Source organism: Eschscholzia californica, unplaced genomic scaffold, assembly GCF_041429995.1.
Source record: "Eschscholzia californica isolate CP2 unplaced genomic scaffold, dmEscCali1.0.p SCAF_3, whole genome shotgun sequence".
Lineage (NCBI taxonomy): Eukaryota > Viridiplantae > Streptophyta > Magnoliopsida > Ranunculales > Papaveraceae > Eschscholzia > Eschscholzia californica.
The window spans coordinates 14,207,730-14,351,908 of NW_028238420.1; the positions used below are offsets into that span (position 1 = coordinate 14,207,730).

Sequence of the window (144,179 nt, forward strand, 5' to 3'; positions counted from 1 at the left end):
GTTCTGGTACAAATAATGTGAATGTATGCATGATAAATGATGATTTCCTCGTAATAAATAACACATAATTTACAAACTTGTTTCATAATTTATATTTGATGTGTGGTTATGTATGAGTAAAAATGAAAACAAATGCTGCTATAATGTTCGTAAATTGTGCATAATTTATGAACATGTTTCATAATTTGTAAGGGATGTTTGGTTATGTATTAGTAAAAACGAAAATTAAATGAGAGAAAGTGATATATACGTTATGTTTATCAACCCCCAAATCACGGTAAATTGATCTTAGAAAAATATACTCTTTCCAAATCTGAAAGTTAAGTGAGAGAAAGTGATATATACGTTTTCTATATTAACCCCAAAATTACGCTAAATTGATCCCAGAAAATGTACTCTTTCCAAATCTGAAAGTTAAGTGAGAGAAAATTGATTTAAATCGAAAAAAAAATTACATAGTAAGAGAGAGAGAATTGATTTGGTTTCCAAATCTGTAAATAAGAGAGAGAAAATTGATTTGGAAATATCCGTTATTTCCTATTTAATCTCCCAAATCACGCAACAAAAATTCCGTTTCAAATTTGGTCCGATCCCGATTAAAAAAAACACGAAATCTTTATGAGGATATGGACGAGATTTGGTTTTATGTAAGGGTCTTTATGTCGAAATTGCAAAAGGACTAAAACCCCATTTTGTGAACCCTAAACCCTTTTTTGAACATTATTTTGAGCCTTATACCCATGGATCCTAAAATTTCGGGTAAATAGAATTCTTCACTTAATAATCTCTTCTTGTGGGTTTTTTTGTATTGATACTAAAGATGCTGATATTGCTTCTATGATCAGGGTCGTGGCTGACAATTTATGGGCCTAGTGCCAAACATTTAGTCGGGGTTTTTTGTACTAAAGCATATCAATAGGATTTTTTACCTAGAAAAATAAGCATAAATTAAAATAATTAACTATACAAGAGATAATAAATCAGAGAGGAATGCACAAACTACATAACAAATTTTTATATAGTTAAGCTAAATTCTTTCCAAATATAGTTCATTTCATTAGTAGGTTTCCACAAAATGTTATTTTTGAACGCAGTTCAAAACAAAAAAAGTTCTTGGAGTACGAATTTAGCGTTTTGACTTGTATCTTCCCACGTAATTTGTTTGAAAATGGTAGGGTTCAAAATTTGTTAGTCGTAATGTCTTGATTAATTGCAAAGACTATGTTAAAAATATATCAAATTACATAGCTAAAATCTCTTTAGAAAACTCAAAATATTGTCTTAATATTCTTAACGGGGGATGTGTTTTAAGTCCAAAATCGCATCATCAATGAGTCTAGAGACCAAAGATAATCTGAAATAGAAAATAAATCCACTCAAAGTAAATTACATGTCTATCCTCTCATTCTGTTTTACTACTTAACCTATCCTAAGTTAAAAAAATAACCTAAAATAAAATATACCATAATATTTAGAGATTCATTAAATGATTTCCTTAAAAATAAACTTTCCTTCAGGAAAAATAGTTGTCTTTTTCGTTTAGCAGAATACTTTGTTTTATATTTATATTAGAATTGGTCAAAATCAAACCGAAGAGAGAGAGAGAGAGAGAGCATCGTCACTTTCTAATATACGAACTAGGTTTTGATTTCATTCATCATCGACGCCAAATTAAACCGAGTGAAAAAGGCAAAAACATCGAGTGGGAGAGAGAGAGAATCGATTGCTGGTTTCATTCATCATCTACAGTAGTGAAGAGTAAGAAAAAACAAACGTTAAAATAAAATGTTAAAAATGTTGTTGGACTCGATAATATTCTACCAGCATAAAATTTTATTAGAATCGACCTATTGTAACAAATTCATATCAGATGGTAACAGAATCAAGAAAATGCTAGTAAAATACTGAAAATGTAACAAAAACAATTTCACATAATATATTTTAATTACTAAAAAGTATTTGTTAACCTACTGTAACAAATTCATAAGATGCTAGCAAAATGTTCTTGCTTTTTAAACTACTGTATTCATATTCATTCAACAGATGCTAATAGAATGTAAAAATTGCTATTAGAATCAATAAGATGTTAGCGAAATAGTATTTGCTTTTTAAACTACTTTATCAAATTCATTCAGCAGATGCTAGTAGAATGTAAAATATGCTAGTAGAATCAGTAAGATGCTAGCAAAATAGTTTGCTTTTTAACCTCACAAACGAATTTGTAGATGTCTAATTGGATCGAGGTAGAAATAAAAAGCAAATCACAAATTCATACTTTCTTGAAATTCAAAGAACATAGAGTTACAGAGAGAGAAAATCGTTTTTGGGAGAGAGCATCTCGTTTTAGGTAAATATCCATTGAATTGGTAGGTTAATTTAGACAAATATCAGTTTTGGAAATAATATATTTTCTTGAACTCAAAGAACATATAGTTACAGAAAGAGAAACTCATTTTTGGGAGAGAGAAACTAATTTTAGGTAAATATCCATTGATTTGGTAGGTTACTGTAGAAAAAGTATTTGTCAACCTACTGTAACAAATTCATAAGATGCTAGCAAAATATTCTTGCTTTTTAAACTACTGTATTCATATTCATTCAACAGATACTAATAGAATGTAAAAATTGCTATTAGAATCAATAAGATGTTAACGAAATAGTATTTGCTTTTTAAACTACTTTATCAAATTCAATTATCAGATGCTAGTAGAATGTAAAATATGCTAGTAGAATCAGTAAGATGCTAGCAAAATAGTTTGTTTTTTAAACTCACAAACGAATTTGTAGATGTCTAATTGGATCGAGGTAGAAATAAAAAGCAAATCACAAATTCATACTTTCTTGAAGTTCAAAGAACATAGAGTTACAGAGAGAGAAAATCGTTTTTGGAAGAGAGCATCTCGTTTTAGGTAAATATCCATTGAATTGGTAGGTTAATTTAGACAAATATCAGTTTTGGAAATAAAATATTTTTTATTGAACTCAAAGAACATATAATTACAGAAAGAGAAACTCATTTTTGGGAGAGAGAAACTAATTTTAGGTAAATATCCATTGATTTGGTAGGTTACATTAGAAAAATATAAGTTTTGGAAATAAAGATTAACATTAAATATCCACCATAAATATTCTTTCATAAAATTTATGGAAAGAACAATTGTATTAACTCAACCATCACAAACCTTTGGTTTACCAATGGTTAAAAAATATCTATGAAAGGGCAAAAATGAGAGAAAATTAAAGGATTGATGCATGGGGCCCACCAAATAGTGAATTTTTGGACTTATTTTACATTTTTGATTTATTTTGGTTTTATTTTATTTATTGATTTAGGAGTGGATATATGATTAATTACCCCCCTTATTTTTGGACCTTAAACTCAAAAATCCTATTCTTAAGAAAAAGAAAAGAAAAATGTTGCGTAGTTTGGGACTTAAACCCGGTTCCACACGCTGGCAAACTAGATGTTTAACCCGGCTGAGCTATTCCAAATCTAATGTCAAAAATATGGGTGGTTCGTTATAGAATGTAACACAGCAACTCTAGGATGAGCCCCTTGTGGTGAGGGGCCAGTGCTGGCCCGCACTGCTCACCACACAGGCCTGGCTATGATTGATGAATAATGATGGGAAAAAGTATAGGAATAAAGTGGAGAACAATCCCTTCTTGTTGTTATAGTTTCTAAATATTCTAATATGATTTTGATGTAGAATTAGAAAGGTGATATTTTATTGCTTATATGACGTCATGTTGATGGCAAATTGAAGGCCAAAACAGAATTTACCCAAAAGTGGGATTTAGTAGGAATCAAGAATCCTTGGTTTGTTTGGCTACCAAAAATCCTACGACTCTTAATTCCTAATGATTCCTAATTCCAAACTTTGTATTAGACCAAAATCTCACCTTACCCGCTAGGATTTGTTAGTATTTTTCATTAATAAACCTAGAATTCAAACTTAAAATCAGACAAAAAAAATATTTACTTTTACAAAATACTTATTTTAAAAACATTTTTTTTTCAAAAACAATTTTTTCGCTTTTTTTTCCAAAACCAGATTTTTCCGATAACCGTTTTTTCCCCCAAAACCCGATTTTTTTTCCTGAAAAATAGATTCTTTGAAATTATTTTTCTCCAAACCCCTTTCTTTTTACCATACCAAAAAATCTTTTTTTCCCCAAAAACATTTTTTATTTTTCAAAAACCGTTTTTTCAATAATTGAAATTTCTTAAAACTTTTTTGCTTCATGAAGACCGTTTTTTCCGAATTAATTTTTCCAAAGACAAATCGATTTTCAGAATGAAAAAAAAAAACGATTTTCGTGAAAAAAACAGTTTCACGTACTCTCGATTACCGAAAAAATTTATTTTTGGTTTGGGGAAAAGATTTTTTGAGAAAAAAGATTTTGAAGAAAAAACGACTTTCCGAAAAAACTATTTTAAAAAATAAATTACGAACAAATTTGGAAAAACTTTTCTTGAAAAAAAATTATGAAGAAAACGAAAGATTCTATAATGAAACGATATTTGAAAAAACGAATTTCGAGAACAAAGTCTCGTCAATGTTTTTTTTAGAAGCGTTTAAAAACACTCAAATAATAATAAACCATAGAATTCTTATAAGTTGCCAAACAAACTAAAAAAGTATTTAGATTCATAAATCCGCGTATTCATGATTCCGTCATCCAAACACACCATAAGTGTATTTACAAAAATTATCATGCAAGTTAAAAGAACTTAAGGGATTTCATCGAAGACAAACATAAATTGAAGGATTTCCATCTTGCCACACAGGAACGAGAATCTTAATTGAAACTTAAGAGTTTTCATTTTCGTTTTGCGCTCGTAGCTTGGATCTGAACGTACACAGCCTGGCACAAATGGCGCGAGGCTGCCAGGTTACATGGACCCCCAACCCAAACCATATCCATACATAAAACAAATCAACCAAAACAATTATCCCAACTGAAACAACTTCTATATATATATATAGAGAGAGAGAGAGAACAAAGTGGTGACAGTATAATTTAGATAAAGAAGTCCGACCAAACCCCATATGCAAACAACAAACCAAAAGGAGTTCAAGTTCACAGCTCTAATCAACGCCCAAAGGGCCTCAGGGCGATTAACCTCTCAGCAAACGCCGTAAATATGTTATAGCACATTTCTTTTCTTTAGCACCGGAATCATATCAAACCAGCTGCTTTCAGAGCAGCATTGAACTCATCAACACTCTCCCAATTGGAAATCTGCACAAATTTCATAAAAACAAGAAAGGACTTAGTCTGCTGCCACTTATTAGTCTACAAAACAAAATGACCACAACCTGTTCCTCCCACAAAAAGCATTTTACTATTTGCTAGATAGGAATAAACCCTAATATTACCTGCACTGCAGGATTCCCAAAGTGTTTCTCAATTTTCTCCATCAACATTTGGTCCCTACTTGTACATAATAAATTGAAGACAGCCCCTGCAGATTTAGACCCAATATTTACTGTCAAACTATGGAGCAACAAAAGCCACATTAAATCACGGTATTATATGTCACTCGTTCTTATTTATTGAACTCTTTAAGTTAAATAACTGTCTTGAAGAAGAAAGTTAGCTGGTTCGGATAAGATGACAATACATCAAGATAGCTTCCTCGTGAGTGTGACGACAACTTATTACAGAACATTTGTTAACAACCATACTCAGGTCTCGGGAGTCAAGTCTACAGCGTTACTATTCAGTTATATTTAACAAACTACCAAGTTAATTCATTGAGAGCTGATTTTCTGCAACTAAATATCAACAAATAAGAATTAATAACGTAAACGTAATTATTTGTAATCTTAGTCTCCCTACAAATAGATCTACATAGGAGTCTAGAGCTACATAAAATCCCAAATATACCATTCATGCCAAGTAGTTCGGACTGGAAGTAACTCGGGCATCTGCTCAGTATCTGACTCGGGGGTAGCCCTAGACAGTCTTAGGCCGAACCCTAAACGCTGAGCAGTTGGGTCTCGTATGACAACGAGATTGTGAAGATTTAGTGATATGCGCAGTGAATTGCTGTTTAGATGCAGACTCATTTTCACAGTGAAGAGGAGGAAGTACTTATTAAACCGTTACAAATCCCATTGTCTTGCATCCATGGCCAGGAAGGCTTAGACGAATTACGTGTAGTATTGATAAGTCTACATTGTTCACTTGCCTATTTTAAAATAACATAGAATTTAGTGACTAAAATTGAAAAAGTGGTTTTTAAGTTAGTATTTTACCTTTTTTGTCCCCTAGGAATCTGACATATATAACACAACTTGGCAATTCCAATGCTGTTCACTATCCCGAGGAAACGGGTTTTATTTGTTTTCAGTATAGAGAAAGGCAGAAGAGAAAAAGGGCCACAATAGAAGGAAAACTCCCGAAATGCTCAGACTAAATGGACACTTATTTCACTTAATGAGTGATAAGCACATATTAAGTGGAAAAACCTAATTATGTGGTGTTCATTGTTACATAAAACTAGTACTGAGCACTTAATAAGGGTTAAACAATGACATTTACAGAACAAACTAAATTGAAACTTTACCTAAACAATCCTATAATTATAAGACATATTCGACCTTGAACTCCTATTTAGGGTTCCATGATTAACCAGCTAACCAGTTGATCTTTAGGGACAAATACTCAAAAGTTTTATCACCAAACAACTCTGCTATAAATTTTATGGGAAAACGTGTACCACTTCTAGCATACCAAAAAATGACACTAAGAACTAATAGGTTAACAAAGCAAGCACATAAAAAAAAAAATCTAATTTTACAGCAGAGATTAAGTATATGTCAGACAAGAGTTATGTTATGATAAATGATAAATGATCAGACAAGAGTTTGAGTAACAAATTGTGTACAGACGAAAATGAAGCAGATGATGGAGAAATTTGAGTACGCATCATTAACAAAAGGCGCCTAATTAAGAATTTAGTTATTTGAGTGTTGGAGAAACACTACCTGGACAAATATAGTCAGAGATATTGTTAAATTATATTTCACATGAAGAACTAAGTTTTTGATTCAGTATGGAGTATGGACATTAGAATAATATAAGATTAAAATTAGATATGGCAGAAAACGGATATGGCAGATAAGGAACAACCTAGAAGGCCAAAAGTTGAAACTTACCCTTGCGACCAAAACGTCCTGCTCGACCACACCTATGCAAGTACACCTCATAATCGGGTTCTGATGGATTTTCGTATTTCACCGGAAGATCATAGTTTACAACCACATTAACCTTTTGAAAGGAAACCATGTTAGGTAGACATACAAAGAACACAGATACAAAAAGTAATCTAAACAACAAAGGGAGTACGCACCTGTGATTGATCAAAACCTCGTGCTAGAAGATCAGTTGATATGAGAACTTGAGTTAATCCATCTTTGAACTCCTTCACTATCTTGTCCCTGTGATCTTTCTCAATAGCACCGTGAATTGTAGTACATTGCCAACCATAACCCACTAATGCTGAATGTAGCGAACTGGCACTCTTCCTACTGTGGACAAATATAATAGTCTGCCCCAACTTTTCCCCTAATTCAAAAATCTTGTCCTTAATGACGTGTATTTTTGCACTTTCATCTGGACAGATAACCTTATATTGTTTGACCACATCCAGTGAGAGATCTTCTTTCTTAACAAAAAGTTGATTTCCGTCTCTAACCACCCTTGAGACGAAATTCTTCACGGTCTCGTTAAAAGTAGCAGAAAAAAGTAGCACCTGAGTATAGAAAGACGAAAGGCATCAGTAACAAACTTGAAGCCCAATAAAACAATCTAAACTCTAGAACCCAGTTGTCCAAAATGCAAGAGCTACCAGAACACAAAAACAATTAAATTGTTCACTGTGAAGTAAAGGTTGGGACTTAGTCGGGATTAGTCCCCGGTTTAACACGGCAAGAGGGCAACACGACTAGAGCTCAAATCCCTGGTCGGATGGAAACCCGATTGAATCCCGACTCGACCCAGCTAGGGCGGCGTCAACTAATTGAGCGAATCGGGACTTACGACCTGACCCATTTTTTTTTCTCTTCGACTCGACTTCAGAGAACTTCACTATGGTTTTGCTCTAACCGGTCCTCTTCTTCTCTCTTCCTCTCCTTTCCTAACACTATTTTTTTTTTTTTACTTGTTAGCGTGCCTCGAACCCTTGACCTCTAAGATGGAAGTCTAAACCTCTTACCACTCCAACCAAGGGTTGTTGGCACCATTTCAAGTGGACACAAGTAGATTTTTAAGTTCTCTTCCTCTCCAAACACCATTTCAAGTAAGTTTGTCTCTCCATCTTCTCCATTTTTTTTATTTTCACTACTTCTCTCTCTAGAGTGCAGATTTTGTTGATTTTTTTTATCTAAAAACTCAAATTAATGTTCAATTTTAGAGTTTTACACTTCATTAATGTTGTAAAACTTGTTGATTATGATGTATGCTTCTTAGGGATGGGTAGTAACTTAGGTATTTGATCATTCAAATAGCTATATTTAATAATTTACTAAATACAACGAGTGTCGGATACAGATATTCTATATGAGGCTAACATAATATATATATATATATATATATATATATATATATATATATATATATTATATATATTATTTATGGCTAGGTGCCGCTTTTTAAAGCACAGTGTTATAGTGTTTCCTTCTTTTAGAATAAGCACTTAAACAAAAGGGAAATTAGGCTTTTCTTCATTCTACACCCATTTAGCTGAAACTCAAGCCTCTAACATCCTAGCTCAGGGTTTTCATTAATATACACTAATTTTCTTCATTTTGGTCCCGATTCAATCACGCCTAGTAGATAGGCCCATGTCGGCCAACTAGTCCATATTTCCAATTTTCAAGCTTAGTCTAGATCTCTTCGATCTACTCTTTCAATCTTTCTTAGTCGACTTAAAAATGGGTATGTGTAGTTACAAACGTAAGGCGTGAATAAGCCGTGCATCTGGTCAGACCCTTGGACAATATCTCTCGCCCGGTTCCGACCAAAAAAAATTTATTTGGTTGTTCTAGGCGTGCTTGTAGAGCCCCCATTGGCCATTGGCTACACTTAATCCAGCACAATCAGGTTAGGTATTACGTGCAGATTATTTTTCCACCCCTACACGTGAAAAACTTGGGAATAGAGAGAAATGGCTAAGCCTTGCTCGTCCAAAGTCATTGACATGTAGCCCCAACCAAAACCAACTTTTAACTATTTCCCTTAATCTGTTGCTCTATTCTAGTGATATTTATTAGTTAATTCTGAATGCAGAGATTTCGAATTTAAGTCGAAGTAGTTACTGGAAGTTCCCTGGGAGAAAGGAGATGTCTTCCCCCCACATCAGTTATTGATGTTTAGAGCTTTTGGATTGATAAATTTATTTTCTTGTTATTCAAACATTTACGTGGTTGTTGTTAGGAACTATTAGTTATTCTTCACATGTGAACCTTCGTATAAAGCATCCATATAAGCGTTCCATATCATTAGTGGACCAAATAAGCCACATAAAACCCTAAACATGGAAACTAAATCCTTGGAATGACCATAACAATAGAAATACACATCCCATTGAGCAAAACGTGCCTCAAGGAAAAGACGAAACTAGAACAATATCTCCAAGTAAACTATTTTGGGCTATGCACATGAGATTTCTGCTTTCATCAAGATGACATTTCAATATAGGTTCATAAATGTAAGATAGGATCAAACAACAAACGCAGTTCCTAACATTTGGAGATCGAGTCTATCATTTGTCTTTTAATATATACTATGTTGAAGTTAGTACAAACAAACCTGGCAGTGTGCACTGGTCTTTTCAATATCTTTCATGATCCTTAAAGAGTCATCTTTGAAACCATCCTGCAAGTATAAGCACTAAAATTGAGCAACCAAGGACTGTAACAAACTTAATATAACCAAAGAGGCATAACATAACAAGAGTCAAATTTTGGTGTTTTAAACCATGTTTTCTGTCTAACCTAACTTCTGTCCATATCCTTTCATTAAGCTTATATTGCATCAATCAATCCATACAAAGTTTTATCAAGCATGATATATTCACAAAGAACCATGTCTAAAAAGAAACTAAAGGAAGTAAAAAATATTGAAATATTTTAAGAGTATTACCTCAGCTAACATGTGATCAGCCTCATCAAAAACAAGAATCTTCATATCTCTAGTGCTAAGTTTCTTGTAAGACATCCATCTCTTAATAGTCCCAGGAGTACCAATCACTACCTGATCAGTAATTGGCATCCTCTTTTGAATTGGAAGTTCTTGATTCCTGTCAACTGGTATAGCACAAGTTGAAGTAATCCCAGTATACTTTCCCATCTTATTAAGAACTTCCATATTCTGAATAGCTAATTCTCTAGTAGGGCAAATACAAAGTGCTTGAGGAGCTTTTAGATTAGGATCAACACGACTCAACATCCCAAGAACAAAACAAGTTGTTTTACCAGAACCATTATGAGCTTGAGCTATGAGATCCTTATAAGGTGGAGTTAAAATCATAGGTAAACTTATAGATTGGATCTTACTAGGTCTAGTAAACTTCATATCAACATATAAACCCTTCAATAATTCCTCTGATAATTTCAAATCTTCAAATGATAAAGCAGTTGAATACAGAGTATCACCAGATGTAACCTAAATCAAATAAAAAAAAAAAATCAAATCGTATTAAAAAAAAATAAAAAATTGATGAAATTGAGAAGATAATAAGTTGAGAAAGGAGAAAAGTTTACAGCTTTGATATTGGAATCTTCAGGTTCATCAAGAAATTTGTCAGTGGTTTTGGTTCCGTCAATCTTTAGAGATTCGATATCAGGTTGGGGAGGTTTTTCTTCAGACATAGATGAAGTAGGTTGGTCGTCGTCGTCGTCGTCGTCAACTACATCAGCCCAAGCACGCTTTACTTCAGGGGTTTTTTCGATTTTTGCGTCGGTGCTGCTGCTGCCGCTGTCATCCGCCATTGGAGATATGGGGAAAGAGTAATTGAAGTTGGATCGGTATTGAAGTAGACAGAAGTGACTAAAGGTATGGTTTTTATATACTGAAGAAACCGTGGGGTGGGCGCAGACATTGGCACCGCTACAAGTACAAACCGACCCTTACGAAAGGAGGTTGCGAGTGCAAGTAGGTAGCCGTGGGAATGGGTCGGGACACGATCACCCATGAGTAGTTATGCAACGGACTCAGACAGGTCGGGTAGAGCTTCTTTTTGACTATTAGGCGGAGGTAGCGAATGAGGATTCTCATGGGACTCTTCAGTATCCACGAATATTGAGGCACTCAATTTTAGACATTTGAGAGTCTACGAATATCTGAGACATTCAAGTTCAGATATTTGAGAATCCACTAATGTTTGAGGCAATCAAATTCGGACACTTGAGAGTACTCGGATGTTTAGGAGATTCAGTTGAAGACAAAAAATCCATGAACTTCGTTGAATCTACACTTTCATGGACATTCTGGTAGAGTCCAATGCAAATTTGGAGAGTAAATATCCCCCTGAAAGTAGATGACATTTGAAATTCTGATATGTTGAAGATGATGATGATAAATAACTTCGAAAAAATGGCATAAAACTCAAACCTGCCATTCTGATAATCACTATTGCAAGTGGTATAGAGAAAGTGACTATTGGAAAAGTAACATACATGAAGATAAAGTAGAACATACTCCACACGCCTACGATCTTGCAATTCTACAAAGAGAAACAATCAGCTCTAGTGGTCGTATAGAAAGTTAAAAATTTGGAGACAGTCAATTCTAGTGAGAGTGTTTTATAGAGGAAGTTATCAATTTGGATTTGATTTCAAAGAAGAAGGATCGAACCTCTTTGAGCCCAAGGAAGTTAATGAGAAACAGGAAATTGAAACCAATTTGAGATTAAAACATTCATTAAAACATTAAAAATGAGGTAAACTTGTGAGACATGAAGAGTTCTTATCAAGCGAGAGCGAGTGAAAGAAAAAAAAATTTATACTCTTGGTAACGAAAGGAGTAGCGAAAGGGTGAGAGAAAATAGTGGGAAATGAGATATTTTTCTTATTAAAAGGAGTTGGTATTTGTAACGCCCCAAGCCTTAGCAGTTGCCGATATTGTCCCCGCTTTAACCACCCAGGCCCAAGCCCACACGGGTACGGGGTTTTGTTCTTGGCGAAGGCACCACAAGCCTACCCAAAAGGCCTCGGTACTTACTAAGCTTGAGCTTACACATATAGCCCAGTCTCTGGACACTCTTGTGAGCAATGTGGGACTATTACAATCCCCCACCCTTAGCGAAGAGCCGTCCTCGGCTCTGATACCACTTTGTAACGTCCCAAGCCTTAGCAGTTGCCGATATTGTCCCCGCTTTAACCACCCAGGCCCAAGCCCACACGGGTACGGGGTTTTGTTCTTGGCGAAGGCACCACAAGCCTACCCAAAAGGCCTCGGTACTTACTAAGCTTGAGCTTACACATATAGCCCAGTCTCTGGACACTCTTGTGAGCAATGTGGGACTATTACAGTATTCCTTGTCGTAAATCAAATTATATGACTTTTAGTCAAGAAATGTTCTTTGTTTACTTTAGAGGCGTTGTTTGTCCCAAGTTTGGGAATGTCGGTCAACGCATCACGGACTTGGTTGAATCTGGGGATGTCCCAAGTTAGGCTTTTAGTCAAGAAAGGACCAAAAGCCTAACGGATCAACCCGTATCAAGTCAACAGGGAGGTTGAATCTAAAAGAGGTATGTTACTCAAGTGTAGAACTAGGGGGTCAGTACAATTGTCCTACACGCCAAAGCCCCGTCTTGGCTAAAGTACAATCAGGGCTGCAATGGGATATAAGAGAAGACTGAGGGATCCGCGTAAGTGGGTCTGATACCTCAATCCTGAAGCATGGGGGTGGGAGTGGTAGAAGCATGTCTAATACTTTACCCACTTAATCTTGAATCCTGTCAAAGATCTCTGTAGGTGAGGATCTTTCGTCTTTATCAAACTTGGGCTAGAAGAGTCCCGCGGGAAGGAAACTTTTCCCACAAGATGGGAAACACGATCCACACTAAATACTAAATATCTTTGAACAAGAAAACTTTTAATTATCAAACATATAAGATAATCCCGTAGAGGAATCCTAATATCTAACAACTACGAAATAGTAGTTTCCATACAAAGCGGTGGATCTCAACCGCCTCATTAACACCATCTATAAACAGTCGATCAAAGAAGCTTATAAAGGTAATGAACTCGTCTCGAAGGTAACGGAACCACAATCAATGAGTAATTCATAACTCTCTAAACTCGAGTTTACTCAATACTCAATTATTTAACTACAAGGGCAATCCGACTGTTTTGAGCGTTAGAGAGGTTTCCGAGTTCCTTGTAGGTTTCGTCCCCCAAATCGTGAGGAGCATAGCAGGTTTCAACGTAGCATTTGATGTGACATGAAAATGTCACAATTGGAGCACCTAACTTAGACAAGTTAGTCCATCTCGGGTGTCATTTATAATATTTTATGTGTTTTCTTGTTAGGTGGTTTATATGGAGTTAGACATTTAAATCGGAATAAAAATAGCAAATTATCACTTTCATCTCATGCGGTCGAAATGGGAGAAAAGGATATCAAATGAATCAAACGACAAATGGAGTCAATGACGAGTCCGACGGTGAAAAGGGAAGTCGATTCGGAGTTCGGACGAAGAAGTTATGAAAGAATGAAGACCAGGGGTATTTTGGTCTTTTATGAGAATTAGATATGTAGAGAAGAGATGAAGGCACTCTTTTGGTTCTTAAGTCAAAGCCCAAAATCCAAGCCCATACCCAAAGTTCAAAAGGCCAAAGAAGAAGAAAATAGTAGAGATTTTAGAGGCACCCACCCTTATGTTAGGGTCTTTAGTTGTATAATCAAGTGAGAGAGAAATCATCTTCTACAACACAAGTTTGAGTTGGAAAAGAGATTGAAAGGCTAGAGTTTTGGTGTTAGAGTTATTCATCAAGTTCTTGGGTTTCAAGTGCAAGAGTTTGAAGAGAGGAGAAAGAAAGAAGAAAGGAGGAAGGGTCCGACCAAGCTAGGCCGGCCAGCACTAACGTCGGCCTAGTCTTGGCCGGCAGCAGCTAGGCACGTGAAAAGCCGGTTTTGGTCGGAATCTTCAAGAGGCAGCTCGGGTTTCGTGTGGGGGTGCAACCTTTTTGGGCGCATCAAGTTTTTGGCGTCGCTGCCGCGGATAGGTTTAGTAATTTGGATATCGTTTGTTGTTTTGTTCATTAGTTTAGTGTTATTGCTTCTTAGGCGTTTTGTTTATCAGAAAATAATTTACGTACCATACACATTGGACAGTTAATTGAACATTTCCCATATTTATGATACATAATTCATTTTGTATTCATCATAATGTTTTTTTATATCATAATAATTCATTTTTATATTGTCAGTTACAATAGTGCTCATGAATTTCCCACGAAATCATCAAACTCGGTAGAGAAGACGACTCTCAAACCTGAGGGTTGCGCTAAAATTTCCACTCACGTAGGACACCTATTCTCTAGGTGTGAAGGCATTTGGGTTCGTCCTGAAGGAAATGTCCTGCGACCAAAGATGCAAGGCGAGCAATTTGTCGGATAGGACAATTGATGAAGAAGATCATCAAGTCCGGATGATTTAGGGATCGTAATGTTTAGCCGGAAACTAACTACGACCGTCGAATCATAGAGCGATTCGCGGCTAACTTCGTCCGGATCCTACATCGGGTTACACCAAAGAGTGTCGATTTGATCCGAAGATATGACTAGAGGGATGAGAAATATATGCACAGATTAGATCCGGAAATGTGTCCAAAAGGTCAAGCAAAAGGCTAGGACAAAGATAGTACGAAGGTCGGAACTAAAGAGTTTTGGGTCGGGCACTTAAGGCCCATTAGTGGCCCGACCAAGGCATGAACGACCAAATCAAAAGAGGGTCGGGCCAGACTTAGCCCATTAGGGCATAGGGTGGCCGGCTAGAGATAAAAGAATAGGAGTTTCTATTATTGGAAATCCTAAGTCTGTTTGTATTTTGGTCTTTTACGATTCCTAATTAGGGTTGGACTCTAACTTTAGGTATTATATATAAGGGTCTCATTAGAACAAAATTAGGTGTCGAAAATTCTCAAAGAGATTTCTGACTCTACAAAATCAGGTAGTGAAAGAAAGAGAAAATTGTTCCCAACTATCTATCTAGTCTAAAGAAGAAGGTGTTCTTCGTCTAACCACCGTGGAGTTCTAGCTAACTTGAAGGTGGGAGATCAAGTTGATTGCTCGAATGTCTCGAATAGAGGAGCTACAATTGGAGCTCTTGGTCTTCTTGATATCAATCATATTACTCCGTGGGAAATAATGATTAAGGTATTCTTACTAACTTCTTAGTTCATATTTAGCTTGTGCACGAGATCCTGAGAATACTAGTGTTAGACATTAGATGTCTGAGATTCCTCTTAGAACACTAGGAGACGCAATATCCCAACAAAGGTAGAGCCTCTTGCACGTAGCTAATTTTGGTCAAGTTTTGGACTAAATCTATGCTTGTTTAGATAAATGGATATGTCTAAAGAGTTTTAGACATCGATTTGTTTAGTTTAAAATTAGATTTAAAAGTTATTCAAATTGGTTTTATGATTGATGATTGAAAAGTTTTTCAAAAAAGTTCGATCTTGAAAAGAGTTTCAGACTTGGAGTTCGAGACGCAAGAGACTCAGACTTTTCCAGACGCGTCTGGGCTGTCCTAGGCGTCCCGAACTTGGAGTTCGAGACGCCCTTGGCTCTAGTCCACCACCAGACGCGTCTAGAACATGTCCAGTCATCTCAGTCTTGGAGACCGAGACGGCCTATGGCGTGCCCTAGGCTAGACGCGTTTGGGCCATCATAGGACTGAAGGGATTTAAACCCTTATACTAGTGTTTATAGCGGATAACGACATCTAATGTCTAACACTAATATCCCCAAGATCATCATGCAAAACTAGTAATTAACCAATGGAGATAGTAGATTACCTTAATCGCTTTTCCCTCGAACTAGTTGAATTGATTAAAGAAGACCAAGAGCTTCAAACGTAGCTCCTCTACTTGGGACACGAGCAATCAATTTGATCTCCCACCTTGTTGTATAGCTAGCACACCAATGGTGGTTGGACAGAAGAACACCTTCTTCTTTGACTAGATAGATAGTAATGGGAATCAGCTCACTTTCTCCTCTCTACTTGATGTGGTAGAGTAAGAAAGCTTAGAGAGAAATTCCACACCTTATTCTCTGCCCTAAGAGTGTTTATATAGAATCCTAATAAGAATCCACCTCCTTTTAGGTTTCCTAAAACACCCTTTAGAATAAGATTTAGGGAAATAGTCGAAAATAGCAACTATTGGTATTTTCTCAATTCCCTAAGGAGGAGGGGTCCAAACACCACGAAAATTGGCAGATATAATGTTTATTATATCAGAAACTAACCATCCAAAATTCAGCCCAATCCGAGTCCTAGAAGTACCCGAACCGGTCTAGGCCCAAAACCATGTTTTTGGCCTTTTTGTACTATCTTTGCCTAATTCCTTTTTAGGCCTATGAGATATGTTTATGGGACACTCCCATGATTATATCTCACTCCCACTAGTCATATCCTAGATCAATTTGTCACTCTTATGTGTAACCCGTTGTAGGATCCGATCGAAGTTAGCCGCGAATTACTTCGTAATTCGGCGATCGTAGTTGGTCTCTAGCTACAACTCTACGATCCCTAAATCAATCGGACTTGATGATCTTCCACATCAATTGTCCTATCCGACAAATTGTTCGCATTGTCACCTTGGTCGAAGTCCCTACAGAAGTCATGAATGGAGAGATACAAGACCTCTACGGAAATCTGAAGGTCATCTAGAATAAGGAAGAACTTAAAGTTTTTCATATTTTTAATATAATCGAAAATTTGAAACAATTCGGATTTCTCTTAATCGAGAGATGACAACAGAATTTATCCATCACCCATTCTAATACGGATTAAACAAAGATAGATAAAGACCTGGAATGAGTCACTCAGATTGTTGTAAACAACTGAGCAGAACATATAGGAACATCGAATCTAAGAAAATGTTCTTGAGATTCAGAAACAGATGAAACAAAGAAAGAGTTATTGAGATTAAAAAGGGGCAAAGGGTCAGTAAAGAGAGACAAACACTTGAACAAGGAAAAGGCAAAGTAGTTGTTGAGTCCATGACCAAGATTGTTTCTTATTATTGTATATGTTTCTAAAACAATGGCTAGGCCATTAAACGGAAACTACCCTTAGTACCTGGAGGACAAAAGAAAGGAATTGGTGAATTTTGATTCAACAATCTTCGTTATCGAAGTTAATCTAGCAAGTATCGTAGACTTCCTTCATCTGGTGTTTAAAACCGGATGTACGGATCAGTGGGATCTTAAGGAAACTAAGTACTTGACTAAAAGAGAGATGGACATTTTAATAGCAAAAGAAGCAAAAGGTTGTTGAAATCGCTATGAAGTTCTATAGTCTTCTTTTAGACACTGATCTAGCTTAGAACTTAATAGTGGTTATTATGTTCTTTTATAAACATCGAGTGTTTTAAACCATTGCTAAATTAACAAAAGGTTCTTAGAGAACCTAAATCGTTTAACATTGATATTAACGATTGAAATCAAAAGATTCAACCCGTCAACTCTAGCATTGTCGCGCGGGTTTAGTTGACTTTAGATACATAAAGAAGCTCCAAGAAGGTGGTCTTCTAGTCTAAATGATTTGGAATCATAAGGACACATGAGGATATTGTCTTAAAGACCCAATGACAAAGTCATCCTTTTGGAAAGCATAGAGACTAGTAATCTATTGAGACTCATACTTGGTTATGAAGGCCTATGAGCTTACTTGTAGGAGCTAACGAAAGCTCCTTCAACATGTACCCTGACAACTTCATGAAGTACGGAAACGTATAGGTCATAAAGTTTAGAGTTAGAAATGTTTGAAATGGTTCAAACAAAGTATAAGAAAACTAAAGAATCACCTTGGCAAGAAAGTTTAAGACATCCGATTGGATTGAAAAACTTGAGTCAAGAATTTGATAACCATAAAAGGTGTTGAGAAATGGCTTCCCAACTCACTCCATGGAACACATCCGATTAGATGGCGGGTCCAATGGGAGTAATCGAACACTGTTAGACATGATTCGATTAATGAGGGGGTTAAGCCAGTCTTCCGAATACTTCTTGGGATATATTCTAGAAACGATCGTTTTCTCACTTAACCTACTCCATCTATAGCTAAAGCCATGTAAAAGGTTTACAAGGCACAAAATTACCAAATGTTTCGAAATTTTCTTCGTGGGTTATCTAGAAGAAAATGGAAATCTTCCACAAACAATCAGAGAACAAGGTAGTTGTTGCTCGTGGTGGTATCCTCCTATAAATTAGATTTAAGGGGGATAAGTGGGAGAAAAGTACACATCGAAAAGTTCGACGAAGAGCAACAAACTGTTACCATCAGTAAATTGCAGTTCTAAGAGGAAGGAATGAGGGTAAGAATACACGAACTCTAAATACCTACCGCACAAGACGAATTAGATTCGCAAGAGAACTCTTAAGAAGTTGAAAGTGTGCCAAACAAAAATGTCTCAAAGAGTTGAGAATATTCCACTTCTTGTTCACAACCCCTTTTAGGTCATAATGGCTTATCTATCTAGTTCAGAAGATTAAGATTTTGATGATAGGAGACAATAAGTCGTGGACCTGCCCAAAGCGCTATGACGGAACCTAACTCTGAAAATCGACTTGGAGCCAAAAGATCAGAAATGGAATCCGTATCTCATCAAGTTTGGAACTTGAAAATTTGGTCAATAGAGTAAAACCTATTGGACACAAAATAGTTTTCCAAAGGAGAAAACTTAGAAGGATGGAATCATTCATATTTTTCAAAATTAGACGAGGAGATAAAGGCCACAGATTCATAGTATGAGACTATGATCAAGATCTTTACATCCGTCTAAGTTTAAGTCCATAAAGACCAAACTAAATATGGAGATCAACAACCATCTTCCTTAATGAAATTCTGGAAGAAGATGTGTACTGGACACAGTCTAAAAGGTTACTGACCTTAGAAGTTAGTAAAATACGCAAGCTTTAGAAATTCATCGGCGGATTAAAGCAAGCAAGTAAGAGTTAGAATCTTCGATTCAATAAGGTAATAAAATGTTTGATTCCTAAATGATGAGACATGAAAATATCCCATCTGAATCTCTTTATTTGGGCTAGTTAGTCCAGTTCGAGAAGCTACTCTGATAAATTACTTGTTTCTCTTATCCAGGTCTAAGGTGTTGACCGCAGAAAACGGATAAAAATCGGGAGAAAGACGCACTTGAGGGCATTTGGAGATGAGGGTATTCTGAAAATTTTAGTGCTCATTTTAAAAGTAGAGTCCAAGACGAATCAGTAGGCGAAAACATAAGTCAAATCCGAGTCTGGATGAGCAAAATATGGCAGGTCAAAGTTCGAGTCAAAATCAGTTGACCAAAGGTCATCATGGATCTCTCTGCAACACGTGGTGCAAATCTAGGACGGAAATTTGAAAAGTTCGGTACATTTGTTGGCACTTGGGAAGTACTCGGGATTTCATTGGCACTTGATCAGGTACCAAGCGCGTAATCACTCTTTAGTAAGCCAACGTAGATCTAACGGCTGGATATCTTTCCGAGTGCATGGGCTCATCCTGGAGTGTGTTGCAGCTACTTAAAGTACTGCCCAAAGCACTGAATCATCCCTATTTACAGGTAAAGACCTTTTAGGTGTACCTTTTAGGCCCATCACTAAAGAACGAAGAAAATCAAAAACCTCGGGAATTCAAGAAGGTTAGTGGGAGTGAAACGGTTTTCTTGGTCCGATCTGTAGAGGACATACATCATGATGGGCCTAGAAAGTTTCCCTAAAAGGTCACCACCCGCAAGTATATGTGGGTCAAGTAATAATATCCCGGTAAGACAGGGGTCGATCCTCAGAGACTAAGTGAAACCTATTCTAAAACTCAGAAGCAGCACGGTTTTTGTTTTTGAAAGTGGTTTTGGTGATAAAATAATAAAATACTAAAGCAAATAATGGAAATAAACTCAAATGGGGGAGAAACCTAGGATTTTAAATCCATCTTAATACTTTCTAATGACGAGCTAATCATGCATATCTCTCATATGACTCAAGTATTGGTAACCTATCATACCAATTCCCGGAAAATAGTCGAATTAAAACCGAATATTCCTAAAGTCTAAATCCAAATCGTTGATGTATCAAAGTCACAACTAATAGCTATCAATTTATAAGCATGATTCATTAAAGAAGATCATCTAAACATGAATCATCAAACGGAAAGCATAGCTAATGAAGAAAGCTCCTTACATCAAAACCAGGAATTCTTTAATAATTAAAGCATTTCAAGATATTCAAACATGAAAAAGATTTCATCAAAATTATGTTAAGAGTTCATCATAAACCCTAGTAAGAGAATTAACTACATATAATCATCAAATTCTTCCACAAAGAGTTTTGTTGCACACATTAAGAGCAAAAAAAAGGGAAGAAGGATATCACCAAATAATGTAGTTCGTGATTATGGTGATGAACATTGATAGAGAAAATTATGATAATGATGTTGATTCCTCTCACAAGAACCAAACCAAATAACAATCTTCTCTGAATTTTAATTCAAACAAATAAAAAACATCTTTCTCTGTCTCACTGTTCAATCTCTTTCTCTCTATAGATCTCTCTGTTTTTCTCTTTACAGGTACCTTCTTCTCTCTCTCACAAAGATACAAAGGTATGAAGAAATAAATCAAATAAAGCTCTCTATTTTTTTTCTTACTAATCTCTTTGTTTCCCTCTCTCTATAAAATCTCTGTTTTCTCTAAATCTCTCTCTCTCTTTTGGTTCTGTTTAGCTTTCTTTCACTAAAAGAAAAACAGAGGAAGAAGAAGAGAAGAGATGATAATATATGGAATTAAAGAACAGTGATGATGTATAGAATATTATGCTCTCTGCCTCTCTCTCTGTCCACTCTCTCTCTCTCTCTCTCTGATCTTTAAATTTGTTTGAGCTTTTCTAGAGGATTCGACCCCCAAAGATGAGATGCCCACAGGGACGTATGTAGGTGAGGGCCAGGAGGGGCCCTGGCCCCCCTCACCCTCAATCTTTTCTCCCTGGTCCCATATAAAAAGGTTAAAAGCTTTTAACTTAAAGCTAATAGGCCCCCTAGGCCCCTAATCAATCCAGGCCAATCAAAGCCCAACACCTATTTTCACCCATTCACCCACCCAATGAATAAACTACCTCTTTTTGTTGCAAGGCCTAAATTACCTCAACCACTAAACAAGTTTTCCACTGCCCACAATTCCAAGTTTCCAACACTACTACATTACCCTAATTTACGCCCCCAAAATTTAATGCTTTAACAACTAATTAATGTGTAGCATTTGTATGAATTTTCTTAATTACAGTCTAAATAATTTCTTACGATCGATTAACTTTTTTAAAAAAAAAGTATTACAGAAACTGAAGAAGTTTCACTAAAACTCTTATTTTAGATGCATTAAAGAGAGAAAGAACTATCATAGTAGTTTTATGTTATTTTTATTATTTGTGTTTAATCTCGGCTTAATTGTTATTTTTAGGTGGTAATTTTGAATGAAATTGCTTCTCAAATTAATTTATAACTAGAATGTTTCGGCCCCCTCTTAACAAAAAGTCTAGTTCCGTCCCTGGATGCCCACTTGATGAAGCTCTATTTCTTTTTATACTCTAATGGCCGATTCTCTCTCTATGATTTCAGCTTTCAATCAATCATCTTTGATTTATTTCCCTACTTCAATGATCTTCAATCTTCTTTCTATAACAGTGAAAAATCATATATGTTTTTTCTCGGTTTCTAGCTCTCTGATTGCAATCAAATCCCTCTCATCCTCTATTAAGGCAGTTTCATTTTATATATGAGAATAAGAAACCACCTGAATCCTTCATTCTCTCTAAGATACATTTTCTAGTTAAATCCCAAGAGAAATTTCTCTGCAGAATCTGATCTCTATCCTTAATTAAGATTTTTCAGCCCCATCCAATCTCCCTTTCTCAATCTCTCGGCCTCCTCTCTTTCTCTTTCTATGATTTTTTATTTTTATCTCTTTGTATTTGGAGTTAATGTCTGAGAATAGAGATGAGAAGAAAGGAAAGATTTGATTTACCCAAAATATTGGACACCAATCAAGTAAATCCCGACTATAAATGATGAATTCGATAAGACGCTTCGCGACTGGTTTGAACAAAGGAGACTTATCCGTCAGATGAAGTTGTAGCAAGTGTGACACATCCAGATTTGTTGGATCGATTGGGAGTATTGTAGATTGGTTTCCCGCAAAGTAGCGGATCAGTCGTCAGTTGTACCACTAACTTAACCCGCGCGTCCCACCTGCATACCGAGAACTTAACCCTCAACATCAGACTGCACACCACGTGTCCTTGTAACCCCAAAGTTGACTTTACTTTGACCAAAACTTTGACATGGTCTACTTCGCTCATCCGGACTCCGATTTGACATCTGTTTTCGCTGTTGGGTTCGCCTTGGACTCTACTTTTCATCGGAGTATCGACCTTGACCAAACTTAGGAGACTACCCTCTTCACCAAATGACCAGAATGGCCTTAGTATGTATTTATTCCGATTATATCTGTTTTTCGCACTAAACCCCTTAGATGACACCTGGACAAGAAAACACAAGTAATTTATCAGTGTAACTGCTCGAAATGGACTAACTAGGCCGAGTTAAGAGATTCAGATGGGACATTTTAATGTCTCATCAAACATCCCCAAACTTATATTTTGCTAGTCCTCGAGCAAAACAGAAAATAAAACTAAACCCACTTCACCACTTTCGTAGGGAATCACGATTGCACTTAGCACGTGCAACAAGCCGTTAAACCTCTAGGTTACCCTAGAGGATGAGTTTTGTCTCGTGAGGGTTTGCAGTGAATGTGCCCACAAAATTCAATGTTTCAAAATCCAGAAGGGTCTAAATATGACATGGACTAAAAATGTTTATTCGGTAGATTTTTGAAAGTTAATAGAAATGAAATCCAAGTCGACCAAATCATACAAATGCTAAAAATCCCTTCACTAGTAATCAAGACCCGAAGTGCACGTGACCAGCCAATATGAGATCATTTCGGTTCAGAATAGACAAGACTTTGGTTACTTTCTCGATACATTTCGCATCGACTGTTGCCTCACAGTCATACACTCAAAAATTAAAGTCACTCATAAATGTTACACTCAATGTGCGAGTATGAATATGAAGAAAACTCAACACATGAAAAAGACGGACTAAAATTTTTGTGAACGACTGATCTCATTGGAAGGAAACAACCACTAATACGGGACGAGGAAACTTACCAACTCTTCTCATCTGATCAACTATCTAACAATGTTATGTAACGGTCAATAGACACTAAGGATGAAGTAGAACTACTGAGAACTCGACGTCTTCAAATCTTTAAGAATTTCTTCAAAGGATAAACACTTAAACTAAACAAATATTTTTTTTCTTTCTTTTTCTATTTCTATTTTCTTTTTTTCTTCTTTTTTTCCTTTTTTTTTTAACAGACTCTGGTAATATTAATCATAATACAAATAAGACTTTCTTCACACTTTCCTTGGATATAATTCTCTCCACTTTGCTCATGCCTTATTCTCAGGGTTCTAAATGGTGGATCGAGTTTCTATCTTCCTCTAGTTGACAATGTTTTCAAGTTTCCCAAACTACAAGAGTAAGGTTTGCATTCCTGAGGACATCCCTAGTGGTTGTAAAATGTGAACTCAAGAGATCAAATGAGGTCTAATGAATATTGCGAGGTTGAGTAACTCTTCACTCTACTCAGAGTTAGCGTAGAAGAGGTCACTCAAAGGACAAAAAGAAAGGCTCGGAATCTCACATGGGTTAAGTCTCCACTAATGATCAATCAAGTTCTCTCAGAAAAGTCTACTCTTCACCTATCTAACACTCACAAGGCTGGTGCACAGACAACTTCTAGACTTAAAATTCGTGGAAAAACCATTAGCAAAAGCATAACACGACCAACTAGACTCTATGACCATTAACAAGCAAAAACAACTAAACTCTTTTTCAATCCAAAAATTTAAAATTTTGAAAGATTTTAAACCCTTTTGAATTTGAAATAAGGACAAAAATTTCAATCCCATATCCCCAAACTTAAACCGAACATTGTCCTCAATGTTCTGAAGACTATGCAAAAAATAACTGGGTGAAGGGAAAGATATTACCTGATTCCAACGTCCTAACCGTGGGTTGCCTCCCAGAAAGCGCTAAGTTTAACGTCTTCAGCCAGACAAAACAGATGACTCGAAAATAGAAAGAATTATACCTACTAGATTACAGAAGTGTAACTAACTGTAAATCAATAATCGATAAATCTCTGGGTCCACCCAAAACACAAAGTTTTCAGTGAACGATAGTCTCACACTTAAATAATTTGGTGATAGTGTAGGTGAGACTAATCAAGAAAGAAGGGCAATCCCTAAACTTAGACGACAATAAGGTCGTTAATTTGGTACTGCACCAGAGAGATCACAGACCAGATAGAATGGGTCATTATACGGATGATAGACAGAGGGAGTGAGTGCTTCAAAATCTACACATGGTTTTGAAGGACAAAATGCAAAGTAACCTGGAGGACTATCAATGACACCCGGACTTAAACTAGGGTTCTCTAAAATAGGTACTTCGGGTTCCTTCAATGGAGAAACCCTGTTATCAGACTCAAAGTCCCTAGAAGGTAAGATAGTCCTTCTATAATTTCCTTTATCATGTTATCATCGGTGTCTCTAAAGAATTCTAAATCTTTGCCTAAATCAGGCGAGTCACTGCTCTCATTTAGCAAATTGGTCAACCATGATTCGTCATCCTCAGTTGGTAGTTTAGGCTTCTCATCATCTTCAGCTCTAGAAAACTCTTCATTTTGATCTGAAGCGTTATCAAGTTCGGTACAATGAGAGGATATCTCATTATTGGGCTCAATCGTTTATGAGATTTTAGGCTCAATAACGATGTTTTCAGGAGAAGTATACTCCTTTAAAATTGTATCCTCATCATCATACACAGGGTACTGTGTACTGTACTTTATATTATGTTGGTAATCCTCTTCTATAATACTAGTTCTCCTACCGAGAATTTTATTTAGAGTTCTTCCATTTTCTTCAATACGTTTACTTACTAGATCAAGCTCTAAATTACTCTTTGAAGATCACTAACAATTTGGACTAATGAAGGTGATGCTAAAGATGGAGAGTCAACATTTTCAACGTTATCCCATTGAGGTTGAGACACGTGTGGAACATAAGATTCTCCATTACTCCTCCTTAGCATACTAATAGCTTCGAGAGTAGTCTTTTGAAGATCACTAACAGTTTGGGCCAATGAAGATGATGCTAAAGATGGAGAGTGGACAGTTTCACAGTTTTCCCATTGAGGTTGAGACACGTGTGGAACATAAGACTCTCCATTATAATGTAAGAGTCATTTGTTTCAATGTTATCCCATTGAGGTTGGGACACATTTGGAGCGTAAGACTCTCTACTATAACGCATGTAAGATGATCTATCAGGATATCTATAATGTGGTTCATAACCTTCTTGAGGTTGATAATAATCCTTACGACCATCATTATGCACATTGTATCTAGGATGACTAACACTATTCTGACCATTTACTAAGTACCACCATGATAGATTTGAATAACTCTCGTCCCTTCTGCCATTATGTTGGGACCATTATCAATCCATTTCTTTCAATTATTTTTTTTAAATCGAAAACCGAGGAAGCACTACAAAGATCCTAGAAGGAAAACAACCACAATCAAGCTGACTCAACCAAGCAACCTAAACAAAATATAGACGACAAACAGGTTGGTCAATTTCACTTAAAAGTCTAGACAGCTCCTACTTCCTAAAAAAGCTTGAATTATGATTGTTATGAGGGTTACTCCGTCAAAGTACTATGGTTAAACAATTCTTAGAGACAACAAACGATGAACGTTGTGATAACCGTCCTACCTTCGGTAACGTTTCCTCTTATCGAGGCGACCTTTTATAGAATTGAGGGACACTTCCCTTTTAGGAATGCCCAAATAAAAATCGAGTTCCTGAATTGTTTCAAAGATCCTATGAACTCGATACCTTAGAGGCTGATGTCTAAAGCGGATTTTAGCTTAAGTGAGGGTTGGGATTCGCGGCGTTCTTTCCTAACTGGGCAAGAGATCGGTGATGAAATCCGACTCCTATCTTGTAATAGGGTTTGTGCCCTTACTAAAGACGATTAAACTAAATAGTTCGTCAAATAAATTAGGCACACAAAACACGCACAAGGACCCACTGACAGGGGATTCGTGGGTGATCAGATAAAGTTACGTCCCGTTCAAGACGGGCGACGACCTTTGTAGACGACCCGGGCCACTCTTTCATCAAGTGTTCGAACCCGAGGCTTCGTTTTGGTTTTCGGTTATAATTAAGCCCTTTAAGTTTAGGGTCAAAACTTAAAACAAAATAAAGTACTAAAAAAAAAAGTATAGTCTCTCTCACCAAAATAAATAAAAAAAATAAATACTGTAAATTTCTTCTTTTCGACTTCTCCTCCTTGTTTTGCGCCTTCTTCTTCGCTCCTTAGTGTCCTATACACCAAAAATGGAGAAGCAAGTCAAAGTATTCAAAAATTCAAAACTCACCAAAAATAAAAACTTTTCAAGATTAGAACAAATTAAAAACTTAGTCCTCGGCAACCGTGCCAAAAACTTGATGGGCCTAGAAAGTTTCCCTAAAAGGTCACCACCCGCAAGTATACGGGCGTCAAGTAATAATATCCTGGTAAGACCGGGGTCGATCCTCAGAGACTAAATGAAACCAATTCTAAAACTCAGAAGTAGCACGGTTTTTGTTTTTAAAAGTGGTTTTGGTGGTAAAATAATAAAATACTAAAGCAAATAATGGAAATAAACTCAAATGGGGGAGAAACCTAGGATTTTAGAATCCATCTTAACACTTTCTAATAACGACTTAATCATGCATATCTTTCATATCACTCAAGTATTGGTAACCTATCATAACAATCCCCGGAAAATAGTCGAATTGAAACCGAATATTCCTAAAGTCTAAATTCAAATCGTTGATGTATCAAAGTCACAACTAATAACTATCAATTTATAAGCATGATTCATTAAAGAAGACCATCTAAACATGAATCATTAAACGGAAAGCACAGCTAATGAAGAAAGCTCCCTACATCAAAACCAAGAATTCTTTAATAATTAAAGCATTTCAAGATATTCAAACATGAAAAAGATTTTATCAAAATTATGTTAAGAGTTCATCATAAACCCTAGTAAGAGAGTTAACTACATATAATCACCAAATTCATCTACAAAGAGTTTTGTTGTAAACATTAAGAGCAAAACAAAGGGAAGAGGGATATCACCAAATAATGGACTTCGTGATTATGGTGATGAAGATAGAGAAAATTATGATAATGATGATGATTCCTCTCACAAGAACCAAACCAAATAACAATCTTCTCTGAATTTTAATTCAAAGAAATAAAGAACACCTTTCTTTGTCTCAATGTTCAATCTCTTTCTCTCTATAGATCTCTCTGTTTTTCTCTTTACAAGTACCTTTTTCTCTCTCACAAAGATACAAAGGTATGAATAAATAAATCAAATAAAGCTCTCTGTTTTTTTTCTTACTGATCTCTCTGTTTCTCTCTCTCTCTCTCTACAAAATCTATGTTTTTTCTAAATCTCTCTCTCTCTCTCTCTCTCTTTGTTTTGTTTAGCTTTCTCTCACTAAAAGAAAAATAAAGGAAGAAGAAGAGAAGAGATGATGATATATGGAATTAAAGAACAGTGATGATGTATAGAAGATGATGCTCTCTGTCTCTCTCTCTCTGATCTTTATATTTTCGTTGAGCTTTTTGAGAGGATTCGACCCCCGAAGATGAGATGCCCACTTGATGAAGCTCTGTTTCTTTTTATACTATCTAATGGTTGATTCTCTCTCTATGGTTTCAGCTTTCAATCAATCATCTCTGATTTGATTTCCTAGCTCAATGATCTTCAATCTTCTTTCTATAACAGTGAAAAATCATATATGTTTATGTTCTCGGTTTCCAGCTATCTGATTGCAATCAAATCCCTCTCATCCTCCATTAAGGCAACTTCATTTTATATATGAGAAGAAGAAATCCACACCAGCTGAATCCTTCTTTCTCTCTCTAAGATATATTTTCTATTTAAATCCCAAGAGAAATCTCTCTCTAGAATCTGATCTCTATCCTTACTTAGGATTTTCCAGCCCCATCGAATCTCCTTTTCTCAATCTCTCGGTCTCATCTCTTTCTCTTTCTATGATTATTTATTTCTATACCTATGTATTTGGAGTTAAAGTCTGAGAATAGAGATGAGAGAGAAGGAAAGATTTGATTTACCCAAAATATTGGGCACCAATCAAGTAAAGCCCGGCTGGAAATGATGAACTCGATAAGACTCTTCGCGACTGGTTTGAACAGAGGAGACTTATCCGTCAGATGAAGTTGTAGAAGTGTGTCATGTCCAGATTCGTTGGATCGATTGGGAGTATTGTAGATTGGTTTCCCGCAAAGTAGCATACCAGTCTTCTTCTTACCACTAAGTTAACCCGCGCGTCCCACCTGCATACCGAGAACTTAGCCCTCAACATCAGACTGCACACCACGTGTCCTTGCAACCCCCAAGTTGACTTTACTTTGACCAAAACTTTGACATGGTCTATTTCGCTCATCCGGACTCCGATTTGACTTCTGTTTTTGCCGTTGGGTTCGCATTGGACTCTACTTTTCATCGGAGTATCGATCTTGACCAAAATTACCAGACTACCCTCTTCACCAGATGACCAGAATGCCCTTAGTATGTATTTCTCTCGATTTTATCCGTCTTTTGCACTAAACTCCTTAGAAGACATCTGGACAAGAGAAACAAGTAATTCATCAGAGTAACTGCTCAAAATGGACTAACTAGCCCGAGTTAAGAGATTCAGATGGGACATTTTCATGTTTCATCACATCATAATATTGAAAACAGTTTAGAATTGACTCGATGAAGGACCACACACAAAATGATGAAATGCTTTTGGGCATCGAAGATCTATAAGGATAGAATGAAAGGATGATAAGATTAAAATCGAGAAGATTACTGAAATAAGATTCTTAAAAATCCAACGTGAAAGATTCTAAGAGAGAAATTCGACCCAAGTCTCATGTCACAAAGCTAAGCAAGAATCGGAGTCCGGTAGGCCCTGATGAGCAAGCATGCATGAAAAAGATGCTTATGCTTAGAGCATAAAATCGGTTATGTTTAACATGATCAACATTATAAAACGTCTCAAATACTTGGAGTATGATGAGTCATCACCATTCAAATCCAGATAAGAAATTCTGGACCACAACTAAAGAACATCCTAAAGAACTTGGGAAGTACTCTGGATGAGTTCTTGGTACAAAGTGGAAGGTGAAAAGATAATGGATGTCATATAATGGAAACTTCCAGACATGGAAGGATAGTAAGTTGGAAAGGTTCCTAGCTAGATATTGTTGCAAACTCTACAAACGAAAGAACAAAATTAAGGCTTTAAAATCATTAATTCTAGTAAAGAGATACTAGATATTTATCAAAGGAATTGAAGAAGTCAACCTTCAATTAAAGTGATAATTAGCAAAGGTTTAATCAGATTAGGTATGTTTAACTAAACTATCACCTAAGACAAAATATGAATAAAGTCCTACAAGGGTCTAAAGCATAAAGAACATTCTGAGAATGACCTTGACTAGTAAATTGAGTAAGTAAAGGAGTAATCCGGTTTAGTATTTAAGTTTAGTATTTAAACGACATACCATAATAATAAAATATTCCAAATAGGTTCATCAGATATGTGATCTGATGAATGAAACCTTATTAAGTGACCTTGGAATTATTTCGTTATACGGTCCATAGTCCAGGTCATTGCATGGACAACAATGACTTATGAAGAATATCACATGAGATTGACAATATACCGCTGTTTCATGGGCTATGGAATAGGAATATTCAAGTCATCTACGTGGGTGTATGATTGGGAATGTACACTGGATAACCCACCATCAGAGTACATCAAGAGTGATGAACGTCAAGAACCTTTCATTGACAAGATTTGAGAGATTCCTCAAAACATGAGTGCTCCACTCATCTGATGTAAGGAATGTCTGACTTTGGTTTCGTTAAACGCCGCACCATAACCCAACACGTCATTCGTCAACAAAATATAAACACAAGTCAAGATTTCAAGTTTGTGAAGAATGATTTAAAGCGGGTCACTATAGTTTTCTCTATAGAAGACTGTAATTGGTGCGTTCATGGTTGGGCACCCTTGAAATGAAATCCATGATTAGGCATCATTGAATTGCAAAGGAATTTTTTTATTATTGTTGTAGTAAAAAACGTTATGTTCCAACTTACTCTCATTATTATGTATGTTTTATATAACTTTCAGTAATCAATATATGTTTGGCAGATGAAAATACTCATTTTGCCGCCAACAAAATTTATATTTTCAACTTGAAGTGTATAGATTTTTTGCTGAAAATATAACATAACAGTTTTTTGTTGTTTACAATAGAACATTTGTATATGAAAAACATACTTAAGTAGATGAAAAACACATTTTGCTTGAAACAAAATAGATAAATTTCAATATTAACAACATTACATTGTTTGTTAGTGAAAAAATATCAAAAGATTTTTCTATTTTCAATTTACAATCTGGTGTAAACTGATTTGCAATCTTGTATAAATTTAGGTTCTCAAACCACATCAACCATGCGGCCTCCCATTGACTTCTCTTTAGCTTTTTTATTCTTAGAACTTGTTCCAACAATATGCAGGAAAAAATTGATTTAGCTCTCTGAACATCAAATTGCACATTATTATGAGTGGAGATCTCGTTTTGTGAATCACAATATGAATAATTATAATACAAAACATAATATGAAACAATATGTTTATGAACATAAATACAAAAAGTGTTAAGCAATTTGTGAAATGGTACGGACGCGGAAACATAAGTTTGAAGATGAAATCCTAAAAAAAAAGATGAAGAAACATAACCTTGGAGATGAAAGGGTACAATTGAAAGCATAAAAAAGAAAGAAGATGTAGCTTCAAGATTCCCCAGAGCTTCTAATGAGCATTACCAAACCTTAATAAAACATTGCCAGTCGTTAATGGAGCTTGAAGATGAAGAAGAAGCTTGAAGATGTAGATGATGAATCATTCATGGCGTTCTGTTTCTGACTTTTAAAGTTTCGGTTGTGTTTTACAATGTGTTTGATGAACCTTCAAAAATTTATGGTGAGGAAACAAAAAATATTGAGAGACCTAGAGAGAGAGAGAGAGATCTAGAGAGAGAGAGAGAGGTTTCATCTCAGTTTCTAGAGAGAGGCATGCTTCATCTCGGTTTCTAGAGAGAGATGCTTCATCTCGGTTTCTAGAGAGATAAACTGAGATGAAGTACGTGTTTTGTTGTGTCAGATGGATTGAGGTCATCCGACTTTTTTAAGTCTGGGCAGGAATTGAAGAGGGATTGGGTCGGAAGTGATTTCATGTCTATGAGGGTAATGGGGTCCAAAGTGCTAAAAGACAAATCCCTTTTTGTGGGAACATAGGACTCTTATCTCTTTTTGGGTTTTATTTTGGACCTTATTCCCATAGACCATAACTAATAATATATTTTATATGATATAAATACAATAATAATAATATTTTATTAGTTATTAATCTATTTATCACGAATAATATATTACCCTTTTGTTGACAGGAAATTCACGAAAGTCCATACAATGTCAATGAAATTGTCAATGAGAGTCTATGAAAGTTTATACAATGTCAATTGAAATGTGTCCACTATCGGTTGGGGTAGTGGTTGGACACGTACTTGCATAACAGAGGTCCAAATTCGATTCCATAGAAGTAGAAATCCTTGATTCGGTGTAATTTGGTATAAAAAAGATGGAAGTATGAATAAATGGGGACCAGATGGTCTTAAAGATCTTTATATGACTCTTACGACTCAAGATGTCTTTAAGATAACCTATTTAATTCATGATGTAATATGTTTATAATGTATCAATGTCTTGTGCTGATGTAATGACTCTTTAGTCAATAAAAAAAAATGTCAATGGAAATACCGTTAAATGATAATGAAAATCTATAAAAGTTTACAGACTCTCCGTTGTCAATAGAAACGTACATGGACATAAATCTATCAATGTCCACCAAAATCTAGATGGACTACCCCTTTATCTATCAATGCCCACCAATGTCTCCATCTACTACCTCTTAAACCCTCCTTTAAAACGTTTCCCTCTCTCTCTATTGTCATCATTTTTCTACTCTATGTTTCCTTCTCTTTCCCTGATTGACGTCAATAACTCTCATAGGCATTTTCCTCTCTCCAAAGTTGAATTTCAAAATTGAGAAAGAGAGTTGTAGCTGTTTAAAAGTTTACAAGAAAAACCCATTTACCATGTGAGAGTTCTTCACTTAGTTAGTAAGAAAATCCATAAAATCATGGAAGTAGCAGAAAAAGTGTTATTTTCTAGTTCTTCACTTAGTTAAGAAGACAAACAAACAGATTTACAAAAAAGAAACAAGAAAAGATACAAAAATGGATTCTGGAGGTGGTGGTGGTGGTTGTGGGTCCGGAAATGACCAACATATATCTGATTCTCAAAGAAAAAAGTCTAGATATAATCGTCATACTCCTCATCAGATTCAACAGCTTGAAATGTAAGCCCTTGTTTTTTTTCTTGTTTCAAGGGTTTGTTTGGATTTTTCTTTTTTGTTTTCTTCTTGTTCAACTTCACTTTCTAGATTTCTGGTGGCTACCCATGTTCTTACTTTATTTACTTGTCAATTGTCATATGTAAAAATATTTCATTTTTAGTTTTTGTGATCATTTTTCATTAGTTGGTTTGCTTTGTGTTTCATGATAATCAATTCTTCTTGTTGTTCTTTAGTGGGTTCTTGTTTCTTTGTTGATAATCAATTTTATAATAGTTTGCCCAAAATGGGTTTTGATTATCTTGATTCATTTATTTGGTTTGGGGAATGAAGGATCTTCAAGGAATGTCCTCACCCTGATGAGAAAAAAAGGATGCAGTTAAGCAAGGATTTAGGGCTTCAGCCTCGCCAGATTAAGTTCTGGTTTCAGAATAGGAGGACTCAAATGAAGGTAATCTTCTATATATATATATATATATATATATGTATGTATGCTGCTTTAAAGATGGCAACTCTTAATGTTTGCTATGATTTGTATTAGGCACAACATGAACGAACAGATAACTTCGCTCTTCGATCAGAAAATGATAAAATCAGATGTGAAAATATAGCTATTAGGGAGGCACTGAAAAATGTTATATGCCCTAATTGTGGTGGTCCTCCTGTTGTTGAAAATGATTATTATGATGAACAGAAATTAAGATTTGAGAACGCTCAATTGAAGGAAGAGGTTAGATTTCTTTACTTAGTTTGTTTTTTAATAATCTGTAGTCAAATTTTTTGTTTATCTGTTTCCCAATCTCGATTTCGAGTTCATCTTAGGATTCTTCCGTATCATTTTCTTGATATGCTCTTTGGATTGTTTTCTTTTTTCAGCTTGATAGGATTTCTAGCTATGCCGCGAAGTATATCGGAAGACCCATTTCTCGATTTAATCCAGCTCCAATAGCTTCAACTTTGGATCTCACTGTTGGGAGTTATGGTAGTCATGGAGTTGGAAGTCCAACGATAAATTTCGATCTTGTTCCAGGAAGTTCTTCTTCTTGTATTCCAATGTTGCACCCTATGGGTATATCTGAAATGGAGAGGTCATTGATGGTTGAAGTTGCTCATTATGCAATGGAAGAACTTATCAAACTTTTTCAGACGGGTGAACCTTTATGGATTAAATCAGCAATTGATGGGAGGGAGATTCTTGATATTGATACCTACGAGAGATTATTACCAAGGCCAATCAACTCAAAAAGACCCAATGTTCGAACGGAGGGGTCTCGAGAGTCAGGCGTGGTGAATATGGATGCGTTAACATTGGTGGATATATTCATCGATTCGGTTAGTTCTGTTCAACTAGCTATGCATACTAAAATATGCTCTCTTGTTTCGTTGTTTATAAAATAAGGCACCCCTTGGGATATGAATTCACTCTATATAAAAATGCAGAATATGAAATAGGAATATACGGTTATATATATATATATATTCAATAATTTGAAAAAATGTACGTACTCCCTAGATCTTCATATTGAGTCTAGTTAGATTCAGAAGCTTCTTAAGAAAAATTGCCAAGTCTGAGTTGTGAGATGACTGTGTAGGAAGAGATGGTTATTAGATTCTCGCTTTACACAGAGTACATCTGTTTGGTCTGATTATGTCTCCTCCGATGAGCAAGTCTTCAGTAGGTAATCTTTCCAAGATTGCAGCCCAAAGGACAAAACTGATTCTAGGTATTATGCCCTTTCTCCATATTTTCTTTGTGACTCGACGGGTGATTGTGTCTTCATTTTTTAGTCTGTTGTAGCATTATCTGATTGATAGGTTCTCTTCCTCCCCTTGTATCCATACTGATTTTCCTCCTCAGATAGTTAAGCTTGATTGATGGTTTCCAAGATATTACCCACATTTTGGATTTCCTAATCAATGAGGTTTTTTCGAAGTATTATGTTCCAATCTCCTTTCTCATTCTGATTTCTTAAGTCCCATACGGTTGCTTTTCTATTGGATGATAAAGAAAAGATATTTGGGTATATGTCCTTCAAGGGAGTGGTAGTGCACCACTTCTCATGCCAAAACTTAACTGACTTTCCATTACTAACTTTCACCTTTGTGAGTGCCCTGAATTTGTCCGTTCCATCGTGAATTCCCTCCAAACTGAACACCCATACCATCCTTTTCCACTGGTTTGCATACCTTATCCCATTCCTCCCAAGGAATCCTTTATGATCAACATCATCCCACAAAAATTTCTTGATCTTAGTGTCTGGTTTTCATATATATCTCAACTCGAAAAATTAACTATCACTTGCAATGTACAAGTTCGTGAATATTCACAACATACCAAACAGGGATAATAATATTGGACTTATTTGATTGCAGAGCAAATGGATGGAATTACTCCCGACAATCGTTTCAGATTGCAAGACAATTGAAATCCTATCATCTGGTACTGGGGCGAGCCGAAGTGGTTCCCTACAACTGGTAATCAACCAAGTCTATAATCTCAATTTTCTTATCAAGAATTGTATTTGAGATGTCTGAATTCAGAAATTACTCTTCATTCATGGTGATTGGTTCGACAATACTCTAACATGAAAATGGTTAAATGCAGATGTATTCAGCAATGCATGCTCTTACAGCTCTTATTCCTACTCGGGAATTCTACTTACTTCGCTATTGTCAGGAAATCGAGCAAGGATTATGGGTAATAGCGGATGTTTCATTTGATTTTTCCCGAGAGAGTCAATTTGTTTCTCCTTCTCTATCCCGAAAGCTTCCTTCAGGATGTTTGATTCAGGACCTACCTAATGGTTATAGCAAGGCACTGTTTTCTCCCATATCATCTCAAAGTTAATTTCTATCAAACAGTCGTAAATATGATTGCGAAAAACAAAAATTTTATGTGTCTGAACAAGTTCTGTTTTGGGAATATGCTTGGTTTGTAGGTTTCTTGGATAGAACATTTAGAAGTTGAAGAAAAAGCTCCGACTCCACGACTTTACAGAGATCTTGTTCATAGAGGAGTTGCTTTCGGAGCTGGACGTTGGATTACTACTCTTCAGAGGATGTGCGAAAGAATGGCTTGTCTCCTGGTGGCTGATTCTTCAACCAAGGACCCCGGGAAAGGTACTCCAACGAACTAATTTCAATAATATATCTACTTAGAGTAGTAGTTTTTCTTTTCTTGATGCCTTCTCGTCTGTTACTCTTTGGTCTTTTATATCCGATTATGGAATATGGATCTTGGGTATTCTTGTTATATTGTCTTCAAGTAGTTTTTCAGTTTTCCATGAAAGCTTTCTAATCGTATAATTTTATTTTTTTTCGAATTATGATTTAGTTCTTCCATCACCAGAAGGTAAAAGAAGTTTGATGATGCTTGCTCAAAGGATGATTAACAATTTCTGTGCTAGTATAAGTGCAAGAAACACAACATGGACTACACTGTCAGGATTGAACGACAACGGAGTTAGAGTTTCAGTTCATAAGAGCACAGGACCAGGGGCACCTAGTGGAGCTATACTAAGTGCAACTGCCTCTATATGGCTTCCGATATCTCCTCAAAACGCTTTCAATTTCTTCAAGGATGAGAAAACTCGACCTCAGGTATGTCTCTACACTCTATCATTCATATCCTTTATAAATTTCTTTAAACACTTCTATGCTAATGATACCATTAATGTACGTATATCAGTGGGACGTTCTTTGTTCGGGTAATTCAGTTCAAGAAGTTGCTAATCTTGCTAATGCATCAGATCCTGGGAATTGTATTTCGGTTCTTCGAGTACGTACTGGTTTTATCCTTGGCTTATCAAATTTGGTTTTGAATTCAAGTTTTAGCTACATTATTAAGTGAGAATTAGTATTCGTTTTTTTCTCTTAAACAGTACGTGAATGCAAGCGACAACAACACGTTAATACTTCAAGAGTGTTGCACCGATTTGTTCGGTTCACTTATAATACATGCACCCGTGGATATTCCGTCTCTCAATTTGGCAATGAGTGGTGAAGACCCATCTTTCATTCCTTTACTCCCATCAGGATTTGTAATATGTCCCGACGGTCGATCTAATGAAGGAGGAGCTTCGACAAGTTTAAATGTTCAAGGGTCAGGAGGTTCGCTTTTGACGATTGCATTTCAAATTCATGTCAGCAGTTTACCATCAGCTAAACTCAATCTGGAGTCAGTCTCTACTATTAACAACTTAATCACCACTTCCATCAATCATATTAAGACTGCCTTGAATTGTCCAGGTTCTTGACTCATAAACTTCTGCAGTTTCGAGCATCGATCGCTCTGCTGCAGAGTTCTCCCTCTCTATTTATACATCTATCTGAAGCTTTTAATCTTCTTAAATACAATGATCAGAAGAACCCAGAGGCTTTTGATGGTGGAATTCAATGGGGGATACCTGGATTTGGGTGGTTAGTTGGTGGGTGGGTTGAGTCTTTGATATAGTATTGAATGTCCATCAAAGACCTAAATTGAACTCTTCAACAGATTTATCTCAACAACAGAAGTTGAAAAAAGTTGTTTAAAGAGGAAGTCAAGAACGAACCATAACTGTTATTTTCACTTGCTGAGTTGTTATTGTTTCTCTTCCCTTTCAAGTTTTCATACCTACCCATTTTCTCTCTCCTCTTTGTCTCTCATGGGTAGTTGGGTAATTTATTCATCACACTACCAATTCAGCTCAAGCAAGTGTAGTACTAGTGGTTCGGGTATTGACTTCCCTAGATAGAATGGGGACTTTCATTTACTTCTATGAAACTACCATTAAAACTATTAATGAAACTTAAATTTTGTCATTAAGTTTGGACCTGTCTTCTCTCTTGTTTGCTTAGGGTTTTGTTGCACCACGTGACTCTCAAAATTGAGGAGGTTGGTAGGACCACCCATTTAGTTTATGAGTGAGTTAATTTTGGGTTGGTATTAATGTTTAGTCCATCTAACTATGACTTGTTAGTTTGACAAATGTTGTTGTTTATGATTTTATATTCTTGTGGTGATGGTTTTGATGAGTTGAACTCTATGATTCATTGATTGAATTTTAATTTTCTTTGAATTAAATGGAAAGATTCTTTTGCTAAGATCTATGTTTCAAATTAAATTCTTACATTAATTGCTTATAAGATACTAAGAGGTGTAGTCAATGGGGGATTTTGGTTGACATTAAATCTGCGAATATCTGCGACATTCAATCACAGACATTTCAAAGTTTGTAAATGTCTATAGCGTTCAAGCACAGATAATTTAAAGTCTGTGAATGTCTGAAGCATCCAATTATAGGTATTTCGAAGTTCGTGAACATCAGGGGCATTCGCAAATCCATGCACTTTGGTGGATTTAGACTTTCATTGACATTTTAGTGGATTCTAGTGCAAAAAGAGAGCCAAATTTATCAACCAATATAGATTGTACTTCCAGAACAAATAATGAAAATGATAGGGGCCCATATAAAGACAATAATAATAAATAAAAACTAAAATAACTAAAAAGTAATTGTATTGTCTCGAGCAGTCCCAACCCATGTAAGGCTGGTTTGAAATTACTAAGCGTTAGTGGGCTAATGACTGCGGATGACCTTTTATGTTATAATTTTGTAGATTATGTGAAGGACATTCAAAACAATTGAAGTCAAATTTGTCTGCGGGGAAAGACTGGCCATTTATATCTCTGATATTTCAAAGATATATGATGTATCCATCCGCAGTGTCTTCAATGACGGTAGTTATCGGACTTATCAAATTTGTGTATTTTATTAATGATGTATTTATATAAGAGAGGAAAACAGACCCGACGGCCAGACTAAGAACACATACTTCATTAGTCCTGGCGGAACAGACACATTTTTAAATTTGTCCACGTTGTTATCCGTATGGACCTTGAAAATGACCACATCTTTTCTTTCAGTGATCTCCCTGATCACGTGGTACTTCCTTTGGATATACTTGGGTTTCTGGTGTGCTCTAGGTTCCTTGGCTTGGGCAATTGCTCCATTCTTGTCACAATACAAAGATATTCCCTCTTCTATGTCAGGTACAACGAGTTCCATTACGAACTTCTTAATCGAAACTCCTTCCTTGGTCGCTTCCGAAGATGCTAGGTATTCTGCTTCTGTGGTAGAGTCTGCAACAGTGCTTTGTTTCGAACTTTTCCAGCTCACTGCTCCTCCATGCAGATAAAAGACGTATCCAGATTGTGATATGAAGTCGTGTCTATCCGTTTGGAAACTTGCATCCACATGACCTTCAACCATGAGTCCATCTTTCCCGCCATATACCAAGAAGTGATCCTTTGTCCTTCTCAGGTACTTCAAAATATTCTTGGTATCGGTCTAGTGTGCCTCTCCTGGATTCGATTGGTAACGGTTTCACATGCTCAAGGCATATGAGACGTCTGGGTGAGCGCAGATCATGGCGTACATGATTGATCCTATTGCCGAAGCATAAGGAACTTCGCTCATGCGTGCTAGCTCACCAGGATTCTTATGACACTGATTCTTGCTTAGCACAATGCCCTGTGACATGGTAAGAAATCCTCTCTTATAGTCTTTTATCTTGAACCGGTCTAGAATCTTATCTACATAAGTTTATTGAGTAAGTCCAATCATCCTCTTCGATCTATCTCTATAGATCTTGATGTTCAATATGCATTCTGCCTCCTCTAGATCCTGCATTGAGAAACACTTTCCAAGCCAGTCTTCAACTGATTCTAACATCGGAATATCGTTTCCAATGATTAATATGTCATCGACATAAAGGACCAAGAAAACTAGGTTGCTCCCACTAACCTTCTTGTAAACACAAGAATCTTCTGCATTCTTCAGAAAACCAAACTCTTTAATTATCTCGTCGAATCAAGTTGGGTTTTGGTGTCACCTAGTGTTGTAAGCGGAATCTCAAACATCTATATGTTTAACACTATCTACCAGGATCAAATGCAAGAACTAATAATGAACTGGAATAAAAAAGAAGAATACCTTTATTCGCTTTCCTTCAAACTAGATTCTAATGCCTTTTCCCGAAGATGAGAGCTTCTATTGTAGCTCCTCTACTTGAGACACCCGAGCAAGTTGACTTGATCTCCCTTCTTTAATGTCAGCTAGGACCTTAGTGAAGGTTGAAAAGAACTCTTATTCTTTTGACTAGATAGATAGGTTGGGAGCTTTTTCTCTAAAATCCCTCTCTCCCCATAGCTATCTAAGAGGCTGATTTTCTCTTGAGAAAATTCCACACCTTTTTTGTTCTATAATGGTCCATATATAGAGAAACCCTAATTAGAATCATATTCAGATTAGGATTCAATATGGGCCACATAAAAGATAATAGTTAGAAACCCTTTCTGGCTGGGAATCCTAGAGGGAGGGATTCCTATCTAGGGTTTCTTTATGCCATGTTCGGCCAGATCAGTCCCTTAGTGGGCTTGGCCTGGCCGGCGCATTAGCATGGCCGACCCTTTTAGCCCTCCCGGGCCTCCCTTTGCGGCCCCGGTTCTTCCTATCTTTGTCTGAATCTCATCCAAACATTTTCGGGCCTGTTTAGATGGGTCTAATCCATCTATTTGTCAAGTTGCCACTAGTTAACTCACTCCGATTAAGTCACCACTCTTTGGTGTAACCTGTTGTAGGATTCAGTTTATGTTAGCCGCGAATCACCGAGGTGACCAGACTATCGTAAGCGGCTTCTAGCAAAGCATTACGATCCCTAATTCGACCGGACTAGATGATCTTCTGGATAACGTCAGCGTTATCCTAATTGACAAAGTGATCGTCATTTCCATGTTGTTCGAAGGACACTCCTACGGAATGACATCTCCTTCAGACCGAAAGGATATATCCTTCACTCTCCCGATTGTCCTTTAGACAAGTGCAATGCTCGATTCCCATGTCACTTCGCATCTCATCTGATACGTCATATCTTTTCAGACTTTCTTGATCTGGAGAACAACTGTCAAAGTAAATGAATAATCTCATTAATCCATTTGAGTGTGGCCACACATTTTTCAGTTGTTTCTCCTCAAGTGGCCCAGAGATACTTACCCTAACTTACTTAGGAGGGCATAATCCAGTCTTGTACTCCCACTTAACTTTATGTTTATCATGTCTCACCTAACGACCGCTTTTATAACCTCCTTTCACGGCGCGACGTTTGCTGGTACCAAAGTTTGACACTCCTTACATAAGATGATTAGAGCACTCATGTTTAAGGAATCTCTCCAATCTTGCCTATGAGAGTTCGTGACGTTTTTCATCACTTTGAAGAACTCTCTCGTTGGGTTATCCAGTGTACCATACATCCATGTAATTGACTTGAACGACCTGGACTAGGGACATAATAATGAATCTATTCCAAGTTCACTTAGTAGGGTTTCATTTACCACATCAGGTATCTGATAAGCCTGCTCGGAATGCTTCATTATTTTGGACTGTCGGTTAAATACTAAACCATGATTTAACGACAGAATAACTAACTTATTTATGATAATAAGAGTTTGTAAATTTGAGCCTTCCCGTGTAACACCTTACACCCTCAATTTACAAGTCTAAGCTTTTCGGAAAAGCTTAATGCCTATGACCCTAGTATAACTTCCATACTTCGTCTAAGGTGACAGTTTAGTTAATAGATCTTATCTATGTGGATTTTGCTGGTTATCATCCAGACGATGATCCTTAGTATTTCAATACTAATTTAAGGCTTCTCAAGCTTTAACTATTTTCTTTTATGTGTAAAGTTTGCAACGATGTTTGCCTGGAACCTTTCCAGCTTATTCTTCTTCTAAGTCAGGATTGAAATCTTATTTTGGATGTTTGCAACATATGACTTTTCAACTGTTTTATTTCCCTGCTTTGTACTAAGTTTTTCTCAAGTACTTGATGATATTTCTTAATTGCGGTCCAGATCAGCTTATCTGGATTTGATTGGTGACGACCCCTAAATACTCCAAGTATTTTGAGACGTCGAGGTGAATGCTAATCATGTCCAACATGACCGATCTTATGCCTTCAGCATAACCATCTTTTCTCATATGCGCTTCTGCATCAGAATCTTTCGGATGCTGAATCTTGCTCAGTTATGTGCCATGAGACTTGGGTAGCAATACTATATTTGAGTCTTTCACATTAGATTCAAGACCTTTTCTTGAACGAGCTTATCACCTTTTCGATCTATCTTCATAGATTTTTCATGCCCAAAAGCTTTTCACCTTTGTGTGTGGTCCTTTTGTTGAGTCAGTCATATCCTATTTTCAACATCAGAATGTTGTTCTCTATATCTAGTATGTCATCTACATACTGGACCAAGAAAACTGGGTCACTCCCATTAACCTTCTTGAACTTCCTGAAATTCAAGATTTCTCTTCATTCTCAAAGAAATGATTTTTTGATTACTTTGCTAAATCGAAGCTTCCAACTCCTACTTGCCCACTTCAATCCATAGATGGATTTCTGAAGCTTGCGATTTTCACCAGCTTCTAGAAGAGTTAACTCTCTTCCGAAATGTGTCATGTACACATTCTTTTGCTAATGATTAATCATTATGGTCTTAAGCATCGTGACATGAAAGATGGTCTTTTCATGATCTATACCACGAATTCCGTGACCTTCTTTTCTAGTCTTCCTCTTGGAAACACAAATGTTTCCATCCTTGTCTGTTTTCACTTTGAAAAACCTATTCGTAACTAACCGAAATTATTCTGTTAAACAAATAGACCAAGTTCCAAACTTGATTTCAAATATGAATTCCATTCTGATATGGCTCCAAGCCATATTTCGGAGTCTGATTCCTTCATAGCTTTTGTGTAGGTAGCTCATTATCTTCTCGTAACAGAACTTACGTTCTTTGAGACAGATCTATGAGCCTTCAAGGCCTACGAGGGATTTGAACAATTTGGAGATGCTCTCAACTTCTTGAGGGCTCTTCTGCGAATCTAATGTAACGCCCCAAGCCTAGATTTCCACGTCGGCCGCCATGAAAACCTAAACTCAAAGCATTTCTCCGCAGAACAGTAAACATAGTTGATATACCCATCAAAAGAGACAAATAATATCAAATGTGAAGCTCATAAGAATCAATAAATCATCTAAAAGAAATCCATTAAACTTTCTTAACTCATACAATGGTTCTGAATCATCGACATGTAGGTCGGACAATAACGAATGAAACAAATAACTATCTAGAAAGTGAAACTCCAAATAACTACCTAATCTCGAAAGCGAAAACTAAGAAAGAAGTTCTGAACTGACGAACTGGGATCAAGCTGGTGGCGCTCCCCGATCTCTATCACCTGAAAAATAGTAGGCTGGGTCAGAACCCAGCTAGTAGATTTCTAATTACCTAAGGTCTAAATAGACCAATTCAATAACAAAACCAAATATCGAACAGAAGAAAAACAATAACAGTTTATTGTGTTACACCTTTCGTGTCAACACCACTAAAGTCAACCTGATTCACAGTTGAAGAGATTCAAACAAAACAACTTCCCTTTTTGAGGGGCATAACCAATTTTGAGGTCCACGAGATAGCTTCACTTAGCATCCGTGTTTGCATCGACTTAAACCTCTCAATAAACCATGGATACCTCTCCAAAAGGCAATCCGTGCAACACGAGCACTTCTCATATGAGCAGGAGGCGAGCCAACCTCTAGTTGGTAAATTACTTCTCAAACTAGAAGTATGTGGTCCACAAGAATGATCTTGTGTTTGCATCGATCATCCTGTCGAGCCAACCACCTATGGATTACAACCGTCAATCCATATTAGAACCCAAGCCCCTGGTCCACTAGGTTGTCCAATATCAAATTGACAAACCCGTGTTTGCAATCGACCCACATGTCGAGCCAACCAGTCTTAGTTTAATCCATTAACGAAACTCAAGATCATGGTCCACCAAGTTATCCAATATCGTAATGGTAACTAGTGTTTGCAATCGACCCACATGTCGAGCCAACCATTCTTGGTTCCGACTAGCCTATGCTTTCTAGGTTAACAACCTAAAGCAATATATCACACACAACTATTGATAGCACTTATGCTCCAATATCATACACATCATCTCATACAATCGATTATCAACATAAATAACATAAACACAAATAATTCTTAATATCTAGGCTGCTGTCCGGGTGTATATATATACCATATTTATATAACCTAAATAACCTAGGTTGCTGTCCGGGTATATGTATACTCCATTAATATAACTATAATGGTCTAGGGTTACTATGTTGTTGTAATTAGTTTCTAATCATAATATATATCTATGGTATCACTAATTAGTACTAATATGATGATAACCTAGCAAAAATTCATGGTTTAAAGTCGTTATTGTTCTAACCATTCAAATCTAGGTTTGAAATTAAAGAGGGCTATGTAAACCCTAGGGAAGAAGAAACCTACTTGATAATGGAGCACAAAGAAGAAGAAACCAAATCCCTAGCAAAACCCCTTTGTTGTTTCCCTCCTAGTCTGCACTTTCTCTCACTACACCTTCAATTTCCCACTAAACAAAACCCTCACTTTAGAGCTTCTCACGTTCTCCCTCTCTAACTATCTCACGGTTTAACAAACAAGGAAATAGGCAAAGAGATAAGTTGTTGTTTGGGTTATTTGTTAGGTGCTATGCTATAGGGAATTCCGTTTTTTGCTTTAGGGAAAGTGACCCTAAAATAAACCTGGGCAGCACATGGGCATGTGAGTGATGTCTTGTTATAGGCACTCCTAAATTTTTCTATTCAAGGCTGTTACAGTCTTCCCCACTAAAAGAGGATTTCGTCCTCGAAATCGAACATACCTGACGAGAGGAAGAGATGGGGATAACGAAGTTGCATATCATCCTCCCGTTCCCAAGTAACTTCCTTGTCATTGTGGTGATTCCACTGAACCTTGACCATGGAAATCGTCTTTCGGCGAAGGACATGCTCTCTACGATCAATAATCTGAAACGGTTCCTCTTCACATGATACATTTGGCTGGAGCTCCAAATCATGGTAATCTATCACTGAATGTTGATCTCCATCTCTCACATGTTTTCGAAGCATCGAAATGTGAAAGACATTGTGAACTCCTGTGAAGCTTGCAGGCAAGTCAAGACGATAGGCTACTTTTCCCACCTTCTCAACTATTCTGAAAGGTCCAATATATCTGGGAGCCAACTTTTCTTTCTTACCAAATCGCAAAACGCCTTTCATAGGTGACACCTTCAACAAAACTTCATCTCCAACAATAAACTCCAAATCCCTTCGTCGGTTGTCGGCATAACTCTTTTGACGACTTTGAGCTGCTTGGAGTCTACTTCGAATCAAAGCAATTTTCTCAGAAGTGTCCCGAATCACCTCTGGTCCTTCTAGTTTAGCGTCACCTGCCTCTGTCCAACACAATGGTGACCGACAAGGTCTCCCGTATAATGCCTCGAAAGGTGCCATGCCAATACTAGACTGGTAACTATTATTATATGCGAATTCTACCAAAGGCAAATGATCTTGCCAACTCCCTCCAAGATCTAGTATTGAGCATCTCAACATATCTTCAAGTACTCTGTTAACTCGCTCTGTCTGCCCATCAGTCTGAGGATGAAAAGCTGTACTGAAATGTAAAGATGTCCCCATAGAAGTTTGGAAACTCTTCCAAAACCGTGAAGTAAAGGACGAATCTCTGTCTGAAACAATAGACACCGGAACTCCGTGTAACCTGACAATCTCCTTAATGTAAAACTGTGTCAGTCGGTCCCCACTATCTGTCGTCTTCACTGGTAGGAAGTGAGCTGACTTTGTCAACCTGTCAACTATCACCCAAATAGCGTCAAAGCCTCTAATAGATCGCGGTAAACCCGTGATGAAGTCCATCGATATATTCTCCCATTTCCACTCCGGAATGGGCAACGGTTCTAAGAGTCCGGATGGATGTCGATTTTCCACTTTCACCATCTGACACACATTACACTTCCTCACATACTCCGCAACATCTTTCTTCATCCCTGACCACCAGTACTGCCTCTTCAAGTCTTTGTACATCTTGTTACCCCCGGGGTGAACTGTGTACTTACTTCGGTGTGCTTCATCTAATATATCCTGTCTCAAGATCGAATCTGCCGGTACATATAGTCTCCCTCGAAATCTCAATCCACTGTCCTGCCCGGTACTGAACTCAGTCTCAGTCTCTTGCATTAACGAAACCTGTTTCTGGCACCACTCATCATCAATTTGGGCATCCATAATACGATTTAACAAAGATGGTCTAACAACCATACTACCCAGAAATAACGAGTCAATTCCTGACCCAACCACGTCAATGTCGTATGTTGCTACATCCTCCAACATCTTCCACTGGTTCATCATCAATGTTGCCACGATACCCCTCGGTTGTCGGCTTAGTGCATCGGCTACCACATTTGCCTTACCCGGGTGGTATTGCAACGTGAAGTTATAATCCTTCATCAACTCCAACCACCTGCGCTGACGCATGTTCAACTCCTTTTGTGAGAAGAGATACTTGAGGCTCTTATGATCGGTATAGAGAGATCGACTTCTCACCATACAGATAGTGCCTCCTAATCTTCAAAGCAAACACTATAGCTGCCAACTCTAAGTCATGAGTTGGATAGTTTTGCTCATGTGGCCTCAACTGCCTAGAAGCATTAGCAACCACTTTATCGTTTTGCATCAATACACACCCTAAACCCTGAATAGAAGCATCTGTATAAATCACAAATCTGGTGCCACTCTCTGGAATGACCAACACCGGTGCCGTAGTCAACTTTGTTTTAAGTTCTTTGAAAGCCTCATCACACTTCGTATCCCATGAGAATGTCACTCCCTTCTTTGTAATATTCGTCAAAGGTCCTGCAATACTTGAGAACCCCTTGATGAACAGTCGATAATACCCAGCCAATCTCAGAAAACTGCGAATCTCAGTAACCGAGGTAGGCTGCTTCCAATTAAGCACAGCTTCAACCTTAAAAGGGTCAACCAATACTCCGTCCTTCGAAATAACATAGCCTAGGAATTTTACTTCCTCTTGCCAAAAATCACATTTCTCGAACTTTGCAAGTACCTGTGGACGGGTCTAAAGCTAAGCAAATTGACTGTCCTTTTCTTCTCTTTATTTTTCACTTCTAAGTATTAGTTCTATGATTCATCATTTTTGCAAGTATTAATCTGATTGACTCTAATAATATTGCCTTAAATGGAAAACAGGACTACACATGTGACTTCTTTGCTGGTGTCTTGAATTCCTTGCTTGTTGAGTTGAAAAACTCGAAGGACTTCTCCAAATTATACACAGGCATTTCTATTTTAATTTGGATATATAGCTTCGGTTTCAGATCAGATCAAATACCAGGCCTTCTCACAGCTTCTTAATTTTCTCAGCCACCGATACCCGAAGGTTTGTCGATTACCTGACAACATATTATGATTTCAATACTCTTCCGAAAAAAAAACAATATCAATTTTATATTAGACACTAGGTACCTTTGCAATCTTTTCTATTTATCATTGCGTAATATTTCTCGGATGCCTAAGTAGTTGTGGCTTATATTTAGCGCCCTGCCCCCGGGCCTAGCCTGGCCGAGTATCTCCTGTGTGACTCAGCAGAGTTTTCAGCCATCATGTATAAATTTAGTATTCCTAAGTGACTCCCGAGTGACTGAAATCTCCTTGAGATACTAACCGCAGTTTCTCCATCATGATTTGCTTCAGATACTGAAGGCTTGCGCCGACCAGGTTTACCTCGTGCTTCTGCAAAATGGGGATCTTCTGACGGAGGACAAAATGGAAAAGGCTGTCGAAATCGTTTGTGAAACTTGCTGGGAAGGTGATATAGAAGAAACAAAGCATCAAAAGTTAAAACTATTCGAAATAGCAGGTTTAGAAATGGGATCACTTAGCAATACTACCAATAAAGAATCGACTAGAGACAGTGACGGCAAGAAGAGATCCACGGTTGATGAAAATGCATCTTACTCTTCATTAGTTGATTCAACAGGATTCTAAGCTGCAGAAATATCTCATCTCGACACCCAATTCCCTCTGTAAGTTTCCACTAAAATGAAAATCAGTCATATTCCCGATTTTTATATTTATGACTCTCTTTTGTTATTAAAGTTGTGTTATTTATATACTTTATTCTGTGTCCAAAACATGTCCTTACACATCATTTACACATGTATGAACACTTGTTTTATCCTTTCCAAAATTATAAGATCGCTTTCGTACTAAAATTAGGATCATTTCTTAAGCAATCGAAGAATGTTCCTCAAAAGCTTCATTTTTGCAGGGAAATAACATATAGAATATGGAGAGTCAGAAATAACTGGTTTGAAGTGTTTTCCAGGTTCCGGAATTCGGAAAGACAAATGTTGATCAGGTGGGCAAGAACTGAGGTTGCTCGTAGTGATGATCCATGGGCTGTCGATGTTTCTTGTTTTGGTTTTCGTTGTCAGTTTATTTGTAATCCTCTTGTGTTATAACTGTTATTATGGCCAAAAGAGCATCTATGTTCAGCCAGTTGTCTCAGATAGAACCAGGAAAAAACATCAAATGTTATGGCTAAATTATTGACTTGTTGCTTCAGAAGTGTTTTTTTTTGTTCTTTTATTTATCTTAGCAACTAAAGGGTGAATATATTAAGATAGCAAACGGATTACTTTTTCAATATTTGTTCGAAATGATTCAATTTAATTTTCATCGAAGAAGTACGAGTAACGAGATATCCAATTCTAATGCAGTAGTCAATTCAGCTTTCTGTTTAGTGAGAAAATAGTTGGGGTACCAATATTTTTACAAATGATCCATTTAAGGTTTTACATACTTGTATCAAAAGAATGATACAAATAAAGTTTTTGTTCAAGGAATGGACTAGAAATCTAAATAAAAACCCAATTGTCACAAGTTGGGATGATATATGGATCAAGAGATACCAATTCAAACTCATAATCAATCATAAGTTTGTTCTCCTTCGATTAGCCGAAAGGTAAAAGCGAATCTGGCTAACGAATTCTAGTTCTTCTTTCTTTCTTTCCGAGCGAAAACACTTGCTTTATAGGCACCAAGTTTCAAATCTTCTGGTATCCAAGTAAGTTAGGGATGCTATTAGTAAAGATGAGCAAATTACGATGTATTTCATAATTTCTAACTCATGAAGGACCTTTTACAAAAAAATATAACGATACAACACTGAATCTCAAAACTCAAAGTTTAGGTCTTGAAAGTGAACTCACCGATTTATCATTTCTCCGGCAACTCATCGTCGTTTTAAACAGGTGAGATTTCAATCAATCTAGTTCTTTCTAGAATTCTCTATTGAAATGCCCTCCATTTAATATTCTTATATTCAATACACTAATTCTGATCTATGATTTCTAGGGTTTCTAATCATTTTAGTTCATTGAAAATACTATATTGTGTTTGTCAAAATCCAATTAAATTTTTGAAGTGAATGAGGAATTAGCTTATTCTTGTTTATATATTTCCCTGGCCGTATTTTATTGGTTTGTCTTAAAAATTTGTTTCACATTATTGACCTAAAATGTGTAATGTGAATCAACCCAATCCGCCTCAATTGGGCGGTTAGAGGTTTTCGGTCTCTCTCTTAGAAAACCTAGTCGCCATTTGTGTAGTTTTCTTCTTCGATATATTCATTCAAATTTAAAAATTTTGGGGTTCTTTTGGTTTCGTGGGAGTCAGATTTGTCATCAGGGTCTCGGCTATTCAATATATTCTTATTATTCATGTTGTGGATTCTGCCGTAATACAATTTCTTTCAGATATAGGACACATTGGTTTTATTCTTCCCTTATTTTGTATATCAGAAAGAACCAAATAGAATTTGATGAATGGCGTTTCGACATCGAGTGGGATCCGAGCAGCTTTTTCTCACTGTGTACAACAAGTACGAACCTACGATTACCACCATTACCTTTGTCTCCTCCAACTCGCCCCTCATATGCGGAAAGCTGCATTTGCTCTCCGTGCTTTCAATGTAGAAACTGCCAAAGCAATGGATGTTGCTTCTGATCCAAGAATCGGTCTTATGCGTCTCCTTTGGTGGCAAGAAGGCATTGACAAAATCTTCTCTCACAAGAAAATCGAACATCCCACAGCTCAGGCTCTCTCATCTATAATCGTCGAACACAAAATCAGCAAAAGTTGGCTAAAGAGATCCGTTGAAGCTCGGATTAACGACGCAAGAAGAGAGGTAAATGACATTCCCGAAACAATCGAAGAACTCGAAAAATATGCAGAAGACACAGTATCCACCATCTTGTATATGACACTTCAAGCCGGAGGAATAAGGTCAACAGCAGCTGATCATGCAGCCTCACATATTGGGAAAGCAAGTGGTATTCTTTTACTTCTTAGATCTCTACCTTACCATTTTAATCGTAATCCTCAGATTCCATATATACCAGTTGAAGTAGCATCGAAACACGGGTTGTTAGTGAGAGAAGGAGGCCAAACTCATATCCGGATGGATAACCGTGATGGTTTACCAAATGCAGTTTTTGAGATGGCTTCTGTTGCTAATGTTCATTTGCAAAAGGCTCGAGAGTTGGCTAAAACCGTACCTTCCGAGGCTCTTCCTGTGTTGCTTCCTTCTATCCCTGCCGAAGTTATGTTAGATTCACTACGAAAAGTGCATTTTGATGTGTTTGATCCAAGGTTGACAAGAGGGGTTTTGGGTGTTTCTCCGTTATGGTTTCAGTTAAAGCTCAAATGGAACGCCTGGAGAGGAACATATTGACGTCAATTTCACATCTCAGCCACTCTCTTGGGTTAGTTTTACTCGATGTATAATTTATAATCTCTGTAACCTTCAGTTGTGGTATTTTCGAGCGCTTCGGCCATCCATGGCTTAAAATGGATTAACTAGGATTAAATAAATTCCAGTAGAAAATGCTTGGAATTCACAGGGAATGTTGAGATCCCTTGCTTAATCTTTGGTAGAAATCAGAATTTCAACAATTTTGTAGCGCCTTCTCTGCAAACAAAACATTGGGATTTTGATTAGGGATTGGATTCATTTGTTCTAGCTAAGATCCAACATTTTTTTGGTGCTGGAGGTGGCTATAGATATATCCTGGATACTGTTTTTTCTTGGGAATTTTTCACTTCTGTTTTGAGTTGTAATAACTGTAGTTGCCTGTAAAAGCAATAATCACTGGGAAAAATAGTATGGAAGTGCTACAACAAATATGAAGTTCTTTGGTTTTGTATTTACTCGCATGTGTACTCAAAAAAGTAGTTGATGAAAGTATATGATTATTCAAGAAAAGAAAAGAGTGGGACACCTGGTAGTTGAGATCGTTGTCATAGTATGGGTATAAATACCGAACGAAGCCAACAAAGAATCGCGATTGAATTGCGAATAAGGGTAGAAGTGAAAATGTTAATGAGTTTAGATAAAACGTTAGATCAATCCGATAACCAAAGGCAAAAGTAAGAGACAAAAAATGAGATGGGAGCTGAGTAACAAAACATGGGCGACAAAGGAGACGAGTCATATCCAGATATAGAATCCTCCGGGTGGAAGGGTAAATTAAGATTATTACTATAGTACTCTGAAGAAAAAGGAGATGGGCTATTGAGATGCAGGGTCTAGGCGCCTAGCAAAATTGCAATTCGCGCCCGAAAAAGGAGAATGGGCTATTGAGATGCAGGGCCTAGGCGGCTAGCAAAATTGCAATTAGTGGCCGTACCTAAATGAGATAAGCGCCAGAGTGCCCCTTCCTGCCCTGATTACTCCAGTTTATTCATAGTTGATGGGCTTTTGATTTCTACTTCATTCCGTTAAATATAGTTGATGGGTTTTTGATTTCTTTCTCCATTATTGTTCATTTATTTCCTCCACCTCCAAAATCAAACTCATTTGTTACTCAAACCAGAAATCAGGGAAAAAGGGAGAAGTCTTCCCTTTTATCAATAAGCTTTGAAGCTAGTCTTCCCAATGGAAGACAATGGTGTAGAAGTCTCATCTTCTTCTCTCCATGATTTTTAACTCAAAGATGAATATGGTTTCTTCATAGTACTTACCTCATGATTCAGATTGTCAAATGAGGAACCCTTTTCAATTCTCATCTTCTCCTCTCCATGATTTTTAAGTAGTTCAACACCACTGGGCTTGTTCACCGAATTCTCAACTTCGTCTGAGATAGAGAGGTTAAAGAAATCTCGATCTGACCAGTCCGAGAGCCAAAACAAAGATTCGGACTAGCCCAGTCCGATACCTTCGGGCTGGTTTGACTCTAAGGCTTTGTTCTGGCTATGGGATTGGTTAGTCTGAAAAGAGCGCCTAAAAATGTCGGAAGTCAAACGAAATTGACTAGAATGAATCCCTTTTATAAGGTGCGAGTATTAATTTCAAAAGGTGGCTTAGCAGCTCCATTACCAATTAATAATACCAACAATCATATATTTGTCGTAAAGCAATCCCACTTTGGTGGGAGACAGGAGTGTGGTGCTCTTCTTAAGAGGTTAAACATCCTTCACTAGTGAGGCCTTTTAAAACCGTGAGGACCAGGTGTGCCAACGCGGACATTATCACTAGTAGTCCGGAAGGCTGGTCCGCATCATCCTATAACAATATTATGATATTAGTATTTTCTAGGAAAAATGATTTGATATTCCAATAACAAATAGTATACAATAAGATTACAAGGGAGACTTCAAAAATAATCTAAATAAAACAACCAATTGTATTATTCTTTGTGCTTCTTAGGTGCTATGGAAAGTTTAGGGTACAGGTTGTACATAAGCCACCAAGAAGTTATAGTTCACCATGTTTTCAGGGGAAGCATTTGAGCACCTCTTATCCAATAATCAAAATGGAGTTAATTAAGGATTACAGGTCTGAAGGCTTGAATAATTGGGTGAAAATTGTGCCATGAAATCATTCTTTAAAGATTTTAGCTTAATTTCAAGATTCTTTTAGGGTTGATATGAGGTCATGTTCTTCCACCTTCTATAGATTAAAGTCAATAGCATTAAATACCCACAAGGCCACAAGTCAATATCCCATGTTCTTTTCTCCAAAAAATAATTGATAATAACAAGCACTTATAATTACTTAATTATAATCAATTTTTTAAATAATAATTAATTATTAATTTCTTATCTCTCCCACATTCAAAGAATCAAACTATGAACTTCTCAGATCTGATCCCAATTACAATTTTTTTGCTATATAAACTTCAACCACCCTATCTTCATCAAAAGATCAAAGTCTAACTACACAACTACTACGGTAATGGCGACGGTTATGAAGCTTTTCGCAACGCTTTTAACCTTCTTTTATCTTGTTTCGGTGACGGTTTCCACTAACGATCCGAACGACATCAACTTATGGTGCAAGAATACACCATTTCCTGATATTTGTGAGTATTTCATGAATTCTCATGGACATTTAACCCCGAAAACAAAACCCGAATTTCGGAAGGTTGCGTTACAAGTATCGATGGATCGAGCGCTTCATGCTGGAACTCACACAAAATCATTTGGAAAAAAGTGTCGCAATAAAAGAGAGAGAGAGAGCTGCATGGGCTGATTGTATGGAGCTGTATCAAAACACTATCTTACAACTCAATAGGACATTAGTAAACCCTAATAGTACCTATACAAATTTTGATGTACAAACTTGGTTAAGTACAGCTCTCACAAATTTTGAGACTTGTAAAACAGGATTCTTGGAGTTAGGGTTTGGAAGATCAAATTTCATGGCACCATTTAACAATGTAACTAAGTTGATATCCAACACTTTAGCCATTAACAAGCTTGAACAAGAAAAAGAACAAAAACAAGAAGATTACAGTGTCAATGGTGGTTTTCCAAGTTGGGTAACGACAGGTGACCGGAAACTCTTGCAGAAGTTCTCCGCATTGTCATTGAGAGCAAGTATTGTTGTGGCGAAAGATGGGTCGGGAAATTACAGAAGTATTAGAGAAGCTCTTGCCGCTTCGAAAAACAAAATAAAAGGAAGCAATGAGAGATTTGTTATTTATTTGAAAGCAGGGGTTTATAAAGAGAATGTTAAGATTGGAAATGGGATGAAAAACATAATGTTGATAGGAGAAAGTGCCCGGAAGACGATCATTACGGGTAGTAAGAGTGTTAATGGAGGTTATACCACTTATGGTACTGCAACTTTTTGTAAGTATACTATACTAAGTTTGATGCTTTTATTTTACAGTCGTGATACTCTGACAACCGGAAAAGGGAGGTGAAATCAGATTGAGATCCGAGGTGGACAGCCTGATTTGCACCCAAGTTCTGAACGAATAACCCCCACTAAAGGAGAGGGGCGAAATCAGGCCCTTCACCTCGGTTCTCGGCCTGATTTCCACCCGTTTCCGGGCAGAGAATCAAAACTTTTGTTTACTTCACACTAACTTGACTTCCTACCGTCAAAAACCCTTGACTTCCTACCCCTTAGTTTTTTTTAAGAGACCTACTACCCCTTAGTTTGATTCTTTTAGTTCATGAGTCCATGACTATAGCTAACTTTCAAATTTTCGTACACCTTGCTTACATTAACTTGACACCCTAGCCCTCAAGATTCAAGAAGATACCCAATTCACATGAAATGTTAAAAGCTTACATTTAGTTTTCATACGATTTAATGCAGCTGTGATGGGAGAAGGATTTATTGCACGCGGAATTACATTTCGTAACACAGCAGGACCCAAAAGTCAAGCAGTTGCGCTAGTATCAGGTTCAGATTTATCGGTATTTTATCAATGTAGTTTTGAAGGATACCAAGATACACTTTTCGTACTTGCGCAAAGACAATTCTATAAAGAATGTTACATTTACGGAACGGTAGATTTCATATTTGGAAATGCAGCAGCAGTACTACAAAATTGTTTAATTTATGCAAGAAGACCAATGCCAGGACAAGCAATTGTGATTACTGCACAAGGAAGAACCGATCCGAATCAAAATACAGGAATATCAATTCATAATTCAAGAGTCTTAGCTGGTTCCGACTTAAAACGGGTTCTTAAATCAACCGAAACATACTTAGGTTGACCATGGAAACAATATTCTAGAACCCTATTTATAAGGACATATCTTGATAAATTTGTTCATCCTTTAGGTTGGTCAAAATTTCATGGAAATGCTGGTCTAAATACATTATATTATGTCGAGTACAAGAATTTCGGACCTGGTTCTTCAACAGCAAAACGAGTAAACTGGCCGGGTTATCATGTGGTACAGAATCCGGCCGATCTTACCCGTTTTACGGTAGGAAATTTCATTTCAGGTGGTTCGTGGTTGCCGGAAACCGGCGTGCCATTTAGTTCTAGCCTTTGAGTTGAGTAGTGGAAGGATAAGAAAATTGGCTTCTTATTTTATCATGTGTTTTATGTACATTTTTGTTGTTGTTTATTTGATAAGATATTCAAATTTGTTTGTTGATTATTTCATTACTTAATTAATCATTTATTTTGAGATCAATTTGGTAGAAGTTTGTACCTATTTGAGTTGTAAAAATAGTATGAGGACTCTGTTTTTAGTGAGGGTTTAATATAATATCATTTCGGTTGTGGTTGAATATTTTGTTCCAAAAGTAAATGAATATATACGGTATGCATCAAACGTTTTAAATACGAGAATACATCATAAGGATGAAATATTCTTATAATTATACTTGCATAGTTTAGGTAGGTTTCACCACAAAACAAATGATTGAAATCCAATACAAAAAGAGCCATTTTGATACTCAAGTTTTGAAAAGAAAGATAAAAAACATGACGCTAGAGGAAGGGGTCGAACCTCCGACCTTGTGGTTAACAGCCACACGCTCTAACCAACTGAGCTACTCCAGCTCTTTGTTTACTTGGCTTGCGGAGTTTTATAACTCTGTAAGTTATGTCTATACATCTTCAAGCCGACCTACTACTTTGTCTTCTTTATCTTTTCTTTTTGTTGAGTAATCATTTCCTTGTCATCATCCGTGTGTTTCAACAACAACAAAAAAAAAAAAAAAAAACCTATATTTCCTCTTAATATTTCTTTATATCTTTTTCTCAAAAGCGATAATATTTTTTTATATGATAACTAATTTTTTGAAAATATTTCAACTATCGAAAAAGTTGGCTTGAATTTTCATTGGACGGTTGGATTTACGCCACTTTTTCTCTGTTGAGGAAGTAAATCGTTAGATCTCGATTCACGCCAACTTCAAGTCAAGATTTTAGGTTGTCCAACCATAATTGTTAATTTTTCTTCATGTTCTCTTTTTCTTTAATATTTTAAATTGATCACATTGGTTTTGAAAAATAAAGAGAGCTCTACATTTAGGATTGATTATTGTTTGTACTTAGTAAGGAAGATTCTTTGCTTTCAAATTAAAATTACACTATTTATATAATCAAGTTTCATTAAAGAAAAGATAGAAAGGCAAAAGTAGTGGAGAAACTTTAACAAATTAATTAATGAACTATTAATAAAGTGGAAAATAAATTATTTTTATTATTTTATATTATTAAGGTTGATTACTCATTATGGCTTTAATTATGATATGTGTAGTTTCATTAATAAAAAGCTTCCGGCTTTTTAAATTTTAAATATAATACGATCATGGTATTTTTCGAATTTGTAACTAAATTCAAAACCTAAATAAATTCGTAAAATAATAAGAAGTTTGTCATTTTCTTTTCAGAACTTCTACCCCGTACTATTAACATCTCTAAATGTCTTATTCGAGTTAGTTTATGGTTTATACATCTAAATCAAATTTGAAAAAATTTAAATTCAATTGACCTCCATTAACCAAATATGAAAAGAATCTCTTCATTTTATTAAATTTTCTTTAGAATGATTATTTTATTAAGTTTCACTAATTAATGGAGCCGAAATAGCAAGTGGCCTTCAATTTTAGTTCATTTTCTTCCTTTATTCTTTAATCTTGTTAAGAATTTTCTTATAAAAATTCATTTTCTATCCGAAAATGATAGAGTCTATATATATATATATATATATATATATATATAATAAAATTTGGTTAAAATTTAATATTATCTTTTTATTTTGGTGAAAAGAGATCACGCAATTTAATTTAATCTTAAGCTCGTTAGGTATTTTTGAAATTTGCAACTGATTGCAAGAAGTTTGTACCTGGTTGGTAAAAATTGCAAAAAGGTTGCAACTTCTTGGAAAATGATTGAAGTGTTTGCAAAAAGACTTGCAGAAGAAAGTTTTTAACTAAACAAAATATATCTCTTTAAATTTTTAACCAAACAAAATATAAATTTATAATCAGAGCATGTAATTTATCTTTTTAACTGAAAAAAACTTAAAATTGGACTTTCAACACAATTTTCTGTAAAAAAATTCCAATAGAAGTATAGAATAGTTATTGGGTCATTCATTGTCTTTAATTTTTCGAAATCCAAATCATTAAAAAATTAATGGGATACATACACATTAATTCAAGTTAGTTGCTTTAGTGTCTAAAAGAAGATATTGGTTTAGAAAATCAGGATACACATCTTGCCAAGAACAATTAAGAGATAGCAAAGAAGTACTTTTAATTAAAACATTGTATATTCTATTTTTTTTTTTGTTGAAATATCATTGTATATTCTATTTACATACACAAAAGAAAGTAATCAAAAGAAACCCCTTCAACAAAAATAAAAAAAAAATCAAAAGAAACCCTAAAGCAAGGAATAGTAGTTCTTATAGCACATGCTTAGAAGTCTAGTGGGACTTGGAGTTGTTTTGCCATTGAGTCTGTCTATAATCCATCTGCCATTGAGTCCGTTGTCTCCCTCCCAACCCCTCATGGCCACTCACTTTGCTATCTCCCCAAGGGGTCACCTCTCTCTCCGCTACCAGAAACCCTCAGTTAACCACGAGCTTCAGGAGACAACGGAAGGCTGGGTAGCACGTTGGTGCTGCCCGGAAGAGGCTTCCTTAGCTCAACTGAGGCGTATGCTCTATCCCCTCTCGGTCTTTTTCAGGGACTGTTTTTACTCTAGTGTTGAAGGTCCGGTGAACACTTTCTTGATCAAACCCAAAAGCCTTTTCGTCCTTAATACCCTGAACGCTGGAAGACCCTGGATTATGAGGGGTCGTCTTCTCGTGCTCAAACAGGTGGTTCTCCCACTGAATGAGGAAGTAGACGACCTATTCTTTGAGCCCATGTGGTGCACCCTCTACAAACTTCCCCTCTCCATCCAAAACAAAGAAGACTTGGATGTGATCTTTGAAAAGATGGGGAAGATCATTGAAATCAAACCCAGAAGCTTGGGCTTCATCAACAACAAGGTCATAAAAGTTCACTTTCTATATGATGTTCGCACACCACTCCTTGCTGTCATCAACCTTCTCTTTGCCGACAGAGAATGCTCCATTAATATTAGCTATCAAAAATTTCCCGGAGCAATATGTCAATCATGCCGGATCATCGAACACCCTCTCGGCCATTGCCCAGAACCAGAACCAATCCCCAACTCCGATGACGAAGACGACTCCAGTTACGAGCCGATGGAGGACACAGAGGAAGACCATCAAAACCCTAGGCCAGAAGAACCTATTCTTCGGGCACCTCCACCATCACCAGTGAGGGCCCATAACCATGAAACCCTTCGGATTAACACCAGTGGAAAACGAGTTCGAACCAACTCCTCACCCCTCTCGATCAGTTCCTCAGAGGACTCACCCCCTTCATCCCGAATGCATGCCCGTTTGGTGGATGACTTGGAAACCAGGCACCTTCTCGACCAATCCAATGCCATTTACCAAAGCTTGGAGATGATCAATGCTCATGAAGTGGTGGGGGCCTCTAGTCCACCCGTCTAGTCCAGCCTGTTTCCTTGTTTTTAGTTATTTTTCTGCTTTTGCTTGTTTGGTTGTTAGTTTTCTGTTTTTTGTCCTTTATTTTCTGTTAGTTATCTCCTGGTTCAGTTGCAAGAGTCTGGTCCCCTTTCGAGGGTGATAGTGTGGTGGCCTGGCCCCACCTTTTGTGCCTCTTGCGAAGTGAACCAGGACGTCCAGGTTTTGTAGGTGCCCCCACCGGGGTGCCGTTAGATTTATTTTGCTTTTAGTGGTTATTGTCTTTTTTGTTTCGGTTTAATCCTGTTGGTGCCTCTAGTCTTTCGTGTGCTTGTTGGTGGACCCTTCTTTTTCTGTCTCCCCGTCTCGCGGCAGTCCCCGGCCCTTGCTGTTTTTGGAGATGACCTCTTCAAGTCAAACCCTTATGAGCAACCCGGGTTTCACCCTTCAAAACCTACCAAACCCGAGCCCCTTAACCATCCTGGCCTGGAATGTCCGGGGGTGTGGAGGCTTTTTAAACCGAAAACACCTCTGGCTTCTCCTCAAAGAACACAACCCTGACCTTCTTTTTCTGTCCGAGACAAAATGCATGAACATGAATCTGGACAAGCTCCTCAACCTTCATAATAGTTACAAGAAGGTAACAGTTGAACCAGTCAACAAAGCAGGGGGTCTAGCCCTCTTCTGGAAAACGGATATGAACCTCTCGATTCTACAGACTTCACAAAACATGATTCACGTGTCCCTTCACTTTCACGATCAGGCAAACAACCTACTCATCACCGGGTTTTATGGCTGCCCCTACAACAAAGACAAACAAATACCCTGGGACATCCTTAAAGAGGTATCCTCAGCCCAACCCACTCCTTGGATTGTCATTGGTGACCTGAATACTATCATGTACCCGTCTGATAAAAGCGGTCCCCCTAAACCTATCCCTCCCTCGGCTAGGAAAATTGTGTCCAGCATTCAGGATATGGGCCTTCAGGACTTAGGCTTCAGCGGCCCACAATTCACTTGGTCCAATAGGCAATTCCATGGTACACTGATCCAAGAGCGTCTGGACAGAGCGCTCGCCAACTTGGACTGGCTTACTACTTACCCTTCCTCCAGCATCACTCACCTCCCAGGGGTGGGATCTGATCACCTACCTATTTTACTTACCACCCACTCCTCTCCTTTCTTGAGTGCAAAACCCTTCAAATTCCTAAGAACTTGGATGTCCCACCCACAATGTCAAGCCTTTATCCTCGAACACTGGTCCAGGGACAACTACTTGATTCAGCAGAAGCTTAACCAGCTAGCCATCAAACTTTCTCAGTGGAATAGAACGGTCTTTGGCCACATTGAGAAAAAAATCAAACACTTAACCACCCTGCTTCAGACTTCGAATAATCCTGTGGGTGTTCTTCAACTCACAACCCAGCTGGAGGAGGCCTACAACCTGCAGGAGAGTATCTGGAAGGAAAAATCCAGAGTAGCGCATGTTCAGCTGGGAGATAGAAATACAAAATTCTTCCACGCCAAAGCAATTACCAGAAACCGGAAAAATCACATATCATACATCAAAAGAGATGACAATTCTTGGTGCTCGGATTCCCAGGAGATTTCTAATCTCTTCCTGACAAACCTTCGAAATATCTCAACCACGGCCCACCTACTCCCCACTAGCACTATCAAAAACCTTTTCACTACTCAGATTTCTGCTTCACAAAATCACCTCCTCATCCTATCTCCCAACGAGGAGGAAATCAAAGCATCCACCTTCTCCCTGAAAACTGATGCTGCTCCAGGCCCGGATGGTTTTCCTCCCTTCTTTTACCAATCAAACTGGGAAACCGTCAAACCAGACATCCTTCAGCTGGTCAAAACTTTTTTCACCACAGCCACTTTACCTCCCGCAACAAACCACACCCACATCTGTCTCATACCTAAATCCAAAGCCCCTCAAACCACAGCTGATTTCAGACCTATCAGCCTACTAAATACAACCTATAAAATCATCACCAAAATCCTGGCAAACAGGCTGAAAACTACCCTCCCAGACATCATATCCCCCTTTCAGGCGGCTTATGTCCCCGGTCGCCAAATCACAGATAATATTATCATCAGTCAGGAAATCTCTCACTCCTTCAAGAATAAACGTGGATCGAAGGGCTTTTTTGGCTTGAAATTGGATATGTCCAAAGCCTTCGATCGGGTTGAATGGCATTATTTGGAAGACATTCTGGTTAACCTAGGATATGACACACAATGGATCAAAATGATACACGCCTGCATCTCCTCTTCCTCAATGGCAGTGCTTATCAATGGCAGACCGGGCCCAGCTTTTAATGTGACTAGAGGCTTAAGGCAGGGAGACCCACTGTCGCCTTTCCTGTTCGCCTTAGCCATGGAAGGCCTGAGTCGCCTGCTTGACTCTCCTGATAGTCCTCACAAATTCATCGGTTTTTCCACTGCTCGAGCCACCTTCAAGATAAACCACCTTCTCTTTGCTGACGACTGTATTATTTTCGGGAGGAACACTCTGGATAACATCTCCAACCTCATTTCCATCCTATCAGTATTCGGGTCCGAGTCGGGTCAAGTAATTAATTACAACAAATCGACCATCTTCTTCTCCAAAAATACTCACCCCAAATTCAAAAGGATCATCACCAAATCACTGAAAGTTCATCAAGCTTCGAATTTAGACAAGTACCTTGGAACCAAGCTGTTCATAGGGTCCCAAAAACAACAGACCTTCGAACCCCTACTGGCTCAGATTCAGAATAAGTTGTCTAAGTGGCAAACTAACCTACTGTCACAAGCTGGCCGCACTGTAGTCATCTCGTCTATTACCGCGGCGGTTCCCCGATATCAGATGCAATGCTTTGCCATTCCCAAAGGCATCAGCAAACGCATAGAGACCATTCAACGGTCATTCTGGTGGGGAAAAACAAAATCCATTCACACTATTAACTGGGCATCAATCTGTCGTCCTCGCAATCTTGGCGGACTGGGACTTAGATTACCAGCCATCGACAATGCAGCTTTTCTATGTAAACTTGGCTGGCGACTTCTCAAATATCCTTCAGCACCCTGGGCTCAACTCCTAAAAGCAAAATACTACCCAAAAACGGATAAACCCACCCCCCCAAAACAAAATCACTCATGGGTCTGGAAATCGCTTGCCGAACCCATCGGAAACCTCTCAAAACTTATCTTCTGGAACATTAACCAAGGCACCAACATCAATATCTGGCAGGACTTCTGGATACCTAACCACCCTCCACCGCTACTCAACCTAAAAAATTGTCCCCTAAATACAGTTGATCAACTAATCGCCAATAATTCTTGGAAGAGAAACCTGCTGCAAAGATACTTCGACAAGGACATCGGCAACGCGATCCTTGGCATCAACCTTCACCCCTCGGAGGAGGATGAAATGGTATGGACACTCACAAACTCTGGGCAATTCACTATAAAATCTATGTATAGGCATCTTAGTTCTGACTCCGGAACTCCGGAAAAGGTAGATTGGGCATTCATATGGAACATTGGGACCATCCCCAGAATCAAACTTTTTCTTTGGAAATGCTGCACCAACAGCCTTCCGGTAAAAGACAAAATCGGTAGCTACATTGGCAACGATCATACATGTGCCTTTTGCGACAATCGGGAAACTGTTACCCATATTCTTCTCCACTGCAACTTTGCACGGGCAATTTGGTTCTATTACAGCATAAAAACGGATGAGATTGGCTCCGTGCCGGAATGGATTACACATTGGGCCTCGTTGGAAGATGAAACGACCGAGCTTCTGGCAAAAATTATGTGGTTTATATGGAAAGCTAGATGCGAGAAAAGTTTCGGCAAGAAAAACATCCAGCCGACGCAGACTATCCGGCAAATCCAATGCTATATAACAAACATCCCTGAGCAATTTAGAGCTAAAAGGAAGGCAGACCCGCCTCAGTGGCAACCACCTCCACCACCTTTTCTCAAAATAAACGTGGACGCCTCTTTCAAAAACCACACTACGCCGGCAGGCATCGGAAACATCATCCATGATGCAAACGGTGATTTCAGGATGGCTAGAGTGGATTGCATCAGGGGACAAACGGCGGAAGAATGCGAAAGCATAGCTATCCTTAGAGCTGTCACATGGGCGGAAGAGCTACATCTTCACCACATCATAATTGAAAGCGACAACAACAATCTGATAAGGCATATTCATGACAGAAACATAGCTATTAACTGGCAATCAGTATCTAACATCGAACAAATCAGAGCTCGAATAAACCACTTCGAGCAAATCCGATTTCAGTTCAGTCCGAGGAAAACGAATGGCCTGGCTGACGCTCTCGCGAAGTGGGGACGGAAACACAGGATTCCCAGAACGTGGCTCTCTATAGACAACATGAAGTGGGATCTTAATTTGTAGTGCTTTTGTTTGTATTTCTTCTTTCAACAAAAAAAAAAAAAAAAAAAAAAAAAATAGCCAGCAAAATTTGCTAGATACTATTTTCAGTTTCAAAATAATATGATCTGTCTTTATTATACACAATTATTTGAGTGTCTTGTAGAGAGAGAGAGAGAGAGAGAGAGAGAGAGAGAAACAACATTTACACGTTTAAAAGTTCAATTTGTGGGTATCATTTTCCTGATCCCATTTGTACAAAACAACATCTACACGTGTCATTTACCCTTTACCTTTTTTTGCATGGCTGCTTGTTTCACCTAAACCTCTCAACTATCTCTTCATTTTATCACCTCAAACTTGTCTCTTTCCTCCTCTTTCTCTCTGGTCTCTAGTCTAGAAACCCGATTTCCATGGCGAATTCCTCGGCGGTCCAAGCCTTTTTGTTACTCTTCTTGTTACTATTAGCTACGGCCTTTCATGGTCAAACTTCTCGACTAGATGATTTTAATCAATGGGAGTCAACGATTAAACTGCCGTCGGAGAAAGAGGATGAAATCGGGACGAGATGGGCGATTCTGGTAGCCGGTTCTTCCGGCCGGTTACGGTAATTACCGTCATCAGGAGGTAAACTAACTTTAAAACAACGCGCGCACTACCACCGCCGGTGTGTCATGTGTATTTATTTTACAAGGGGGGAGGAAGTTGTTGTTACTACTTGTTACGTAGTAAGGGAAGGAAGGGGGTTTTGATTGTGTGTGATGCAGGCGGATGTATGTCATGCGTATCAGCTATTGAAGAAAGGAGGATTGAAGGAAGAGAATATTGTTGTGTTTATGTATGATGATATCGCAACCAGTGAATTGAATCCAAGGGCTGGTATTATAATTAATCATCCACAAGGTCAAGATGTTTACTCTCCTAGGGCAAATTTCAACCGGTTAAGAGAGCGAAACTTTTTGGGAGAAAAACATCTAGGGTTTTTCATCATTCTTCCTTCTTTCATTAACAAAGGTAAGATTCAAATCTCTTATTCTATCATCATCTATCTCTCTTACCTCTTTCTCTTTGCTAACTCTCTTTACAAATTTCTAATTCTATAGATCTCTCTCTCTCTCTCTACGAACCCAAGCTTCATCTTAGGTTCGATTTCGAGCTTGGTGTTGGCATCCCGCCACTTCCTAACAACATCTTGGTTTGAAGGTACTTTGTTGTTATCTTTTCAACTCTAATTTTTGAGAACTTTTTATGGTTTTGCCCTAAATTGATTTTATTTGTCTGTCTTGATGAAATTTTGGAGAAATTTTTATGATTTTGCCCTAATATGATTCAAATCTTTGGGGTTGTCATTAACAATCTAATTAAAGATTAATCAATTAGGTTTGTGCTATCAAATATTTTGTCGAAAATATTAGTCTATCTAGTAGTTTATTTAACATTTGGTCTCCTGTCAGAATCTGTTGGTTGGAATTTGTTTTCTTTGGAAAAGCTCAAATGAGAGCACAGTAGTAGAGATCCTCAGATAATTAGAGCCATTATCGACAAATTTCATTAAGTATTACCCGACGAGTAATTTCTGCTGAGGTTAAGTATTTTACCAAAGTCTGTAGTTGGGTTGTTAATGGTATCTGTATTTGTATAAGATTTGTATGTCAAATTGGAAGAGTGCAAGTATTGAGTATTAAAGTACCTTAATTTGGAACAGGTGAGATTTATCATTCTTGAAAGTGAACTCACCGATTTATCATTTCTCCAGCAACTCATCGTCGTTTTAAACAGGTGAGATTTCAATCAATCTAGTTCTTTCTAGAATTCTCTATTGAAATGCCCTCCATTTAATATTCTTATATTCAATACACTAATTCTGATCTATGATTTCTAGGGTTTCTAATCATTTTAGTTCATTGAAAATACTATATTGTGTTTGTCAAAATCCAATTAAATTTTTGAAGTGAATGAGGAATTAGCTTATTCTTGTTTATATATTTCCCTGGCCGTATTTTATTGGTTTGTCTTAAAAATTTGTTTCACATTATTGACCTAAAATGTGTAATATGAATCAACCCAATCCGCCTCAATTGGGCGGTTCAAATTTCAAATGGGGTTGAGTTATCAGAATATCATAGCTTGAATTACTGGAAGTTATGCCCTAATCGATCTCGATACAGATATTAGAGCATGAGATTGGGGAAACTGTAGTATCCGCTGAACTCTCATATTCATCCTTCACTGGTATTCTCTTATGTTCAGGAGTTAGGATGGCACCATTAGCTTAGGGGTTAGAGATTTTCGGTCTCTCTCTTAGAAAACCTAGTCGCCATTTGTGTAGTTTTCTTCTTCGATATATTCATTCAAATTTAAAAATTTTGGGGTTCTTTTGGTTTCGTGGGAGTCAGATTTGTCATCAGGGTCTCGGCTATTCAATATATTCTTATTATTCATGTTGTGGATTCTGCCGTAATACAATTTCTTTCAGATATAGGACACATTGGTTTTATTCTTCCCTTATTTTGTATATCAGAAAGAACCAAATAGAATTTGATGAATGGTGTTTCGACATCGAGTGGGATCCGAGCAGCTTTTTCTCACTGTGTACAACAAGTACGAACCTACGATTACCACCATTACCTTTGTCTCCTCCAACTCGCCCCTCATATGCGGAAAGCTGCATTTGCTCTCCGTGCTTTCAATGTAGAAACTGCCAAAGCAATGGATGTTGCTTCTGATCCTAGAATCGGTCTTATGCGTCTCCTTTGGTGGCAAGAAGCCATTGACAAAATCTTCTCTCACAAGAAAATCGAACATCCCACAGCTCAGGCTCTCTCATCTATAATCGTCGAACACAAAATCAGCAAAAGTTGGCTAAAGAGATCCGTTGAAGCTCGGATTAACGACGCAAGAAGAGAGGTAAATGACATTCCCAAAACAATCGAAGAACTCGAAAAATATGCAGAAGACACAGTATCCACCATCTTGTATATGACACTTCAAGCCGGAGGAATAAGGTCAACAACAGCTGATCATGCAGCCTCACATATTGGGAAAGCAAGTGGTATTCTTTTACTTCTTAGATCTCTACCTTACCATTTTAATCGTAATCCTCAGATTCCATATATACCAGTTGAAGTAGCATCGAAACACGGGTTGTTAGTGAGAGAAGGAGGCCAAACTCATATCCGGATGGATAACCGTGATGGTTTACCAAATGCAGTTTTTGAGATGGCTTCTGTTGCTAATGTTCATTTGCAAAAGGCTCGAGAGTTGGCTAAAACCGTACCTTCCGAGGCTCTTCCTGTGTTGCTTCCTTCTATCCCTGCCGAAGTTATGTTAGATTCACTACGAAAAGTGCATTTTGATGTGTTTGATCCAAGGTTGACAAGAGGGGTTTTGGGTGTTTCTCCGTTATGGTTTCAGTTAAAGCTCAAATGGAACGCCTGGAGAGGAACATATTGACGTCAATTTCACATCTCAGGCACTCTCTTGGGTTAGTTTTACTCGATGTATAATTTATAATCTCTGTAACCTTCAGTTGTGGTATTTTCGAGCGCTTCGGCCATCCATGGCTTAAAATGGATGGTTTTGATGAGTTGAACTCTCAGATGATTCATTGATTGAATTTTAATTTTCTTTGAATTAAATGGAAAGATTCTTTTGCTAACATCTATGTTTCAAATTAAATTCTTATATTAATTGCTTATAAGATACTAAGAGGTGTAGTCAATGGGGGATTTTGGTTGACATTAAGTCTGTGAATATCTGCAACATTCAATCACAGACATTTCAAAGTCTGTAAATGTCTATGGTGTTCAAGCACAAATAATTTAAAGTCTGTGAATGTCTGAAATATTCAATCATAAGTATTTTGAAGTCCGTGAACATCAGGGGCATTCGCAAATCCATAGACTTTAGTGGATTTGGACTTTCATTGACATTTTAGTGGATTCTAGTGTAAAAAAAGAGCCAATTTTTTCAACCAATATATAATTATCTGTAGACATTTTGGTGGATTGTATACTTCAAGAACAAACAATGAAAATGATACGAGCCCATATCAAAAACAATAATAATAAATAAAAACAAAAATAACTAAAAAGTAATAATAGTATCATGATAATATGTATTATCTCGGGCAATCCCAACCCATGTAAGGCTGGTTTGACATTACTAAGCGTTAGCATATAATTTTGTAGATTATGTGAAGGACATTCAAAACAATTGAAGTCAAATTTGTCTGCGGGAAAAGACTAGCCATTTATATCTTTGATATTTCAAAGATATATGATGTATCCATTCGCAGTGTCTTCAATGACGGTAGTTATCGGACTTATCAAATTTGTGTATTTTATTAATGATGTATCTATATAAGAGAGGAAAACAGACCCGACGGGCACACTAAGAACACATGATACATGCCATGCCATTGGAGAACCTTCACAACCTTTCTGTTTGCCAATGTCATTCTCGGACGTTTTGTCGAAACAATCAAAATCCGCACTCTCTCAAGAGTTTGACATTTCTGTAGCCAAAATTTCAGAACATATAATCAATTTCAGAACATACATCTTAGTAACATATAATAAAAAATTTCTGAAATACATCTTAGTTTGAGTGACAAAGAAAGTGAACAGGAATCGACACAATCATAACCCAAACACACCATCATCTATATATTGTGACAACAAAAACATCCAAAATCTAGTGAGAAAAAACAGAGAAACCCCAAAAAATATAGCTACTTTTCTCACTATACATATGATCACACGAACAACTCAAGAATGGAGATTGAATGAGCCAAGTGTGACTGTAAAAGAATGGAGATTGAATTAGCCAAGTGTGACTGTTGTGGATTAAAAGAAGATTGCACCCAAGATTACATAAATGAAGTAAAAGCAGAATTTGATGAGTAAATGAAGCTATGAAAGCTCACATATCACATATCGTTTTGTTTAGATCTCAGACGTGTTAGAAGCAAAAAATTAGAAAGTTATATGAATATGTACCTGTCATACTCTTGTGGCTGTCTATTCTTGTTTTGGTTCCTTTTGATATCTCATCTGTAGATACTAGTATTGCAAATGATAACAAAATGGGTGGACTTGAACCACCCCCTTTAGTGCTTAGGATATTGTCTTTCTCAAAAGATTATCTCTCAAGTGCTGGTCCCATGCGCGGCATAGCTGGCTTGGTCCTCTCAAGACTTTTAACACGTCCAGATATGCCAAATGCCTTCACCAGGTTTCCCTTAAATGTGCCCTTTAATATTTCACACACACACACACACACAAGTCTTAATTAGAGTTACAAATGTCATTTTGATATAATGTTGAATGGAAATTGATACATGTGCTATATTGATACAACGATGCTCAAACATTGTGATGGAAGAGTCCTATACATTTTGACAGACTCATTTCACAATATTTTCAATGAAATATAGTGGATCAATTGATTAATGATTGATAATAACATATCTAATATCTTTGGAATAAAAATGAGTGGAATGCTTTAAAACATGTTTAATTAATATGTCCGCTACGTGGTGGTTCCTTGAACTTTGCCTCTTTCATATTTAGATTCTTCAGATTGTTCAAAATGTGATTTAATATGTCTGTTTTGAGTTACGGTAATCCAAGTGGCTTTTAAATCTGATATTTGCTGCAGATTATCATATTTTTGTCTCGCAAGTCTAATGTTTTTATTACTTTTACGTACAAAGTTTGATAGTAATGTAATGAATAGGTACCTGAAGAGACCAGTATGACGATACATTCAACCATGGTCTAGATATATTCTTCTTAATTTGCACTTATCTTCTTCTTCTTTTTCTTCCTGGCCAGCTTCATTGAATGGACACACGAAGTACTATCTTCCATCGAAGATGATGTCGCAGATCGTTTCCTATTACTTGGTGTTGTGGAGGCACTAGCAGCCATTTTTAAGGTTCAACCTCAGCTTTTCAGCATATATTTTCACATTTATATCATTATAAACATCGTTGCATAGCAATTTTTACTCTTTAACTGGATTAGTAAGTTCAAATGAAAATTAAACAAATAAGTAAATGAAAGTGCCGCATTCTTAAGAGTTTATCTGCTTTTACTCTCTTGGAGTCATATAGACTTTTGATATATGCTATGAAGCTATTTGACCTATTTAGATCATTATTTGGTTTCGCTGGGTTGCTATTCTTTTTTTCTTTAGTTTGCGCTTCCTATACCCGCTTGGGTAGTTTGGAAAACCTGAAGGCAGTGTAGGCGCCTCAAGATTGCCAGGGCAAAAATCCATGGGGGAGGAGGAAAAATTAGTTTTTCTTTTGTGGTGGTGGTGGAGGCTGAGCACCCTTATTATATGGGTATATGATTTACATAACATATTATACAATTGGCTATTTGATACATATCGTGCATGATAAACCATGAAACCAGTCATATATTATATTACATAACATAACAAATTCAAAGGTTGGGCAGTTGATCCTCCCTCCTGTTTAAGCCTTTTAAGATTCAAATGCAGTCACTTCATTATATATGTTCATCCCTGTTTCGTTTGTTCTGCTTATCATTACAATAAATTTGTTATTATGTTAGATCAACATTCAAGAGGTCGATTCGAAGTTAGCTACACCTCATTGATCAAAATAGACAGAAGCAAAATGGCTTCATGACTAGATATCACATTAACATTTTTTTGGCTTGCTCAGGCTTTGTACTCTAATAGCTGGCAAATTTTGACATTTCGTTTCCCCTTCTTGATCTTTGCTTTTTAATGTTGCTACTTGCATCTGTTGCACTTTTGAGCTTTAATTTTTTTTTTTTCTTACTGTGCAGACTGGTACTAGGAAAAGCTTACTTGATGTAGTTCCTATTGTTTGGCAAGACACCTCAGCCTTGATGAAGTCAAGTACTGCTTCTCGAAGTTCTTTACTTCGTAAATTGTTGGTGAAATTAACTCAACGTATTGGGCTTACTTGCCTCCCACATCGGTCCCCAACGTGGCGTTACGTGGTTAGAAAATTCTCCAATTTTTTCATGTCTCGTTTAATGCTTGAAAATCATTAATGTCGTTTCCTCTAGAGATTCTTGTACTCAGTCATTTGCTTAACTAATTATGTTATACATAATACGTTCCCTTCTTTTTCTTGTGCTTCCTCCATTTTGTTTATAGGAAATTTATTTGTGTTTCATATATTCACTACCTTTTCTGCTCTCTACACGAGGAATTTACATACATTGAGTCCATTTGAATACTTGAAATCTTGATTTTATGTTACATTTTGGCTAGAGTTCAAATCATTCAAATCATTGAAATCTTGATTTTATGTTACATTTGGCTTGATTTTATGTTACATTTGGCCTGATTTTACGTTTGCTCCGAAATTGTGAAGCATCGCCTGTATATGCCTCGATGCGCAAAAGGCGTGCATTAAGTCTTACAGAAAAATATAAGGTAGTATAGTCTTTTTCACTTTGCTACAATAATATATAGACTTAACTGTTTGACAAACAAGAAATATAAATGTTGGTACTTCTTATGTTGTATAAACTTAAACAAATCTTGTAAGTTTTGTTCCTTTTCTCTATAGCATTTACAGCAACCGACACAGATATAGGATATTTGGAATCTTGGAAGCCAAGCATAGTTTTCCTTTTTCAGAAAACTGGTACCACAACTTAAAGTTGCTTCTAGTAATAAGGAAATTAATTCTGAGCATCTGCAAATGGAGGTGTCAAACAGAATATTATTGCTATCTGGTTTACCGGTTTAATGTTTGGTACTTAAGACTGTCAATTTTACTGATCTATACAGGGCAGAAATACTAAATTAGGAAGGAACAATTTAGCGGAAAATGATCAAAGCAGTCATGGTCTGGGTTCAGATTCGTGTAGTTTAGAAGAAGTTGCGAGTTCTTCGCAAGATGACAACATTGATGTTCCAGAAATTTTAGAGGATATCATCGAGTTATTATTATCAGGATTGAGAGATACGGTATGTATGAAGGGTGATATCTTGTTCTCCTTGTCTTTCTTAACTTTTGAAATGTTGACTTGTTCAGCTGTTCTCCTTGTTCTATTCTATTAACACGGTCTAATTAGAAGGACTTAGTTTTGGATCTCCACGTAGATTGTTTAGTATCATGTAAAAGAACATTAGTTTATGCTGTCTGCTATTCAAAGTGATCAGGTCGACAATGAATCATTGTAGTTCTTGGATTTGTTCTCATGTGCAATGTATTTTTTGTCCCTTGACGACCAAAGAAGCATTTGGAAAAAAAGATAGACACCAGTATTTTGTTCTATATGCACTAGCAGCAGTGTTTACATTTTCAGTTGGATTTAGATTTTAGTAGCTCCTGTCTTGAGCTTGAAATTTTTTAAACTAAAATAGTGTTAATTAATTCAAGACCGGTATGGGGGCTGAGCCACTGACACTACTTAAGGGTCCCCTTTTCCTCCCATAATTCAAAGTTCAAACTCTGAGGTAGACAATGGAGCATCAGTCCAACAAATAATCTATATGCTCATTTTTTTCATAACATTCAGAAATGGTTGCTGCTTTACGAGCCCTCCAGAACTGGTTCTTGCCCAATTAGAATATGTCCAATTGTCCATACTGAATATCCTCTCTCGCTGCTGAAAAATCTGAACTTGGTTTTGTAATAAGAAAATGTTATTGTTAGTGCAGGATACTGTTGTTCGATGGTCAGCAGCAAAAGGTATAGGACGAACTACGACACGATTGACATCTGCCCTTGCTGATGAAATCCTCTCATCTGTTCTGGAGCTTTTCTCACCTGGCGAGGTTTGTTAGTGTAATCATTTCTTCTTCTTTCTCTGTAAGTCGGGTTGGCCGATAAAAATGGTTGTGGAGGTCCTTCTGCTGTAGAAAATTAAATTTATCGCAATGCTCCTGCGTCCCGATTTCTGCAAGCCCTTCATCTCGTCAGTTAGATAGAGTAGGCAACCACTAATTTTGTACTTTGATTATGTAGGGAGATGGATCATGGCATGGAGGTTGCTTAGCATTGGCTGAACTGGCTCGGAGAGGATTGCTATTACCTGTTAGTCTTCCGAAAGTTGTTCCTGTTATTATAAAGGTATTTCAGTCTTTCTTAGCCTTGAAACCTAACGCCATTGATAAAATAGGTAAGAAGTAACCGGTCCAAACTTTTGTTACTCGCCTGAAGTTGTCACGTTGACTACCAGTAAGTTTCACAGAAAAGCTCAGTCTGCCCTCCCTTTTGCTCTTGAGGGTATTTTTTTGCTGCTACTTTATCTTTTGAAATATAGATATAGGAGATACGTCAACCCCTCTCTCTCTCTCTCTCTCTCTCTCTCGTTTGGAAGTTTTTGTGTCATTAATCTTTTAGAAGTTACTGCTTTGATCTCTTTTAAATGGATTAGTATCTGCTGCGTGTGGCACGCGTTTCCTACTGAGTTATGATGAAGCGTTGATTACAGGCATTACATTATGATGTTCGAAGAGGTCCACATAGTGTTGGATCTCACGTGCGTGATGCTGCTGCATTTGTTTGTTGGGCATTTGGTCGTGCATACTTTCACTCTGATATGAAAAGTATATTGGAAGAGCTTGCCCCGCACCTTTTGGCTGTTGCATGTTATGATCGCGAGGTGGTTAAGTTTTCTCTTATACTGATTCTCTACCCCTCTGGTAAATCTCCCTCAAAGATCTTAAAATCTTAATCCTTCTGTGTTGCTTAGGTTAACTGCAGAAGAGCAGCTGCGGCTGCTTTTCAGGAAAATGTGGGAAGACAAGGAAGTTATCCTCATGGAATTGACATAGTGAATACGGCAGATTATTTTTCTCTCTCCTCGCATGTAAACTCATATATTTGTGTGGCTGTATCAATTGCTCAGTATAATGAGTATCTTCTTCCTTTTAGTGAAGAACTGTTATACAACAAAATTTGTCATTGGGTATACTTTCAGCTCTCGAACTATTTTTCTTAGTTCTATAATTTGTATACCTATGTAACATAGACACATGTAGGGTATCAGTATCCGACATCCCGCCGGTTGTTGATATCCAACACTGCTGCGGGTCGTCGATATCTGACACCAATGTGGATAGTTGATATCCAACCCCACTGCATTTTGTTGGTAGCCAACATCGCCATGGGGTATCTGACATTGGTTTCGAGGTACAATGAGTGAAAAAGGCCGAAGCGAGGATACAACTTATGAATATATACAGATTTAAATGTATAAATGCATTTTCTTATCGTAGTTATCAGGTCCTTTAGTTTACTTACACCTTTTAACTCTAGGATCAACCCTTGTTACGTGATAATGACGTTAACCTAGGTATTTTATGGTTCTAACATGACTGTGCAAGTTAAAAATTATGGGTGTAGCCCTTCCATTATCTGTTTGGATTTACAATGTATATTTTGATTCTATATTAAGTTTAACTCAAATAGTTTTGACATATTCAGGAGAAGGGTTTGAGAGAACTTGCAGCTAAGGCCCTGTCAGCTCTTGTAAAATATGAGCCTGGACATTTTGCTGACAACGTTCTGGACAAGCTAATCTCCTGCACTCTCTCGTCTGATTTGTGCATGCGTCATGGTGCTACTTTAGCCGCTGGAGAACTTGTTTTGGCTCTGCATTCATGTGATATTAAGCTTCCCACTGGTATGTGTTTTACCTTCAAACTCGACTTGTGGGGTATTGCTGGGGAGTTCCATGATCCATCGAGAATGTTTGTGCTATGGTTATACTGCTGTTACACCTAGGGTTATATGCTTGTAGTAGCTATTGATGTCCATATTAGGACATCCTTTTCACATTGTATCCACATGGTTTTGAAACCACAGCAGAGGCATCTCCTTGCTTCATTCATGTGATATTAAGCTTCTCATGGGAGGTGTGTTACCTTCAGGCTGATCTTGTCAGTGACTCGGTTATTTTTTGGGAATCCTATGAAATTATTTTGGTGCTGTCAAACCTAATTGTATGCTTCTAGTGGGTAAAGATGTCCTTGCTAGAGCACAAGCTCTCTTTTTCCTCTTCAGACCCGCAGGGTTTTGAACCCAAGGCCAAGGCTTCATCTGCTGACTCATGCATGATTTTCTGATGCTTGACGGCAATTACCTTAGTTGGCTACCCAGAACGAGTAGCCAAAATTATTCTGCCCATCATACTGATTTAGTATATCACGCCGTCGTTACAAAATTGATGAATGTAACTGTGACTTTCCTCTTAGTGGAACAACGTCGTAAAAGTTTTGGGGTTCCTATATCCTATTCGTCATCTAGATGTCCATGTTTTGACCCACCTGAGCTCGACATCCTTTGAATATTCCCACTTCCAACAACCAAATGAGGGTTGTTAATCTGCACATGATCCTAGTTATCCAATTGATTAGGAAATTTAGGAATTCTAGAATGTGATACCGAGTCTGTTTATGGTTAACACTTAAGTAGTTCATATTGATGATAATAATATTAGTGATAATAGTGATCAAATAAAACTAAAAACATAGTGGAAGCATCATGATGGGTGAAATCTATATCTATTTTCTCCTTGGTATAGATAAGCAGAAATCTGTTGCTGGTGTAATTCCTGCTATTGAGAAAGCACGTCTTTATCGTGGGAAAGGTGGAGAGATTATGCGTTCTGCTGTTTCACGTTTCATTGAGTGCATTTCTATTGCTCATATATCTTTGCCAGAAAAGATTAAGAGAAGTCTGCTTGACACTCTAAATGAAAATTTGCGACATCCCAATGCCCAGATTCAGGTGCATATTCTTTTTTTAGAATTATGTTGCTTGTCATTTTTAGCTTACCCTGGCATCTAAATACATATTCCGACTATGTACAGAATTCCGCTGTTGAAGCATTACAGCACTTCGTTACATCATACTTTATTAACAAAGATGATGGAGGTGCCACTGATATAACCTCTAAGTATCTAAAGCTCTTAGATGATCCTAACGTTGCTGTAAGACGAGGATCAGCATTGGCAGTTGGTGTTTTGCCGTTTGACTTTTTGGCTAAAAGATGGAGGGATGTGTTATTAAAACTTTGTTCTTCTTGCGCGATTGAGGTATATACCAATATTTCGTTTAAGGACATTGTTACTTATCTCCATCTTTTGACATAACGGATTGTGATTTGCTAATCTAGCTTCTAACTGCAGGATAACCCTGATGACCGGGATGCTGAAGCCCGTGTCAATGCGGTCCGTGGTCTTATATCAGTCTGTGAAACAGTAACAGCGGAAAACAAAAGTTCCTTTTTCGGTTCTGAGGAGACATCTCTGTATCTTCTACTTAGTAACGAAGTGATGCAAACTTTGTTTAAGGCTCTTGATGACTATTCTGTAGACAACAGAGGTGATGTGGGTTCTTGGGTACGTGAAGCTGCAATGGATGGCCTTGAACGATGTACTTATATACTTTGCAAGAAACAGTCAATTGGTTTTCCAAGAAAGACAACAGAAGTTGCTTGTTGCACGGAACAAGATGACCAAAAGCACATACTTTTTGGTGTAAGCCATGCAACGAGGTTAGTTGGTGGCATAATAAAGTAATCCGTCGAGAAGATGGATAAATTAAGAGAAGTAGCTGCGAGGATTCTCCAAAGAGTTTTATATAATAGCAACTATTTTATACCATGCATACCTTATAGAGAAAAACTAGAAGAAATTGTTCCAAGTCAAGTAGAAGCAGAATGGGCAGTGAGTGTACTTTTATATTGTTGGGTGAGCTTTTTCATTTAATCTTTCTGTTTTCTTCTTACAGAAACCTCGTTAGTGCTTCTTTTTTGCAGGTGCCTACTTTCTCATTTCAACGTTTTGTACAATTACTTCAGTTTAGTTGTTACAGCAAATATGTGGTCTCTGGTTTAGTAATCTCTGTTGGGGGTTTGCAAGATTCATTGAGAAAGGCGTCGCTTGCAGCTTTATTAGAGTATCTTCAACATTCCGCATCCAGAGAGCAAGATATGAGAAAGTCCGGAGAGTACATACTCAGCACTGACCTTCTTTGGGTTCTGCAAGAGTACAAAAAATGTGACAGGGTGATTATCCCCACTTTGAGGGTAAGCTACTTTTAATGCCCTTGCCCTTGATGGGTCTGAATATACTTGCATCATTTCCTAAGAGATAAGTTAACATTTACAAAAGACTATCTGTGCAAGTTAAAATAGTAAACTTATGGCCTCACTACCACTCTATTTCCTCAATTGGACTGGTCGTGTGGGGCGGGAGGGCTACATGGGTCCCCAGAAAAACTTATGACAGAAGTCTTAGTCTTAGAAGAAAGCAACTCTATACCCACTTGTTGTATTATGAGCGCACGATTGGTTAACACTGATCAATCAACTTATTGCACCACAGAGCTAATATATGTTGTAGAAATCGACAAATAGGCCAGCAAAATCGCCCATAAAATCGGTAGGAGGTTGCCCACTGACCCGATTTCCCGCGATTATCGACTCGGTAGTCCCTTGGATCATCTTCATGAATACATAAATGGAGGTTTAAGCTATTACAAAAACACGTGACAGGGTGATGGTTGCTGCTCATTTGAGCCATTAGTGAGCCTAATTATAAGAGTACAGTTTTGATGCTACACAACTTCATTATTATTCTCCTACAGTTGTATTTGGAACTGAACTCTGATATTAACTTTTCTTCAGGTCATTGAGATTCTCTTCAGCAAAATGTTTTTCTTGAACATGAAGGTCAGTTGACTGATTGACTCCTACTTTCCACCATGCCTAATAATTGAATTGGTTAACCTTTGGTTGTATAATGCTCCTTGTCTTCCGATTTGCTTTTCCTTTATTTCTTTTTATCTTTTACGTTTAAAAGATTAATTTGTATTGTATATGGTTTCTCTGCATTTCATATTCCCTAATGTTTTAGGAGACAGTTGATTGATAACCTTGAACTTGAACATCTTTGGTTTAATGTAATTGTAGCATTTATTTCTTATATATATATATGGACATTCGCCTACAGTAATTCATGCCTCCTTGTTTTAGTACGTACCAGTGAGAGAACAAACAGTTGAAGGGAGCTCCCCTCTTTGGCTTGTTTATTTCTTTAATCTTGTATCAAAATTTGTGCGTGCTTATTCATGACATGAGCCTATGTTCATTTGGGTTAAAAATTTGAAATCAAAGAGTCCTGCACTGGTTTCTACCCATGTGTTTACTATGTCCACAGTCAAGCTGAGAGCTTTTTGCATGAATGAATGCCTAATTATATCCTTTGGCTGAATTCCCTTATTCAGAATGTAATTTGGAAACCATATTTCAACTTGAAAGCTTTCAGGATGCCCCTAATAAGTTACGCAAGGCAAGTTCCTTTTGGTCCAGTCAAAAAAGGACAGATCCAATGTCAATGTCAGTAAAGATTTATGACACATGTACATGGTCTATTGAATGTGTCTGAGCGGCTGAGCCTACGCCACAGGTGTATTAGAAGTACCTGTGGACGGGTCTAAAGCTAAGCAAATTGACTGTCCTTTTCTTCTCTTTATTTTTCACTTCTAAGTATTAGTTCTATGATTCATCATTTTTGCAAGTATTAATCTGATTGACTCTAATAATATTGCCTTAAATGGAAAACAGGACTACACATGTGACTTCTGTGCTGGTGTCTTGAATTCCTTGCTTGTTGAGTTGAAAAACTCGAAGGACTTCTCCAAATTATACACAGGCATTTCTATTTTTGGATATATAGCTTCGGTTTCAGATCAGATCAAATACCAGGCCTTCTCACAGCTTCTTAATTTTCTCAGCCACCGATACCCGAAGGTTTGTCGATTACCTGACAACATATTATGATTTCAATACTCTTCCGAAAAAAAAAACAATATCAATTTTATATTAGACACTAGGTACCTTTGCAATCTTTTCTATTTATCATTGCGTAATATTTCTCGGATGCCTAAGTAGTTGTGGCTTATATTTAGCGCCCTGCCCCCGGGCCTAGCCTGGCCGAGTATCTCCGGTGTGACTCAGCAGAGTTCTCAGCCATCATGTATAAATTTAGTATTCCTAAGTGACTCCCGAGTGACTGATTTCTCCTTGAGATACTAACCGCAGTTTCTCCATCATGATTTGCTTCAGATACGGAAGGCTTGCGCCGACCAGGTTTACCTCGTGCTTCTGCAAAATGGGGATCTTCTGACGGAGGACAAAATGGAAAAGGCTGTCGAAATCGTTTGTGAAACTTGCTGGGAAGGTGATATAGAAGAAACAAAGCATCAAAAGTTAAAACTATTCGAAATAGCAGGTTTAGAAATGGGATCACTTAGCAATACTACCAATAAAGAATCGACTAGAGACAGTGACGGCAAGAAGAGATCCACGGTTGATGAAAATGCATCTTACTCTTCATTAGTTGATTCAACAGGATTCTAAGCTGCAGAAATATCTCATCTCCACCCAATTCCCTCTGTAAGTTTCCACTAAAATGAAAATCAGTCATATTCCCGATTTTTATATTTATGACTCTCTTTTGTTATTAAAGTTGTGTTATTTATATACTTTATTCTGTGTCCAAAACATGTCCTTACACATCATTTACACATGTATGAACACTTGTTTTATCCTTTCCAAAATTATAAGATCGCTTTCGTACTAAAATTAGGATTATTTCTTAAGCAATCGAAGAATGTTCCTCAAAAGCTTCATTTTTGCAGGGAAATAACATATAGAATATGGAGAGTCAGAAATAACTGGTTTGAAGTGTTTTCCAGGTTCCGGAATTCGGAAAGACAAATGTTGATCAGGTGGGCAAGAACTGAGGTTGCTCGTAGTGATGATCCATGGGCTGTCGATGTTTCTTGTTTTGGTTTTCGTTGTCAGTTTATTTGTAATCCTCTTGTGTTACAACTGTTATTATGGCCAAAAGAGCATCTATGTTCAGCCAGTTGTCTCAGATAGAACCAGGAAAAAACATCAAATGTTATGGCTAAATTATTGACTTGTTGCTTCAGAAGTGTGTTTTTTTGTTCTTTTATTTATCTTAGCAACTAAAGGGTGAATATATTAAGATAGCAAACGGATTACTTTTTCAATATTTGTTCGAAATGATTCAATTTAATTTTCATCGAAGAAGTACGAGTAACGAGATATCCAATTCTAATGCAGTAGTCAATTCAGCTTTCTGTTTAGTGAGAAAATAGTTGGGGTACCAATATTTTTACAAATGATCCATTTAAGGTTTTACATACTTGTATCAAAAGAATGATACAAATAAAGTTTTTGTTCAAGGAATGGACTAGAAATCTAAATAAAAACCCAATTGTCACAAGTTGGGATGATATATGGATCAAGAGATACCAATTCAAACTCATAATCAATCATAAGTTTGTTCTCCTTCGATTAGCCGAAAGGTAAAAGCGAATCTGGCTAACGAATTCTAGTTCTTCTTTCTTTCTTTCCGAGCGAAAACACTTGCTTTATAGGCACCAAGTTTCAAATCTTCTGGTATCCAAGTAAGTTAGGGATGCTATTAGTAAAGATGAGCAAATTACGATGTATTTCATAATTTCTAACTCATGAAGGACCTTTTACAAAAAAATATAACGATACAACACTGAATCTCAAAACTCAAAGTTTAGGTCTTGAAAGTGAACTCACCGATTTATCATTTCTCCGGCAACTCATCGTCGTTTTAAACAGGTGAGATTTCAATCAATCTAGTTCTTTCTAGAATTCTCTATTGAAATGCCCTCCATTTAATATTCTTATATTCAATACACTAATTCTGATCTATGATTTCTAGGGTTTCTAATCATTTTAGTTCATTGAAAATACTATATTGTGTTTGTCAAAATCCAATTAAATTTTTGAAGTGAATGAGGAATTAGCTTATTCTTGTTTATATATTTCCCTGGCCGTATTTTATTGGTTTGTCTTAAAAATTTGTTTCACATTATTGACCTAAAATGTGTAATATGAATCAACCCAATCCGCCTCAATTGGGCGGTTCAAATTTCAAATGGGGTTGAGTTATCGGAATATCATAGCTTGAATTACTGGAAGTTATGCCCTAATCGATCTCGATACAGATATTAGAGCATGAGATTGGGGAAACTGTAGTATCCGCTGAAGTCTCATATTCATCCTTCACTGGTATTCTCTTATGTTCAGGAGTTAGGATGGCACCATTAGCTTAGGGGTTAGAGATTTTCGGTCTCTCTCTTAGAAAACCTAGTCGCCATTTGTGTAGTTTTCTTCTTCGATATATTCATTCAAATTTAAAAATTTTGGGGTTCTTTTGGTTTCGTGGGAGTCAGATTTGTCATCAGGGTCTCGGCTATTCAATATATTCTTATTATTCATGTTGTGGATTCTGCCGTAATACAATTTCTTTCAGATATAGGACACATTGGTTTTATTCTTGCCTTATTTTGTATATCAGAAAGAACCAAATAGAATTTGATGAATGGCGTTTCGACATCGAGTGGGATCCGAGCAGCTTTTTCTCACTGTGTACAACAAGTACGAACCTACGATTACCACCATTACCTTTGTCTCCTCCAACTCGCCCCTCATATGCGGAAAGCTGCATTTGCTCTCCGTGCTTTCAATGTAGAAACTGCCAAAGCAATGGATGTTGCTTCTGATCCAAGAATCGGTCTTATGCGTCTCCTTTGGTGGCAAGAAGCCATTGACAAAATCTTCTCTCACAAGAAAATCGAACATCCCACAGCTCAGGCTCTCTCATCTATAATCGTCGAACACAATATCAGCAAAAGTTGGCTAAAGAGATCCGTTGAAGCTCGGATTAACGACGCAAGAAGAGAGGTAAATGACATTCCCGAAACAATCGAAGAACTCGAAAAATATGCAGAAGACACAGTATCCACCATCTTGTATATGACACTTCAAGTCGGAGGAATAAGGTCAACAACAGCTGATCATGCAGCATCACATATTGGGAAAGCAAGTGGTATTCTTTTACTTCTTAGATCTCTACCTTACCATTTTAATCGTAATCCTCAGATTCCATATATACCAGTTGAAGTAGCATCGAAACACGGGTTGTTAGTGAGAGAAGGAGGCCAAACTCATATCCGGATGGATAACCGTGATGGTTTACCAAATGCAGTTTTTGAGATGGCTTCTATTGCTAATGTTCATTTGCAAAAGGCTCGAGAGTTGGCTAAAACCGTACCTTCCGAGGCTCTTCCTGTGTTGCTTCCTTCTATCCCTGCCGAAGTTATGTTAGATTCACTACGAAAGTGCATTTTGATGTGTTTGATCCAAGGTTGACAAGAGGGGTTTTGGGTGTTTCTCCGTTATGGTTTCAGTTAAAGCTCAAATGGAACGCCTGGAGAGGAACATATTGACGTCAATTTCACATCTCAGGCACTCTCTTGGGTTAGTTTTACTCGATGTATAATTTATAATCTCTGTAACCTTCAGTTGTGGTATTTTCGAGCGCTTCGGCCATCCATGGCTTAAAATGGATGGTTTTGATGAGTTGAACTCTCAGATGATTCATTGATTGAATTTTAATTTTCTTTGAATTAAATGGAAAGATTCTTTTGCTAACATCTATGTTTCAAATTAAATTCTTATATTAATTGCTTATAAGATACTAAGAGGTGTAGTCAATGGGGGATTTTGGTTGACATTAAGTCTGTGAATATCTGCAACATTCAATCACAGACATTTCAAAGTCTGTAAATGTCTATGGTGTTCAAGCACAAATAATTTAAAGTCTGTGAATGTCTGAAATATTCAATCATAAGTATTTTGAAGTCCGTGAACATCAGGGGCATTCGCAAATCCATAGACTTTAGTGGATTTGGACTTTCATTGACATTTTAGTGGATTCTAGTGTAAAAAAAGAGCCAATTTTTTCAACCAATATATAATTAACTGTAGACATTTTGGTGGATTGTATACTTCAAGAACAAACAATGAAAATGATACGAGCCTATATCAAAAACAATAATAATAAATAAAAACAAAAATAACTAAAAAGTAATAATAGTATCATGATAATATGTATTATCTCGGGCAATCCCAACCCATGTAAGGCTGGTTTGACATTACTAAGCGTTAGCATATAATTTTGTAGATTATGTGAAGGACATTCAAAACAATTGAAGTCAAATTTGTCTGCGGGAAAAGACTAGCCATTTATATCTTTGATATTTCAAAGATATATGATGTATCCATTCGCAGTGTCTTCAATGACGGTAGTTATCGGACTTATCAAATTTGTGTATTTTTATTAATGATGTATCTATATAAGAGAGGAAAACAGACCCGACGGGCACACTAAGAACACATACTTCATTAGTCCGGGCGGAACAGACACATTTTTAAATTTGTCCACGTTGTCATCCGTATGGACCTTGCAAATGACCACATCTTTTCTTTCAGTGATCTCCCTGATCACGTGGTACTTCCTTTGGATATTCTTGAATTTCTGGTGTGCTCTAGGTTCCTTGGCTTGGGCGATTGCTCCATTGTTGTCACAATACAAAGCTATTCCCTCTTCTATGTCAGGTACAACGAGTTCCATTACGAACTTCTTAATCCAAACTCCTTCCTTGGCCGCTTTCGAAGCTGCTAGGTATTCTGCTTCAGTGGTAGAGTCTGCAACAGTGCTTAGTTTCGAACTTTTCCAGCTCACTGCTCCTCCATGCAGACACAAGATTTATCCAGATTGTGATATGAAGTCGTCTTTATTCGTTTGGAAACTTGCATCCACATGACCTTCAACCATGAGTCCATCTTTCCCGCCGTATACCAAGAAGTGATCCTTTGTTCTTCTCAGGCACTTTAGAATATTCTTGGTAGCGGTCTAGTGTGCCTCTCCTGGATTCGATTGGTAACGGCTTCACATGCTCAAGGCATATGAGACGTCTGGGCGAGTGCAGATCATGGCGTACATGATTGATCTTATTGCCGAAGCATAAGGAACTTCGCTCATGGGTGCTAGCTCACCAGGATGCTTATGACACTGATTCTTGCTTAGCACAATGCCATGTGACGTGGGAAGAAATCCTCTCTTAGAGTCTTTTATCTTGAACCGGTCTAGAATCTTATCTATATAAGTTTCTTGACTAAGTCCAATCATCCTCTTCAATCTATCTTTATAGATCTTGATGTTCAATATGCATTCTGCCTCCCATAGATCCTTCTTTGAGAAACACTTTCCAAGCCGATCTTTAACTGATTCTAACATTGGAATATCGTTTCCAATGATTAATATGTCATTGACATGAAAGACCAAGAAAACTAGGTTGCTCCCACTAACCTTCTTGTAAACACAAGAATCTTCTGCATTCGTCAGAAAACCAAACTCTTTGATTGTCTCGTCGAATCGTGTTGGGTTTTGGTGTCACCTAGTGTTGTAAGCAGAATCTCAAACATCTATATGTTTAACTAGCTACCAGGATCAAATGCAAGAACTGATAATGAACTAAAATCGGAAAGAAGAATACCTTTATTCGTTTTCCTTCAAACTAGATTCCAATGCCTTTTCCCGAAGATGAGAGCTTCTATTGTAGCTCCTCTACTTGAGACATCCGAGCAAGTTGACTTGATCTCCCTTCTTTAATGTCAGCTAGGACCTTATTGAAGGTTGAAAATAACTCTTCTTCTTTTGACTAGATAGATAGGTTGGGAGCTTTTTCTCTAAAATCCCTCTCTCTCCATAGCTATCTAAGAGTCTGATTTTTTCTTGAGAAAATTCCACACCTTTTCTGTTCTATAATGGTCTATATATAGAGAAATCCTAATTAGAATCATATTTAGATTAGGATTCCATATGGGTCACATAAAAGATAATAGTTAGAAACCCTTTCTGGCTGGGAATCTTAGAAGGGAGGGATTCCTATCTAGGGTTTCCTTATGCCTTGGCCGGCCAGATCAGTCCCTTAGTGGGCTTGGCCTGGCCGGCCCATTAGCATGGCCAACCCCTTTTAGCCTTCCCGGGCATCTCTTTTCGGCCCCGGTTCTTCCTATCTTTGTCTGAATCTCATCCAAACTTTTTCAGGTCTGTTTAGATGGATCTAATCCATCTATTTGTCAAGTTCCCACTAGTCAACTCTCTCCGATTAAGTCACCACTCTTTGGTGTAATCCGATGTAGGATTCGGTCTATGTTAGCCGCGAATAACCGAAGTGACCCGACTATCGTAAGCGGCTTCTAGCTAAGCATTACGATCCCTAATTTGACCGGACTAGATGATCTTCTGGATTAGGTTAGCGTTATCCTAATTGACAAAGTGATCGCATTTCCATCTTGCTCGAAGGACACTCCTACGGAAGGTCATTTCCTTCAGACCGAAAGGATATATCCTTCAGTCTCCCGATATTCCCATGTCACTTCGCATCTCATTTGATAGTCATATCTTTTCAGACATTCTTGATCTGGAGAACAACTGTCAAAGCAAATGATTAATCTCATTAATCCATTTGAGTGTGGCCACACATTTTTCAGTTGCTTCTCCTCAAGTGGCCCATAGATACTTACCCTAACTTAGTTAGGAGGGCATAATCCAGTCTTGTACTCCCAATTAACTTTATGTTTATCATGTCTCACCTAATGACCGCTTTTATAACCTCCTTTCACGGCGCGACGTTAGGCGATACCAAAGTTTGACACTCCTTACATAAGATGAGTAGAACATTCATGTTTAAGGAATCTCTCGAATCTTGCCTATGAGAGTTCGTGACGTTTTTCATCACTTTGAAGAACTCGCACGTTGGGTTATCCAGTGTACCATATACCCATGTAATTGACTTGAACGACCTAGACGAGGGGCATAATAATGAATCTATTCCAAGTTCACTTAGTAGGGTTTCATTTACCACATCAGGTATCTGATAAGCCTGCTCGGAATGCTTCATTATTTTGGACTGTCAGTTAAATACTAAACCATGATTTAAAAATTGAACAACTAACTTATTTATGATAATAAGAGTTCGCAAATTTGAGTCTTCTCGTGTAACACCTTACACCCTTAATTTACAAGTCTAAGCTTTTCGGAAAAGCTTAATGCCTATGACCCTAATATAACTTCCATACTTCGTCTAAGGTGACAGTTTAGTTAATAGATCTTATCTATGTGGATTTTGCTGGTTATCATCCCGACGACGATCCTTAGTATTTCAATACTAATTTAAGGTTTCTCAAGCTTTAACTGTTTTCTTTTATTTGTAAAGTTTGCAACAGTGTTTGCTTGGAACCTTTCCCGCTTATTTTTCTTCCAAGTCAGGATTGAAATCTTATTTTGGAAGTTTGCAACATATGACTTTTCAACCGTTTTATTTCCCTGCTTTGTACCAAGTTTTTCTCAAGTACTTTATGATATTTATTAATTGCGGTCCAGATCAGCTTATCTGGATTTGATTAGTGACGACCCCTAAATACTCCAAGTATTTTGAGACGTCGAGGTGAATGCTAATCATGTCTAACATGACCGATCTTATGCCTTCAGCATAACCATCTTTTCTCATATGCGCTTCCTCATCAGTTGCGTTCGGATGCTGAATCTTGCTCAGTTATGTGCCATGAGACTTGGGTAACAATAGTCTATTTGAGTCTTGCACATTAGATCCAAGACCTTTTCTTGAACGAGTCTTATCACCTTTTCGATCTATCCTCATAGATCTTTCATGCCCAAAAGCTTTGCACCTTTGTCTGTGGTCCTTTTATTGAGTCAGTCATATCCTGTTTTCAACATCAGAATGTTGTTCTCTATCTCTGGCATGTTATCTACATACTGGATCAAGAAAATTGGGTCACTCCCATTAACCTTCTTGAACTTCCTGAAATTCAAGATTTCTCTTCATTCTCAAAGAAATGTTTTTTTGATTACTTTGCTAAATCGAAGCTTCCAACTCCTACTTGCCCACTTCAATCCATAGATGGATTTCTGAAGCTTGCGATTTTCACCAGCTTTTAGAAGAGTTAACTCTCCTCCGAAATGTGTCATGTACACATTCTTTTGCTAGTGATTAATCATTATGGTCTTAAGCATCGTGACATGAGAGATGGTCTTGTCATGATCTATACCACGAATTCTGTGACCTGCTTTCTTTTCTAGTTTTCCTCTTGGAAACACAAATGTTTCGATCCTTGTCTGTTTTCACTTTGCAAAAACCTTTTCGTAACTAACAGAAATTATTCTTTTAAACAAATAAACCAAGTCCCAAACCTGATTTCAAATATGGATTCCATTCCTATCTTATGGCTCCAAGCCATATTTCAGAGTCTGATTCCTTCATAGCTTTTGTGTAGGTAGCTCATTTTCTTCTCGTAACAGAACTTATGTTCTTTGAGACAGATCTATGAGCCTTCAAGGCCTACAAGGGACTTGAACAATTTTGAGATGCTCTCAGCTTCTTGAGAGCTCTCATGCGAATCTAATTCGTCTTATGTGGGAGGGTCTCCGAGATCTCCTATCTCTACCTCTTTTTCAATGTCTATTGGCTATGAATATATAAGAACCGCGATTTCTGATATTCGTATGTCACTGCCAGTTTGTTGCTCAGATTGAATTTCTTCGATATCCTATATTTCTCCCACTTGTCTTCTTGGAAATAGCTCTTATTTCAAGGAAGACACCATTACGAGCAGCAAACACTCTGTTCTCTGATGAGTTGTAGAAGTAATAACCCCTTGTCTCTTTTGGATACCCCAGAAAGAGACATTTGTCTGATATGCAAACTTAGTTCCCGTAAACCATTTATTTCAGTTTTTCAACTTCAGACATTAAAAAGAAAGACCACTTTGGAACCATTCCAAACACATACCCTTATGGTGTCTTTTCAGCTTTAGATGGATTATGGTTAAGTAGGAAAAACGACCGTGTTGAGAATATATCCCAGAAAGTGTTCAGAAGATTGGCCTATACCCATCATGAATCGACTCATGTCTAACATGTTCGATTACTCTCACCCATATGATGTGTTTATTGGAGTAAGGTGAGAAACTATTTCTCAACTTCTTTGATGGTTATCAAATTGTTGACTCAAATATTTACCATCTCGATCCAATCGAATGACTTATATTTTCGTCAAGTTGATTCATTACTTCATCTTGTGCTTGTTTGAACTATTCAAACGATTTTGACTTGTGTTTCACGACCAGTAAGTTTCCATACTTTCTGAAGCTGTCAGTGCACGTGTCGAAGTAATTCAGGCTAACTATAGTTAGTGCATTAATAGTTTATATACATTTGTATGTATGGTGACTATTAGTTCACTAGTCATTACTCCTTTTCGAAAAGGTGACTTTGTCAAATAGTCATTTTGAACAAAGTTCAAATGTGTCTTATGATTCTAAATCATTTAGACTTAGAAGTCCATACAATTGGATCTTCTTCATGTGGCTTATGTCAATTTGATGGAATGACCAAACTAAAGTTGCCCGATTTGAATCCTTTTGATTATAGCCTTCAGTATCATTGTTAACGTTTTTAGTTCTCCCAGAACCAATTTTTAACAAAAATACAGGAACCGGAATTCGCAATTCCGTTTATTTTGTCTTCCAAGTGCTTAGGGTAGTTTTCTTTAATGGCCTAGCCATTGCTTTAGAAACATTTATACTGACCCTTTGTCTCTTTAAATCATAAGAACTCTTCTTATATTCCTTTGGTTTCTGAACCTCAAGGACTTGGTTCTTAGATTCAACGTTCCTCGATGTTCTTTTCAGTTGTCTTTACAAACTGAGTGACTTATCCAAGGTCTAATCCTGTCTTTGTTCAATATGAATTGAATTGGTGAAGGATAATATCTTTAGTCAATGCTTGAACAAGAAAAAATCTAATTTCTCTATGTTTCGAACGGACAGATCATATCGAAAATATAAGAACCTTTTGGGTTTTCTTTCTTAAGACGACTTTCTTAGAGGTGCCGGACCTCTCCATTCACAACATCTATTGGAACTTTTCCTTTAGTTTCCGGATGATTGTGTATGCATCCATATTATTGATCTCTATCAAAGAGGAAATTTTTTTATGGATGTTCACAAAAGACTTTTCGGATAATCACATCCTGTTTTTATCCTCAAACGTTGAGGTAGCAGTGAACATTAGGAGTGGGATATTCTCAAACATTTTCTTTGTTTCGAACTCGAGAACGTTTCTCGGATTCTTTCCAATCATGGAAATTACTTTCGTTTTAGTTCCTTCTCAAGGAATAAACGAAGATTGGAAAATTAGTTTCTAACAGTCATATACACAATACTTTAAAAGAAAAAACAAAATCCTAAAACTCAATATCATAGCAAAACAGTTTTTGCCACATCATTCAATGAAAATCGTCCATGTTTGAATAATGCGATTCCAAGACCCCATTTCTTCAACGTTAAGTGTATTAGGGCACTCTTATTGGAAAATTAACATGGAGATTGCTAACTAATCCGCAGGCAATGTGGGTCAAAATCATTAAGGCAAAATACTTCAGGGAGCATGATTTCTGGACCTCTCCAAAAAGATATAATTCATCTCCACTTTGGTCAGCAATTACAAACACAAGAAATATAACGAGAAAAAATTGCATTTGGCTGGTTGGTGATGGGTCTTCTATTAAAATAAGCTATGATCCATGGATTTCAAATCTAGAAGATAATAAACCGATATTCAGGAACCCACTACCATCTAATATTTTTTGGGTATCTGATCTTATGCTAATTAACCCCAAAAGGTGGAATAAACAGTTGATATTGGAATACTTTGAATCAACTACAGCTGAAGCAATCCTCAACATATATATCAATGAAAGTTTCTCAATAGACAAACTCATATGGACTCCAACAGAAAGTGGTAAATTTAATCCAAAGTCATACTATAAAGAGATTAAGAAATTACCATCTCCTTCAGGTGCTAATGATACTATTCCTTGGAAGTTATTATGGAAAAGATCTTCCATGAACCCAAAAATCATGCTATTCATTTGAAAATTACTACATGATGGGTTAGCTACTAGGTACAACATTGGTAAAAGAAGAACAGATATACCTCAAGATTGTGTACTATGCGGATCGGGTGAAGTGGAGGACATTAGGCATCTTTTTGGTACTTGTCAAAAATTCAGAGATCTTGTAACCACAACAGGAAGAATTGACCTTCAAGACCTACAAGAAGATCCGATTGAAACCATTATAGCTTTGCTGAAAAAGAATCAACATGAGGATGAACTTTTATACATTTATTGTTACCTTCTTTGGGAATGGTGGAAGAGCAGAAATTTGGCCATTTTTGAAAATAAACCTATCGATTCGAATCGTTGTTGGATAAACACAAAAATATCTCTCAACTCTTTATCCAAATTTACTGATTTATCTCCTTCGAACAATTCTTATGATTTTCAGATAGAAGAGTGGTTTCCTCCTCCTAATGGGAAGATAAAAATAAATACAGATGGATCTTACAGGGAGGATAGAGCTTCGGCAGCGGTGGTGGTGAAAGATTCGACAGGAAACACCATCTTCTCGTCGACATCCATTTTCGAGCCTTCATCGCAATTAAACAGCGAACTAAAAGGAGTTGTTCTAGGGTTAGAGACGGCTGAGCTTTTAGGTTTAAGAGAATTTATTTTGGAAATGGACTGTAGGGTTTTATGGGAAATATTGACTGATCAAAATCCGACGGTTCCCTGGCATTTGATCCAACCGTTGCATGACTTACGTGAGTATGCGGATAGATTCAACATCACCTATACGTGTTGCAGAAGAAATGCCAATAAAGCAGCACATGACTTGGCGGCTTCGATTTTAGTCCCTGGATAATGGGTTATTGCTGTCATGCACCCTGTGGATAATTTTGTTCCGATATTTTCTTTTTACCCCCTGTATTTGGAACATTTATATTTATGGTATTATGATCTTACTCAAAAAAAAAAAAAAAAAAAAGTGTATTAGGGCATTGCCCTTAACCCCCGTCGTCATGGGTGAGTAACTCTTTACTAGTCATACTCTTACGACTCTTGGTTGATGAATAATACGTTCGAGTGTTAAATTCATCCTTTGCTTCGAAGTCCAAAACCCTTTTGCTGACCCGTTGAGAATAACCATTTAGACGCGTAGACCTCTTCATAGGTATATCCGTACTATCCCGAGTTAAAAGATGGCACCCTGCGGAGGCAGCCTCACCATCGATGAACAACGGCGCAACAAGTGTCTTAATACGGGTAGGCTTTACTCAAAATTCTTTTGGGGGACTTTTATGTAATGCCCCAAGTACCAGTTTCCACGTCGGCCACCATGAAAACCAAGATATAGAACATTTCGCCAAGGAATCATAACATAATAAACATGAAAGGCAAATAAATGACAAACCAATACATTATGGAGCTCATAAGAGATCACAAATCAAACTAAAGATGAATAAATTGAATAATAATCTTTTGAGTATCTGATTACATCAAACGATAAATGAGTTATACTACGAATCTAAGAAAAGAAATCCAAACAACTACCTAATCTTGAAAGGAAAAGCTATGAAAGAAACTCCGAGCTGACGAACTGAGATCAAACTGGTGGCGCTCCCCGATCTCTATCACCTGAAAAATAGTAGGCTGGATCAGAACCCAGCTAGTAGATTTTTAATTACCTAAGGTCTAAATAGACCAATTCAACAACAAAACCAAGTATCAAATAGAAGAAAAACAATAACATAGTCTATTGTGTTACACCTTTCGTGTCAACACCACTAAAGTCAACCTGTTACACTGTTGAAGAGATTCAAACAATACAACTTCCCTTTTGAAGGGGCATAACCAATTTTGAGGCACGAGATAGCTTAACTTAGCATTTGTGTTTGCATCAACTTAACCCTCTCAATAAATCATGGATACCTCCCAAAAAGGGGATCCGTGCAACACGAGCACAGTGCAACACGATCACTTTACATATGAGCAGGAGGCGAGCCAACCTCTAGTTGGTAAGTTACTTCTCAAACTAGAAGTATGTGGTCTACAAGAATAAATTTGTGTTTGCATCGATCATCATGTCGAGCCAACCACCGATTACTTATGGATTACAACCGTAAATCCATACTAGAACTCAAGCTTTGGTCCACTCGGTTGTCCAATATCACGTTGACAAACCCGTGTTTGCCTCGACCCACAAGTCGAGCCAACCAGTCTTAGTTTAATCCATTAACGAAGCTCAAGATCATGGTCCACCAAGTTATCTGATATCACATCAGTAACTAGTGTTTGCAATCGATATACATGTCGAGCCAACCATTCTTGGTTCTGACTAGCCTATGCTTTCTAGGTTAACAACCTAAAGCAATATATCACACACAACTATTGATAGCACTTATGCTCCAATATCATACATATAATCTCATACAATCAATTATCAATATCAATAACATAAACCCAAATGATTCTTAGCATTTAGGCTGCTGTCCAGGTCTATTTATACTATATTTATATAACCTTAATTGCCTAGGTTGTTGTCCTAGTATATATATACTCCATTAATATAACTATAATGGTCTAGGGTACTATATTGTTGTTGTACTTAGTTTCTAATCATAGTATATGTCTATTGTATCACTAATTGGTACTAAGTTGATGATAACCTAGCAAAAATTAATGGTTTAAAGTCATTATAATTCTAACCATCCAAATCCAGGTTTGAAATTAAAGAGGGGTATGTAAACCGTAGGGAAAAAGAAACCTACCTGAGATGTAGCACTAAGAAAAAGAAACTAAACCCTTTAGCAAATCCCTTTGAAGATACTCCTTTCAAGATACTCCTTTTTCTTCTTCGCTTTCTCTCTCTAAAACTTCACTTCTCACTCTAGAATCCCTTCTCACAACTCACGGGCTGCACAAGGAAAGAAAGGATTGTGAGGGGTTAAGGGCTTATGAATTAAAATGGCTAATGCTATTTGGGCCCCTAAATTTTGCTGGTGGCACCTCTCTAAAGTGAGGGTGCTACAATCTTCCCCCCTAAAAGAAAAGATTCGTCCTTGAAATTTAATTTACCTATCGGGAGAAAAAGGTGAGGGTAACGAAGCTGCATATCATCCTCACGCTCTCAAGTAACTTCTTTGTCATTGTGGTGATGTCACTGAACCTTGACCATGGGAATCGTCTTTCGGCGAAGAACATGCTCTCTACGATCAATGATACGTGCGGGCCTCTTCATATGACACATTTGGTTGGATCTCCAAATCATGGTAGTCTATCACTAAATGTTGATCTCCATCTCTTACATGTTTTCAAACCATCAAAATGTGAAAGACATTGTGGACTCCTGTCAAGCTTGTAGGCAAGTCAACACGATAGGCTACTTTTCTCACCTTCTCGACTATTCTTAAAGGTCCAATATATCTGGGAGCCAACTTTCCTTTCTTACCGAATCGTAAAACACCTTTCATAGGTGACACCTTTAACAAGACCTCATCTTCAACAATAAACTCAAAATCATTTCGTCGTTTGTCAGCCTAACTCTTTTGACAACTTTAAGATGCTTGGAGTCTACTCCGAATCAAATCAATCTTCTCAGAAGTGTCTCGAATCACCTAAGGTCCTTCTAGTTTAGCGTCACCTGCCTCTGTCCAACACAATGGTGACCGACAAGGTGTCCCGTATAATGCCTCGAAAGGTGTCATGCCAATACTAGATTGGTAACTATTATTATATGCGAATTCCACCAAAGGCAAGTGATCTTGCCAACTCCCTCCAAGATCTCGTATTGAGCATCACAACATATATTCAAGTACTCTGTTAACTCGCACTATCTGTTCATCAGTCTGAGGGTGAAAAGTTGTACTGAAATGTAAAGATGTCCCCATAGAAGTTTAGAAACTCTTCCAAAATCGTGAAGTAAAGGATGAATTCCTGTCTGAAACAATAGACACTGGAACTCCGTGCAACCTGACTATCTCCTTGATGTAAAATTATGTAAGTCGATCTACACTATCTGTCGTCTTCAGTGATAGGAAGTGAGCCGACTTGGTCAACCTGTCTACTATCACCCAAATGGCGTCAAAGCCTCTACTAGAACGCGGTAAACCTGTGATGAAGTCCATCGATATATTCTCCTATTTCCACTCCGGAATGGGCAACGGTTCCAAGAGTCTCGATGGATTTTGATTTTCTGCTTTCACCATATGACACACATTACACTTTCTTACATGCTCCACAACAACTTTCTTCATCCCTGACTACCAGTACTGCCTCTTGAAGTCTTTGTACATCTTGTTACCCCCGGGGTGAATTGTGTACTTACTTCGGTGTGCTTCATCTAATATATCCCGTCTCAAGACCGGATCTGCCGGTACATATAACCTCCCTCGGAATCTCAATCCGCCTTCCTGTCCGGTACAAAACTCACTCTCAGTCTCTTGCATTAATGAAACCTGTTTCTGGCACCACTCATCATCAACTTGGGCATCCACAATACGATTCAACAAAGATGGTCTAACAACCATACTACCCAGAAATAACGAGTCAACTCCTGACCCAACAACGCAATGGCATACGTTGCCAGATCCTCCAACATCTTTCAACGGGTTCATCATCAATGTTGCCACGATACCCCTCGGTTGTCGGCTTAGTGCATCGGCTACCACATTTGCCTTACGCGGGTGGTATTGCAACGTGAAGTTATAATCCTTCATCAACTCCAACCACCTGCGTTGACGCGTGTTCAACTCCTTTTGTGAGAAGAGATACTTGAGGATCTTATGATCGGTAAAGAGATCGAACTTCTCACCATACAGATAGTGCCTCCAAATCTTCAAGGCAAACACTACAGCTGCCAACTCTAAGTCATGAGTTTGATAGTTTTGCTCATGTGGCCTCAAGTTCCTAGAAGCATAAGCAACTACTTTATCTTTTTGCATCAATACACAACCTAAACCCTGAATAGAAGCATCAGTATAAATCACAAATCTAGTGCCACTCTCTAGAATGACTAACACCGGTGTCGTAGTCAACTTTGTCTTAAGTTCTTTGAAAGCCTCATCACACTTTGTATCCCATGAGAAGACCACTCCCTTCTTTGTAAGATTCGTCAAAGGTCCTGCAATACTTGAGAACCCCTTGATGAATCGTCAATAATACCCAGCCAATCCATGGAAACTGCGAATCTCAGTAACCGAGGTAGGTTGCTTCCAATTAAGCACAAATTCAACCTTAGAGGGGTCAACCGATACTATGTCCTTAGAAATGACATGGCCTAGGAATTTTACTTCCTCTTGCCAAAATTCACATTTCTCGAACTTTGTATATAACGTATGTTCCATAAGTCTCTCTAACACCAATCTCAAGTGATCCTCATGATCCTCCTTAGTCTAGGAGTAGATAAGAATGTCATCAATAAAGACAATGACAAATTTATCCAAGAAGTCCTTGAACACCCGATTCATGAGGTCCATAAACACTGCAGGAGAGTTAGTCAAACCGAATGACACAACAAGAAACTCATATGAACAATAACGTGTCACAAATGTCGTCTTAGGAATGTACTCCTCTCAGACTCGTAACTGGTGGTACCCTGACCTCAAGTCAATCTTAGAGAACCACTTGGTCCCTCTCAGTTGATCAAACAGATCACCAATCCTTGGTAAAGGATATTTATTCTTCACAGTAACCTTGTTGAGCTCTCTATAATCGATACACAACCGCATTGACCCATCTTTCTTTTTAACAAAAATAACAGGTACACCCCAAGGAGAACTACTCTGACGTATGAACCTCTGATCTAGAATTTCTGAATCTGGTCCTTGAGATCTCGTAGTTCTATCGGAGCCATTCGGTAAGGAGTTCGGGCTATAGGCTTAGTACCCGGTTCCAACTGAATGCAGAAGTAAACCTCTCTGCGTGGTGGCAACCCTGGTACATCTCTGAACACTTTGTGATACTCACTAACCACATCAATACTTTCAATCCCCTCACTTCTGGATGCTCTTCTAGCTCTACGTTACTCAAGTGAACCTCTCTCATCTGACTAGTCAATGCTGACACTGTAAACACTTCTTCCCCTGGAAGGGAAAATGTGACTGGTTTGGCATAACAGTCCACAAGTGCATTGTATGAGGCAAGCCAATCCATGCCTAAAATCACATCATACCGCACCAACTCAAGCACAAAAAGGTCTGCAACGAAGTCTCGCTCACGTAATCTAATAATACACCCCTTACAGATGTGGTCTATCACAATCAAACCACCCCAAGCAGAAGACACTGAAAAAGATCTCCCACATCGATCTAGCTCTATGGGTAACATACGAACAAAAGAAACAGAGATAAATGTGTCCATGACACCAGGATCAAATAAATTTTTACCCATTCTAGTATGAATAAGGAATGTACCTTCCACCACATCAGTAGGTGTGCGGTCATCTCTAGGAACGATAGCATTCAACTGTGGCTGCTGCCCACGTCCCTATGGTCTGCCCTGTGGGTTACGTTCATGATGACGCCCCTGATTTCCTGTCTGAGTTCTATTCCTCCTCGGACAATCAAAAGACCTGTCCCTTACTTCTTGACAATTAAAACAAACCCCTCTAAACGGTGGTCTCTGACCCACACCTTCAACATTAGCTACTGGCGGTTGCCTATCTGTAGTCACCACCGCCATATCTTGGTCGCCCTCGACCCGAGGTCTCTTAACGTTCCGCTGACCATTATAGTCGTTGCGCTGATTCCCACCAACCTTCCCATAATTTCTACCATTCCCCTTTTGTTCACCCTTGTTTTGCAATTTGATTCCCCTCTGCTTCTTTGCCTCTTGTATCCGAGCATCGAAAACTTTGGCACAAGAAACCACCTTCTGATAGGTGGCGAAACTAGGCTGCCCAGCAATGTACCTAGAAATGTCGGAATTAGTTGACTAGCAAACCTCTCAATCTTTTCCTGCTTTGTGGGAATTAGTTGACTAGCAAATAGGGAGAGTCTATGAAACTCTTTCTCATACTCCAAAACTGACTGGTCCTCTCCTTGCTTTAATTTCTTAAATTCCCTCTTAAGTGTTTGTTGTGCTGAGAAAGGAATAAATTTTTCCATGAAGACCTTCTTAAATTCTTCCCCGGTGAACCTCAACGGATCCACTAGCCTAGACTGAGTGTCCCACCAAGTAGCTGCATTCTTCTTTAACTGAAACACCGCCATCCGTTGGTTATACTCCTCAGAGCAATCAAATGCCACGAACATCCTCTCTATCTCCTTACACCATTCATATGCCTCTACCGGTCCTCCAGTCCCATCAAATATTGGTGGTCCCATTTTCTTAAACTCATGATAGTACTTCAATCATGTCATCTCAATTTGTTGTCGTTGATTCACGACAACTTCTGGTCTCGGTTACTCAATAGGTCCCTCCTGCCTCACCGATGCGGGATTCTGTGGAATCTCATTAGCCTGCAACGCTGCTTGCACAACATTGTTAAATATGTTTTGCAATTCCTCAACTCTTATTGTCACAGTTGGCCCTCCACCCAGATTAGGATTTGTGGTTTCATGACCCCCTGACTGTCAATGTGTAACCTCTGGTCCTGTAGACCCCCTTTCCTCAATTAAAACACCTCGACCTCAACCACCTCCTCGGGTGCGAGCACTGCGACGACTCTGCCACGACCATTAGCCCTTTCGCTTTCCATAACTCTATTCAAACCCAAAATTGAAACCAAGTCAAAACTTAGACAGTGAATAGCTCCGTACAAAAAATTACCACGTATTATGCGCTTAACGGGGTTGAACCCTACATACTGACCCTAGGATTTATGAACCTAGAGCTCTGATACCACTTTGTAATGCCCTAAGTCCCAGTTTTCACGTCGGCCGCCATGAAAACCAAGATATAGAACATTTTGCCACGGAATCATAACATAATAAACATGAAAGCCAAATAAATGGCAAACCAATACATTATGGTGCTCATAAGAAATCACAAATCAAACTAAAGATGAATGGATTGAATAATAATCTTTTGAGTACCCGATTACATCAACTGATAAATGAGTTATACTACGAATTTAAGAAAAGAAATCCAAACAACTATCTAATCTTGAAAGGAAAAGCTACGAAAGAAACTCCGAGCTGACAAACTGAGATCAAACTGGTGGCACTCCCTGATCTCTATCACCTGAAAAATAGTAGGCTGGGTCAGAACCTAGCTTGAAGATTTCTAATTACCTAAGGTCTAAATAGACCAATTCAACAACAAAACCAAGTATCGAACAAAAGAAAAACAATAACATAGTCTATTGTGTTACACCTTTCGTGTCAACACCACTAAAGTCAACCCGTTACACAGTTGAAGAGATTCTAACAATACAACTTCCCTTTTGAAGGGGCATAACCAATTTTGAGGTCCACGAGATAGCTTCACTTAGCATATGTGTTTGCATTGACTTAAACCTCACAATAAATCATGGATACCTCCCAAAAAGGGGATCAGTGCAACACGAGCACAGTGCAACACGAGCACTTTACATATGAGCAGGATGCGAGTCAACCTTTAGTTTCTAAATTACTTCTCAAACTAGAAGTATGTGGTCCACAAGAATGGACTTGTGTTTCCATCGATCATCATGTCGAGCCAACCACCGATTACTTATGGATTACAACTGTCAATCCATATTAGAACTCAAGCCCCTCGTCCACTTGGTTGTCCAATATCACGTTGACAAACCCGTGTTTGCATCGACCCACATGTTATCTAATATCACATCAGTAACTAGTGTTTGCAATCGATCCACATGTCGAGCCAACCATTCTTGGTTCCGACTAGCCTATGCTTTCTAGGTTAACAATCTAAAGAAATGTATCACACACAACTATTGGTAGCACTTATGCTCCAATATAATACATATAATCTCATACGATTAATTATCAATATCAATAACATAAACACAACTAAATTTTAGCATCTAGGCTGCTGTCCGGCTCTATTTATACTATATTTATATAACCTTAATAGCCTAGGTTGCTGTTCCGGTATATATATACTCTATTAATATAACTATAATGGTCTAGGGATACTATATTGTTGTTGTAATTAGTTTCCAATCATAGTATATATCTATTGTATCACTAATTGGTACTAAGTTGATGATAACCTAGCAAAAATTAATGGTTTAAAGTCATTATAGTTCTAACCATTCAAATCTAGGTTTGAAATTAAAGAGGACTATGTAAACCTTAGGGAAAAAGAAACCTACCTGAGATGTAGCACCAAGAAGAAGAAACTAAACCCTTTATCGAATCCCTTTCAAGACCCTCCTTTTTCTTCTTCACTTTATCTCTCTAAAACTTCACTTCTCAGTCTAGAACCCCTTATCACATCTCACGGGCTGCACAAGGAAGGAAAGAAAGGATTGTGAGGAGTTAAGGGTTTACGAGTTAAAATGTCTAATGCTATTTGGGCCCCTAATTTTTGCTGGTGGCACCCTTCTAAAGTGAGGGTGCTACATTTTACGTTTTTATCATGCATGCATTACTGTGAACTCTAACATAATCATCCACGACATAAAACGTAAATAAATAAGTATATGCGTGCGAGAAACTAAATCAAGCAGAGTAGATCGTAGTATGACCCCTAACCTAAGAGATCTAATCTTCTTAGATAACTTTTTGTTTTGCATGGATCTCCATCCTCGAACCTCTATAGATTTCTCTCACTTGAACCATGATCTCATCCTTCGATTCTTCAATGGACTCTATAGACCCTAAACTCTAATTACAAGACTTAACTATTCGCAGATCGTATAAAACTTGATATTTGAAATTAATTATTACATCGGACACACATTTGTTGACGCAGCGGAAAAAACTGATAAAAGCCTTAGAACTCCGTCTAAAGACTATAGAACCAAAACTAATAAGAATAAACTAAAATACCGAATATTATTGATCAACTTGAATGAATAAAACAATTCTTAGATCCCCCTTTATATAGACTTAGGGTTTCCTTAACCTAATTAAACTCAAATAACAATTTCTAATAAAGAAAATACTACTTTCCTAAACCTAATCAAATTCTAATAACAACTTCTAAATAAATAAAATACTAGAATCTAAAACATAGAAGGTTTCCTAAAAATATAAAATTACTAAAATTAACAATTCTCTACTAAAAAAATAGGAAACTACTAAAATAACCTATTTGATGATATATAAGATTTTCAGAAAATCTTCTGAAAATCTCCCTGCATCAGTCTCCTCCACTTCAAAGAAACTCGCCTCGAGTTTACTGATTGACTTGAATGTTATCTTGATTGATACTCCCTTGATATATCCTTCTCGTGAACTATGCATAGGAATTACCAAACTTTCAGATTTGACTGACAATTTTATTATGACATAGAATATTTTCTGTCCATATTTGTAATTTGACCCAAACTCACTTTTCAGCCCAAAAATAAACTTGTACAGATCATGAGTATAGTGATTGAAAATTATGAACTTCGATGAAGACTTTCGAATAAAATTACTTGTCAATCCATGTGAAACAATTTGAGATTCGCATAATTCTGAGAATGGATCTTCGTATGAAGGAATTTCAATTGGATCAAAGTCTAACTTGCGAAGTTCTTCTTTTGAATCAACTTCCTTTGATTCAATTTTCTGAACCACTTCAATTTCCTGAACAACGTTCTTTGTCTCAATTTCCTGAACAACTTCCTTTAACTCAATTTTGTTAACAACTGACTCAATTTCTTGAACAACGTTTTGAACGACTTCAATTGACTCAATTTTCTGACCAACTTCTTCAGAAACAAATCCTTCATCGTGTAAATTGATATTAGGAGACTTATCCGTGAACACAATAATGTTAGATTTTGATTCGTGAGTAATATTACTTGAATTTTCTATGCTCACAATTTGTGGTGGTTCAACATTCTCTACGGGAGCTATTTTTACCTTTTTAATGTTTAAGTGAGGTTGTTCTTCCCTCCGAAATCCAAACTTCCTATATTCCCGTTCCTGAGCTTCAATTTTTAGGGCTAAGTTGTACGCCTCTTGAATAGTCCATACTGTAGCTATCCCCACTTTTTCTCGCAAACTAAATTTTAATCCGCTTAAAAATCGATTTGCTACAACATCTTCATATTCTATAATGCTCTCCATATTGTTTCTTTGAGCCAATTTTGAAAACTCCTCATAGTACTCACTCACTGAACGCAACCCTTGTCTACAGTTGTGGTATATCCTTAACAAGTGTTGTTGATAATCAGGAGGTAAGAACCACTCCTTCAAGTTCTCTTTCATAGACGGCCAACTCTGAATTGGAGCCCTTCCTTGTCTCTTCCTTAGAAGTTGTAATTGATCCCACCAATCTGCAGCACTACCTCTAAGTCTATAAACAATGATTTTAACTACCTGCTCATTGAGAATAGTAGCACACTTATTAGTGACATGTCGTTCGACCTTATCTAGCCAATCGAAAAACTCTTCAATAGTTGAATACCCATCGAAAATTGGTATTTCTTCGTTGATCTTATACTCATTATACTCTCTACGTGGGTACACTTGAACTGAAAAACTGTTACCATGATAGTAATTCTCCATATTGAGTGATTGATAACAAAATAGAGAATACTAATAATAATCTGATTCTTTTTTTTTTTTTTAAACCAACTTTAGATGCATCTTTGGCAAATCCATCGATGTGTTCTAAAGTGATCTTCGCGTAGATGATATCGAACCAGGCAAATCCTCGCTCTTGATGCCAACTAACGCAGCGGAAAAAACTGATAAAAGCCTTAGAACTCCGTCTAAAGACTATAGAACCAAAACTAATAAGAATAAACTAAAATACCGAATATTATTGATCAACTTGAATGAATAAAACAATTCTTAGATCCCCCTTTATATAGACTTAGGGTTTCCTTAACCTAATTAAACTCAAATAACAATTTCTAATAAAGAAAATACTACTTTCCTAAACCTAATCAAATTCTAATAACAACTTCTAAATAAATAAAATACTAGAATCTAAAACATAGAAGGTTTCCTAAAAATATAAAATTACTAAAATTAACAATTCTCTACTAAAAAAATAGGAAACTACTAAAATAACCTATTTGATGATATATAAGATTTTCAGAAAATCTTCTGAAAATCTCCCTGCATCATTTGTGCTTAAAAACAAGAATATAACACTTTTATGAGCATACTAGTCTCTGCATTCACATTCATACATACACAATAATATGACATTCATAAGATACAACAGTATGTGTGATATTACCTTCTAAGGTCGAATCTTGGTATGCTATACTCTAAATAGCTATTAGGGAGGAACTATTGACATCTACATCTCATGCGTGCCTTAAGTTTGATTTAAATTCTAACTAATGGCGCGTATCGGTTTTATCCCTAATGATATTTAAAATCTATTTTAGGAAAAATTCCGCTTGGGCTTTTAGATAGCCCAGGTCTATTTCGGAAAAATATGTGCGGAACGAGGAGAAAAAACGTTAAAATGACGGAAAACTCCTACTCGGGTCAAGGCCCAAAAGGGCCCGAGTCAAACTCAAATAGCCCGAGAAAGTGTATCCCGTTACTTCGAGATGGATCTCGAAATGGCCCGGGACAAGCCTAAGTCAAGGCCCGAGACATTCTCGGGTCAAGGCCCATGGGCTAGGTCAAGGCATGCCTTGGCATGGGTCGACTAAGTTCTGGCCCGTGCCAAGTGCACCTCGGCCTAGGGTAGACTAGTTCTGCCCCATGATGGATAGGGCGCGTGCTGGCCCTAGGCCAGGACGTGACCCAATGGCCCAGACGCGTCTGGTTAATGTTCCTGTGTCTCGGCCCTAGGCTGAGACGCGTCTGGGAAGTCCGAGACTTCCGCGTCTTGGACTCTAAGTCCGAGTCGCACTCAGATTCCCACACACGGACGAAGTCCGAGTTCCACACATCTTGGACTCTAAGTCAGAGTCGCACTCAGATTCCCACACACGGACGAAGTCCGAGTTCCACACGTCATGGACTCCCAACCCGAGTTCCGCACGCGGACTTTCGCACGAGACGCGCGCGGCCGACCCAGACGCGTCTTGGCTGGCCAGAACACCTTCTTGCCAATTTGTTTTTGGTTTCTTCTTGTTCCAGCCACTAGGAATTGGTTATTCAACACCCACAATTCAGATTTTGAAAACTCTTTTCAATTATCTTAAATCCGTCAATTTTCTTTTCAAAAACGCTTTCCAAAAACCGAAAATTTAATGACAAATCTATTGAAAACTCTTTTAAATTGCGATTTGAAACCTATTTGATTAAACTTGAATCATTTCCAAAAGAATCAAATCTTGCTAACGAATCAAGTCTGAATCTAATTCTTCTAGTCAAAGTTAGTTCATGCAAGAGCTCTAATACCACTGTTGGGTTTTGGTGTCACCTAGTGTTGTAAGCGGAATCTCAAAAATCTACATGTTTAACACTAACTACCAAGATCACATGCAAGAACTAATAATGAACTAGAATTGGAAAGAAGAATTCCTTTATCCGCTTTCCTTCGAACTAGATTCCAATGCCTTTTTCTGAAGATGGGAGCTTCAATTGTGGCTCTTCTACTTGAGACACCAGAGCAAGTTGACTTGATCTCCATTCTTTAATGTCAGCTAGGACCTTATTGAAGGTTTAGAAGACGAACTCTTCTTCTTTTGACTAGATAGATAGGTTGGGAGTCTTTTCTCTAAAATTCCTCTCACTCCATAGCTGTCTTAGAGACTATTTTCTCTTGAAAACATTCCACACCTTTCTATCGTATAAAGGTCCATATATAGAGAAACCTTAATTAGAATCTTATTCAGATTAGGATTCCAATATGGGCCACAAAAAGATAATAGTTAGAAACCCTTTCTGACTGGGAATCCTAGAAGGGAGGGATTTCCATCTAGGATTTCCTTATGCCCTAGCAGGCCAGATCAGCCCCTTAGTGGGCTTGGTCTAGCCGACCCATTAGCATGGCTTGCCATCACATGGCCGGCCCCTTTAGCCTTCCCAAGCCTCCCTTTTTGGGCTCGGTTCTTCCTATATTTGTCTGAATCTCGTCCGAACCTTTTGGGCATGTTTAGATGGATCTAATCTGTCTATTTGCCAAGTTCCCATTAGTCAACTCTCTCTGATTAAGTCACCACTCTTTGGTGTAACCCGTTGTAGGATCCGGTCTATGTTAGCCGCGAATCACCGAAGCAACCCGACGATCGTAAGCGACTTCTACCTAAGCATTACAATCCCTAATTCGACCAGACTTGATTGCATTTCCATCTTGATCGCATTATCATCTTGCTCAAAGGACACTCCTTCAGAATGACATCTCTTTCAGATCGAAAGGATATATCCTTCAGTCTCCCACTTGTTCTTAGCAAGTGCAGTGCTCGATTCCCATGTCACTTCGCATCTCATCTAATACGTCATATCTTTTCATACTTTCTTGATTTGGAGAACAGCTGTCAAAGAAAATGATTAATCTCATTAATCCATTTGAGTGTCGCCACACATTTTTCAGTTGCTTCTCCTCAAGTGGCCCATAGATACTTACCCTAACTTAGTTAGGAGGACATAATCTAGTCTTGTACTCCCACTTAACTTTATGTCTATTATGTGTCACCAGTGACCTTTTATAGCCTCCTTTCACGACGCGACGTTTGGCGGTACAAAAGTTTAACACTCCTTGCATACGATGAGTGGAGCACTCATGTTCAAGGAATCTCTCCAATCTTGCCTATGAGAGTTCATGACAAATATTTGAGCCCCTTTAGCTCCTGCACATCATAGATGATATGAGCTCTACATTCGCTATCAAATACCCATGAGGGGGAATCAGTTGAATTTGCTAAGTTAATCTCAATAACATAGATACCTTGGTTGGAATTCCCGATTTCTTCCTTCTTGTCCTCTACGTACATAGGGCCGGTTTTCCTCCAATGCCCCAGACCATTACAGTAGTTGCACTTTGATTCTGAGGAAGCTTTTTTTACTAACCGCTTCCTTCCTTCCTTCATCTTTGAACCCTTTGTTCCTCTAAATCAACATAAGCTCCTTCTTTGATTCAGACATTCCAATGCCTTTCCGGATTGCCTTGAAAGTCCCGTACTTCTTCATCCATGATTTCGGTCGAGACATTTCTATTAATCGTCGCGGATGGTTGTTTGTGCATTCATCTTCCAGAATCTATTTTGAAGATTTGGTTCAATGGTTTCTAAAATAAGGCATGTTAATAAAATTGATTTCATCTAGATAATTTTGGCTTGCTTTTATTCTCAACCATTGAGGTCACAGTTACCTTTGTAATTGGGGTATTTAGGATGCTTTCTTTGTTTATGGATCTGAGAACCATTCTTAGATTCATCTCCCAATCGTGGAAGTTATCCGTGTTCAATTTATCCTTGTCGAGGATTGAACATATGCTTTCTTTTGCCATTACAAAACTACATGAGACAGAAAAAAGGATTTTGCTAAGTATTACATTCGATATTTTGCAAAAAGACTCTATTTTGCCACATTATCAAAGAAACCCGTCCCTGGTTGAATAATGTAATTTCGTAACCCTATTTCTCAAGAGTTAAGCGGACTAGGACCCTTCCCTTAACCTCATCAATTTGGGTGAGTGAATTACTTCACTGGTCATACTCTATGACCCCCGGTTGATGGATTACACGTTGTATGTTAAATCCATCCTTTTGCTTCGAGTATCCAAAACTCTTTTGCTGATCTCGTTGAGTGGAACCATTTAGACGCGTAGACCTCTGCCATAGGTCTACCCGCATTGTCCCAAGATAAAGGATAATACCATGCGGAGGCAGACCCACCATTCCATGATCTGGGCTCAACAGGTGTCTTAATCTGGGTAGGCATTTAACTCAAAATTTCTTTTAGGGACTATTTACGTTTTGCCTGGCATGCATTACAGTGAACTAAGAACTAATCATCCACGACATAAATGTAAATAAATAAGTAAATGCCCACGAGAAAATAAATCAAGCACATATGGAGCCTAGTATGACCCCTCGTCCTAAAAGATCTAATCTTCTTAGGATTCATCTTGTTTTCGCCTGGATTTCCATCCTCGAACCTCCATTGAATTCTCCCACTCGAATTAGGATCCCATCGTTGAGCAGCTTTAATGGACTCATACACCCTAAACTCTAATTACATGACTCTAACGATTCGCAGATCGTATAAAACTTGAAATTAAAATTATTACAACATGCACCCATTTGTGTTTAAAACAAGAATGAAAGAAACAACTATCTATGGCCACACTAGTTTCCTCATTCACATCGCATGCATTCATATAATATTCAATATTATCAATGATATATGCATGATAATCCGGAAGATACTTTTGTTGACATCTCTATGTCACATACGGACCTTGAGTCTATATTCGAAGAATCTGAATAATGGTGCGTTTCGATTTTGTCTTTTATGATTTCCAAAAATCAAGTTTAAGAGAAATTCCGTTTGGGATTTCGGATGACCAGAGTCAATTTTGGAAAAATTTGGGTGGAATTAAGAGTAAAATCGGGTTTTAGATGCTCCAACTTGAGTCAAGGCCCATAAACTAACTCGGAATGGCCCAGGACAAGCCTCGGTCAAGGCCCAAGACCCTTGAGGTCAAGGCCCATGGGCTCGTCCCAGCCTAGGCTTATTAAGGCGCCATAGGCCGGCATGTTCTGGCCTAGGCCAGTCTCGGCTAGGACGCATCTGGCTAAGGCCCGAACCTGTTCTGGACGTCTCGGCCTAGACCGAGACGTCCTAGGACTTCCTAGATGCATCTAGGACGCGTCTGGTCAAGTCTGAGTTCCTGGTGCCTTGATCTCTAAGATCGAGACACACTCGGACCTCCTAAGACGCATCCAGGAAGCTTCCAGAACTCGTCTTGGTCAACATGACCGAGACACGTGCGTGTCTGGCCGGGACGCGTATCAGACGCGTTCTGGCCAGATTTTAGAAACTTCTAAGTTTCTCAAGCTTCCAATTTTTTTCCTTTTGAGCTTCTCAAGCTGTTGTTCCCTTATTTTAGAATATTTCTAAAAACCCAATTTTGTTTTTCAAACAACTTCTATCAAACAACTTCTAAAATCAATGAAAAACAACTCTTTTGAAAAACAGAAATAGATTAAAATTGAAACTTTTTGAAACTTTATAAATAATCAACTTTGAAATCAATTTGAATAACTTTAAATCAAATTTCAAAACTAAACAAATTGTTTTTTAAAACACTTTTAGACTTATCTATCTATCTGAACAAGCATGGATTTGTCCGAAACATAGCAAAAATTAGCTACGTGCAAGAGACTCTGATGCCACTGTTAGGCTATGGTGTCTCCTAGTGTCGTTAGCAGAATGTCATACATTTAATGTCTAATACTAGTATCCCCAGGATCTCATGCATAAGCTAATAATGTAATCAAGTAGTTTAGAGAAAACCTTAATCGTTATTTTTTCCTCGAACCTTTCCAATCGCTTAAGAAGACTAAGCGCTCCAATTGTAGGTCCTTTACTTGGGACACCGAGCAATCAACTTGATCTCCCACCTTGTTGTTAGCTAGAACTCCAATGGTGGTTAGATTGAAGAACACTTGACTAGTTAGATAGTTGGGAATTATCTTTCTTTCTTTCTCTACTTGATGTTGTAGAGCTAGAAAGCTTCTTGAGAATTTTCCGCATCTTATTCAAGTCTTAAGAGACATTATATAGAACCCTAAGTTAGAGTCCAACCCTAATTAGGTTTTCTAAAAAGACCCTTTTGAATAAGATTTACGAAATAGTCGAAAATAGAAACTAGTTTCAATTTTTCGTGTTTACTTGTTTTGGTCGGCCAAGATATGCCCTAAAAGGGCGGATCAGGGCGGTCCACTTAGGTTGGTCGGCCAAGCATGGCCAACCCCTATAATGGGCCAAAAAGTCCCTCTTATGTGCCCGACCCAAATTCCCTTTATTCGGGCCTTTTGTACTATCTTTGCCCAAACTTCCTTTAGGCCTTTTGGACATGTTTATGGGTCTCACCCATGGTTATATGTCTCATCCCTCTAGTCATATCTTTCGATCGAATTGACACTCTTTGGTGTAACTCGATGTAGGGTCCGATCGAAGTTAGGCGTGAACCACCCTTTGATTCGACGATCGTAGTTGGTTTTTAGCTAAACACTACGATCGCTAAATTGTCCAGACTTGATGATCTTCTTCATCAATTGTCCTATCCAACAAATCATTCGCATTGCATCTCTGGTCGAAGGGCATCTCCTCCAGTCCCGCCATGTTTAGTTTGGGTAACAAGTTCTTAAGGGGCGAGTCAGTTTCCACCATTATGGTATGCGCCTGGAAATATGGTCGTAGCTATCTGACCGTGAGTTCTAGCATGTAGACTAACTGTGTCACTGTTTGATAGTAAAACTCAGTTGCCGAGAGTATGTTGTTGATGAAGTAGAAGGGGTGCATTATGTTGTTTGTATCATAATTGATGATATATACTGCCTCTTTTGTTTTGGACAAGTATACAGTTAGTTCGTCCCCAGCGCAAGGACTAACCAACAAGGGTAGAGTCATCAAGTGTGCTTGAAAATACTAAAAGGCCTGCTCTTCTTCAACTGTCCATTGGAATTGTGAAACTTTTCTCAAAGTTTTAAAGAAAGGTAGAGCTTTTTCTTCCATCATACTCAAGAATCGCGATAAAGAGGCCAACCTTCCGGTCAACCTATGTACTTCTTATGGTTTTCTTGGACTAGGCATGCCTATCATAGCTGTTATCTTGACGGGGTGGCTTCTATCCCTCTATGACTGACAATGAATCCCAAAAATTTACCTGACGTGACTCTGAATGCGCACTTCTCCGAATTGAGTTTTATATTGTCGAAAGCCAGCTTGAGATTTGGAATTAGGTTTGTCCTTACATTTCTCTTTACAATCATGTCGTCTACATAGGACTCCACCATCTTTCCAATTTTTTCTCGGAAGAACTTGTTAACCAGTCGTTTGTAAGTTGCACCAACATTTTTTAAGCGAAAGGACATATGTTGATAGCAATATAGGCCCCAATCGGTCCACAAGTCGTATGATCCTGCTCCAACCAATGCATTTCTATCTAATGATATCCCGCAACCGCATCCATGAAACTGAGCAAGGCATAGCCTGATGTGGAGTCTACGAATTGATCAATGGAAGGTAGTGGAAAGTTGTCCTATGAACAGACTTTGTTGAGGTCGGTGTAATCGACACACATCCTCCACGTGTTATTCTTTTTGGGGAACAACTACAGCGTCAGTCAGCCAATTAGGGTAGTGAGCTTCATGTATTACTCCCGAAGCCAGTAACTTGTCTACTTGTTTCACTACTTCGACCTGCTTATGTGGCGCGAAGTTTCTCTTCTTCTGCTAGCTTGATTGCCTTGTGATCTACCCCGAGATTTAGCTTATGGGAGGCGACCAACAGGTCGATCCCCGGTACCTCGGCACTACTGAAGGCGAAGATGTGTCGGTCATATCTCAGAAATCGACTTAGCTCTTTATTCTCTGCCTCGGGCAACGTGTTGCCGATGTAGGTGACCTTGAGCCAAAACAAGGCTTAATAAGCCAAAGCAAGGCTTAATAAGCCAAAGCAAGGCTTAAGCACCCTTGCTTTGGCTCCTAAGATGATCGTACATGCTCCCAGTTTTAGACTTCTTTCTGATTCAACCTCTCCCTATTGAATTGACACGAGTTGACCCATTTACCTTTTCTTGACTTATTGACCATAGTTAACTGATGACCCTTTTTTGGATCATCAATAATTGTATTAGTGGGTGTTCAATTCTCCATCTAAGGTTGATGGGAAAACCATATCTAAATTTTCAGACACATGTTTTTAATTAATTAAATTCTTTGATCGTGCTTCAATGTTTAGATTGCTTTTAATTTGTCAAGTTAATTTATTTTTCATAATATTGTCTATGTTTTTATATTCAACGCTTTCAAATTCTATGCATCACACATAGGACAAGTTCTTTAATGGTGAATGTTTATTGATCGATAAACAATAGTTTAGAAATTTATTTTCTAAAACAAAACAATATGTAGATATAGAAAGCGAATAATCATATGTTAAAATAATATGAAAGAAGAATAAAGAAGGTGCATTCCTTGTAAACAGGAAGATGTAAAACTACAAAAGAAAAATGAAAAGAGTTACCGAAAGAGAATTGGGAGACTGGTTGTTGTAATGTAGATCGATAAATCCATGTTCGTCCTACTATATGAAAAGACTAAATAGGGTTATCACATGTTCACAGTGCTAAATACTGCTCAAAATTTCTCTTTTCAAGTAATAAAAATCCTTATATATTGGAGACCCAATCAACCTATATACACAGTAGACAACTATTTCAAAACAGTTTATTTTCTTTTATTTGATACCACAATTACAACTGGTATGGAAACTGAGAAAGGTTTACGAAAAGGTTCGTGGACGGAAGCAGAAGATGCTCTTCTTCGACGATGCATTCAAAGATATGGTGAAGGAAACTGGTATCAAGTTCCTCGTAGAGCAGGTCTATATATCCCAATTAATTCTCTCTTTAAGCGAGCACAACGACTCATGCTCGTGTATTTATTTTAACATGTCGTTTGTAATAATATGAATATGACAAAATCGAATGACCTTTAACACAAAATATTTTTCGAACAAATTAACCACGACTCACATATTATGTTCAGTATTTCAAACATATATATTTTCTGTTCATTCTGACTAAAAAAATCGAAAAATTACTCTAAATTTAGAAGTTGGATGTAAAAATGAGTTGAAATGTAGAATTAAGTCATAAAATGAGTTTAGCTAGCCCATTGATCTATAACTAACTGAAAGCGTCCGGGGTGTAGCTTTGATTATGATCCAAGGATGTATTATTGAACCCCCTAGAAATGAGTTCCAAGAAAGGGGCCCTCTCGTACTAGGGTTGGCTCCTCGCTCGCAGTTCTCCCTTGAACACCAACGGTAGATGGGAACCAAACTGTCTCAGGAACGTTCTAAACCCAACCCAACTCACATATATTTGAATCGATGATAGCTAAACTTTAATACACCATTTCCAACAAATTGCAGAGCTAAACCGATGTCGTAAAAGTTGTAGACTTCGATGGTTGAATTATCTTCGACCGGGTATCAACCGAGGACCGTTTGCACCAGATGAAGTGGACCTCATCATTAGAATGCACAATCTCTTAGGAAACAGGCAAGTAAAATTGTTCTTTTTGAATTATCTATCTTAAGTATATGCGATTTAAAAGAATGAAGTTATTGTTTTGTAGATGGTCTCTAATTGCAGGTAGAATACCAGGAAGAACAGCAAATGATATAAAAAACTACTGGAACACACATTTCAACAAAAAACATGTCTCACAACCTACCATAGTAAAACCCCATGCAAGAACTCCAACAACCCAGCCTCAAGCTCTATCCTTAACAAGAAACTCTGATAACAATAACCAAAAAAATGTGGTACCCGTCGAGATTCTCGGAAAGGTCGACCAAGGCAGATCATTTTGGGAGAGCATTTTATGTGATCAAAATGACAATCATGAAGAGAATGTTACTAGCCCTTGGACCTTCAAAAATGAAGAATCTAAAGTAGAAATGTTAGAAAAGCTTTTACAGGTTGAAGAAGAAGAAGAAGAAATTGTATCAATCTGTGAAGCTGGAAACAACAACAATAATAATAATAATAACAATAATAGTATTGCTGCTGCTGAAGCCAGCAAAAGTATTGCCAATGTTGATGACTTGTTTTTGGAAGAAAACTTTAGGTGTTTGTTGTATTAATTATTTATTTAATAAATAATTGTGTTTAATTTTAGGGTTATTTCCTAAATAGCCCCCCAACTTTGTGACCGGTTTCCTGCCTAGCCCCTACTTTATCAAAAATACCTAGATGACCCCATTTTTAAGATTCCGTTATAACCCCATTAACTAGTCATCATTTCTCTCTCCTCCATCTCATCACCTCTCTCTTCTTGTCACCTCATCATCTTCTCCGGCAAAAGTCACCGACCGGCCAATTTTCTGGCCGGCGACCTTCAAACTTTAAAATAAAAATTTAATTTAACATTTTTTTCTCTCTCCTGTGTCTCTCTCTAAAAAAAGTTTTTTTTTCTTTTCTCTCTCTCTAGAACAAATCTAGAGAGAGGATTTGTTGAAGCTCCCGAGCAGACCTTCAGCAGATCCTCTCTCTCTAGATTTGTTCTAGAGAGAGAGAAAAGAATTAAAAAAAACTTTTTTTAAGGAGAGACAGAGGTGAGAGAAAAATATTAAATTAATTTTTTTTTAAACTTTGAAGGTCGCCGACCGGCGACTTTTGCCAGAGAAGATGATGAGATGGCGAGAAGATGAGGTGGAAGACAGAGGTGATGAGATGGAGGAGAGAGAAATGATAACTAGTTAACGGTGTTATAACGTAATCTTAAAAAGGGGACCATCTGGGTATTTTTGATAAAGTAAGGGGCTAGGTAGGAAACCGGTCACAAAGTTGGGGGCTATTTGGAAAATAACCCTTAATTTTATTGCTTCCAGAACTCTTTTGTTAAAAAACCAAGATATATCTTTTTTGTCTTTAGTCACCAAATATTTTTTCAAAATAGGACACGGCCCAAAATTTTGAAATGGGATCGACGTAACTTTTGAAAGAGGGATACGAATTGAGATTTTCGACTGAAGATTTTGAGCAATTAAACAATAATGTTAGTTTAGGTTTGGTTGAGAAAAACCATTTACTTCATGCATATTTATATTCATTATAGATGATACAACGAGAAACGTTTAGAAAAGAGTGTGCAATAGGTCCAGGAAGAGAATAATCATATAAAGAGGAAAGAATTATTTACACGTTATGGGAACGGTACCCAGTTGGGTTACTCTATAATGAGTCAGGTACTCAGGTAGGACCCTATTTATGTCCTACCGTTAATATCCCCGACAATTGATCGTGGGTTGAATGACAAGATTTAATTTAGAGCGATTTCCTTTTTGATCCCCTATTTTGTGACCAGGTTCCTTTTTGGCTTCCTATTTTTTCATAAATTCAAATTTGATCATCTCTTTTAATGTAAACTAGTGTATATCCCGTGCCCTACGGCACGAACACTTGTATCAATCAAATGTTACGAAATTTATTGTTATATTTTATTGAGAGAGAGATTTTTATTAGTTATTATTTTTTTTGTATTACTTTTTTATTTCTTTTCTCTTAAATTAGTTATTATTCTATTGGGAGAGAGAGAGATTTCAATTTCTTTTTTTAACCCTTGAAATTTATTTTGTTACTTTATTTCTTAAATTAGTTATTGAGTCTCGATAGAAGGAAACGATTATTGTTTTTTAAATAGGTAACTTTATTTCTACGAAGGACTATATTTTAAATTTTGAAGGGCTTCTAGACAATATACATAATTAAATAAGGATGTTTGTCCCAGTCATCGTTTTCCCTTCTGTTTTATATAATAGATGTCATAATTACCTTTCCTATAAATATATTTTCAAAATAAAATTAATTAGAAAATATCTCTCTCCACCTCACTTCCACATCACCTTTCTCTCCACCTCACCTCTCTCTTCTCCAACGAAGGTCGCCGACTGAAAATTTTTCCGACCGGCAACCTTGAAACATAAATATATATATATATATATATATATATATATATATATTCTTTCTTCTTCTCTCTCTCTTCCTTTTTTTCCCTCTCCTTTCTTCGCTCTCTCTTCTTTCTTCCCTCTCTCATTTCTTTTTCCCCTCTCCCTCCTTTCTTTTCTCCCTACTGCTTGTCTCTCTAAAGGTCCGGCGAAGGAAGGGAGTCCCTGATTTCTAGACGAAACCAAGTACCCTCTATCTCTAAAGCTCTGATGAAGGGGAGGAGTCCCTGGTTACCAGACGAAACCATACCTGATTTCGTCTGGAAACTGTTGGGAATTATACGTATCTAATACATAACCTAATCATGTTACTAGTGTTGGTAGCGGAATCTCAATCATCTTATGATTAACACTAGGTTATCCAGGATCTATACATGAACATATCAATGAACTAGAATGAAGAAGAATACCTGGATTCGCTTTCCCACGAACTAAATTCCGACCAGTATTCGGAAGATAAAGAGCTTCAAGTGGAGCTCCTCTACTTGAGACACCGAATTTTATAACTCGAACTTCCTTGTTTTAAGTCCGCTAGGACCTTCTTTAAGGTTGAGATGAAGAACTGCTTCTTCTAGACTTGATAGAAAGAATGGGAACTTTTCTCTAAAATCTTCTTCTCTCTAAGATGTGTGTGAGAGAGATGATTTTCTTCTGAGAAAATTTCACACCTTTTCTGAACTCAATATGGGGCTTTATATAGGCATTACCTTAGTAGTGTCATACTCAAATAACGAATCCTAAAAGTCCCTTCAGAAAAGATAAGCACAAGTTAGTGTTTAAACAAACCGGGACTCTTTAATATAGGGAAAACCCTAATTAGGGTTTCCCCATGGTATGGCCGGCCAGAGCAGCCCTTAATGGGGTTTCTCTCTCCGGCCCACCCCTTTATTTAGGCCGGCCAGGGATCTCCCCTTAAGGGAATCCCTGGTTGTCCCTTAAAAGTGGGTTTTTACCTTTTCAGACTTCTCTTTCGAGCCCGATTCTTTTTATCTTTTAGACTGGATCATATCCATCTATTTATGAGTTCCCATCAGTCTATAATCACTGTTCAAGTTATCAATTCTTATGTGTAACCCGTTGTAGGATCTGGTCTATGGTAGTCGCGGATAACCGAAGTGATGCGAAAATCGTAAGCGGCTTCTAGCTAAGCATTACGAATCCTAATTGAACCGGATTGATTGATCTTCCAATAAAATCATCATTATCCTATGAGCCAAATTATTCGCATTGCCATCTTGGTCGAAGGACATTCGTTCAGAAGGATATATAGCTTCAGACTCTAAGGACATATATCCTTCCTTCAACTTGAGTGGCGGCGCTACCATTGTCATCAACACTCACAAAGCACTATTCGACTAGCAATTACTTCAGTTGTGTTTATTCTCCTCTCGGGAATCAGCACCATCTTTAGATCCGACGAAAGATCATCATTGCTTTCTCGATCCCCTCATTGAATTACTGCTCTAATCCTCATCAGCATGCATTTAACGTGGTGGTAGAGAGAATAGTTAGGAGAGAGTGCAGATCAATTAGAAGATCTCCTTCTTAATCTTTCCCGAGGACTGAAGCAAAGATGATTGGGCACACTTCATCTCGCATTTAAGAAGGAGGCAGCAGATCGAGTGTTGGGTACTCAACTGTCTCATCCCAGGACATTCCATCAAGGTAACACACATTAACTCTCTTTTCTCTCTTTCTTTTTCTTTCTCTGCTTCTCTCTCCAGCAAGTCTTTCGTCTTCTTTTTCTCTCTAGGGTTTTTAGTTTTTTTGTCGTTTTTTCCTCTCCTCTCTCTCTAGAATGTGGGCAGTCTTCACCGGAGCTCGAGAGTAGGCTGCTCTGGTGGTGACCTCCCCCCAATCCCCTTGCATGCAAAACCATCATGTTATATTGGAGTTTCCTGTTTATCGTGTTGCTTGGCTTGTCCTGCTTCTCCTTTACCCTCTACTCAAACCACCTCCATTTATATGCCATTCTTACCTCTTTGTTAACCCAGATTACCTTTCATCCCATCCTAATCGTCTCAATGGCCTCCCAATCCACACTGACTTCTCGTGGTCGACTCTCCATCCGATTCACCAAACCTTCAACTAAACCTGAGCTTCAACCCATTTCTCAAGGGTTTGTAGCAAGGTGGTGTAACCCTTACGAAGCTTCCCTAAACTTCATTAAAAGCTTACTCTACCCTCAATCTCGCTTCTTCCGTGACTGTGACTATGCTTTAACTCAGGGTCCGATTAATACTTTCCTAATTAAACCCAAGAGTCTGTTCGTCCTCAACGCTCTCAACTTCGGGAGGCCTTGGGTTCTTAGAGGTATGTTATTGGTCCTAAAGCAAGTTGAGTTCCCCCTCACCGAAAGCTCAGATGATTTATACTATAAACCGATGTGGTGCACTTGATGAGACATGAAAATGTCCCATCTGAATCTCTTAATTCGGGTTAGTTAGTCCAGTTCGAGCGGTTACTCTGATAAATTGTTTGATTTTCTTTCTCAGGTGTCTTTTAAGGAGTTCGGTGAGAAAAATATTTAAGATCGAGAGAAAGACACACATGAAGGGCAGTTTGGTCATTTGTTGATTTTGGAAATTTTGATACTCGGATGAAAGGAGAGTCCATGACGAACCCAACGACGAAAACGGGAGTTCAATCGGAGTTTGTATGGGAGAATTATTGCTAGTCAAAGTTTGGGTCTAAATCTGTTGACCAGAAATCAACATAGATCTTTTCAACGACACGTGGCGTCCAAGATGGACCCAGATCAGACGGCTACAAGGGTGCGTGGGCTATTTTCTGTCATACGCGGGTGTGTATTAGGAATTCTTAGGGGTCCCGATTCAGTGCATCCGATCTCGTGGTGTCAACGTGTCTTCAGTGCATCGAACGGTCACCGTTAATGGGGCAACACATGGCAGCATCTAAACCTGCGTCAAACCTTCCTCCACCATTCCGTGAAACACCAAATCGTGGCTTCTTGATACCAGGCAACCTAACATTCACGTGGGAGAGTTTATTGAATTTAAAATTCAAATATTCCTCTCATGACAGATTGGCCAAAAATAGTGGGATTTCCTTTATCTTTCCAAATCATGGGTATTATTTTGGAAAAGATTGCTCACTGGTTTCTCCTTCTCCAAAATTAGAGAGAGAAATTTATTTCTCTAAAACAGGGCTGGATAGAGAGAGAAATGGAAAGAAAGAAGATAGAGCTGGGATTTATTTTCAAAGATGGAAAGAAGAGAGGATTACATATATCTCTTACTGTCAATAGTGAAGATTGAAGAAGATTTAGCTGAATTTGGATTTTCTTCTTCGAATGATATAAAAGAGAAGAAACAGAACCAGGAAAATTATCTCATCTTTGGGGTCCTCTCGGGTTATAAGAAAAACAGAGAAGGAGAGTGAGGGAGATACTCGGTTTTAGACAGAGGGCAGGAGGACTCGGCCATTAAAGCTCATAACCGAGCTAGAGAGAGAAAGTGAGAAAGAGAGTTCTGTTCTTCTTTTCTTCTTCTTCTTCTTCTTCTGATTCTTTTCTTTATAGAGAAGCTTAGATTAAGATAGTTGAGAGAGAGAGAGATATTGTAGAGAGAGAGAGAAAGATTGAATCAAAGTTAATAAACTTCATTATCATCTTCTTCTTCTTCTTTCTTTATCCTTAATCGGTTATAACTATTAGAGAGAGTTTCTGTATTCATTAGAGAGAGAAAGAGAGAAGGTTGGAAAGAGAAATAAGAGAAAACAGAGAAGGAGAAGAAAAACCAGGGAAGGAAAATTATTTTCTCACCTGGAAATCGTTTCCAGGAAGACGAGAAAATAATTTTCCCTAAGGTTCTGTTTGGCCGCGCAGAAGGAAAAAAAAAGCCTTAGGGAAAATTATTTTCTCGTCTTCCTGGAAACGATTTCCAGGTGAGAAAATAATTTTCCTTCCCTGGTTTTTCTTCTCCTTCTCTGTTTTCTCTTATTTCTCTTTCCAACCTTCTCTCTTTCTCTCTCTCTCTCTACAATATCTCTCTCTCTCTCAACTATCTTAATCTAAGCTTCTCTATAAAGAAAAGAATCAGAAGAAGAAGAAGAAGAAAAGAAGAACAGAACTCTCTTTCTCACTTTCTCTCTCTAGCTCGGTTATGAGCTTTAATGGCCGAGTCCTCCTGCCCTCTGTCTAAAACCGAGTATCTCCCTCACTCTCCTTCTCTGTTTTTCTTATAACCCGAGAGGACCCCAAAGATGAGATAATTTTCCTGGTTCTGTTTCTTCTCTTTTATATCATTCGAAGAAGAAAATCCAAATTCAGCTAAATCTTCTTCAATCTTCACTATTGACAGTAAGAGATATATGTAATCCTCTCTTCTTTCCATCTTTGAAAATAAATCCCAGCTCTATCTTCTTTCTTTCCATTTCTCTCTCTATCCAGCCCTGTTTTAGAGAAATAAATTTCTCTCTCTAATTTTGGAGAAGGAGAAACCAGTGAGCAATCTTTTCCAAAATAATACCCATGATTTGGAAAGATAAAGGAAATCCCACTATTTTTGGCCAATCTGTCATGAGAGGAATATTTGAATTTTAAATTCAATAAACTCTCCCACGTGAATGTTAGGTTGCCTGGTATCAAGAAGCCACGATTTGGTGTTTCACGGAATGGTGGAGGAAGGTTTGACGCAGGTTTAGATGCTGCCATGTGTTGCCCCATTAACGGTGACCGTTCGATGCACTGAAGACACGTTGACACCACGAGATCGGATGCACTGAATCGGGACCCCTAAGAATTCCTAATACACACCCGCGTATGACAGAGAATAGCCCACGCACCCTTGTAGCCGTCTGATCTGGGTCCATCTTGGACGCCACGTGTCGTTGAAAAGATCTATATTGATTTCTGGTCAACAGATTTAGACCCAAACTTTGACTAGCAATAATTCTCCCATACAAACTCCGATTGAACTCCCGTTTTCGTCGTTGGGTTCGTCATGGACTCTCCTTTCATCCGAGTATCAAAATTTCCAAAATCAACAAATGACCAAACTGCCCTTCATGTGTGTCTTTCTCTCGATCTTAAATATTTTTCTCACCGAACTCCTTAAAAGACACCTGAGAAAGAAAATCAAACAATTTATCAGAGTAACCGCTCGAACTGGACTAACTAACCCGAATTAAGAAATTCAGATGGGACATTTTCATGTCTCATCAAACATCCCCAAACTTAGATTTTGCTAGTCCTCGAGCAAAACAGAAAAATACAACTAAACCCAATTCACCACTTTCGTAGGGAATCACGATTGCACTTAGCCCGTGCAACAAGCCGTTAAACCTCTAGGTTACCCAAGAGGACGAGTTTTGTCTCGTGAGGGTTTGCAGTGAATATACCCACAAAATTCAAAGATCAAAAAATGCAAAAGGGTCTAAATATGATATGGACTAAAAATGTTTATCCGGTAAATTTTCGAAGGTTAATAGAAATGAAATCTAAGTTGACCAAACCATACAAATGCTAAAAACTCCTTCACTAGTAATCAAGACTCGAAGTGCACGTGACCAGCCAATATGAGTATCATTTCGGTTCTGAAAAGACAAGACCTCGATTACCATCTCGATACATTTCGCCTCGACTACTGCCTCACAGTCATACACTCAAAAATTAAAGTCACTCAGAAATGGCTCACTCAATGTGCGAGTATGAGTATGAAAGAAAACTCGACACATTACAACAGACGGACTAAATTTTTCGTAAATGACTGATCTCATAGAAAGGAAACAACCACTAATATGGAATGGGGAAGCTAACCAACTCTTCTCACCTGATCTACTATCTAACCATGCTTCCTAGAGGTCGATAGACGCTAAGGATGAACTAGAATTCCTGAGAACTCGACGTCTTCAAATATTTAAGAACTACTTTGGAATAAACACTTAAACACAAACAAACACCTTTTTTTTTTCTATTTCTATTTTCTTTTCTTTTATTTTCTCTCTCTCTTTTTTTTTTCTTTTTTTTTTTTTTTCATACGACTCATAATACAAATACTACTTTCTTCACATTATTCTTTCCTTGGTAATATTCTCTTCATTTTGCTTCATGCCTTATTCTCAGGATTCTAAATGATGGATGAGGTTCCTATCTTCCTCTAGTTGACACTGCTTTCAAGTTTCTCAGACTACAAGAGAAAGGTTCGCTTCCTGATGACATCCCTAGTGGTTGTAAAATTTGAACTCAAGAGATCAAATGAGTTCTTCTTTCAATATTGCGAGGTTGAGTAGCTCTTCACTCTACTCGGAATTAGCTCAGAAGAGATCACTCAAAACAACAAGAAAGGCTCAGAATCTCACATCGGTTAAGTCTCCACTAATGATCGATTAAGTTCTCTCAGAAAAGTCAACTCTTCACCTATCTAACACTCACATGGCTAGTGCACAGACAACTTCAAGACTCGAAATTCGTGGAAAAACCTTTAGCAAAAGTGTAGTACAACCAACTCTGTTTTTGTTATCCATCTCTGTTAACTCTCTTTCTTTATACTCTGTTTTTGTTATCCATCTCTGTTAACTCTCTTTTCCCTCTCACAAAGAAAAGGTGTTGATAAAGATCCTCAAATGATGAAGAAAGGAACATGAGAATGCTCTCTGTTAAAGATAATGAACAATTATTTTTTCTTCTTTCTCTCTATCTCTCTCTAAAATCACTCTCTAATCACTCCCTTTCTCTCTCACAAAGAAAAGAAATAAATGAAGTATTGAGATATGAAAGATATACTGGATATGGTGACTACTAATATACAAGATATGGAAGATATCGGAAGATACAAAATATATTCAGAATACAAGAAGAGTTCAGAATATATTTGAAGATATGTGAAGATATTTGAAGATATGTAATATTAGTATAATATATTCAGAATATCTCTTGTAACTATCTAATGGTAATATTAGATAGATTTTGTATTATTTCCTAGTTTAGTAATCAGAAACTAGGAAACCCTAAACCCTAAGTCATCTATAAATAGGAGAGGGTTTTAGGCTTCAAAATTATCGAGTTATGTCTGACCAATGTAACCGATCAACCCACATACAATTGTATGTGGTGATAATTAATAAAGAATTATTTCTCCGTGGATGTAGGTCTTGAGTATTCGACCGAACCACGTTAAATTATCGTGTCTTTTATTCATGTTTATCATATCTCCGATTATTATATAATCGTGAATTTAACATGGTATCAGAGCAGGTTATTTGTTCGTGTTTTATGCTTCCGCAAATTCCAACTTTTCTTTTAGTTGTGATTATATTACATTTCAATCGTGTATACGATTTGTTTTCCAAGATTAGTCTTGTGATTATGACGAGAAAATCAAGTAAAACTAGAAAATAAAATTCAACCAAGAATAGGAGATTCGAAATTTTTATGGGATTACTCAAGTTTATTGAAGACACACTTCCTCTCCAACAAAGGTATGATTCTACATTTATTTTCAATTTTTTCGGATTTTTTTTCAATTTTTTCGAATTTTTTAGATCTCAAATAGGTCTGAAATTAAAAATAAAAATTTCCGGAACCAAAATAACGGATCTGGTTCACTTTCTAGTAACCAGATCTCTCGTTCCGGAATAAAGAAAACCCGGTTTTCACAAAATGGCCATGTTTGACTTCGCTGACTTAGTCAGCGACCTTTGACCCGTGTTTTGTTACAAGTGCTGACGTCATGCTGACGTACTCATTGACTCCGTCAATACACTTTGACCCGAGTTATTTCACCTTCTTCCCGAGAGAAACCCTAACAACTTCCTACCGCCGCCGACAGCCACCCTAGGGTTCGATTTCCGGCTTCCTTCCTTGGATTTTATGGCGAGACTTTCTTACCAATCGATCGCTATCATCGATTTGGACATGATATACTAACCACCAGAGATTCCCCTTTCGATTTGGTGAAGAACCGATTTTTTTTCTCGGTTTTAAACAACCTTCGAACACTCTCTCTCTAGAGTTTTCTGCTGCAAGGTTTCAACCTTGATTGGCCATTTTATTTCTTTCCAAAACACTATGTTGACGAACCTTAGAGCTATTAAGTCTCTTATCCCATTCGTGCTACATAAGCTTTACGATTTCCAGCAAACCCTAGAGTTATCAGAACACATTGTCTCACCGGAACCCTAATTTTGCTGGACACTATTTTCCCCAAATTATATATTTGTGACATACATTTTTGCCACAGTTTTGTGTGACAATGTTTTGCCACAGTGTCTTTAACTGTCGGAAATTTTTTTGTGACAGACATTTCTATACTGTCACTTATATCCAACTCTTCATAGTTGTGACCCAATTTTCTACTGTCACTTATATCCATCTGTGACGCAATTCTTTTGTCACCTTTTTTAGTTCGATATGTGACACTAAATAGATTAAATTCATCTATTTCTCTTCCGGATTCACCCGTGACATTTCCAAAACCATACTTTCGGTATGATGACTTCTCTTTCTTACCAATATATGTTGGATTTTTTCTACGACAAATAGAATATTTCTATTTTGATTTTTAATCACGGATTCACCCGTAATATTTTCCATATCATACTTTGTCTATGATAATCTTTATTTATTTTCAAGTTCAATTTTTGGAAATTCCTTTCACCTAATAGAGTATATCTTCAACGAATAGAGTATCTCTTTCACGAATAGAATATCTCTATTTTTTCCGGAATTATGTCCGCGATCTTGCCTTTTTTGGCAATGAATTTCATGTCGACCATCGTTTTGGTTGTTCCTTATCCAATATTTTTTTGGTATTCCGACAATGATTTCTTGTCGATTTTCAACAAAACAACATTATTTTGTTGTCACTCCTAAAGTTCATACTTGATGTTTTTATACGACAAGATATTGATTATCACAACCTTTTAGTTGTTGACATTTTCTTCATACAATGACCAACTTTACATACATCAGAAAAATACATGTAGTTTCGTTGTCATTGATTTTCGCTCAATTCTTTGACCGCAATTCCAACTTTTTAGTTGTGACTAAATCCTTCAATCATCTTCCAACGCATCCACAATCTAAGAGTTGACAGAAGACGAATTCGAAGAATCGACAAGTACTTTTTTCTCTCTCCAAGTCGGACACTTCAAAAAATTACGTGCTCCAACTTGCGGGGGGGTAATAGAATACAAGATATGAGACGGATCGTAAATAAGAGATCCGGCGGTCAAGATGAGTTGCAGAAATAATATACGTGTGTAACACGTGTATGTCGTGACGGATCGAGAAGACGGGATCCGACGATCAAGAAGAGTTCAGAATATATTTGAAGATATGTGAAGATATTTGAAGATATGTAATATTAGTATAATATATTCAGAATATCTCTTGTAACTATCTAATGGTAATATTAGATAGATTTTGTATTATTTCCTAGTTTAGTAATCAGAAACTAGGAAACCCTAAACCCTAAGTCATCTATAAATAGGAGAGGGTTTTAGGCTTCAAAATTATCGAGTTATGTCTGACCAATGTAACCGATCAACCCACATACAATTGTATGTGGTGATAATTAATAAAGAATTATTTCTCCGTGGATGTAGGTCTTGAGTATTCGACCGAACCACGTTAAATTATCGTGTCTTTTACTTCATGTTTATCATATCTCCGATTATTATATAATCGTGAATTTAACATTATTGAGATATGAAAGATATACTGGATATGGTGACTACTAATATACAAGATATGGAAGATATCGGAAGATACAAAATATATGAGACAGATCGAGATGAAGAGATCCGCCGATAAAAGAAGGGACCAAAATATATGAAGATCAGAAGATATATTCATATATTCAAGATATCCCTTATATTGTATTCTTTCCTAAGTTTAGTTAGGAAACTAGATAACCCGAATCACTCTATAAATATGAGTTGGGTTACAGAGTTTAAATTATCGAGTTATGTCTGACCAATGTAACCGATCAACCCACATACAATTGTATGTGGTGATTATTAATAAAGAATTATTTCTCCGTGGATGTAGGTCTTGAGTATCCGACCGAACCACGTTAAATATCATGTCTTTACTTCATGTTTATCATATCTCCGATTATTTATATAATCGTGATTTTAACATGGTATCATGAGCAGGTTAATTGATCCTGATTTATGCTTCCGCAAAATTTCCAACGTTTTTTTTTTTCGTTGTGATTATATTATTTTTCAATCGTGTATACGATTTGTTTAAATTTACCAAGATAATTCTTGTGATTAAGTTTCATCTTCAAGACGAGAAAATCAAGTAAAAGTAGAATTTTTTAGAAAGAATAGGAGATCCGAGATTATTTATTTGATTCGTTAGGATTTATCGAAGTTCATCAATGAAACATCAAAGATTTCCTCTTCAACAAAGGTATGTTTCACATTTATTGTCGATTTTTTCTTTTCATATTTTTCTTACTCTCTTTTCGATTTTTTCCAACAGAGTTTTGTCCAACCCACCTCGCTGACCAGAGTCAACATTCTTTGACTCAACAAACAACCTGGCCCCTTATGACCAAGATGGCTAAGTCAGCCATATTTGACCAATTCTTCCCTTTGTCTTCCCGAGATATTTACCTCTCGAGTTTAAACCTCCTTAGGTTTCTTGCTGTTAGAACAACAACCAAGCAACTACCATCAAACCAAGATTATTGTTGTGATTATTACTGGCTCCTTTAGCACTACTACCATCAAACCAACAATAAATTACTACCTCCTTTAGTATTAATACCATCAAACCAACAATAAATTATTGTTGTGATTATTACTTTCTCTCTCTATCAATTGGACGCCATTATCGATTCCTCATTATGGGGATTCCATAGCCGTTACTGACCACCCATAGGCAGAGATGTTGTTATTTCCGGCTAGGTCTCTCACTGATTCCCAACCGACTACACCCTAGGCAGTGATCTAGTTCAATCAAACTATGTCTCCGAATTTTGACCAACACTTAAAAAAAAAAAAAAAACAGTCGTCGACCACCTTGCATTTGTTCAAATGGAATGGATTTTAATCTATTATATCAACCTACTATCATTAGGATTGGTTTTTACCCCTAATCTACTTTATAATGAAATCTCTAAAGATTAGGAAAACCCTAGTTTTTTGTTAAAAGTTTCTAATTTCCCCCAATTCGTTTTTTTGTGACGAGTTCCTTTCAACAGCGACACTACTCTGTCAGTGTGACACTTCGCCCACTGTCCCTGTTTTCTATCAAAAGGAAAGTTACATTGTTTCATACTGTCACTATTTTCCTTTATTACAGTTTTTGTGACGTCCCAATTGTGTGACCAATTTCACAATCTGTCGCAACTATACACTGTTATTTGGCCATAGTTTTCTACTGTTGGAAATATCTTTTTGTGATAGACTTTCCTTTCCTATCACTAATACACAACTATTTATAGTTGTGACGCAATTTTTCTGTCATCTTTTCTGGTCAATCTGTGACACTAAATACATTAATTGTATCTATTTTTCTTTCCGGATTCACCGTGACATTTCCAAAATCATACTTTGGACTTTACTTTTGTGCCAAAATTTTGGACTTTCCCTTCAACGGAGAAAGATTTCCTATTTTGACTTTTAATTCCGGAATTTAACCCTCGAAATTTTCATAATCATATTTTCTATGATGACTTATATTTCTTACCAAATTATATTTTGGATTTTTCTTTCAACGAATAGAATATCTCTATTTTGATTTTAATTCCGGATTCAACCGTGATATTTTCAAGATCATACTTTGTGATGACTTATATTTTTCTCCAAAATAGACTTGTTTCGTCGATCTATTTTTTTCTTCCGGAATTATACCCGCGACTTCGACATTTTCACGACAAGAAATCTTTTGTCGACAATTTTTCCGAAACCATCATTATGGTTATTTCTACAAATTTTTTGGTAAATTGACAATGACTTCCTTGTCAATTTTAAACACAACTTTGTTGTCGACATTTTCTTTCACATTGTTTATACAATGACATATTCTCATACATGACAACGATAAATTTACTTTCGTTGCCATTGATTTTCATTCAATCTATGACCGTCTTTACCAACGTTTTCGTTGTGACTTTATCATTCTTCCATCATCTTCATCAAGCATTCAAAATCGAAGAATTGCAAAAAAAAAAAAAAGAATCAACAAGTTTATCTTCTCTCCAAGTCGGACACTTCAAAATTACGTGCTCCAACTTGCGGGGGGGTATTGAGATATGAAAGATATACTGGATATGGTGACTACTAATATACAAGATATGGAAGATATCGGAAGATACAAAATATATGAGACAGATCGAGATGAAGAGATCCGCCGATAAAAGAAGGGACCAAAATATATGAAGATCAGAAGATATATTCATATATTCAAGATATCCCTTATATTGTATTCTTTCCTAAGTTTAGTTAGGAAACTAGATAACCCGAATCACTCTATAAATATGAGTTGGGTTACAGAGTTTAAATTATCGAGTTATGTCTGACCAATGTAACCGATCAACCCACATACAATTGTATGTGGTGATTATTAATAAAGAATTATTTCTCCGTGGATGTAGGTCTTGAGTATCCGACCGAACCACGTTAAATATCATGTCTTTACTTCATGTTTATCATATCTCCGATTATTTATATAATCGTGAATTTAACATGAAGAAAACTTTCACAGCAAAGATGATAAATTGATGATAAAGTAAAGATGAAAATACAGTGCTTCCTTTCTCTCTCTGTTTACAGTTCTCTCTAAGAAGAAGACAATGGTAATTCTGTTTCTGTTCTTCTCCTTCACTCTCTCTCTGATTTTCTGTTCTAATTGAGCTAGAGAGATGATCCCCCCAAAGATGAGATCTCTTGCTATTGTTTTAACCTCTGTTTTTATAAGAGAAGCTGAACCAGTCCCCTCCCTCTCTCTCTCTTGTCGAAAATAGCATGGAGATATTGGAAATTATTTTGTTTCTTCATCCAGTCGAATCACTTTCCAATCAGCCAGCCTAGCCGAGAGTTCCTTCTAACATCGAATCCTTCTCTATTTCTAAATAAAATCCCAGTAATCAGTTGAAATCCAATAAAAATCTTTTTCAAATCTCTGATCTTCGATCTCTTTCTATCTCTGTAAAAATTTGATCTTCATCACTGTTATCTTATTCAGGGGAAATATTCAGACATCTCTCTCTAAAATAGCAATGGAGATAAATCTCCAACTATCTCTCTCTTTGTAATTAGAGAATCATCCTCTTCAATCACAACCTTCTCAATGACTCTCTCTCTCTACTTTGTATTCTGTCTTCTAACGAAATATCAAGCTTTCCATCTCTGAAAAATTCATTTCAATCCTTTCTTTATTTATCACAGAGAATCTCTTCTCAAATCTGTCTCTCTAAAACTGTTTTAGAAAATTTCCATCTTCACTGGTTAGAGATAAAAAACGAGAGATAGAAAGAAATGGGAGGGAGGAAGAAAAGATTGCCAAAAATCTGGCGCCCAATCAGTTGGGATATAGCTGTCAATAGGGACTGTTTTAGTACTTCGCGGCCTACTGTGATAAGATGCAACATGCTTCAAATACGACAGATTCAAGAGACGTTTCTTTAGCCGTCCAATCTATCTCGCGCGAGTAAAAAGCAACCGAATTATCGCGCTCTCTGTTGCACCGGATCATAACCATCAACAATCCCGAACATCATCCTGCTTTGACCGATGTCATACCGAAATAATCAAATTATGCCACGTGTTGATGAGAGCTCTATATTGACCTTCGGTCAATTAATTTTTACTTAAATTTTGACAAATCATAATTCTCCTTTCCGAACTCTGATTAGACTTCCGTTTTCGCCGTTGGATTCGTTTTGAACTCTACTTTCATCTGAGTATTAAAGTAGACCAAACTACCAGAGCATCATTAACACCAAATTACCGAAATGCCCCTAATGTGTCAATCTCCCGATTTTAACCGTTTTTCGCGCTCAATTCCATAGAAGACACCTGGACAAGAGAAACAAGTAATTCATGAGAGCAACTGCTCGAAATGAACTAACTAACCCGAGTTAAGAGATTCAGATGGGACAAGACAAGTTTCCTAAATAGGTCTACACCCGCAAGTGCACGGGTGTCAAGTTGTAATTTCCGGTAAGACCGGTTCGTTCCTCAGAGACTAGTTGAATCTATTCTAAAACTAGGAAGTAATAGGATTTTAAAATGATTTGGTTTTGGTTTTGAAATGAATAAAATATTAAAAATAAATTTACGAAAAGAAAATAATTACAAATGATACAAGGAACTCAAATGGGGGAGAGCCTAGGGTCTTCTGAATCCATCCATATAATCAATTCTAACGACAATTTAATTTTGATCTAATTAGAGAGTTCTTTATATAACTCAGATTTTTAGTCCATGAACGGTCTAAAAACCCGGAAGATTTTATCGTTAAAATAATAAAAACTTTAATAAATTTATCGAGAATATAATTATTATGACTTCATCTAAGACCCTAGATAGGTAAGATTAGTTACTCATAGGCATTATGTAAAAAGAATTGGAAAATAAAGTAAAGAATCGGAGAGAAAACACCTTTTTTCGCCTTTTTTTCCTTCTGCGCAGCCAAACAGAACCTTAGGGAAAATTATTTTCTCATCTTCCCGGAAACGATTTCCAGGTGAGAAAATAATTTTCCTTCTCTGGTTTCTCTCTCTCGGTTTTCTCTTTGTTTCTCACTCTAAACTTTCTCTTTCTCTCTCTAAACAAAAATATAACTCTCTCTTCCTTTCTCTAACAGGAACAGTAAAGGGAGAAGAAGATGAAATGATTTTAATGTAGTTTTCAAATTAATTCAATCTCTCTCTCTCTCTACAAACCAGGAGCTTTTTCTCTCTCTATTCTTTCAATCTGATCCTCTCTCTCTCACTAATAGAAGAATCAGAAGAAGAAGAAACAGAAAACAGTAAACTCAAATTCCTTCTCTCTCTCTCTAAAGCTCTTTACATCACTCTCTCTCTCTCTCTAATATAGTCGGTTTTGGTTGAGCTACCAGAGGAAGACTCTCCAGTCGAGATGGTGATTGTTTTCGACCCCAAACCGAGATCCTCTACCTCCTGTTTAACCTCTGTTTTATAGAAGTAATCAGAAGAAAAAATAATCAGAACACAGCTGGTCCTCTTTCCTTCTTCAACCAAACTTTTCTTACTAAAAATCAGCCATCACTCTTGAAATCTTCTCTCTCCGCTTTTGGAAATATCTTTTGAAATCCTTCTCTGAAAATCTCCAGCTCACAAAATCATCTCAAGAACCCTCTCTTGGTCAATAACAATCCCTGAATCTCTCCATTAATCTTTGTGAATTCCTGTTTTGTATTTTTAGAGAGAGAGAGAGATAGAAACAGAGAGAGGAGTTTTCTTCTTGTTCTTTTTCTTTTTACTTTGTAATTTCAGTGAGAGAAATTGTAGAGTGAGAGAGAAAGAGGATTATCCAAAGTGTTATCTAATTTAATATCCATCTTCAAAGTTTTGGTTTCGTGATTTGAACTAAAAACAGTAGAAAGAGAATGAGAAATTTTGGTGGAGAAGAAGACCGCGTTTGGTTCGTAGTTGCTACTGGAAAATAATTTTCCATTGACGCTGGAAAATAATTTTCCATTGACGCTGGAAAATAATTTTCTCCAGAGGAGCGTTTGGCTACCGTGGGAAAATCAGTGAGAAAAGTTCTGTTTTCCTTCCATTCTCTTTTATTATTCATATTTATTTAAATCTCGATCATGATTAGCTAAGACTCTCCATCTAGGATTTTACGATGAAACTCATTTTTGATCTTCTAGAGATATAATTTTTATTGATTAACTCTTGATTAATGCTTCATAGTTTAATTCGTTTTAGTTTGATAAATAGATTTTCTTTTCACTATTTATACTTTTCGATTTGATGCATCGTGCTTATGTTAAATCATTTGACGGTTCATACTTATTAATTGATAAATAGTAGTTTAGAGATTTATTTATTTAAAATAAAATGATTACATTGTTATGTTTTATTCGGTTTTAACGAAAACATCTCCCGGAATTAGGATAGTTCATTATCCGAAATTCTGAGTTATAGGAAAAGAGAATTAATTAGATAATTATTTGTTCTAAAAGTGATTTTATAGAGTGGATTCCAAAATCCTAGGCTCTCGTCCCATTTGACTTCTCCCCATTTGAGTTCACCTTTTTAATCATTTTAATATTTTATTTATTTTTATTTTAAACCAAAACCAAAACCATTTTCAAAACCGTCTTACTTCCAAGTCTTAGAATAGGTTTAACTAGTCTCTGAGGAACGAACCGGTCTTACCGGAATTTTACAACTTGACACCCGTGCACTTGCAGGTGTAGACCTATTTAGGGTAACCTTTTAGGCCCATCAAGTTTTCCCTATTCTAAGAGTTACCCTAAATAAGTCACCACCCGCAAGTATACGGGCGTCAAGTAATAATTCCGGTAAGACCGGTTCGTTCCTCAGAGACTAAGTGAAACCTATTCTAAGACTTGGAAGTAACTCGGGTTTGAAATTGGTTTTGGTTTTAAAATAAAATAAAATATTAAAACAAATAAAAAGATGAACTCAAATGGGGGGAGAAGTCTAGGGGTTTCAGAATCTACCACATAAAATCATCTTTAGAACAAATAGTTAAATAATCAATTCTCTTTCTTTTTATAACTCGGAATTTCAGATAATGAACTATCTTAATTCCGGAAGATGTTTTCGTTTAACACCAATAATCTATAACAATGTAATTGTTTATTTCGAAAAACAAATCTCTAAACTATTGTTTATCAATCAATAAGCATATATCATCAAAGAATCTAATCTAAGCATGATATATCAAATTTAAAAGTATAAACAATGAAAAGAAAATCAATTCTGCAAATTTAAACAATTTCAACTTTAAATCACAATCAAGAGAATTAACAAAATAAAGATATGTCTCTAAAGGTTCAAGTATGGGTTTCATCCTAAAACCCTAGATGGATGGTTAGCTAATCATGGCGAATAAGATTAAATTAATATGAAGAATAAGAGAGAATGGAAGAAAACTAAACTTTTTCTCGCTGGAAATTGTTTCCTGTTGCAGCCAAACGCGCCTTAAGGGAAAATTAATTTCTCATCTTCTCGAAAATATTTTCCCTGTGGGAAAAGTATTTTCCAATCTCTTTTCTCGTCTTCTTCACTGTTTTCTCTCTCTCTCTCTCTACTGTTTTAAACTTCTTCCAGTACCTCTCTCTCATACAACCATGAATAAAGAAACCTCCAGAGAAACAAAAATGAAGAAGAAATAAAAGCAATTGATTATTTATCTCTCTCTCTCTACAAATTACTCCTTTCTCTCACTACAAATATTTCCCTCTCTCTCTCTGTTTCTTTCTCTCACAAAAAGAATTACAGAACAAGAAGAAGAAAAAGAAGTGGATGATAATGGTGTTTCTCTCTCTCTCTCTCTGATTTTCTCTATAGATTGAGCTTAGAGATGGTGATGTTCTTGACCCCCCAAACCGAGATGCCTCCTTTATCTTCTGTTTTTCTGATTTATCGATAGATGAGAGTCTTCTGTTCCGGCTCTTGATCTCTCTCTCTCTAGGAAATAATCTTCAGTCAATCCCAACTTTCTTTGTTTGCTGTTATCTTCGCAATCTCTTTTCTCTGTCTAAAAGTTATATGTGAAAGAAGATAAAAACTAAAAGTAGAAGTATCATGTAGCAGACCCTCATCGAATATCTTTCTCTCTCTCTCAAAATATTGAAAGAAGCCGAGAGCTTTCTCTCTCTAATTCCTCAAATCTTCATTCAAATATATCCAGCCGAGCACAGATCCCACCATCATCTCTAACCGAATCTAGCTTTGTTACCTTCTTTTTCAATGCAAGAGAAATCTTCATTATTCTCCTGCAAATTTCTCTTTCCTTTCCAGCCTTCAATCTCAATCTTCTACTTCCAAAAATCTTCTTTCAATCTCCATAGTTTTATCTTCCCTTTCTTTATTTCGGTTATTGGTATTAACTTGGTTAATACTTTCCAAACTAATTTGAGGGGATAAGAGAAAGAAAAGGAAAGACAGTTAAAACTTGGTCACGGGTCCACACGTGATTACTGGTTATTATTTCGGGGGAGATTGGGTACAACAGGGCCTATTGAATTGAAATGCACCTGTTTAGTGGAATCCATCATATCACATGCTCACCCTTAGATCATTGTGCCCTACCATTATAACTTACCTTGCGTTCCATCTGTGAGGGAATCCACTTTACAAAAGTTGCTAAAAAGAAAGATAACCCACATCAAAGCACGTGAAAGTAGCCTGGTGGTGCAGCTGTCGCGTGGCATTTAATGAAGGTGATGAGGTGCTTCGCGGCCAGGTGAATTAATATGCAACGCACTTTAAGATGACACCGCAAGTTTATGGAAACCTTTTTGACCGTTAGATCTAGTTGGACGGGTGACATGGTGGCATCTCATTCGCTGGAGTACGGTAGCTTCTCGCTAGCAGGTGTACTGGATTCCACTCTCAAGTGGATCCCGAAATATATCAAACTGACCGAACACAACCCGAACATAAGCCGCTTCTGAAGATGTCGTGCCTCTGTTCAACGCCACATGTCTCTGAAAAAATCTATGTTGACCTTTAGTCAACTAATTCCGACCCAAACTTGGATTTGGTCTATCTTGCTCGTCCGGAATCCGATTCGACTCTCGTTTTCGCCACTGGATTCGTCTCGGACTCTACTTTCATCCGAGCATCAACATTGGCCAAATTTTCCAGAATCACAGATGACCAAAATGCCCCTCGTACGTTTTTTTCTCGATTTTATCTGTTTTTCGCATTGAACTCCGTAAAATACACCTGAGAAAGAGAAACACACAATTCATCAGAGTAACCGCTCGAACTGGACTAACTAACCCGAGTTAAGAGATTCAAATGAGACATTTTCATGGCTCATCAAACATCCCCAAACTTAGATTTTGCTAGTCCTCGAGCAAAACAGAAAAATAAAACCAAGCCCAGTTCACCACTTTTGTAGGGAATCACGATTGCACTTAGCTCGTGCAACAAGCCGTTAAACCTCTAGGTTGCCCCTAGAGGACGAGTTTTGTCTCGTGAGGGTTTGCAGTGAATATACCCACAAAATTCAAAAATCTCAAAAATGCAGAAGGGTCTAAATATGATGTGGACAAAAAATGTTTATCTGGTAGATTTTCAAAAGTTAATAGAAATGAAATCTAAGTCGACCAAACCATACAAATGCTAAAAAAATCCCTTCACTAGTAATCAAGACCCGAAGTGCACGTGACCAGCCAATATGAGTATCATTTCGGTTCTGAAAAGACAAAACCTCGATTACCGTCTCGATACATTTCGCCTCGACTACTGCCTCACAGTCATACACTCAAAAATTAAAGTCACTCAAGAATGGTTCACTCTATGTGTGAGTATGAGTATGAAAGAAAACTCAACACATTACAAAAGATGGACTAAATTTCTTTATGAACGACTGATCTCATAGGAAGGAAACAACCACTAATATGGAATGGAGAAGCTAACCAACTCTTCTCACCTGATCTACTATCTAACCATGCTTCCTAGAGGTCGATAGACACTAAGGATGAACTAGAACTCCTGAGAACTCGACGTCTTCAAATCTTCAAGAATTTCTTCAAAGGATAAACACTTAAACTAAACAAACATTTTTTTTTTTTTTTTTTTTTTTTTTTTTCTATTTCTATTTTTTTCTTCTTCTTTTTTTCCTTTCTCTATTTTTTTTTTTTTTTTTTTTTTTTTTTTTTTTTTTTTTTCAATACGCTTTTGGTAATAACACAACATACTTTCTTAACACTTTCCTTGGGTAAAATTCTCTCCACTTTGCTTCATGCCTTATTCTCAGGGTTCTAAATGATGAGGTTCCTATCTTCCTCTAGTTGACACTGTTTTCAAGTCTCTCAGACTACAAGAGAAAGGTTTACTTCCTGATGGCATCCCTAGTGGTTGTAAAGTTTGAACTCAAGAGATCAAATGAGTTCTTCTTTCAATATTGCGATGTTGAGTAGCTCTTCATTCTACTCAGAATTAGCTCAGAAGAGATCACTCAAAACAACAAGAAAGGCTCAGAATCTCACATGGGTTAAGTCTCCACTAATGATCGATTAAGTTCTCTCAGAAAAGTCTACTCTTCACCTATCTAACACTCACATGGCTAGTGCACAGACAACCTCAAGACTCGAAATTCGTGGAAAAACCTTTAGCAAAAGTGTAGTACAACCAACTAGATTCTATAACTATTAACAAGCAAAAACAACTAGACTCACATTTTCAATCCAAAAATTTAAAATTTTGAACAATTTTGAACCCTTTTGAATTTTTGAAATAAGGACTTAGCAAAAAATTCAGTCCCCTATCCCCAAACTTAAACCGAACATTGTCCTCAATGTTCTGAAGACTATGCAAAAAATAACAGGGTGAAGGGAAAGATATTACCTGATTCAGCGTCCTCTGCATGGGTTGCCTCCCAGAAAGCGCTAAGTTTAACGTCTTCAGCCAGACAAAACAGATGATTCAAAAAAATAGAAAAGATTTAACCTACTGGATTACAGATATGTGATTAACTGTAAACCAATATTCGATACATCTGTGGGTCCACCCAAAACACAAAGTTTTCAGTGAACGATAGTCTCACATTTTTGTGAATTGCAGAGAGTGCATGTAAGACTATCAAAGAAGAGGGGCAATCCCCAAACTTAGTGGATGCACAGTCCACTAAGTAACTATAAATACTAGGACCAATGACTAGAAAGTCATCAAAAGGATCGACATAACAATGAAGGGCCAATACATCCGTCGAAGGCAGAAAGTCATCTGCAAGCTTAGTGGATAGAATATCCACTATTTCCATAGACGTTCTAGAGGAGACATCTGAAGTGTCCCAAAAGGGATCAACAACCGAGTCTGAGACCATGTGAAAGGTCAAACTAGACTCTAAGGGTAAGGCAATATGCTCGGGGACCAGGTCAAGGTCCATGGTTTCCTTAGGTACACAGTCTGACAAAGTATCTAACATGTCTCTAACGTTATCAATGTCCTCAAAGACATCTGAAGCCTCGCAGTCAGGTATAATATCATGCCTTCCTAGAATTTCATCTAAGGCTGACTCCTTACAAATCTCAAATGTCGGAAAGTTCAGAATAGTGTCATTCCCAAACTTGCTCATAGAGCCATCATCTTGAATATCAATGTCTAGTGTAGTCCTATCATGGTGAGATGACATAGGTGGAGGAAGCAAGACAACAAGGTCATCAGACCTTTCAGGCTCTAGGGTATTATCAGTAAATTCATCGACATTTAACTTAGTACTAGGGTTAGACGTATTAACCTCGTCATCGTACCTAGTACCTTCCTGAGTTTGGGGTGGTGAACCCCCTTCCTCGTCGGCGAATAACTGCGACTTAAACATTTTCATCTGTTGAGCCAAGGACTCAGTATCCTGCTGCATTTGAGTCGCAAATTGTGACATAATCTCAATAAGACGACTCTCGGACTCTGATCGAGATCTATCTTCAAGAGTCTCCTCATAATAAGGCTCACTAGTGTAATTAAATGAAGACTCTTGATAAAAACTCTCACCGTACATATTAGGATCATACCTGTCTCTAAAGTCATTGGTCTCAGAATAGTGTGGACTATAAGGTCTCTCATATATATTTGGCGTCGGACCATATCCATCGCTAATCGGACCATCTCTACACATTTGCTGATAATCTCCTAATGTCATATGAGATCGATCAGGCTCATATGGTCTACTCCACTCACTAATCGGACTGTTTCTAGACATTCGTTTATAATCCTGAAATGTCATACCCGGTCGGTTAGGCTCGTCTCTACACATCTGTTGGTACTCTCCTAGGGTCATACCAGTTCGGTTAGGCTCAACTAGCCTATTCCCCTCGTTAAGTCGTTGACAATCTCTTAGAGTCGTACCACGTTGGTTAAGCCAGTCTTTACGCAACTGTTGGTATTCTCTTAAGGTTATATCAGTTCGGTTGATGACGGGTCCCTTTAGATCAAGGTCATCATCATCAACAGGGTACGTCCAACCATTAGAAAAATGCGCCATGATGGTCAGGCACGATCACAAGATGAGAATTGACACTTATGTAACTAAACTTGACTCCTTTCTTTTGGTCCGAATTTTTTTTTTTTTTTTTTTTTTTAACACGAAAACCGAGGAAGCACTACTAAGATCTTATAAAAAGTACCCACTAACAGGGGATTCGTGGGTGATTAGAAAAATTACCTCCCGTTCAAGACGGGCGACGACCTTTGTAGACGACTCGGGCCACTCTCCCCGCGAGTGTTCGAACCCGAGGCTTCGTTTTGGTTTTTCGGTTACAATTTATGCCCTTTAAATTAGGGTCAAAACTTAAATCCAAAAATAAAGTCTAGAAAGTCTAAAGTCTCTCTCTCACCAAAAATAAAATAAAATAAAACTGTAAATTTCTTCTTTTCGACTCCTCCTCCTTGTTTGCGCCTTCTCTTTCGCTCCTTAATGTCCTGCACACCAAAAATAGAGAAGCAAGTCAAAGTGGCCAAAAATAAAAACTTACCAAAAATAAAAACTTTCCAAGTTTAGAAAAAATTTTGAACTTAGTCCCCGGCAGCGGCGCCAAAAACTTGATGGGCCTTGATGCTATCTTTGAGAGTATGGGTAAGATCATTCAGATTCTCCCTCGTAATCTTGGTTTTGTCAACAATCCAGTTATTCGAATTCATTTGCTATATGATGTTCGATCTCCTTTACTGGCAGTGGTTAATCCCATCTTCAATGATACTGTTACAGAGATTAAGATAAGTTATAAGAAATTCCCAGGGGCGATTTGCCAACATTGTAGAATTATTGAACACCCTTTGAATCGGTGTCCCACCCCTCTTCAATACTATTTTTCAGGTGATGATGAACAATCTGATTCAAACCCAATGGATGATCCCATGGATGAGACCATTATCATTTCTCCTGAACCAGTAGAACCCCTTCTGCTTGCCCCCCCCACCATCACCAGTTCTACATCCAACTCCACCCCATCTTCTTTTCAACCGTACAGGCAAACGTACCCGTGATCAAGCTAGTCACCATTCGATCAGCTCCTCTGAGTTCTCAGAGGGTGATAATCAGATTCAATCCTTGTTTACAGATAATCAGGAAACTCAAACACTCCTCGAGGAGTCGATGCTTTTGTCTCGAAGTCTGAATATTTTAGTGCATGGAGAGGAAGGGGAAGGTGTAAACCCACCAGTTCAGTCTTCTTAGTGCTTATTGTCTGTTGTTTTAGGGCTTAGTGTTCTGTTTCTCTCTTCTAGACTGTTTTCTCTTTTTATTTTCAGTTCTTGTCTTTAGGGTTATAGGGCCTTTTTTGGTTGTTTGTTCTGGTACTAGTAACCAAAGCTCTCGGCTTTTGATCCAGTTGCTGATTCAACTAACAGTGTGGTATGAGACACTAGTTTGGTTGAATCATTTTTGGTCATTTGGCAATTAGTACCAGATAGTAGGCGTCAGCTTGTTCTCTTTCTGTTTAGGGTCTGTCTGTTGTTCTCCTTCTTCTTGTAAGTATTATATTTAAGTTATTTTATGTTTCTTTAATTTGTTTTTTTCTTCTTTCTGTTCTCTCTATATAGCTTTTCCTTCTATTTTTTCTCGTCTTTTTTGGTTCTCCTTGTGGTGCCTTTGGCTTATTTATGGACCTCCCGAAACCCGACCTTTCCATTTTGGCTTGAAACATCAGAGGGTGTGGGCAATACTTGAATCGCAAACACCTGTACAGGCTGATTAAAATCAATAAACCTGACTTTATTTTTCTCTCTGAGACTAAAAGCACCAATAACCAACTCAACAAAAGTCTCAGACTGCATGATAACTACAATTTAGTTGTGGTTGAGCCTAAGAACAAAGCGGGTGGGCTTGCGTTATATTGGACCAACGAGTATGATGTTCAGACTATTCATGTTGATGATCATATGATTCACACTATTTGCACCCACAATAGTACTGGCCATAGTTTTGTCTTGACGGGCTTCTATGGAAGCCCATATAGTAAAAGCCGTCTGGCCCCTTGGGACACTCTTAGGAATCAGAAGATAGAGGCCTCAGTCCCTTGGGTAGTAATAGGTGACTTAAATACCATTTTACATCCTTCGGAAAAGGAAGGTGGTAGAGAAGAGATCCCTAGTTATGTCACTAAAATCAACAATACGATTAACAACTTAGGCCTTAGAGATGCGGGCTACAGAGGCAACACCTTTACCTGGACTAATAGGCAGTTTAAGGGCACACTCATAAAGGAGAGGTTGGACCGGGCTCTTATGAATCATAGTTGGCTCATGGATTTTCCCTCTTCCCTAGTCACTCACATGTCTGGGGTTGGGTCTGATCACATTCCGATCTTACTGACTACCAATGCTACTTCTAATCTGGGCAATAGACCTTTCAAATTTATTCGGACTTAGATGTCTCGCCCGGATTGTGGTAATTTTATTTGGGATCACTGGCCCTCCAACACCTATCCTATCCAGCCAAAACTGAATCACTTAGCTATTAATCTAGCCAGATGGAATAAACATGTGTTTGGTCACCTTGACTACCGGATACGCAATCTGACTGAGGTTCTCCAGAATACTGACACCTTTGAGAACTACCAGGAATTGAATAATAAACTAGAGGAAGCGTATAATCAGCTGGAGAGTCTTTAGAAAGAGAAATCCAGGAATGATAATATTCAACTAGGCGACCAAAACAGTAAGTTTTTCCATGCTAAGGCTATTAATCGCAATAGGAAGAACCGTATTACGTCTATTAAGGACAACAATGGTTCTTGGATTCATGAGGCTTCTGATATTGCTAACATCTTCTCTGCCAATCTTCGTAACATTTCCACTACTTCTGATTCTAGAATCTCTAATGAGCTGCTGGACCTTTTTGTTGATCAAATTAATGACAACCAAAATTTTGCCCTCACTTGTGTCCCTTCTGAGATGGAGATTTATAACTCCGTCAGGTCCCTTAAATCTAACTGGGATACTGTGAAACTAGATATCATCAAGTTAGTTTCCGATTTCTTTCTTCACAACCACCTTCCTGAGCAAGTCAATCATACTCACATCTGCCTTATTCCCAAAATCAAAACACCTCAGACTACTTCTGACTATCGACCCATTAGTCTTATGAATACCACCTATAAAATCATCACCAAGATTTCGTCTCAAGCTTGTTCTTCCTAATATTTTTTCGCCTTTTCAAGCAGCTTATGTTCCAGGGAGGCAGATCACAGACAACATCATTATCAGCCAAGAGGTGGTTCACTCTTTCAAAATCATAAAAGGATCGAAAAGCTTCTTTGCTCTTAAACTTGATATGTCTAAAGCTTTCGATTGTATTAAATGGACTTTTTTAGATACTATTATGCGTAGGATGGGATTTGCTACTGAGTGGATTAGTCTCATTCACACTTGTATTTCGACTTCGACCATGGCAGTTCCTATTAATGGTCGTCCGGGCCCCACTTTTAATGTCAGTAGAGGGATTAGGCAAGGGGATCCTCTCTCTCTTTTCTTGTTTACTCTTGCCATGAAAGGCCTGAGTCGTCTTTTTGAAACCAATAGGGTTGCTACGCCTTTTCAAGGTTTTCCTATCCCCAGAACCAGTATTAATATCAAACACCTTCTCTTCGCTGATGATTGCATCATTTTTGGTCAGAATTCTCTGGTTAATATCTCCTCGCTTCAGCATATTCTTGATATCTTCTGTATGGCGTCAGGGCAGATGATTAATTTCAATAAATCTACGATTTTCTTTTCGAAAAACATTTATCCGAAATTCAAGCGTATGATTATTCGTAACTTTAAAGTGCATCAATCCTCTAACCTGGACAAGTATCTCGGCACTCATCTTTTCATTGGAGCCAATAAAAGAAAAGTTTTTTCCTCCCTCACCACTCAAATCCAGAATAAACTCTCCAAATGGCAGGCCTCTCTCCTCTCTCCAGCTGGCCGCTCTATTGTCATCAACACAATAGCAGCGGCTGTTCCGCGATACCAAATGCAATGCTTTGCCATCCCTAAAGGTATAAGCAATCGCATTGAAGTTCTTCAAAGAGCTTTCTGGTGGGGAAAAACCCGTTCCATTCATACGATTAATTGATCGGCTATCTGTCTTCCAAAAAAACTAGGAGGACTTGGTTTTCGTTTCCCGATTCTAGATAATCAAGCCTTTTTTAGTAAGCTGGTCTGGCGACTCATCAACGATCCTGGTACCCCTTGGGCTGAGATTCTTAAAGCTAAATATTTCACTAAGGATCATAAACCTAAAGAGGCGAAGAATCACCACTCGTGGCTCTGGAAATCCATATCCAAACATGTTGATAAAGTGTCCAAATTAACCTTTTGGGATATTAACAAAGGTACGAATATTAGCATTTGGCATGATTACTGGATCCCTAATCATCCTCCTCCCATTAGCAATACTACTTATAGCACTCTTACTGTGGTTTCCCAACTTATTAGTAATAATACGTGGAATATGAATATATTAACTCAATGCTTTAACAGCGATATATGCAATTCTATCTTGAGCATTAATTTACAGGCACAGATGGATGATATAGCCAGATGGTCACTTACCAAATCAGGTAAATTCACTATTAAATCTATGTACTATTATTTACGTACTGAACACTATCCTTATGAACAAAAGGAATGGTCTTTCATTTGGTATTTGCCTATTCAGCCTAAAATCAAACTATTCCTATGGAAATGTTGTACAAACAGCTTACCGGTAAGAGATAAAATTGGTCAGTATGTTGGTCATATATATACTTGTGAATTTTGTCAGGAACTCGAAACTATGATTCATGTCCTTTTAAATTGTGACTTGGCGACTGTGATATGGTTTCATTTTAATATCATTTCAAAAAATATCACTAATCTTCTTGACTGGATTACTTCTTGGAAAGATATCGATGAACAAATAAGTGGACTTTTTGCGAATATCCTTTGGCAGATATGGAAAACAAGATGTGATAAATGCTTTTCCAAAACTAAGGTTTTACCAATGATGATCATTGACCAAATCAAGTGTACTATGACAAACCATCACAGCATAACACAGCGGAATGAAAGGACTATCTTATGGTCACCTCCGAAACCTCCTTATATTAAGATTAATGTGGACGCCTCTTTTATGAGTGAGCAGGAATTAGCAGGTGTTGGCTGTATAATGTATGATGACCAAGCAAACTTTCTTGTGGCTACATCGTGCAATTTACGCGGACAAAATGCAGAAGAATGCGAATGTTGGGCTATCATCAAAGCTCTCCAGTGGTCTACGAAAAAGAAAATTTCTTATCTTCATATTGAAAGTGATAACAGTAATATAGTTCAGCTTCTAAACAAAGAGCAATCAGATATATCTTGGCAGACAGGCAAACTCATAGACAAAGTGCATCCGCTAGAAGGAAATTTCATCAAAGTTATCTATACCCACATTCTCAGAGAAGGAAACTATAAAGCAAATCACTTAGCTAAATGGAGTTGTATGCACGTGGGAACCTGGGTGTGGCTTTCTTTATCAAATCTTCCAGAATCTTTGTACACCACTGTTTTAATTAGGTCCTCTTGTTTTGCTTTGTTTCGTTTGTACCTCAACAAAAAAAAAAAAAAAATATATATATATATATATATATATATATATATATATATATATACTAAAGGTTGACTCACTTTGATTGATTGTTTCATCAAGTGATCACTTATAACTTCAACAAAAAAAAAGTGATCACTTATATTTCTCTTTCTTTTTTTCAACAATGGATTCACCACAAGATCTTCAATTAAAATAAAAACTAAATGCAATTTCGTAACTGAAAATTTTGTTGTGTTTTTAAATGTTCTTGTCAACTCTCCCACATCTATACGATATCCGAAAAAGAATTCCATTTCTATGTTATCGTTGACCGTTGACAATATCAATAATAATGTTACCGAACCAGATAAAATTAAGAAAAAATTGATATGTTGGTGGGCAAATCAGAGGAAAAATGAATTATAGAGATTGATAGAGAGAGTGAGAGAGAGAAGGGATTAAGTGCTGAAAAATTGTCTCTCTTTTCATTGACTAAGAGCGTCTTTTATAGTGCTCACTTTACAACCATACGAACATTTAAAACAACTATGACTCAGTGCCGATCATGCACTTAACCTACTAACTTAAACATAGATAATGGAAACTAACTACTATATAATAGATTTTAACTACGAAATAATAGGGACTAATTACTAGGAAAAATTTCTCAACAAAAAACAGTAATAGGGAAAATGAAAACTAAATTAGTCAGGTATCAAAAATTAAGCCCATTTAGCCATAAGTGACATTCCACCAGCCCCAAGAAGCACTGCAATATATGACTTGATTTGGAGCTTTATGTTTCCTTGTAATTTTGGACTCATAAAATCAGCCGCTAAAAGGTCTACCAATGCCATATAAATCAATAGCCCAGCAGACGCCCCATTTAATAGTCCCACGGTGATTAACGATTCTGAGCTATTTTCTTTGTAAGATTTTGATACCCCGAGTCCGATAAGAATCCCCAATGGTGTTGTTATTGAGAAGAAAAGCACCATTATACTTTTCTTTAGTAAATTGTACTCAGCCTACATATATCACAAGGAAATTGGGAGCCATTAGTAATAGATCTCCGTATACTGCGATTTTAAACTTTTTTAAGTAAAATTGGGTTGATCAAACCGTACAAATCTCTCAACGGATATGTACGCGTTTTAACTGTCGCTAAAAACGTTCATTGATCTAGAATATAAACTACTAGTATCATTTGTGTTTAGGATTAGAAAATATTACCTGAAGAATGCAACCACCAAGACCCATGCCTTCAAACATTTGATGGAAGCAAAGAGCAGCAACAAGAGGTTTAATTGTGCATACATTATTTCCAGCTCCTAATGAAAGCCCTATTACTACTGAATGAACCACTATTCCAAGCTCAAGTACCTGTCAGTTCTCTCAACAAAAAAAAATGTACCTGTCAGTTTATTTGGAGTATCCATAAGAAACAATCATTAATAGAAAATTCACGAAGTCTGTATATTTTACGAGTCAGTCACTTGTCCACCACCACCCGTTGCTGTAGTGGTTGGACACCCACCCACTATGATCGTGAGGGGACCAAATGGAAAAGGAGGCATGATCTGACAACACAAAAGGGTAATATAGGAATACGAAATTTAACGTTAACAAGTTTGTGACGGAATATATAAAAAAAATCATATGGGGGTATTCTCGATAAACTAGGGAGACAGGCGGTCCTATTAAGTAAGATACACCGCTGGGAAATAACCCCAAAAAAATGAGTCAGTCACATACTCACATCTATCCGACCGCAATGTAAATAACAATAATATAATGATAAAAAAAACTTACCATTGCAATAACGCGATAACGTAGCAACTGGGTATTGGTTGTTTCCGTCGTCTTTATAGTCGAATGACTATGTAAACTTACTGAATTTTGATTTGATGTTGCCCTCTCCATATCTCCATTGCCACTAGAAACACTGGTAACATTTCCTCCTTTTTCTTCACCATTTTTCTTGTTATAAATACTAGTAGTTAATGAATCCACCATTAATGTAAAGATAGCCGATAACATTGCTACAAAACCAGTAAATGGGAATTTATGCCAAGGATTTTCTGGTAAGCAATTCGACGATAACATATCAAATGAATCTGGTAATACATGCATAAATCCGGTCGCTAGAATAATTCCGGCTGCGAATGATTTTATAATGGTAAAAATATTTCCATCCGGTCGTAAAGCTGGAATATTTTTGGTCACTAATGGTAAGGATACACCAATAATACTAGTGACTAATATCGAAAAGAAAGCTATGATCTTGAGAGAAAAAGCAGCGGATTTATTAATACATTCGCCTGTTTCTGCTTGACATTCTTCGGGTTCTTCGGGTTCTATGGCTAGGGTTTCTACAAACAAGACTAAAAGAAATAAAAAAATGAAAATGGGTTTTGATGGAGACATTTTCATTTGAACAAATGAAATGTTTTTTTTTTGTTGTTGAAAGGTTGATTGGTTTTTCTACGGGAGATTACATGATATTATAAGTAGGACTAGGGTTACAAATATGGCAATTAAAGAGTTTTGTAAGGAAGGAAAAATCACTAAAATTTTCAATTTTGGATTGATTTTTATTGGTATAAGTGAAATATTCATACACCTAGGATTACAAATATTGCCATGAGTGATTAAAACGTGCGTGGAGTGCATTAGGGAGAGCGTGTTGGGAATGGAAATGCACGTTCTTGGCGTTTGGTTAGTAACAAGGGATTCCTTTTAAGTATGTGCCCAAGGGTACAACCGTATGGAAAATGTGAGTATGTCCTAGACATATTTGGGCCAGGTATATGTTTGGGCGGGTATGATTCAATAAGAGAAAGTAAAACATGATTCGGATGGAGAAATGTTTTACTCTCTCTCTCTCTCTCGACCATGATCGGACACATACCCCCTCTAGTATATGGCACGGACGAAGTGTTTTGTTTTTTCTGTAGATCACGAATGGAATACATACTCCCGCCTGGATATGGTCTGGAAATAGCATTATCGTTATACCCGTGCTCTTAAGATCAAATGATCTAAGGCATGTCCATTTTGATGACTCGAAATGCTTCTAGATCAAGTCTCAATTTAACATTTTTATTTCTATGTGACAAAATAAAAGTTCTCTAAATTTGGTGTCTTTAATGTAAATTTCTAAAATTATTTTGTTCTACGTGACATTAGAATTTTTGTACAAAAAATACTTAATTATTTTGAAAAATAAACACTTAATTTCTGTTGGTTCAAATTTTAAAAATGATAAGTGAGACATTTAGAGATAGCTTAAGAGGACATTCTAGAAATAAAGTGTAATCTTACGATATCTTTATCTAACTACTGCCACATCATAGAGATCTAAATTAAATTTTACATTGGATACTCAAAATTTTCAAAATCGATTATATCGCGTTGGAGATATTCTAAACAGAGACCACTAATTTATACAAAATGACGTGGAAAATGTAAGTGTCAGCCCGTGCAATAGTGCGGGATGATAATGAAAATATTTCTTCGAGAATTTCCAGCCTAAACAATCTATTTCAATCCAACCTAATGCATGTAGTAAGAATGTGAACATTATATTTATGTCGAAGATGCTTCTACTTTTGGAGAGATCTTGGATCGATTTGAAACATGGTAAAAAGTGAAAGACCATAATGTTTAAGGAGCGGCTAAAGGCACCCAACAAAATTGCTATTCGTGTCAAGTGCTTGTTGGCACCCAATACGGAGTGGGCGCCTACTGGGGAGGCACTCAGTCCGCACCCAACCTTTTTTTCTTCTTCTTTTTTGTTTCTTCTTCGCC

The 144,179-nt window shown here is 37.4% G+C and overlaps 6 protein-coding genes, 1 long non-coding RNA gene and 3 pseudogenes across 12 annotated transcripts; 8 read left to right on the plus strand and 2 right to left on the minus strand.

The window, feature by feature from the left end:
* Nucleotides 1–4,781: 4,781 nt before the first annotated feature.
* LOS4 (P-loop containing nucleoside triphosphate hydrolases superfamily protein) lies at nucleotides 4,782–11,308 on the minus strand. Of its 2 annotated transcripts, none has more exons than XR_015238649.1 (7): nucleotides 10,776–11,167; nucleotides 10,156–10,677; nucleotides 9,823–9,888; nucleotides 7,364–7,765; nucleotides 6,329–7,281; nucleotides 5,385–6,266; nucleotides 4,782–5,247 (listed from the first exon to the last, which is right to left on the minus strand). XR_015238649.1 is itself a non-coding variant. In XM_086671895.1 (7 exons), the coding sequence occupies exons 1-7, from the start codon at nucleotides 11,001–11,003 to the stop codon at nucleotides 5,185–5,187; spliced, it is 1,479 nt and encodes a 492-aa protein (XP_086528021.1). In that variant the 5' UTR covers nucleotides 11,004–11,308; the 3' UTR covers nucleotides 4,782–5,184. The 2 variants fall into 2 exon arrangements, 1 of the variants encoding a protein (XP_086528021.1); XM_086671895.1 differs by having other exon boundaries at nucleotides 5,385–5,470; nucleotides 7,170–7,281; nucleotides 10,776–11,308.
* A 21,056-nt stretch (nucleotides 11,309–32,364) lies between these two features.
* On the plus strand, nucleotides 32,365–38,012 carry LOC147548581 (homeobox-leucine zipper protein ROC8-like). The gene is made up of 10 exons (XM_086669416.1): nucleotides 32,365–32,933; nucleotides 33,261–33,378; nucleotides 33,469–33,657; nucleotides 33,804–34,259; nucleotides 35,301–35,402; nucleotides 35,533–35,742; nucleotides 35,867–36,047; nucleotides 36,262–36,527; nucleotides 36,616–36,705; nucleotides 36,809–38,012. The coding sequence occupies exons 1-10, from the start codon at nucleotides 32,812–32,814 to the stop codon at nucleotides 37,181–37,183; spliced, it is 2,109 nt and encodes a 702-aa protein (XP_086525542.1). The 5' UTR covers nucleotides 32,365–32,811; the 3' UTR covers nucleotides 37,184–38,012.
* Nucleotides 38,013–47,005: 8,993 nt separating this feature from the next.
* On the plus strand, nucleotides 47,006–48,612 carry LOC147548582 (uncharacterized). The gene is made up of 3 exons (XR_015237982.1): nucleotides 47,006–47,303; nucleotides 47,618–47,949; nucleotides 48,195–48,612. It is a non-coding gene; the product is annotated as an uncharacterized LOC147548582 (long non-coding RNA).
* Nucleotides 48,613–49,119: 507 nt separating this feature from the next.
* Nucleotides 49,120–69,948, plus strand: LOC147548583 (uncharacterized). Of its 2 annotated transcripts, none has more exons than XM_086671897.1 (3): nucleotides 49,120–49,179; nucleotides 49,729–50,691; nucleotides 68,933–69,035. In XM_086671897.1, the coding sequence occupies exon 2, from the start codon at nucleotides 49,749–49,751 to the stop codon at nucleotides 50,658–50,660; it is 912 nt and encodes a 303-aa protein (XP_086528023.1). In that variant the 5' UTR covers nucleotides 49,120–49,179; nucleotides 49,729–49,748; the 3' UTR covers nucleotides 50,661–50,691; nucleotides 68,933–69,035. The 2 variants fall into 2 exon arrangements, 1 of the variants encoding a protein (XP_086528023.1); XR_015238652.1 differs by lacking the exon at nucleotides 49,120–49,179 and adding an exon at nucleotides 69,923–69,948 and having other exon boundaries at nucleotides 49,618–50,691.
* On the plus strand, nucleotides 53,163–55,225 carry LOC147548584 (pectinesterase 2-like; annotated as a pseudogene).
* LOC147548585 (uncharacterized) lies at nucleotides 63,436–69,959 on the plus strand. 2 transcript variants are annotated; one of them, XR_015238651.1, is made up of 6 exons: nucleotides 63,436–64,109; nucleotides 64,199–64,298; nucleotides 64,801–64,874; nucleotides 65,617–66,579; nucleotides 68,933–69,035; nucleotides 69,923–69,959. XR_015238651.1 is itself a non-coding variant. In XM_086671896.1 (4 exons), exon 4 carries the CDS (start codon nucleotides 65,637–65,639, stop codon nucleotides 66,546–66,548), a length of 912 nt encoding a protein of 303 aa, XP_086528022.1. In that variant the 5' UTR covers nucleotides 63,436–64,109; nucleotides 64,199–64,298; nucleotides 64,801–64,874; nucleotides 65,617–65,636; the 3' UTR covers nucleotides 66,549–66,753. The 2 variants fall into 2 exon arrangements, 1 of the variants encoding a protein (XP_086528022.1); XM_086671896.1 differs by lacking the exons at nucleotides 68,933–69,035; nucleotides 69,923–69,959 and having other exon boundaries at nucleotides 65,617–66,753.
* Nucleotides 68,062–79,183, plus strand: LOC147548586 (tubulin-folding cofactor D-like; annotated as a pseudogene). Its single transcript, XR_015238650.1, has 17 exons — nucleotides 68,062–68,330; nucleotides 68,933–69,035; nucleotides 69,923–70,099; nucleotides 70,902–71,081; nucleotides 71,778–71,894; nucleotides 72,085–72,189; nucleotides 72,554–72,724; nucleotides 72,815–73,030; nucleotides 73,549–73,747; nucleotides 74,648–74,853; nucleotides 74,937–75,161; nucleotides 75,255–75,794; nucleotides 75,887–76,156; nucleotides 76,757–76,801; nucleotides 77,696–77,881; nucleotides 78,197–78,526; nucleotides 78,772–79,183. The product of XR_015238650.1 is annotated as a tubulin-folding cofactor D-like (transcript).
* Nucleotides 79,184–79,696: 513 nt separating this feature from the next.
* LOC147548587 (uncharacterized) lies at nucleotides 79,697–81,634 on the plus strand (annotated as a pseudogene). The gene is made up of 2 exons (XR_015238897.1): nucleotides 79,697–79,756; nucleotides 80,499–81,634. The product of XR_015238897.1 is annotated as an uncharacterized LOC147548587 (transcript).
* A 27,736-nt stretch (nucleotides 81,635–109,370) lies between these two features.
* Nucleotides 109,371–110,873, plus strand: LOC147548588 (uncharacterized). The gene is made up of 3 exons (XM_086670407.1): nucleotides 109,371–109,545; nucleotides 110,100–110,229; nucleotides 110,306–110,873. The coding sequence occupies exons 1-3, from the start codon at nucleotides 109,428–109,430 to the stop codon at nucleotides 110,814–110,816; spliced, it is 759 nt and encodes a 252-aa protein (XP_086526533.1). The 5' UTR covers nucleotides 109,371–109,427; the 3' UTR covers nucleotides 110,817–110,873.
* Nucleotides 110,874–140,827: 29,954 nt separating this feature from the next.
* Nucleotides 140,828–142,840, minus strand: LOC147548589 (fe(2+) transport protein 1-like). The gene is made up of 3 exons (XM_086671898.1): nucleotides 142,182–142,840; nucleotides 141,603–141,752; nucleotides 140,828–141,397 (listed from the first exon to the last, which is right to left on the minus strand). Exons 1-3 carry the CDS (start codon nucleotides 142,800–142,802, stop codon nucleotides 141,092–141,094), a joined length of 1,077 nt encoding a protein of 358 aa, XP_086528024.1. The 5' UTR covers nucleotides 142,803–142,840; the 3' UTR covers nucleotides 140,828–141,091.
* Nucleotides 142,841–144,179: the final 1,339 nt, after the last annotated feature.

Coding starts and splice junctions, on each gene's coding strand:
- LOS4 (XM_086671895.1), bottom strand. CDS start 11,003: ATGGCGGATGACAGCGGCAGCAGCAGCACCGACGCAAAAATCGAAAAA. Junction 9,889..10,155: donor CTGATCACATGTTAGCTGAG/GTAATACTCTTA, acceptor TTATACTTGCAG/GATGGTTTCAAAGATGACTC. Junction 7,766..9,822: donor AGACCAGTGCACACTGCCAG/GTTTGTTTGTAC, acceptor TTCTATACTCAG/GTGCTACTTTTTTCTGCTAC.
- LOC147548581 (XM_086669416.1), top strand. CDS start 32,812: ATGGATTCTGGAGGTGGTGGTGGTGGTTGTGGGTCCGGAAATGACCAA. Junction 33,379..33,468: donor ATAGGAGGACTCAAATGAAG/GTAATCTTCTAT, acceptor GATTTGTATTAG/GCACAACATGAACGAACAGA. Junction 33,658..33,803: donor ACGCTCAATTGAAGGAAGAG/GTTAGATTTCTT, acceptor TTCTTTTTTCAG/CTTGATAGGATTTCTAGCTA.
- LOC147548583 (XM_086671897.1), top strand. CDS start 49,749: ATGAATGGCGTTTCGACATCGAGTGGGATCCGAGCAGCTTTTTCTCAC.
- LOC147548585 (XM_086671896.1), top strand. CDS start 65,637: ATGAATGGTGTTTCGACATCGAGTGGGATCCGAGCAGCTTTTTCTCAC.
- LOC147548588 (XM_086670407.1), top strand. CDS start 109,428: ATGGAAACTGAGAAAGGTTTACGAAAAGGTTCGTGGACGGAAGCAGAA. Junction 109,546..110,099: donor TCAAGTTCCTCGTAGAGCAG/GTCTATATATCC, acceptor AACAAATTGCAG/AGCTAAACCGATGTCGTAAA. Junction 110,230..110,305: donor CACAATCTCTTAGGAAACAG/GCAAGTAAAATT, acceptor ATTGTTTTGTAG/ATGGTCTCTAATTGCAGGTA.
- LOC147548589 (XM_086671898.1), bottom strand. CDS start 142,802: ATGAAAATGTCTCCATCAAAACCCATTTTCATTTTTTTATTTCTTTTA. Junction 141,753..142,181: donor GTTATCGCGTTATTGCAATG/GTAAGTTTTTTT, acceptor GAGAACTGACAG/GTACTTGAGCTTGGAATAGT. Junction 141,398..141,602: donor TTGGTGGTTGCATTCTTCAG/GTAATATTTTCT, acceptor TGATATATGTAG/GCTGAGTACAATTTACTAAA.